This window comes from Meles meles, chromosome 7, assembly GCF_922984935.1.
Source record: "Meles meles chromosome 7, mMelMel3.1 paternal haplotype, whole genome shotgun sequence".
Classification (NCBI taxonomy): domain Eukaryota; kingdom Metazoa; phylum Chordata; class Mammalia; order Carnivora; family Mustelidae; genus Meles; species Meles meles.
Window position 1 is genome coordinate 43,054,251 of NC_060072.1, and position 111,149 is coordinate 43,165,399.

Consider the following 111,149-nt stretch of genomic DNA (forward strand, 5'->3'; position numbering starts at 1 on the left):
TTGAAGGTCTAGGTAGAAGGTGGCACCTGGGGCTTAGGACTTACAGAGGATGCTTAAGTCATTCTGGGAAGGGTCAAAATGGTTTCCTACAACAGCAACAATGTCTTTGCTGAGCTGGAATCAGACTGGTGTTGATCAAGCAGAGAGGGAAAGGAGGTGAAGAGAACTGGAGGGGATAGGGCCACATACCTGATGCAGGCAGACCATGCCCAGTTACCCAGCGAGGGTCCCACAGGACCAACCAAGAGGGTCTTTGGCTTAGAGAAGAATGGAAGTTAGACATGAGCCAGCAGGAGGTGAAAGCAGAGTTTACTGAAGACACACACACACACACACACACCTGAGCCAAAGGCAGGCACTTAACTGACTGAGCCACCCAGGTGCCCCTCTCTCTTCATCCCTTACAAGGAGGACATATGTAGAAGGGCTGACTGGCTCAGTCTGTAGCATATGCCAACTCTTGATCTCAGGATTATGAATTCAAGCCCCACATTGGGCATGGCACCTACTTTAAAAAAGTAATAATAAAAGAGGACATATATTATTTGCATTACAAGGCATGTGTAGAATGGGGAGGGGGTGCAGCTCCTAGTAAGACTAGAAGCTGGAAAAGAAGCAAAGGGAAAAAAGAGCTCCCTTTCCCCCCCGCATGGGATCCCTTCGGTTGCCCTGTCTCGTATCCAGCTATGAAGTTGAAAATATGAAGTCTTGGCAAGAACAGGGCAAGAGCCATAGCACGTTGCCTCTCTCTGTAAAAATGGTCTTCAAGTACGGCATGTAAGAAACATGGTACTGGAGCTCATGGAATTTAGAATCCAAATGGGGAGAGAGGTCAGAGTCACAGCAGGGAAAACTTCTGGATTCTGCCAGCGGTTTGGATTTTATCACAAATCGAATAGGAAGTTATAGAAGGGTTTTTTAGCTGTAGTTGGGGTGAGATCTGGTTTTAGAAAACATCAGTATTTTAGAAAATCAAGAGATATGTGAACAGAATAGGCTTGGGGTATTATTTTTAATGGAAATTCTCTCTTTCTCTCTCTCTCTTTTTTAAAGATTTCATTTATCTATTTGTCAGAGAGAGAAAGAGCGCAAGCAAGGGAGCAGTAGGCAGAGGGAGAAGCAGGCTCACCGCTGAGCAAAGAGTCCAGTTTGGGACCCAATCTCAGGACCCTGGGATCATGACCTGAGCTGAAGGCAGATGCTTAACCCACTGAGCCACCCAGGTGTCCCTTTAATGGAAATTCTTAAAAGAAGCATTACAGAACTCTAAACTGAGATTATTGCTGCCACCCCCGCCCCCCAAACAACCTCACAAAATACTCATATATAATCTCAATCATGTCCAGGCTGCCTAAAATTGTACTAGCAGACCTTTCCATTTGATTGACCTAAGACTCCTAGTGTAAGGCTCAGAGGCAACCTTTTGATCAATGTAGTGATAGTCAACAGTGAGACCTTCTGAGGTAAGAGGCAGGCCTCCTTCTTCTGAGTCTGCGAGCTAGAATGAATTTTGAGCACCAGAACTAGAAAAAACCTTGCAAACAAGGAAATTCAGTGACATTTTGTGACCACTTGAACAATCCCCCAAACCCTTGAAGTTCCTAATTTCCACAACAAAAACATTTTCACAACAAAAGCCCACAGGTAGTTTACTCAAAACAGGAACTTTCAGCTAGGTTGCAAATACACTCAAGCCTCCACTTCTTTTCAAGAAGGCTTACAATTTTACTGAGTCTTTCCTCTCTTTACCCTGGGTCTTTGCCATGCTCTCCTTGAAAAGTATGTATGTGTGTTAAGAAAGATTTGTTTTCAGTGTTCATCTCTGAATGGTGGCAGTTTAGATTTTTTTTTTTTACTTTCCTTATTCTTTTCTGTACTATGGAATTTTTTTTACAGTGAGCATATATCTTTTTTAATCAGAAAAAAAACCTAAAACATTTTTATTTTGGAGAACCGTGGGATCTCTCTAATTACACACAAATTAACACATATACACTGCTGATAAAACTGTGCATTGGTAAAAGACGAAAGGGCTTGTGAATGAATGATGAGGTAGGGCTCTCTGTTGCAGCATGTTTTACTCAAGAACCTTCTTAAAAAAATACAAAAAACAACAGTTCCAATAGCTGGAGATAATTGTATATATTACGGGAAAAATCTTACCCTTGCTGTGTTGTTCTAGACCCCCCCCCCTTTTTTTTTAGATCCGTGATGGACTTTCTTATTTCTTGGGGAGAAATGATGTAGACTATATCCCTAATTAGATTGTGTAAATGTTTTGATTCAAGAGGCGCTAGTCACCTACTACCTTGAGGATGAGGGTGGGTGGGGATGGACAGAGAGAAAGGGTCCAGAAAGGGGGAAGGACTAACATTTATCAACCTAACACGAACAGGACATGGTTGTATTGTCTGTGTGGTAATACCTCACACAATAATAACTTGGTACAAGCCAGTGGTCTGGATGCCCGTGGGTCCAAGTTACCTCTAATCCTTATCCTAGGAGCCATTAGTTAGCACTGAAGAACTACTCAGGAATCCACACTCCAGAGGTGCTCGGAGCACTTCACATACAGTTATGAAAACTGACACCCAGAGAGCTTGTTAATTAGGGTAAGGATGTTAACAGTTTCCATTGGCAACATGAATGCTGGTCAAAGTGGATGGTGTGTGGGAAGACTGAACATAGCCCCTGCCATGGCATGAAGGAGGTTTAAGAGAGATAGCCAAGCACACTCTCTTACAGAGTCCCTGGTCGCAGCCCTCACCTGAAGAGGGGATCCGACTTGAGCAGGGGTGCTGGGTGAGCCTCACATACGAATGAATGGTTGGAGCGGACAGAGTGGAACTGTTTTTGTAACTGCTTGCTAACGAATGTTTAGACACCTAGCAGAATTTGTCTAGGACTTGCTTTCATAGTAGCATAACATCAAAAATTGAAGCTGGGATGAGGAAACAAGTCTCTGTTTAGCCTGGGTCCCACGGCACGAGGTTACACACGTTTAGAAACGAACCTGACAGTGGAAACCACGTGAGTTAGGACACGTGGCAGCAGTGAGGGCAAGCACCAGGCTGAGCTGGTTCCTATCCGTTATCTCACTGGGCTTTCACAGTAGCTGTGGGAGATACATTATTATCCTTATTTTACACATCCCAATTTTGAGACTTCTTTAAAAGAAGTTAAACACCTGGACCAAGAGCATGGTACTACTGAGACGGCAACATCGGGTCTGCAAATCCTGTTTGGAGTGAGCACAGGTTCTTTTCTTTTTCTTCTTTATTTATTTGTCAGAGAGAGAGAAGGGCAGGAAGAGGGAGAAACAGGCTCCCTGCTGAGCAAGGAACTCCATTCTCGATTCTTGGGACTTGATCCCAGGACCCTGCGATTGTGACCTGACCTGAAGACAGACACTTAACTGACTGAGCCACCCAGGTGTCCCCGAGCAGAAGTTCTTTAAACTGTCTAGGTTCAAAGGCGGTCCTATGTACTGGCTGTAGAACTGAGCCTTCTACTTCTCTGTTCCTTAGTTTCCCTATCTTTAAAAAAGGGATAGTAAAATAACATCCACTTCATTGAATTGATAAGAAATTATTTGTAAAAAAAAAAAATCCAGTTCATGCAAGACACATAAATACTACTTCTATTAACTATTATTATTACTTCCCTTTAATAACCTAGGTATGCATATGTGTGTCCCACAGGTACAAAAAAAACAAAACAAAACCTAGAACATTTTCATACTTTACGGAATTACATTTAAATAAGTTAATTATTAGAAAAAATATATCTTGACAGTATAAAAATTATTGTGATAGATTCACAATGGATTTTGATGCATATTATTCAGAATGGTGTTAGATTTGTTTCTTAATAGATTCCTTATGTCATGATTTTTTTATGCCACTACATTTGATATTCATTTGAATAATCTAAATTATTTATTTTCTTAATTTTAGAAATGGATAGACTCAATTACCCATAATGATATTTTATAATTAGTTTTTTTAAAAAAGATTTTATTTATTTATATGACAGACAGAGATCACAAGTAGGCAGAGAGGCAGGCAGAGAGAGAGGAGGAAGCAGGCTCCCTGCGGAGCAGAGAGCCTGATGCGGGGCTTGATTCCAGGACCCTGAGATCATGACCTGAGCGGAAGGCAGCGGCTTAATCCACTGAGCCACCCAGGCGCCCCTATAATTAGTTTTTAAGCATCCTTGGAGATCAAGTGGAAAATGGTAGGCAAATATCACTTTTTATTTGAAGGTCCTTCTCACATAAACACACTGGACTAGAGACATGCTCCTACCAATGAATAAACTCATCTCCTCTAAGATAATATACAAAGCAGAAATATTGACAGCTTCATTTGTTAAACTGAAATACTTTTCTGGTTTTTATGTTTTGAGGTCTTCAGCTGCATTATACATTTCTCTATTTTTTAATATATTTCTTTTCTCTACTAAACAATTGAAGATGTGCTTTCAAAAACCAATTTCCTTGTTAAGACTTGTAACTTTATAAACTTTGATGTCTTGTCTAACTTGGATAACTGGGAGCTTGGGGTTATATGTAGTTCTTAGGATGAGGTTAATTATATTTGTGTATTCAAGCATAATTATAACTATCTTGAAATCTTTTCTTGTAACTGTGAAGGAAGAAAAATTATTTCCCCAGTACCCTTCTAGATTCTTGACTGAGACACCTCCTATAATAAAAAGACAGATTAGCACTGGAAAATAACACAAGTTTAATAACATGTATACTCCTGTATGCATGAAAGATACCCAGAAAAACTGAGTAACTTCCTGAAATGGCCCAAAGCACTGTCTTAAATACAGAAAGAATTTGTTGGGGGGAGGGGAAAGGCAGTTACAGGAGGTTATCAGGAAAAGCACAGTAAACAAGGGTATGGTCCTTATGCTGATTTAAATCATTGCCTTCTCCATTTATAAGAGTTTCTAGAAATTCTAGAAAGATAGCATCACTCTCTTCTGATGGCAGGGGGCACAGAAAGGGGGAGAGGCTGACAAATGGAGATTTTCCTTGCAAACGTAAATGTTTCCTACAAAAGGATAGTATCTACTCAGTTTTCAGAGCCTTTCTATTCTGCAATTTCTTAAACATAACCAGCTCAAGATAATCCTTATCCCAAAGAGATGTATTTTGGGGTGGCAAATTTTGCTCCCCTTCATTACTAAAGATTCTGTCTTGAAGTATCTTTTCAATTATTTTGACCTAAGGAAGAAATAATCCAGTCTTTTGTATTCCTACTACTTTCCTTTTGTTGGAGAGGAAAAATTTTTCTCTATTCTTTAAAAGTTCCTCTGGCTGGTGTAAGAATTAAACTAACAGGAGATGGATTAACAGGAGAAAATAAAATTTAAATTAATGTGTATGGGAACCCCACATACATAAGGGGTTCAAAGACCAAGAGGTAAAATGAGGTATATGTGTCATCCTGAGCTAAGGAATGGGGTAAAAGTTAGTAACTTTTGAAAAAGAAGAGGAAGGCAATTCTCAGAGCCATAAGAATAGGAGCTGTTTGATAATTAGATGTTTGTCCTGCCATACACATGAGTCACTCAGATAAAATTTATCTCTGGTAATAATTTTTCTTCTTCTTCTTCTTCTTCTTCTTTTTTTTTTTTCCAAAGATTTTATTTATTTATTTGACAGACAGAAATCACAAGTAGACAGAGAGGCAGGGAGAAAGAGAGGAAGAAGCAGGCTGAGCAGAGAGCCTGATGTGGGGCTCGATCCCAGGACCTTGAGATCATGACCTGAGCCGAAGGCAGAGGCTTTAACCCACTGAGCCACCCAGGTGCCCCTTTTCTTCTTCTTCTTTTTTTAAAAAATGATTTTATTTTATTATTATCATTCTTTTTAGCATTGTTAATTTTTTTTTTTTTTTGGTTGACATATAATGTATTATTTGCCCTAGGGGTATACGTCTGTGAATCATCAGGCTTACACATTTCACAGCACTCACCATAGCACATACCCTCCCCAATGTCCATAACCCAACCACCCTATCCCTACCTCCTTACCCCCAGCAACCCTCAATTTGTTTCATGAGATTATGAGTCTCTTATGGTTTGTCTCCCTCCCGATCCTCTCTTGTTTCATTTTTTCCCTCCCTAACCCCTATGACCACTGCCCTGCCTCTCAAATTCCTCATATCAGAGAGATCATATGATAATTATCTTTCTCTGATTGACTTATTTCATTTAGCATAATACCCTATAGTTCTGTTCACATCGTTGCAAAGAGCAAGATTTCGTTTCTCTTGATGGCTGCCTAGTGTGTATATATATATATCTCACATCATATATATATACATATATATATATCACATCTTCTTTATCCATTCATCTGTTGATGGACATCTAGGTTCTTTCCATAGTTTGGCTATTGTGGACATTGCTGCTATAAACATTCAGGTGCGCATACCCTTCGGATCACTACATTTGTATCCTTGGGGTAAATACCCAGTAGTACAATTGCTGGGTCATAGGGTAGCTCTATTTTCAAATTTTTGAGGAACCTCCATACTGTTTTCCAGAGTGGCTGCGCCGGCTTGCATTCCCAACAACAATGTAGGAGCGTTCCTCCGTATCCTGGCTAACATCTGTCCTTTCCAGACTCGTTAATTTTAGCCATTTTGACTGGTATGGTTTTGATTTGTATTTCCCGGATGCCAAGTGACGTGGAGCACATTTTTATGTGTCTGTTGGCCATTTGGATGTCTTCTTTGCAGAAATGTCTGTTCATGTCTTCTGCCCATTTCTTGATTGGATTGTTTGTTCTTTGAGTATTGAGTTTGGTAAGTTCTTTATAGATTTTGGATTCTAGCCCTTTATCTGATATGTTGTTTGCAAATATCTTCTCCCATTCTGTCAGTTGTCTTTTGGTTTTATTAACTGTTTCCTATGCCATGCAAAAGCTTTTTATTTTGATGAAGTCCCAAAAGTTCATTTTTGCTCTAGCTTCCCTTGCCATTGGTGATGTTTCTAGGAAGAAGTTGCTGCAGCTGAGGTTGAAGAGGTTGCTGCCTGTGTTCTCCTCAAGGATTTTGATGGATTCCTTTCTCACACTGAGGTCTTCCATCCATTTTGAGTCTATTTTTGTGTGTGGTGTAAGAAATGGTCCAGTTTCATTCTTCTGCATGTGGCTGTCCAATTTTCCCAACATAATTTGTGAACAGACTGTCTTTTTTTCCACTGGACATTCTTTTCTGCATTTTCAAAGATTAGTTGACCATAGAGTTGAGGGTCTATTTCTGGGCTCTCTATTCTGTGCATCAATCTTTGTGTTTGTTTTTGTGCCAGTACCATGCTATCTGGATGATTATAGGTTTGTAATAGAACTTGAAGTCTGGAATTGTGATGCCACCAACTTTGGCTTTCTTTCTCAACACTCCTCTGACTATTTGGGGTCTTTTCTGGTTCCATATAAATTTTAGGATTATTTTTTTCATTTCTTTGGGAAAAAATTGATGGTAAAAAATTTTGATAGGGATTGCGTTAAATGTGTAGATTTCTTTAGGTAGCATAGACATTTTCACAATATTGTTCTTCTAATCCATGAGCATGGAACCTTTTTCCATTTCTTTGTGTCTTCCTCAATTTCTTTCATGAGTATTTTGTAGTTTTCTGAGCAGATTCTTTGCCTCTTTGGTTAGATTTATTCCTAGGTATCTCATCACTTTGGGGCAATTGTAAGTAGGATCAACTCCTTAATTTCTCTTTCTTCTGTCTTGCTTTTGGTATATAGAAATGCAAGTGATTTCTGTGCATTGATTTTATATCCTGACACTTCACTGAATTCCTGAATGAGTTCTAGCAGATTTGGAGTGGAGTCTTTTGGGTTTTCCACATAAAATATCATATCATCTGCAAAGAGTGAGAGTTTGACTTCTTCCTTGCAATTCCAATGCTTTTTATTTCTTTTTGTTGTCTAATTACTGAGGCTAGGACTTCTAGTACTATGTTGAATAGCAGTGGAGATAGTGGACATCCCTGCTATGTTCCCAAACTTAGGGGAAAAGCTCTCAGTTTTTTCCCATTGAGAATGATACTTGTGGTGGGTTTTTCATAGATGGTTTTGATGATATTGAGGTATGTACCCTCTATCCCTACACTGTGAGGAGTTTTGATCAAGAAAGGATGCTGTACTTTGTCAAATGTTTTTTTCAGCATCTATTGAGAGTATCATATGGTTCTTGTTCTCTCTTTTATTAATATATTGTATCACACTGCACATTGATTTGCAGATGTTGAACCAACCTTGTGGCCCAGAAATAAATCCCACTTGGTCGTGGTGAATAATACTTTTAATATACTGTTGGGTCCTATTGGCTAGTATTTTGGTGAGAATTTTTGCATCTGCGTTCATCAAGGATATTGGTCTCTAATTCTCCTTTTTGATGGGGTCCTTGTCTGGTTCTGGGATCAAGGTAATGCTGGCCTCCTAAAATGAGTTTGGAAGTTTTCCTTCCATTTCTATTTTTTGGAACAGTTTCAGGAGAATAGGAATTAATTCTTCTTTAAATGTTTGGTAGCATTCCCCTGGGAAGTTGTCTGGCCCTGGGCTCTTGTTTGTTGAGAGATTTTTGATGACTGCTTCAATCTCTTTACTGGTTATGGGTCTGTTCAGGTTTTCTATTTCTTATTGGTTCAGTTTTGGTAGTTTATATGTCTCTAGGAATGTCCATTTCTTCCAGATTGTCAAATTTGCTGGCATATAGTTGCTCATAAAATGTTCTTATAATTGTTTGTATTTCTTTGGTATTGGTTGTGATCTCTCCTTTTTCATTCATGATGTTATTAATTTGGATCCTTTCTCTTTTCTTTTGGATAAGTCTGGCCAGGGGCTTATCAATCTTATTAATTCTTTCAAAGAACAAGCTCTTAGTTTCATTGATTTTTTCCCTCCTGTTCTTTTGGTTTCTATGTTATTGATTTCTGCTCTGATCTTTATTATTTCTCCAACTCCTTTAGGTGTAGGGTTAGGTTGTGTACTTGAGACCTTTCTTGTTTCTTGAGAAAGGCTGGTATTTCTATATACTTTCCTCTCAGGACCACCTTGGCTGTGTCCCAAAGATTTTGAATAGCATGTTTTCATTTTCATTTGTTTCCATGAACTTTTAAAATTCTTCTTTAATTTTCTGGTTGACCCATTCATTCTTTAGTAGGATACTCTTTAGCCTCCATGTATTTGAGTTCTTTCCAACTCTCCTCTTGTGATTGAGTTCTAGTCTCAGAGTATTGTGGTCTGATATGCAGGGAATGATCTTAATCTTTGGTACCAACTGAGACCTGATTCGTGACCCAGGATGTGATCTATTCTGGAGAATGTTCCATGCACACTAGAGAAGAATGTGTATTCTGTTGTTTTGGGATGGGATGTTCTAAATATATTTAACTAAATTTAAAGCATTTGTTTCCTTGTTGATCTTTTACTTAGATGATATATCCTTTTCAGTAAGGGGGTTAAAGTCCCCTACTATTATTGTATTATTGTTGATGTATTTCTTTGATTTTGTTATTATTTGGTTTATGTAATTGGTTGCTCCCATGTTAGGGGCACAGATATTTAAAATTGTTAGATATTCTTGTTGGACAGACCCTTTAAGTATGATATAGTGCCCTTCCTCATCTTTTATTATAGTCTTTGGCTTAAAATCTAACTGATCTGATATAAGGATTGCCAGCCCAGCTTTCTTTTGATGTCCATTAGCACAGTAAATTGTTTTCCACCCCTTCATTTTAAATCTGGAGGTGTCTTTGGGTCTAAAATGAGTTTCTTGTAGACAGCATATCAATGGGTCTTGTTTTTTTTGTTTTTTGTTTTTAATCTAATCTGATACCCTGTGTCTTTTGATTGGGGCATTTGTCCCATTTACATTCAGGGTAACTATCGAAAGATATGAATTTAGTGTCACTGTATTGCCTGTAAGGTGACTGTTACTGTATATTGTCTCTGTTCCTTTTTGGTCTATGTTACTTATAGGCTCTCTCTTTGCTTACAGGACCCCTTTTAATATTTCCTGGAGGGCTGATTTGGTGTGTACAAATTCTTTTAGTTTTTTTTTGTCCTGGAGGGTTTTTTTTTTTTTTAAGATTTTATTTATTTATTTGACAGAGAGAGAAATCACAAGTAGGCAGAGAGGCAGGCAGAGAGAGAGGAGTAAGCAGGCTCCCTGCAGGCCAGAGAGCCCGATGCGGGACTCGATCCCAGGACCCTGAGATCATGACCTGAGCCAAAGGCTGTGGCTTAATCCACTGAGTCACCCAGGCGCCCCTGTCCTGGAGGGTTTTTATCTCTCCTTCTATTTTCAATGACAGCCCAGCTGGATAGAGTAATCTTAGCTGCATATTTTTCTCAGTTAGTGCTCTGAATATATCATGCCAGTCCTTTCTGGCCTGTCAAGGTCTCTGTGGATAGGTCTGCTGCCAATCTAATATTTCTGCTGTTGTATGTTACAAACCTCTTGCCCCGAGCTACTTTCAGGATTTTCTCTTTGTCATTAAGACTTGTAAGTTTTACTATTAGATGATGGGGTGTGGACATATTTTTGTTGATTTTGAGGGGTTCTCTGTGCCTCCTGGATTTTGATGCATGTTCCCTTTGCCAAATTAGGGAAACTCTTTATATAATTTGCTCCAATATACCTTCTGCCCCTCTCTCTCTTTCTTCTTCTTCTGGAATCAATATTGTTTCATCTTACACTTATCGCTCGAATTCTCCCCTCGTGGTCTAGTAGTTGTTTGTCCTCTTTTCTTCAGCTTCTTTATTCTCCATCATTTGGTCTTCTATATCACTAATTCTCTCTTCTGCCTCATTTATCCTAATAGTAAGAGCCTCCATTTTTAATTGCACTTCATTAATAGCTTTTTAAATTTCAGCTTGGTTAGTTTTTAGTTCTTTTATTTCTCCAGAAAGGGATTTTATTTCTCCAGCAAGGGATTCTCTAGTATCTTCCATGCTTTTTTCAAGCCCAGCCAGCACCTAGATAATCATTATCCTGAACTCTAGTTCTGCAATGTTACTAATGTCTGTAATGATTAGGTCCCTAGCTGTTGGTACTGTTTCTTGTTCTTTCTTTTGTGGTGAGTTTTTCCACCTTGTCATTTTATCCAGATAAGAACAGATGAATGAGAGAACAAAATACTAAAAGGGTAGCAATGATCCCAGAAAAATATACGTTAACCAAATTAGAAGAGACCTGAAACCAGGGGGAGAAGTAAGGGGGAAAAAAGGGGAAATATATATACATACATATATATATATATATTAGATGGGTGAATAGAACAGAGCCACACACTTGATTTTGGGTGTATTTTGGTCCCTTAGAAGAAACTACCTCCCAAAATTTTTTTTTTTTTTTTTTTTTTTTTTTTAAAGATTTTATTTATTTATTTGACAGAGAGAGATCACAAGTAGGCAGAGAGATCACAAGTAGGCAGAGAGGCAGGCAGAGAGAGTGAGAGGGAAGCAGGTTCCCTGTCCAGCAGAGAGCCCGATGCGGGACTCGATCCCAGGACCCTGGGATCATGACCTGAGCTGAAGGCAGCGGCTTAAACCACTGAGCCACCCAGGCGCCCCCCTCCCAAAATTTTTAAGAAAGAAAAACTTGTATATATACAAAAATGAGGGTAAACAGGATGAAGGGATTGAATATGATTGTAAAGATGAAAATTTAAAAAGGTTCTAAAAAAGGAATTGATAAGATAAGAAGTTGGTTGAAAAAAGAAAATAGGGGCCCCTGGGTGGCTCAGTGGGTTAAGCCGCTGGCTTTGGCTCAGGTCATGATCTCAGGGTCCTGGGATCGAGTCCCGCATCGGGCTCTCTGCTCAGCAGAGAGCCTGCCTCCCTTCCTCTCTCTGCCTGCCTCTCTGCCTTCTTGTGATCTCTCTCTCTCTGTCAAATAAATAAATAAAATCTTAAAAAAAAAAAAAAAACCAAGAAAAAAGAAAATAAAAAGAGGAAAGAATATGATCAGGCTGGACACCAGAACAAAGCCATGTGCTAGATTTAGGGTATATTTTGATCTATTAGAATAAATTATATCCCAAAATTAAAAAAAACAAAACCTATATGTATATAAAAATAAGGTTAAATACAATGATAGGATAAAATATTATTATAACAATGAAAATTAAAAAGGATTTTTATAAAGGTATTGATAAGGTAAAATAGTTTAAAAGTGTTAAAATAAGAAAGAGGAAAAATTTAAAAAATAGAATAAGAAAAAAATTTTAAAAAATTAACTTTGCAAGACTAAAGGATCATGTGAAACAAGCCGTGAATTCTGTGCTTTCCACTAGCTCTGGAGTTCCTCAGTTCTCATTGATCGATGAACTTGGCCTTGGCTGGATGTTCTTATTGATCTTCTGGGGGAGGGGCCTGTTGCAGTGATTCTCAAATGTCTTTGCCCGAGGCAGAATTGCACCGCCCTTGCCAGGGACCAGGCTAAGTAATCTGCTCAGGTTTGCTCTCGGAAGCTTTTGTTCCCAGAACACTTTCCGTAGAGCTCTGGAGGTCTGGAATAAAAATGGCAGACTCCCAATCTCAGGTCCAAAAGAGCCGAGAGCTTGGGGCTTCACTCCTAAGTGTGTCGTTGGAGAAAAGTGGTCAATCACTCTTGTCTCCCTGGTCTCACCTGGCCTGTGACTAAGAGTTTCTATCTCTGGCGCACAGACCCGTTTAGAGTCTCCAAACCCCAGCACTACTGCACTGCTCTTCCCAGAGGAGGAAGATGAGTCTCCCTGCATCTGCCACTTGTGGGGTCCCCCAAAGAGCAGTGGCCTGACTGCACCTTTGATCATGGTTTAAGGTAATCCTGAGCCAAGAGCCCTGCAGCTGGCTTCTCTGCTCTGATACCAGGGAGCTCTGCCACACTCAGACACCCCTGGTCTTTCTGTGACCCTGAGGGATCTGAAACCATACTGTCCCTGGGAGGGCTCCACCCCCAGCTTAGCCTCTGGAGTGATGTCCTTCAGTGGAGCAGACTTCTAAAAGTTCTGATTTTGTGCTCCACTGCTCTCTCACTTGACAGGAACCTCCCCCCACCACGGTCTATCTTCCCATATGTTGCCTCAGATTCACTTTTTAGCACATCCTACCTTCCGCAAAGTGGTCTATTTTCTGTTCCTAGAGTTGCTGCTCTTCTTCTCTTCGATCTCCTGTTGAGTTTGTAGGTGTTCATAATGGTTTGATAAATATCTAGCTGAACTCCTGGGACCTGATGATATTTTGTCTCCTGCTCCTCTACATCTTACCCATCTTCCTTAAAGGATTCTATTTTTAAATAATCTCTATACCCAACTTGGGGCCGGAACTTACAACCTTGAGGTCAAGAGTTGCATGCTCTACAGACTGAGCAAGCTGTGTGCCCCTCTGATAATAACTCCTATTCTAATAAAGACTCCTAGTTTAGATTCTTCTAGGCAGTTAGGGAGAGGGAATGATTCCCCTGAACCCACAGGGTCTTTATTGCTTTCAGTTCAAAATAGTCCACATTTCAAAGTGGCATATTTTGGGGAGATTTGTTCTGAATCCCTTCATTTTCAACTTTTTATTAGAAAAAATACATACTCTAACCAGAGTTTTCTTCCCCAAGCAGAGCCAACCACATCAAGTTAGGATAGTAATGTACACTCCACTGTTTCTTGCTCTCACTGACTAATGTAGGACCACAAAGCCTTGCAAAACCATCCATAGGAGGGTGTCCAAGGATTTGTTTTCCATTAGCTGGTGAATAAATCCATTTCCACCAATAGTTTATGCTACTTTTCTAGGCACAGTGCTACCTTTTTGGTCTTTTTTCTTGTGGGGTCACTATTCCATAAAGGAGCCAGGCCATACGGTGGGTCTCAAAGCAGTGTTCCATGTCCAGGTCCTTTTTAATTTTTAATTACACCTCCTATCTGTGTTCTTATGGGGTATGATTAAGAGGTAAATACAAGAGATAGTCCCCATGCTGTTCAGAATCTTTTCTCACTGTCCAGGTCTAAAGAACTTTCTATTCGTTCAAACTCAGCCAGAGTTCTCTCTAAGAGGCTCCTTAGTCTTCATGAAAATAGGATTTTGACCAAAGAAGCCAAGGTATGCTCAGAGCTGTACTTAGACCCAACAGGAAATCCCAACCCACCATCTTAGCCACTATGCAAAATATTTTCTTTATTTCTATATTCCTTGAGCTCCTGTCATGTATTCAGCTGATACTTGTCATCTCCATATACCATCCTTCCCATTTTTAAAGCAGAAGAGTTAGGATCTTGTCTCATGGAGTTGAAGAATGAATCTCACAGACAAAGAAGAGTGAGCAAAGGGTTAGAAGTTTATTAAACAAGGATACAAAGAAAGCTCTCTGGAGTGAGAGGGGTCTGGACAGGGTTGTCAATGAGGGCCTCCACTTTATTTAGAACTGACCAGGGAGCTTGTGGTCATATCGTTCTTGTGATGTCTTGGCTTGAGTAAGGATTGGTGATAACATCTTTAATGGTTTACTTCTTTTTTTTAGGGTCTGGTCATTCTTTGTTGGTCACAGATGACTATCATAAAAAAGACAACTCTCCCCACATGCCTAGGGCAGGGGTCTTGTTTGTTCCCTTATCTCTGGTTTCCTTACACCTCCACATTTTTGTGATTTTTGTGAGCCTGATCTTATAGCCCCCTACGTATCTCTCCCAACCTAGCCTTGCCTGTTCCTTACTCATTTTCAGTATAATACGACCCAGTCTTCCAAATTCTTGGGCCAAAATATAGGAGTCCCCCTTGATTTTTGTTTCACACATTGCATGTAATCTATTAGCAAATCTGATTGAAATATATCTGGAATCCACCCATTTCTCCCCACTCCCTTTTCAATCAACCTATCTTCACTCTCAACCTGGATTATTGCATTACCTTCCTAAGAAGTCTCCTCGCTTCCTTCCATGCCCCTACTCTATATTCTCTTGCCAGCAAGTCAGAAGCGTCCCTTCCATAATAGAAGTCAGTTATGTCACTCCTTTGCTCAAAACCTTCCAAGACTTTGATTTGGAGATGAACAACATGAAGAAATAGCTCCCACACTGTTTCCATTTTTTACTGGATGAGCATCTGGGGGTTGCTGTTTAAAAGGTGGAAGCTTTCTAGAGTTGCTGGCTGCCAGCAGTTGTAGAAGAATCCTTCTGGTGCTTGACAGCAACAGAGGTGATGGTTTTCTTATTGGCCAGACCTGGGCATTGCTCTAAGAAGGGTAGACTGTAGTCTGTGTTTCCAGCCCCCTTAGTCACATGGCCATCTAATTTCTTTTAGTAAGGGCCTTTTCTGCTTAATTTGGCCAGAATGACTTCTTTTGTTTGCAACTAAGAATCCCACCTTTTTGAGGAGGAAAAAAAAACCTACTAGAAGATTCCCTTTTTTAACATTTTGGTGCATTTTTCAATGTTTCATAGACATATGTGTGTTTTTAATATATACATATATAATATACATGCAGAGATTTATTTGTTAAATGAGGACATGATTTTATGCAATTTTGTATCTTGTTAATTTTTCTCTACTTATCTTCATTTTATAAGTATGTTTTTGGCTGTTTTAAGTTTTCATTAACATTTTGAGGACTGTACAATGTTTCTTCAAATTAATGTGTTGTACTTTAGGTAACAAATTATTGTTGGATATTTAGATTGTCTTTAGTTTTTCTTTATCTTCTTCATAAATAATGCTGCTATGATTATATTTATATATAAGGCCTATTCCAAGTTTAGCAGGATTGATTCCTTAAAATTGAATGACTGGGTAACAAGGTATGAATGTTTTTAATATTTCAAATATATAGTGTCCAATTACCCTCTTAGAACTTGTATTAATTTATACTTCCAACACCATCATGTGGGTACTGAGGTCATATATTATCTTAAATGTTGCAATAATGTATAAATATGAACCTAGTTATACATATTGTCTTAAAGAACCTGAGCTAGACACCAGTTGAAGCAGTAAACATAGATTTTATTTAGAAACTATTGCAATTAGGGGTAAAGAGTCCCCAGGATAGAACTGGGCTCAATTCCGAATGCAGTAAAGACAACTCAGGATTTACAGCCAAGAAACACGAGTTGAGGAGGGCGTTGGTGGATGGAAAATTATAAAGAGCAGGCCAGACTGATTGGATATCGTGAGGAATTTTATTAGATATTGAGGATAGTCATGTATCAAGGGGAAGGGAGATTTTATCTTACAGGGGCCAAGGGGAAGGCTGCCTCAAGATGGGCCCACTCCGGAGGCTTATGCTGAGATTATTTTGAAGCTGAAGATATTTTGAGCTGAAGGTAATCAAGACCCTGTGAACTCAAGAGAAACTTTTGCCACTCCCTTAACTAGATAGAATAATCTAAACTGGGGGTCTTTTCCAGAGCAAGGATTATTAGCAGAGATAAATTTTATCTGAGTGAACCATCTATATGTCAGGGGAAGCATCTAATTACCAAACATCTGCTTTTCTTATCACCCTGTGAAGTACATTCCTTTCCTCTGAAGTCCTAGACCTCTACCCCCTTCTTAATTCAAGAAGACATATATACCTCGTTTTGCTTGACTGCCTTTGGAATTTCCAAGTCTACATGGATTCCCTGTACATACATTATTAAATTTTATTTTCTCCTGTATGTCTCATGTCACTCTGATTCTTAATCCAGCTAGAAAGACCTTGAAGGGGATGGGAATTTTTGCTCCCTGATACTCTCAGCTGATAGGATTGTTGATAAAGTTGGGCTATGCAGGTCTGGCAAGGGTGGGAGTGGGGGACAAGGTTGAGGCCCAGTCAAGAACAGGACTTTGAGGAGTCTGACTGAAGTCCCATCAAGGAGAGCATCCGGTTATATTAAGTGCTTCTTTTCCATCCTTTTGCATGCTGAGTTTTAGTTTATCACTTCTTGACTTCAGTTTCAGCCACACAGACCACAAGGAACAGTTTTTTCCAAAGAGGAAGTCACATGGAACTTCTAAATTTTGCCTTTCAGATAACAAGAGAGATGGCATCAGAATGAAATTTATAAGCACTGGGACCAATTCTGCTCAATCTTAAAGACGGTAGTCATTTTTAAAAACATGAACTCAAAGATGATGTTAGCATGAGACTTGAGTAAGATATATTTCTGAACTCTTGAACGCTGCCACACTTGTCTTCCTATATATATACACAAGAATTATATATCTAAAAACTTCCCATAGCTAGATCTGTTTCAGAGGAAAACATTTACTGAAGCGTCACATCCTCTGGTTGCATTTCTAAGTTTGGTAAGAGTCCAAATATGACTTAACTCAGTTTTAGCATAAAATCTGCCTGATGCTCCTTTTTCTGTTTCTCTGTGGAGCGATGCTGTTCTGATTTGAAGGCGGCAAGAGAGAAGTTCTTATTGTGCCCTCCCTCAAGTGCCTTCATGGCCCTTTACAGGGGTGACCTCAGACTGTGCTTTACGTGCTACCACGGTTACACTACCAGCCTCACAGTAGCTCAGCAAAGAGCTTGGTACCAACTGCACATTGTGTGCAGGAAGAGGACCTCTCTTGTGGAGAGGCTGACAGCTGGTATGTAGTTACCATAGCAACAAGTCTTCACCTTCTGCCATTCTGCTTTTACCCTGACCCACACTGGGAAGCCAAATAAGCCTATCTGGACTATTCTGCTTACACCAAGAGGGTGGCTCTCTTCTGCCAGTTCACCATGGTCCTTTCACAAGACAGAGATCCATGACCTTATACTTTCCATTATAGTGTGGCCCACCATGCTCTCAGTTAATGTTCACCCTCATTAGGATCCTGGAAAGTGTGTACTATATACCTAAATTTTTGATGAGGAAATTAAGTGTTAAGTAATTTGCTCGAGTTCACAGTAAATGAAAGAAGCTTCTTTATTATATTTTTTATTAAAGATTTTATTTATTTGAGAGAGAGAGAAAGAGAGGCAGAGCGTGCATGGAGGGGGAGGGGCAAAGAAAGAGGGAGAAGCAGACTCGCTCCTGAGCTGGGAGCCCCATGTGGGACTTGATCCCAGGACCCTGGGATTATGACCTGAGCTGAAGGCAGACGCTTAACTGACTGAACCACCCAGACACCCCTCATCTCTCTTCTTTACACCAATGACTCATAGACATACCCTGTGCATTTGACAGTCCACATCATGACAATTTGTCATTGTTTTTAATTAACTCTCCCCAGTATTTCGGGGATATGGCCATTTGAGAACCACCACTTTATACCATATGATTTCTCTTTGCCATAATGACAATTTTCTTCTCTGGCAAAGTACTTAGGTTGAAGGCACTTATTCATTATCATTCTCTGTATCTTAGGATGTCGGGAACAAAATTCTCCCAGCTTTCTACTGCTGCTTCCATTTTTACACAAGCTTTCCTCAGTAAAACCTTGTGAGTACATGACATCCATTTGCACTGAATTCCATTCTTACCCTCATCCTCCTCAGACGTCCCCTAAAGTCCTCAAGGACTTGGGCCATAGTCTATAACTGTTGTCTCCATTTGGATATCTAACACCCTGCACAAATTTTTTAGCCCACTCAATTTCATTGATTTTAAGAAATCATTCACATGGATTATCGGCTAGGGTTGCTCCACTTCCAAACTCCAACTGGCATTACTCTATCTCCAAATTCCTACAATCTTCTGCCTCCCACTTCCCAGTCCCTGCTATTAAATCTGCTGTCTATGCTTTTGGTAACTCAAAAGTTTCTCATCTTATTCCTTCATTCATCATTCCCCTTGACTCTGACCCGCTTGTTCCTTTTCACTGTCTAGACTAGATACCAATGATCAGGAATCACAAGCATGTTCACACCAGTATCTTCCAAATTCTCATTTTTGGATCTCTCTGTGAGCTTGGTCAGCCAATCCTTGATCAAAGAATGTGTGTTGGTTTAATTTTTACTAAGTAGAATTACAGAAAGTAGAAAAACCATGTTGATGATCATCATCACCATGGTTTTTGTTGATGATCATCATCACCATGGTTTTTGTTGTTGTTGTTGTTCCTCAGCATTTTAAATCAGATACATTTTTTATTTTGAGCAGTGGTGTATCCAAGCCTTTTGCAATCCTTAAGTCACTGACGCACCCTGAGGAATTGGTCTCCTGTAATTCAGCTTCCTTAAGCTTCTCAGCAGGTACAAAATGCCAGGTTCTTCTCTGAATCACTGATTCTGTTCCTTCTGACACAAGTGTCATTTTCTTACTTCTTTCTTTGTCCGACTCCTACTCATCCCATAAGGTCCAACTCAAATGTTGCTCTTTCTTTGTTGCATTTTCTGACTCTCCTTTTCTCTGTGTTCTCTTTTCCCCTTTACACACATGTTTTCCTTTTCCACTAAATTATGACACAGAAGCAGTTTGTCTTCATTACATTACCTCTTACCATCTTTCCTTCTGCCTTAGTCTTCTCAAGTTTTACAACAAAATACAGACTGGGTGGCTTATACAACAGACCTCTATTTCTCACAGTTCTGGAGACTGGGACATCCCACCATCTGTGGGCAGGCAGATTCAGCTGGTGGTGAGAGGCCTCTTTCTGGCTTGTAGAGGGCTGCCTTCTCACTCTGTCATCACATAGTAGAGAAAATGAGAGAAAGAGAGAGCTCTGGCTTCTTCATCTTCTTATAATGACACTAATCCCTTCATGCGGGCTCCACCTTCACAACCTCATCTAGACTTAATTACTCCCTAAAAGACCCTGCCTCCTAATACCATCACATTGAGGGTTAGAGCTTCAACATATGAATCTGGAGGGGATGCAAACCTTCAGTCAATATACCCTCTAATTCAGAATCCCGACCTCAAATTATATTAAGTAAACAGAAGCCTGGCGGGATATTGGACAAGATACACTCTAGAGTTGGGGCATTGCAAGATCTGAGTCTTTAAATTTGTGCCATCTAGTGCCATAGCCACTAGCTACATGCAGCTTCCTGAGCACTGGGACTGTAGCTAGCCTAACCTGAATTGTGTTCTAAGTATAAAATACACACCGGATTTTAAAGACTTAGTATGAAACAAAAGATGTAAAATATCTCTTTAATACTTTTAATATTGATTGAATGTTGAAATAATACTACTTTGGGTGAGTTGGATTAATAAAGTCTGTTATTAAAATTAATTTCACCTGCCGCTTTTTACTTTGTTAATATAACTACAAAAATATTTAAATATACTTGCATTATATTTCTATTAGTGATGTTTAATGTTAATAGTGATGAATATAGTGACTAGAACAGAAGTATGGACCAATACAATTTAAGAATATTTTCAACTAGGAACTTCGTGTACAAATCTGTACTTACAAGAATATTCCATTTTTTATAATTCTGCAAACTATATAGTAAATTCAAGTTTCTTATCAATATGAGATTAGGATTAGAAAGATGTTGGTGACAATGCCACCTTGCCTCATTATTAGAAGATTCTAGGCTATCTGCTCCTCCCTCTTCAACAGACAGCTGCATCTTCTGGTGCAGTGCCTCCACATCCCCGAGACACAATGGTGAAAGTCGGAGGAAATGGATGTGTCCCTATTGGGTGCCTGGTCACCAGGGCTGCTTTTAACTCTGGGAAAGTGGATATTGTCACCATCAGTGACCCCTTCATTGACCTCAGCTGTATGGTCTACATATTTCAGTATGATTCCATTCATGGAAAATTCCATGGTGCTCTCAAGGCTGAGAATGAGAAACTTGTCATCAGGGGAAAGCCCACCTCCATCTTCCAGGAGCCAGAGCCTGCCAATGTCAAATGGGGCGATGTTGGTGCTGAGTATGTTGTGGAGCTCCCTGGGGTCTTCACCACCATGGAGAAGACTGGGGCTCACTTGAAGAGTGAAGCCAAGAGGGTGATTATTTCTGCTCCTTCTCCTGAGGGCCCCATGTTTGTGATGGGTATGAACCATGAGAAGTAGGACCGCTCCCTCAAGACTGTCATCAGTACTTCCTGCACCACCAACCCTCTGACCAAGGTCATCCATGACAACTTCAGCATTGTGGAGAGACTCGTGACCATAGTCCATGCCATCACTGCCACCCAGAAGACCATGGACAGCCCCTCTGGGAAGCTGCAGTGTGATGGCCAAAGGGCTGTCCAGGACATCATCCCTGATTCTGCTGGCACTACCAAAGCTCTAGGCAAGGCATCCAAGAGCTGAATGGGAAGCTCACTGGCATGATCTTCCATGTCCCCATCTCCAGTGTGTCAGTTGTGGATCTGACCTGCCACCTGGAGAAAGCTGCCAAATACAATGGCATCAAAAAGATGGTAAAACAGGCATAGAAGATCCCTTCAAGGGCATCCTGGGCCCAGGACCTGTTGTCTCCTGCAACTTTAACAGTGATGCCCACTCTTCCACCTTGAGTGCTGGGGCTGGCATTGCTCTCAATGACCATTTGTCAAGTTCATTTCCTGGTATGGCAATGAATTTGGCTACAGCAACCGGGTGGTGGAACTTATGGTCCATATGCCCTCCAAGGAGTAAGAGCTGCTGGACACTCATTAGGGGAGTCTGCTTCAGGATTCTCTCCCTCTCCCTCTACCCCCAACTTGTCCACATGTGCACCTGTGTGTGTGCTCTCTTTCTCTCTTTTTAAAATAAATAAATAAATCGTTTTAAAAAATTTAAAAAAACAGTCCTTTTCTGAAAGCAACGCCTGGGTGGCTCGGTGGGTTAAGCCTCTGCCTTCGGCTCGGGTCATGATCTCAGGGTCCTGGGGTCGAGTCCCGCGTCGGGCTCTCTGCTCAGCGGAGAGCCTGCTTCCCTTCCTCTCTCTCTGCCTGCCTCTCTTGTGATTTCTCTCTGTCAAATAAATAAATCTTTTAAAAAAAAAAAAGAGATAATGTAGCCAATATAATCATAACATCGAGACTTACCCAGTTAACATCTATACTATTCAAGTAGCTCCACAATTTTAGCCTAATTAATTTCTCACTTGGGAGAAGGAAATGGTTTTGAACTTGATCAACTCAAAGGAAGTGGTGGTTTCAACAAGAATTTTGCTGTTTCCTTTCAACGTTTTAGTTCTTTTTTTTCCCCTTTGTTTTGGCAGTTTCTCTGCTAAAACATCTTCAGCATGTTATGCCAGTTGTGGTTCCATGGGCAACTGTATTTTTATTACAGGCCATAAAAGACTATTTGCTTTCTTAAATATAAATACAATTTAAGAAACAAAAATGTTTTTGGGTGCCTGGGTGGCTCAGTCAGTCGAGTGTCTGCCTTCAGCTCAGGTCATGATCTCGGAGTCCTGGGATTAAGCCCCAGGTTGGGCTCCCTGCTCAGTGGAGAACTTGCTTCTCCCTCTGCCTGTGCTCTCTCTCTCTCTCTCACTCTATTTAAAATAAATAAATAAAATCTAAAAATAAAAGGAAAAAAGAGAAAAAATGTTTTTAATTGCTTTAATTCATTACTGTTGCTATAAAATACTGTCCTTTGTCTCTGACCCAGAAGTCCCATATTTTCTCTCAGTATCCTTGAAACTGTGGTTGACTAACTTGCTAGTTTGCAAGCAACATATAGTCTTGGACCTTTTATAGTTATCTTTTTAAAATTATTATTTTTTTTTAATGGGACACACTTAGATTTTTTCTTTATTCTCGTGTTGGTTTTGAAAGTGGACTCATTCAAGAATTTGCTCATTCCAACTAAATCATTTAATCTATTGACAAAAAGGTATTTGTTATTTTCATTTATTACTCTTCTAATTTCTACTCCAGGATCTCTAGTAGTGTCCCTTGTTTTATTTCTGATATTGGTAATTTTTGTTTCCTCTTTTTTTTTTTTATAACCAGTCTTGCTAGGGAGTTACCATTTTTATTAACCCAATATAGGTAGGCTTGGCCAGGATTCCATCGGGCTACCTACTGTAAGGAGAGCTAAGAGCTTAGGCCAAAGTCAGTGTTAGGAGAGCCTAACCCTACAGAAAGGATTGAGAAATCGCAAGCCACATCAAAAACCAAACGGGAACTCTACCAATGGGCAGTGTCTGAGTTCATATGATATCTAAAATTGAAGTCAGCAAAGATGAAACAAAATAAAATCACGCACATGAAAAAGTGAGTTTGTTTTGATAGCCCTTTTGTGGGTTTTGAGGAGAACAGCTGTCATCAATGAGACAGCAAATTGCAACTTCCCTAGTAGGTGCAAGAATGTAGGTCACACTTTGGGTTTAAAACAAAAAGAACACGAAACTGAGATCTAAATATATATATATATATTATTTGTTATTTTTAAGAAAGACATTATCTGCTCGTGTTGAGCTGGAAGATGTACAGATATGAAATCATAGGTTTGCATGAGCAGGGAGGCCCAAGCAAGCAGTCCATTTAACACAGTCTTCTGCATTTCAAATTTCACTCTTTTCAGTTTTTTCTTTTTTTTTTTAAAGAGAGAGAGTGGGAGCTCAAGTACAAGTGTGGGGTGGGACACAGAGAGAGGGAGAATCCCAAGCAAGCTCCACACTCAGCACAGAACCCCATTCAAGGCTTGATCTCACGCTCCTGAGATCAGGACCTGAAACAAAAATCAGGAATTGGACGTTTAACTGACTGATTCATAGAGGAGCCCCCTGAGGTTGTGTTTTGAAGGGAGAGGTAGCTGCACAACAACTCATCCACAGTGACTTAACTACAATGGGGTATGATTTTTCTAAAATAGCAGGAAGTCCAAAGGTGGAAAGTGCAGGGCTACTGCAGTAGCAAAGCGATGCCCTTATTTCCAGCATTTTGTTTTCCTATCCCACCATCCTTAGCATGTGGCTTTTCCATTCATGCTTATTTCATGGTCACAGGACTACAGCTCCATCCATGGCTTCATGTCCACACTCCAAGTACAAAGAAGAAAGAGGAGGAGGGGGCGGATGGTTTCTATTTCAGACTGGGGACACAATGGAGATAGCTAGTTGCTGCTTTGTGTAGGGGGCACGAAAATAAGTTGCCTCTGGAGAAGTTATTCAGAAAGGCTGCAGCATTCATGTCTCCCCCTCATTGCCAACTCATTGCCTTTCTTTGATACAATTCAGTTAGTGATCTACTTTATCACCTGCAATGTGAGTTGAAACACATTCTTTTACCTGGAATATTCCTCCTTAATGCTCCGTCACAACTCCCCTGCCATATTTTGCCTAGTAATTTTGTTGCTGAAACCCACTTTCCCTTCCCTGCCATTGCTCAATACTCAAGAGACCAGTATTGATTGAAAAGGACTAGGAGCTTTATTCAGGAGGCCGGCCACCTGCGGAGGAGGCAGACTATGGTCCCAAAGACAACTCCAGGCTTTCTGCCTCCCCAAGAGGGTTTTAAAGGGACAGGGTGTGGTTTATCGGTGAGGGGGTGCAGTGGCCTGTGACATGTCCTTATTCATGGAGATTTCGCGGTGCCCACTTACAGCTTTCCGTGAAAGAGGCTTTCTGTGTTATACAATTCCTGTTCTGTGATGTGCAAGGGCTTTCAGTGCTACTTCCAGAAAGAAAAATAAGATGTGTAGCTATGAAAGGAAGGTTAGTAATTCAATCACGTAAAATGAACACCTGTTAAAGGTCACCATACCAGTTATGAAGATCAAGGAGGCTACAATTACTTAAAGTGCCCGTTTTAATTTTCATTTATTCCTCTGCTTTGTGGTTGAGATGGATTATTGAGGGGACCACTTCATATTACATTTCTTGCTCCTTTGTGTCTGTCTATAAAATGCTATTATCCCTTGATCTTTGGTATCTAAGTTTGGGTTTGTGTATATATATATATATATATATATATATATATATATATATATGGACAGTCTTGTCTTTTAGCCCTTTTTGCTTTTGTCAAGACCTCAGTCATGAAATCAAACCTGCCAAAATTGTCAGTAGCAGAGAAAACCTAGTTGTAACTTCTTACTCCCACAGATGCTGAGCCATGTAACTTTGAGATAGGTTAATGGACTAAAATGTAAGCATGTCTTTAGTAAATTATAAGCTGGACATGAAACAAGAGCAATTTCAGGGACCTAACCCTGTCACAGCTGGCACAAATAAACATATCTTGTTTTCTCAGTCACTGGCACTTCTCTCCTCTGAATGTGACTGATGGGTGTCAACATGACTCGTCCATACGTTTTTCTGACTGGTCCATATTTTAAGATGAAAAGTTCATGGTTTTTCTTTAAGTCCAGCATCTAAATGATGGTATTTTAAAGTCTGGTTCCCTGTGTCCTACTTGCTAAAACAAATGGTTAGACCACTGGTCATTGACTGAATCCTTATCTATCTATCTATCTATCTATCATCTATCTATCTATCTATCCCATCTGCTTATCCCAGTAAGGGTTTGTGTTAGATATACTATATGTAACTGTCCATATTGCTGATTACGCACCCCCCTTTTTTCCCTCAAGTTTTTGTTTATTTCATAGAGAGAAGTAAGAGGAGAGAGCACAAGCAGGGGAAGTGGCAGGCAGAGGGAGAAGGAGAAGCAGGCTCCCCTCCGAGCAAGGAGCCCAATGCAAGTTTTATCCCAGGACTCCAGGATCAAGACCCAAGCCAAAGGCAGACGCTTAACCGACTGAGCCACCTGGGCACCCCACTTTTCTTTTACTAGAAATTTTCTGTTAGCTGGCTTTCTTTCAGAAAAATAATCTTCTCCATCAATCAAGCATTGCCATCTGCAAATCAAGCACTATCTTGTTTTTTCTTTCTGCACATAGAGACTTATATAGTGGGGAACACGCCTTCAATGTCAGAAGTAAATCATCTTCTAGCCCCAGGGAGATGGCTTCTCCTTATTTACAAACAGGTATCTGGATATATCATTTCCATTTAATTGGGTTATTTTGATGAGCTGCATGTTTTTTATTTAAATCCTTCTCTGACAATGCCCAGGTTCTTACTGGCATCTTTGATCTTAAAACTGATGGAGTCCTTTATTAGTAAAATCTCAACCAGGGCATTTAGCCCAGTAGAATGTCTATGATTGCCTTTCCAAGGGAAAATGTCAAGTAACTGGATCAAGTATCCTTAATTCAAAACGTGCAACTTCTTTCCTGCAGCCCTCCTTCAGTCTTCTGCGGAAGTACAGTTTCCTGTTACGTCCCTCAGGGTCCGAGTCATTAAACTCACCCGCCTTTCAACTTTGATTACTCCAAGGCTCCCACGTAAAGAACCCATTCTTACTTGCTCAGTGACAGCAGCAGGTTTTCCTTCTCACTCACACCATTCTCACCACAGATGAGCTCTGCTATTCTTCCTAGCAGAATGGGCTAGCCTGCCATCTTTCACTCTTAGCACTGTATCCTTCTCTCCCCTCGGTATTGACATGTGTTTCATGTCCTACAACCCAAGTTACATTGGCATTGAGCCAGGTACCTAGAAACCCAGGAAAAGTTCTGTCACTGATCCTCTCAGGTCATTATACTATGACCTCATCACACAGCTTCAGACCTTCCTAGCCTGCCTGTCAATTGAAATTTTCATATCATAGCCCAGGAATTATTTTCCTTATGGAGGAGAGTTTAATCTCACAGTCTTTAATCAGAATTGCCTCCCACTTTTTTTTTTTTTTTACAATTAATTCCCCTTTATCTCCTCCTTGAAATCTTAAAAGCTGCGAGATATGCTGCATATCTGCTTTGACCCATGTGAGGTGTAAGCTACTGTAGCGGAATCTTCTTTACCCACTTGGTCAACGTGGAGAGAGCCCTCAGATCTCTCATCAAGATAGAGCCTGTCACAAGGCATGCAGTTAGCTGATAGCCTCTAGCCACAGCACTTTGGAATTTGCTACAGCATCTCAGCCAAGGCTGTACTTCTCCTGAGTGATGAGTATAGTCAGTGACTGAGAATGGCAGTTGCACTAATACATAGCTGCTATCGACCTAGATAAAGAGGTAAACTGAGACAGACTCAAACTTGCCAGAAAGACTGGTTTATTTGGGAATTAGCAAAGGATTTGCAATTCAGAACATCCAAACTGTGGCAAGCCACAGGGGAGTCTGTTGAGGGTTTGGGCTAGTCTGTATTTATGGGCAGAGAATGTGAAGAGTTTAGAAAGTTCACTTAGAGTCTGTTAAAATAAAAAACAGAGACCAGTTTTGAAAATTCCCTGAGCAGATAAAACCCATCCAGTCATATGAATTGAGCTTTGTTCTTATGACTGGATGGGTTTTATCTGCTCAGGAATATCACTATTCCTCTGGGAACTATAAGCAAAATTTCCCAAGGTCGATATGAGGCAAACCCTGACCAACTCCGTAACATTTAAAAATTTTTCAGTGACATCAGTTTTCAATAAATCAGCCATTTATGGGAAATCCATCTCTCAATCCTTAAGTTTTGTGATCCTGAAGGGACATTAATGAGATTTTCCATTTTGTGTCTTCTAGTTTGGTTTTATTTATTTGTTTTCCCCTTCTGGTTTGATTTTAGGTTGAAATTCTGACAACACTGCCCAACACATACTTCTCCTAGCATGAAAGATCTCTATAGGGGATTTTTGCACCACAGTTTCCCGCCTTGTGTGGTATGAGATTTTTCTGAGTTGCACTGTGTAGTCTGAGCCTTTTTCTGACTGAATTTTACAGGTGTCAGGTCTGCATTATAGTCTGAAGGCTTTCCCTATCTACTAATGTTCTCTCCCAACCCTTTGTGTGCATTTCTGTATTCCAATAAAACTTTATGGACACTGAAATTTGAATTTTATGTAATTTTCATGTCCCATAACTTTTAAATTTTCTTAAAAACCTTATTTTAGAACAATTTTAGATTTACAGAAAAATTATGAATATGGTACAGAGTTCCCACATACCTCCAACCCACTTTCCCCTATTTTTAACAACTTACAGCACATTCGTCACAATTAATGAAACAATATTGATGCATGTTTGTTAGCACATAATTATTAAGATTTTCTTAGTTTCCACTTAATGCCCTTCTTATGTCTCAGGATCCTGGTCAGGATACCATCTTATATTTAGTAGTCTTATGTCTAGGTTTAGACTCCTTTTGGTTCTGATGGTTTCTCAGGTTTCTCCTTATTTTGATGAATTAAGGGAAGTTTGTTGTTGTTGTTGTTTGTTTTTTGAAATAAGGAAGGTTTTGAAAGGTTTTAGAAGTACTGGTGTTTTACAGACTGTCCCCTATTTGGGGTGTCTAATTTTTTTCTCATGATTTGACTGGGATTCCATTATTTTTGAGAAGATGACCACAGAGGTAAAATGCCATTTTCATCATATCATATCAAGGATACATGCTGTTAGCATGACTTACCACTGTTGATCTTGATCTTGATCATCTGGCTGCCATAGTGTTTATCAAGTTTCTCCACTACAAAGTTACTCTTTTTTCCCCTCTTTTCCCATACTATATTCTTTGATACCTCAAGTTTTACAGGCATCAGTTAATAAATGTCTTATACTTCTAATTCTGTCTTGACATTGGCTTCAGGAGGACATGAACGGGCACAGTTGGTTTCACTAGTGATCCAATGAAGCAAGTGGCAAGAAATCATAATCTCTTGCTTAGTTACCAGAACTGAGCCAGTTTTTACACAGGAAACCACTGAAGAGGTGACTGAGTCCCTAGGAGGCCACTAGTATGCACTTTAAAGATTTTCTGAGCTTTTTCCAAAAGGAACCCATGGACATTTACTTGAATGAATAGATATTTGAAGGGCGGAATATCCACACATTTGGGAAACTATTGGACACTGATCTGAGTTGACATTGAACCAAAGCATCATTATGGGATCAAATCCAAATGGGACCACAGGACAGGAGTATGCTACATGAGCAGATAACCTAGACCTCCATCTCACTCACCAATGTTTTACCAGAACTCAGTTCACACTTGTGACTATATGGGGGGGAGGGAGTCCTGTACCTCTAGGTAAAGGTAATTTTTGAGAGCCAAATGTTAATTTATCAATTAGTTGGTTCAAAATGTGGGTGCAAGCAGAAAATGGACAATAACTGCATTATATCCTGGAAAGGCAGCAGTAAGAGAAAATCTTCAGGGTAGAACTTTGAATGGTACCTGACTGTCCACTTTGTATGGAAGTACAAGTGGCTTGACATGAGAATCAATATGGACAGATGGACCATAGCCAATATCTAGACTTAGGTTGGGAGTTTGGAAGGAAAAGGATTGAAAGGTCAGAAATAAGATCTGGGGCAGAGGCATATGAATGGAAATAAAGAAGTGGGAATGGTAGGCAGATTTTTTTTTTAAACAGATTATTGCCCACCATATGCATTAAATGACAAAGTAGACAAAATAATTCATCAATTGACATTGTGACAAAGTTACAATAGACTTTGTCTTTTGCCCACCTAGAATTAGTATGATGGGCAAATGGAATGCATGAATGCCACATATAGATCCAGTTGCATAGACTTTCATTTATTAGTATTGTTCCAGGTACCTCTGTATATAGAATCTACCAACAACGGAGATGAATTCTGGGTCTCTAACATGGCACTATTGTTTGAGGAGACCAACTGGCACTTGGTGGCAAGTTGACTACATTGGGCTCCTTTCATTCTGGAAAAGCCAGTGGTTCATTCTCACTGAAATAGACACTTATTCTGACATCTTTTCTAGGTATAGGTGTGACTTTCCTGCCCCTAGAGTCTTAGCCAACACCACCATGTATGGGTTTCCTGAGGGCCTGATCCTCAGGAATAGAACACTACACAAGCTAGCATTCCATCAGATGTCTTACTGCAATGTTGTAGTCTATCAGATCTGTGTAATAACAGGAATATCAATAGTACTTCTCAGATTTTAAATATTTTTAGAGATCTTGTCTAATACTGCCCATAATCAAGTTCCCTTACTCAGGCGGTACTTTGAAATTGAGTGGGCATGTGTTTTTGGCAATTCCTTTTGCTATGGAATGGTAAGAAAATGTCCAATGTCCTCCACTCTGTTCCAGCCCACCACTTTTGGCCAACCTGGTTTCCCATCAACATTATGTTGAATGTTGTGGAAGGGGTTCATGGTTATGTTAAATAATTGCAAATCCTCCTACTCTCGAGTCACCAAACCTTTATGACTCTATCTAGTTCCTTCCCTATTGCTGTGCTGTTCTTGTGAACATTCTGTATTCATTTTGTTCTTCCCCAGCCTCCCTTTGTGTATTGTCTATTACCACCCAGTTCTATAGTTCATTGCTGTGGGGAGTTGAGGAAACTATAGAAAACCCAACAATCTTACCTTTATCTAGTTTTAAGGAATAATGTACTTGATCCTTGACCATTTAAATCAAGGACTCAGGATAGCATTGGATCACCTAATATTTTGTTATTATTTATTGACTAAGTGTACTGACTCTTTGACACTTTCTCAAACCCTTAGTCAAACCAAGAGCAAGTATATACTACACATAATGTTGCTGGAGATTATTTTACTAGGGCCAGGAACATATTAACAGTCTTAGAGTTTTATAATGCAGAATAGAATATATGGTACTTTAAGTACTCTTTCTCCAATCAAGACCGTTTGGATCAGAACATCCTGGTCAAAGTATATTCCTGAAACTCAGTGCCATGGAAACTGAGTAAGGGTAATTTTCCCTGACACCTCTGAGATTCATACTAATGATCCCTTATGTAGAGAGTCAACCTATAACTTGTGTAATAAAGTAAACATTCTAAGCACATAGGGTATATGGTTCTGGGAGAGAGAGATGGTCTGATACCAAGAACCAAGGCTTGGGAAATAAAACTTAAAAAGACACTCTAGGGCACCTGGGTGGCTCAGTGGGGTAAGCTGCTGCCTTCGGCTCAGGTCATGATCTCGGGGTCCTGGGATCGAGTCCCACATCGGGCTCTCTGCTCAGCGGAGAGCCTGCTTCCCTTCCTCTCTCTCTGCCTGCCTCTCTTGTGATTTCTCTCTGTCAAATAAATAAATAAAATCTTTAAAAAATAAAAAAAATAAAAAGACACTCTATTCTTTGACCACTTGATGCTATAAAGGATCTTTACATATTCAGTTTTAGTGCCATTATTGCTAATGCTGTTTCAGAATAATGGACATTTTATTTATTTATTTACTTATTTTTAATATTTTTATTTATTTATTTGACAGAGAGAACACAAGCAGGGGGAGGGACAGGTAGAAGGAGAAGAAGAAGTAGGCTCCTTGCTGAGCAGGAAGCCTGATGTCGGGCTGCATCTCAGGACCCTGGGGTCATGACCTGAACCAAAAACAGATGCTTAATCAGCTGAGCCATCCAGGTGCCCAATAAATAACATTTTAATAAAAATATCTTTATACTACGAATGTCCTATCAATTGAGTCAGTTACAGAATCCTACTCAAAACAACCTAAGGAAAACTTACTGGATGGAAAACGCGATATACTCTGGAAAAAAAAAAACACGTGTGAAAGTTTGGGATAAAACTAATCATCAGAGACAGCAACCTTTCACTGCTTCTCTGTTGATATTCATTCTTTCTTTCCATGCAGTCTGCTAAACCGCCTCAGAGCTTTACATATTAAAACTTTTGCCATCAAGGAGAACCTCACTTGAAAGTCTGTCTGGATCTCCAAGCCAAAAATTATGATTGCACCCATCTGTGCTTAGTAGACCATCTCCAAAGTAAGAAGACAGAGTCTCAAAAGCAAAATGATGGTTCCCATGGTAACTTGTGGATATAAAAAGGTGAAGCAAGAAGGGTAGGAAAGAAAATGAGAGAACAATTTTTAGAAAAATGAGAAATTAGGGAAATACAATAACATATACAATACATTCATTATTTACACATATCCAGGGTGGAGATAAGCCAACAGTGGAATTTTTGAAACTTGGCACTGGTGATATTTTGGACAGGATAATTCTTTGCTGCGGGGGCTATCCTAGGTATTATAAGATTGTTACCAGCATTCCTGGCCTCTTCCCACTAGATACCAGTAGCACCTTCCTAGTCACAGCTTCAATAATGTTTCCAGATTTTGCCAAATGTCCCTGGAAGGGAGGGGACAAAATTGCCCCCAGATAAGAACCACTGGTTTATAGCACAATTATATTCCGTGAAATTACCTGGAGAATATGTTGAAGAGTAAAATCAGATGGGTAGAAGTTAGATATACAAATATATAAGTTAGTCATAGTGGGAACTGAACATGGTATCATGAAGAATTTATACTTGTAAATGCATCAGAATGTCCGGAAATTAACTTGTTTTGAGTCCGAGGTTGTATCACTTCACAAATCCAAAGTCAGTCTTCTCATTTTTTTTTTTAAAGATTTTATTTATTTGACAGATCACAAGTAGGCAGAGAGGCAGAGAGAGAGGAGGAAGAAGCAGGCTCCCCACTGAGCAGAGAGCCTGATGCGGGGCTTGATCCCAGGACCCTGAGATCATGACCTGAGCCGAAGGCAGAGGCTTTACCCACTGAGCCACCCAGGCGCCCCCAGTCTTCTCATTTTAAAAATGGAAGCATATCAACTCTACAGAGTGGTTTTGGAAATTAAAAAAATTATGTGAAAGCACCTTGGAAGCTGTGAAATAGTATATAAATATCAGAAAATACTAATAAATAAAATCATTGTAGAGAACCAGCCCTTTTCACTACCTAAGGCTTTTTCTTAGGAAGCTGGTTAGAAGAGAGGCTGACTACATAGGAATTACATAAATGGAGGTCTTTTTTGTATAATTCTCATCTTGCCCTATTTAAGAATAGGCTTTTAATATAATAAAGTTAAAAAATATGGAGTTTAGGGGGGAGGCTGACTGGGTTGGTTTTGATCTGATAAATGCAGCGCCCATCGCATGTATTAGCTCTAGAATTACCACAGTTATCCAAGTAGGAGAGGAGCGAGCCACCAAAGGAACCATAACTGATTTAATGAGCCATTCGCAGTTTCACTGTACCAGCCATGCATACTTAGACGTACATGGCTTAATCTTTGAGACAAGCATATGCTACTGGCAGAATCAACCAGACAGAGATCACAAGCAGGCAGAGAGACAGAGAGGAGGAAGTAGGCTCCCTGTCAAGCAGAGAGCCCGATGCGGGACTCGATCCCAAGACCCTGAGATCCATGCGGGACTCTATACCAAGACCCTGAGATCCTGACCTGAGCTGAAGGCAGAGGCTTAATCCACTGAGCCACCCAGGCGTCCCACACACGAGTACTCCTAAACCAACAACGGATGAACCGTTTTTTTCCTAGCATTTCAAGGGCAGGAGGTCTACTCTGAAGCCAACGATGACACCTCGGGAGGACGGAAAGGGGGTGACTGACACACACCCCCAGAAAGGTGCTAAACTGAACCTGTCTCCGCCCGTACCACGATGATGTCTAAGGACAACAAACAGCTGTGGGGAACATCGGTGCAAAGGCAGGGTCGTGGCATCCGTGACCAAAAACGGAATAAACCCCGGGGCAGGACTGGGGGGGGGGGGGCAGGGGGGGCGGTGGAGGGAGTGTGGGACGGCGGGGAGGAGGCGCGGAATAGGGAGGAAGAGAGTTAAAATAGCCATTCACTGAAGAAATCCAGTTCCGGGACATCCCCGCGGCCCAACTCTAGGACGCGGCGGCGGGGCGGAGCTGGGGGAGGGGGCGGTGCTTGAGAAGAGGTAAATATTGATGATGAACTAACATTCCATGATGTGTGAAGGGGGGGAAGAGCGTAGAACTTCCCCCGGCCTGTAAAGGGAAAAAAACTCTCTTCGTTGGTTAAAAAAAATATATATATATGGAGTTTATACAATTTTATGTGTGCTATGTAAGGTATTTTTATTCAGATCACTTACTAGTACTACAAATAATAAGTAGTTAATTTATATTACTAATTTGTGAACTTTTACTGTACATATTAAATAATTACAAGCAAATAACTTTTTAAATTTTTATTTTATTTTACCACATAAATTTGGAAGCATCCAAATTATTCAATCACAAATAATTAAACTTTTGACATTTATTTGTCCTTGGTGGCAATAAATTATATAGCCTAATAAAGAATTACAACAAGGCTTTAATGAAATATCAAACATGAAGTAGAAATAAAAATTTGTCTAACAGCATGTACAGTACCACTTAAACTATTTCCCAAACACACACAATACAAATATAATGATATTCAATGCCTTGATAGCACATGGTCAATATCATCACCACCATCATCACCACTATCAATAACAACTATAATAGTAATTAATCGATTTTAAATAAAATAAAAAATAACAACTATAAGCATAATGATAAAAATAACAAAACCAAAAGTTATTAAATGGTTATCTTGAAGTCGGAATGATCCTAAGCACATTAACATGTATAATCTTAATACTTGAAAAACTTATTAACCCACTTAAGAAATATTTAAAACACAGAGATAGAAACATATTTAGAAAATGGGAATTCCTTCCTTTATAAGGATAACACAGTAAAATCTTAAAAGTAATTAGACTGGTCAAATCTTTTTTAGTATTTCTGTCTTCAGGTCTTTACCTACTCTTAGTGTCTGAGAACTTACCTTACAATACTTACTATAAAATACATGTTTTTGTTTGTTTGTTTCTAAGGTTTTCAAATTTAAATTTGTTGAGTAAATACAAGAAAAAGAAGAGAATAAAAGGTATTGCAGTAATGATTGCAGTAATGGTTTGTACATATTCTTTTTTATTAAAGCTCAGTGTTTTGTTTTTTGCTTTTATTTATTTATTTTTTGTAGTATACTTTTGTCCTATGGTGGTGGTAAATCTTCATCCTCCATTGCCTCCTTCTCCACCTCTTCCTCTTCTTCACCCTTTCCCTCCCCTTCCTCCTCTTTACTCCCTTCCTCTTCCTCCTCCTTTTCTTTATATTCTTCCTCTTCCTCCACTTCCTCCTCCACCTTTCCCCTGTATTCTTCCTCCATCTCCTCTTCCTTTTCCTGTAACTGTTCTGGCTCTACCTCAGTTAGATCAGAGGCAAGCATCATCTCTTCTTCCAATAATATATTTGGAAACCGAGACTGTATTATCAAAACAACTATGATACATATTGAAAAACACAGCATTCTCAGAAAGAAAATAAATAAGCACAGTGGATCACACACAATTGGCCGGGGAACTTCCCATCTGGGGTACCAAAATCGGTAATCTGTAAATAAAGAAGCAAAATTGAAAGCTGGATTTCGTATAAAGTAGTTAAATTGTCCAAGAAATAAAGGATGACAATACATACATACGGATTGGTCACGATCCGCATTACCTAAAAAGAAAAAGAAAGTCCATAAAGAATTATATAAAATTCCTTCTTTCTCTAGAAATAAAATAATTTTTCTAAAAATAATGACATTATTCTCCTAGTCCTCAGGTATCATGCTGCCATCTTTGATGTGCCTCCTGCAACCAGTAGCCCATCGCAAAATATAATACATTCTCTTCTAGTAAAAGTCAGCTGAGTCTGCTAGGGGGAACATACAAGTATGACAATGATTTAGAGGCAGAATGAGTAATAGGATCCACATGTGGGATATACATGTGGATCCTATTACTCATTCTGTCTCTAAAGCATCATCACTTTGTATGAATCTTTTCACTTCTGTCCTGTAAAGATTTTTCCAGCTTCAACATTCTCGGATTTTATATCTCTTACATGAATCTCTCTTTTTGCCCCAGATCATTCCAAATTAATCTTCTGAATATACTCACTTTCCTCATCTATTCTTTTTTTCAGGAGCTTTTGGTTGTTCTTCATTTCATGGCAAAGTAAACTATACAGCCTGGTATAGAGTTTATTGTTTCTGCTATCTAGCCCAAAGCTATCGTAGTACTTTTCAGGAAATAAATTTCCTTCCCTCTGCTGACTGGGACAGAGAAGATAAAAAAATCATACCTGGATTCCATTAGGAAGGAGAGTTAAGAGGATAAATGTGTTCTCACACATAGAGAGCCCAATGGGAACCAGAGGCTTTGTCTTGTAATTGACACTAACCTTATAAGAAAATTTAGAAATCACTCTTCAGAGAATCCTAGAGATGAACTGACCAATTGGATCTTTGATGTTATTTTAGCCTTTTGTGTTTGTCTTTACTTCATATTTTATACAATGATTTCTATTTGGCACTCCTTTAAAAATTTTTTTTTACCACAAAGTCTATATTTTCTCTACTTCATTCTGTGTATGTGTAACTATTGATCAATTAGTTTGAGCTATGATGTAATTAGCATATTTCTTATTTGGATTTTCCTTCATTTGTCATCACTATTTTCCATTATTACATTCTTCTTTTACTTTTGCACTTGATTGAATATATTAAATACATTTAAATCTATTTACATCTCTATTGTTTATCAGCTTTAAATAATATCTTTTGGCCCCTTGCTATGAACGATGGGGAAATTAAGCACATTTTTCTATCTCTCTCTTCTTCTGCCAAGTGTTATTACTTATATCATTTTATATTGTCAAAATTTATTATATTTACATTTGTTTTGTAATTATAGCCTTAAGAATTTAGTCTTTGTCCATTGATTAAACTATGCTTATAGATAGTTTTTCTAGTGTAGCTTTTCATTTTCCATTCATCTCCTCTTTTCGGTGAAAGCCATCTTCTAGGGGTTTATTGAGAAAGTGCTTGTGAGAACTATGTACCACAAATTTCTTTGTGTTCCCACAAGATTTGTCTATCTGCTTGTATTTGAATGATACATTTGGCTGAATTTATGACAGCATTAAGAACAATATAGGAATCATTCCACTGTCTCTTGGCATTAACTCTTTTTTTTTTTTGATATTTTAATTTATTTATTTTTTCAGCGTAACAGTATTCATTGTTTTTGCACAACACCCAGTGCTCCATGCAAAACGTGCCCTCCCTATTACCCACCACCTGTTCCCCCAACCTCCCACCCCTGACCCTTCAAAACCCTCAGGTTGTTGTTCAGAGTCCATAGTCTCTTATGTTTCACCTCCCCTTCCAATTTTTTTTTTTTTTATAAACATATAATGTATTTTTATCCCCAGGGGTACAGGTCTGTGAATCGCCAGGTTTACACACTTCACAGCACTCACGATAGCACATACCCTCCCCAATGTCCATAACCCCCTCCCCCTCTCCCAATCCCACCTCCCCCCAGCAACCCCCAGTTTGTTTTGTGAGATTAAGAGTCATTTATGGTTTGTCTCCCTCCCAATCACATTAACATTAACTCTTATTACAGAAAAGTTTGACACCAGCCAAAATATGCAGGATTGTTGATTGCCAATGCAGCATTCTATCACACTGGTGTCAAGCTGGTCCTGTGTTGCAGACCTGAAATCGGGAACTATCTTCCTGTGAATTGCATGTGAAATTTGGAAGATTTAAGAGAAGAAGAAACCATTATTATTCTCCATGGGTGGTTGTTCGCCAGATACCTGAACAGATGTAAGATTCCCAGTGGCTGCGTGGTAGAATAGGAAACTACCTGCTTTGCTGTCAAATACTGAGACAGTTTGGTGGGAGCTTTTTCAAAGATTCTTGAGAATTGCAATTTTCTTGTAAGCTTTTGAGACCCACCTATTTTGGTGCTTCAAGCTAAGAGGTTTTCTGCTTCTGCTTTGACCTTCTAACTATAGTTTCTCCGCCTTTTCAGAGCAACTTCTGTGATCTTTGCTCCCTTAGAGTTTACACCATTCATGTGAGCTCTATTTTCTATGTTCAACACTATATTGTCAGAATATTTAAAGTGGCTGTTTTCCTGACTCAACCCAGACTATTAAACTCCAAGGAATTATTGTATATTTTGGCTTGGATACTTAAAGGATTCATTACTTTCCTCTAATTTGCATTACTTTTTCCTGGCACATATTATCCATTTTTTTCTTTTTTTATCTTTAAAAGGTTGCTTTTATTTTATTTATTTATTTATTATTTATTTATTTTCAATGGAGGTATAATTGACATATCACATTATATTAGTTTTGGGTATACAACAAAATGATTTGGTATTTGTATTTATTGTGAAATGATCACCACAGTAAATCTAGTAAACATCTGTCATCATACATAGCAATAAAAGTTTTTTCTTGTGATGAGAATTTTTAAGTTTTACTCTTTTAGTAACTTTCAAATATGCAATACATTATTATTAACTATGGTCACTATGCTGTACATTACATCCTCCTGAGTTATTTATTTTATAATTAGAAGTTGAATTTTCTACCTTTGACCGTCTTTACCCATTTTGCCCTCTGCCCATTTCGACCTCTGGTAACCACCAATCTATCCTCTGTATCTATACGCCTGGTTTTTGTGTTTGTTGGTTTTTGGTTTTAGGTTTAAGTAGGATCATATGGTATCTTTCTTTCTCTGACATTTCACTTAGCAAAAGGCCCTCAGGGGCCATCCATTTTGTCACAAATGACAAGATATCATTTTTTAAATATGGTTGAATACTATTCCATGTGTGTGTGTAATGATAGATACAGATATAACACATTTTCTTTACCCATTCACCCATTAATGCATACTTAGGTTCTTTCCACATCTTGGCTATTGTAAATGATGCTGCAATGAACACGTGGGTGCATATATGTTTTTGAGTTAGTGTTTTCATTTTCTTCAAATAAACACCCAGAAGTGAAATTACTGGATCATGTGGTCCATTTTTAATTTTTTAAGGAACCTCTTACTTTTTTCCAGTTTACATTCCATAGTAGGCATTCAATGTCTAGATTCAAGAATTTCTATTTCTGGTTTTTTAAAAAATTATTTCTTTAAATACCTGTATATCTATCTATTGCTTTGTTTTCTGTTCTATTATTTTTGTTCTGTTCTTCAGGGGCTCCAATTATTCACATAAGGAATCAGATTTATCAGTGCTTTCTTATAATTTTCTCTTTAGTCTTTTAAATTTCTTGCTTGCATTTCTTAGACTTGACCTCCCTATCCCTTACTATATTTTCCAGTATTTTTGTTTCCTTGTATTGTTTTCAATGTGGCTTTTCAGTTCTTCATAAGTATATTTGAGATATACTAAAAATATTTTTGTTTACCTGAATTTCAAATTTAATTGGGCACCCTGTATTTGATCTGGCAACCTACAGGCTGATCCTCCACTTGGACCCCCTCCCACGTGGCTCAGATTTTGAAACACAGATTTAATGTTCTCCCATATTGCCAAGTCAGTAAGAACACTTTAATGAAAGGGAACACTGGGGTATCCTCTTCTCCTTGTCCCTCTTCCACTGTTTCCGCCATTCTCTTTCAGTATTTCTCATTTTTTTTCCTCCACCCCTAGGATCCTATTCTTAGTACACTACTCTTCTTTCTCTGTGTGTTGTACCTGGATGAGTTATTCCTTTTTTATATTTTTAGACTTGTCTATATGCTCTCGATTCTGAAATAGAGCCTTGATATGTGCCCTAAGCTTATGAGTCTTATCTACTCAGATATCAAATAGGTATTTAAAGCTAATAATGGGGCGCCTGGGTGGCTCAGTGGGTTAAAGCCTCTGCCTTCGGCTCAGGTCATGATCTCAGGGTCCTGGGATCGAGCCCCGCCTCGGGTTCTCTGCTCCGCAGGGAGCCTGCTTCCTCCTCTCTCTTTGCCTGCCTCTCTGCCTAGTTGTGATTTCTCTCTGTCAAATAAATAAAATATTTAAAAAAAAAAAAGCTAATAATGACCAAAACCCATCATCTATTTTCCATAGCTTTCTCTCTTCATATAATTCATATCTCAATCCATTGCACCAAATCTGGTATTTATATTAGACTCTTTTTCTCATCACTATATCAAATTATTCTCTAAGATTTGTTAATTTTGCCCCATAAATATTAATCAAATTTATCTCATCATCTTCATTTCTCTTACAAATACTCCAGTATGAACCTTATCTCCTCCCTGAACTATAACAAAAAATTTCAAATTGATTTGCTTTCCTTAGGTTTTGCATTAATAACTTTTTTTAATTTAAAAGAATCCCTCCTTCTGTGTGGGGTTGGCTTAATTTGTTGTTGATTCTCCAGTTCTTTAAGGTGTAAAGAGAGCTGGTGTATTCTGGATTTTTTAATTTTTGGGGGGGAAGCTTGGATAGCTATGTATTTCCCCCTTAAGACTGCCTTTGCTGTATCCCATAGGTTTTGGACCGAAGTGTCTTCATTCTCATTGGTTTCTATGAATTGTTTAAGTTCTTCTTTGATTTATTGGTTGATCCAAACATTCTTAAGCAAGGTGGTCTTTAGCTTCCAAGTGTTTGAATTCCTTCCAAACTTTTTCCTGTGGTTGAGTTCCAGTTTCAAAGCACTGTGGTCTGAGAATATTCAGGGAATAATCTCAATCTTTTGGTATTGGTTGAGCCCTGATTTGTGAGCCAGTATGTGTCTATTCTGGAGAAAGTTCCATGTGCACTCGAGAAGAATGACTATTCTGTTGTTTCAATAAGGAAACAAGAGATTGAATGACACATTGGACCAGATGTTCTGTATACATCTATGAGGTCCATCTGGTCCAATGTGTCATTCAATCTCTTGTTTCCTTACTGATTTTCTGCTTGGATGATCTGTCTATTACTGAGAGTGGTGCATTAAGATCCCCTTCTATTAATGTATTCATATCATTATGACTCTCTATCTTGATTAACAGTTGTCTTATGTAGTTGGCTGATCCCATATTGGAGGCATAAATATTTACTATTGTTACATTTTCTTGGTGGATAGACCCTTTAAGAATGATGTAGTATCCTTCTTTATCTCTGATTACAGTCTTTAGTTTAAAATCTAATTTATCTGATATGGGAATTGCTACCCCAGCTTTCTTCTTTCTTTCTTTCTTTTTTTTTTTTTTTAAAGGAAAGTCTCTCTTTTTTTTTTTAGAGATTTTATTTATTTATTTGACAGACAAAGATCACAAGTAGACAGAGAGACAACCAGAGAGAGAGGAAAAAGCAGGCTACCCACCGAGCAGAGAGCCAGATGTGGTGCTTGATCCCAGGACTCTGAGATCATGACCTGAGCTGAAGGCAGAGGCTTTAACCCACTGAGCCACCCAGGCGCCCCTCCCAGCTTTCTTTTGAGGCCCATTGGCATGAAAGATGCTTCTCCATCTCTTCACTTTCAGTCTGGATGTATCCTTAAGTTCGAAATGGGTCTCTCATAGCATGTGGATGGGTCCTGTCATTTTATCCAATCTGCAACCCTGTGCCATTTTATGGGAGCGTTTAGACCATTCACGTTGAAAGTGATTATTGAAAGATACGTTTTTATTGACATCATGTTGCCCATGAAGTCCTTGTTTCTATAGATTGTCTTTGTAAATTTCTGTTCTATGACACTCCTGGATTCTTTCTTCTTTTATAGAACCCCCTTAATATTTCTTGTAGTGTCGGCTTGGTGATCACATACTCTTTTAAAAACTTGATGGTTTTGGAAGTTCTTTATCTCTCCATCCATTTTAGTGTCAGCCTTGCTGGATAAAGTATTCTTGGTTGCATGTTCTTCTCATTTAGTGCCCTGAGTATGTATTGCCAGCCATTTCTGGCTTGCCAGAAATTTCTTTGGACAGGTCTGACATTATTCTGATAGACCGTCCTCTGTATGTAAGGAATCTCTTCCCCCTAGCTGCTCTCAAGAGCTCCTGTCTAAAATTATTATTTATAAGTTTTACAGCAATGTTGTGGAGCATAAGGAATAGCATGGAGGATATTGGGAGATGGAGCAGAGAAGTGCATTGGGGGAAATTGGAGGAGGAGGCAAACCATGAGAGACTGTGGACGCTGAGAAATAAACTGAGGGCTTTGGAGGGGAGACAGGGATTGGGTGAGCCTGGTGGTGGGTATTATGGAGGGCACATATTGCAGGGAGCACTGGGTGTGGTGCATAAACAATGAATGCTGGAACACTGAGAAGAAAAGAAATAAATAAAATGGAAAAAAAAAATCCCTCATTTAGAAAAAGGCTGCAATACAGTACAAATAACTTATTTTGAACCATTTTAATGCAAGTGGCCATTCTGATATATCTGAGAGTACTTATTATTTCCTACAAACAGGGATATTTTTCTACATGACCGTAATACAACCAACAAAATCAGGAATTAACATTGTTACATTACTATATTCTAATCTTTGGACCTCATTCCCTTTTTTTTGCCAGCTGTGCTAATAGTGTCTTTGTAACAAAAGATCGTGTTCAGATTCATGCATTACATTTAGTTTTCACGTCTCTTTACTGTCTTCTGTCTGGGACAGTGGTTCAGTCTTTATTTGACATTAATGATCTTGGCATATTTTGAAGATAACATGTTAGTTATCTTGCAGACAAATCTTTAATTTTTTTTAAACAAACCTGAAATTTGGACTTATTTGAGCTTCCTTGTGATTGGACTTGGTTGTGCATCTTTAGCAGGAGTATCACAGAAGAGATGCTGTGTTATTCTCATTGCATCCTCTCTGGTGGTGCAGGGTTTTGGTCTTGATTTTTCCAATTACTAATGATGTTCACATGGATCACTTTATTAGGGTGGTGTCCGGCCAGGCTGCTCCATTGTGAAATTACTCTTTTCCCACTAGTAATGAAATATTTTTATAGGGAGTTACTTTGGATCTATGTAATATATTGTTCCTCATCAAACTTCTAATTTATTCATTTATTAATTTACATTAGTATGAATCACAGTTTCCTGTTATATGCAAGGAGTTATAATTTTTATTTTGGTACTCAAATTGTCCTAGGTTTGATCACTGAGAGCCCTTTAAGATGTCTTCTGTGTACCCGTGTGTTCATTTTGCTACATGTCCCTATCACTCTTTGAGCACTTCTTTGCTTTTAGATATAAAAAGATGGTCTGGATTTAACTTCTATTTTCCCTGCTCCAGCCCTGGGACCTTTCTCTAAATGAGCCCTCATTTCTTTTACTGCAGGCTCGAATTTGGAAACCAAGATGTGGGTGCTAGTTGTGCTCATTCCTTTGGGGGTGGGAGGCCACTGCTCCAAAACCATCTCCGAGCTAGGGAGTATATGTGTATAGATACATACATATACAAACATTTACATCTATGTTATTTATATTTATTGAAACCCCTAAGTTTCAATACCTCTAATTTCAATTCATCACAAGATTCATGTTTGTTTTCTTCCTTTACATTTTTAATACTCCATTCTCTGACAGTGAGAAAGCTGGCTTCCACTATCCTTAATCTACTTGTTTATTTGATCAATCCCTAGTAGGTTTCCAATTTTCATTATTGCCTCTACTCTCATCCCTGCATGGGTGTCCTCCTCATTCTGCTTGAGCTCTTATACCCCACACCAGGCTATAGAGTTGCCAGATTTAGGGTATTGCCATTTTCAATGATGTGGATAGAGCTAGAGTATTATGCTAAGTGAAATAAGTCAGAGGAAGACAAATACCATATGATTTCACTCATATGTGGAATTTAAGAAACAAAACAGATGAACAAAGGGGAAAAAAAGAGAAAGAGAAGCAAAGCAAGAAACAGACTCTTAGCTATAGAGAAAAAACTGATGGTTACCAGAAGGGAAGTGTGTAGGGGATGGGTTAAAGGAGTGTACTGGTTGTGATGAGCACTGGGTGTTAAGTGAAGTACTGAATCACTATATTGTACGCCTGAAACTAATATTACACTGTATGTTAACTGTAATTTTAATAAAAACTTTAAAATATTTATAGGATGCCTAGTTGAATTCAAATCACAAAATCACAGATGACCACAAAGAATTTCTTGGACAAGTGTATCTCATGCAATATTCAGAATATACTTATAATAATAAAAAAAAAATATATATATATATATATATATATATATATATATAGTTGTTGTTTGTTTGGTTTGTTTTGTTTTGTTTACCTGAAGTCCAAATTTAACTGGGCATCCTGTATTTACTCTGGCAACCTATAGGCTGATCCCTCTACTTGGATCCCCTCCCACCCTGCTCAGACTTGTAAAACCCAGTTTTGGGCTTCTCCAATGTGTAGATTCCTCTGTTTCTCCACTAGGGCTCTGACCCCTCCAGATGCCAGGCCACCTCCCTCCCACATTAAAGCTTCCCTCACCTAGTTTGAACTCTGAGACATCATGTGAAATTGCCTCTAAACATGGATGCTCCCTTATCTACATAGATTTTAATACCTCTTACCAGGACATCCCTATATGTGAATCCTTTTCACATTCTGCTTGGGTTCAAACAACCAGTGCCAAACCATCCCTCCATGGATGTAGTCCTTACATGTCCAGTCCATTATATGCCAAGCTTCTCAATCCTACCCCATGCTGATGCCCTCCTCCACATACTTGGGCTCAGATACCCCATACTGAGCCATCTTGGTATGGAGATCTCTTCATTCTGGTATGTTTCTGATACCGTAAGTCTGACCTCATTCATGGACACCCATTTCACTCCATAAAGGCTCTAACCTTCTATATAAGACTATACCCTCATGTGGACACTGTCCTCCCCCTGTTTAAGGCTGTCTTCTCATGTTCACTGTGTATGACTCCCTTGTCATTCTGCTTAAGCTCTAATATGTCACATCCTCTGGCCCTCTGTGTGGATGCCTACCTTGTTCTGACCTACTTAATGGTTTTAGGATTGAATTTTTTTAGGAGGAGAAAGAAAAGGGAAAGAGGAAGAGCAAGATTTTGCATCTTGATTCAAGTGAAGCAAGGGCAAGAATGTTGGAGTGGATTCGTGTCAGCAGTGATATTATGATGAAATTGTCCATTAGTTTCTTTATGACAAAATTACTCTGTGCCCCTTACTGTCTCAATTTAGCCCCCAACACATTCTTGTAAGCATCATATATTTCAGGTGTGGCTGTACTTTTGGATTACATGCTCATATGTTTGGAAAAATTAAGGAAAAGTTTACCCAAATATATTTTCTACTTCTATCTTTTGAATATTTTGGAGGAAAAAAAAAACTAAAAGAAAAGGCTACTAAATGTGTGTTATTTTACTTCTTTTCTTTTTATAAATATTTTAGAATATCCTATCCTTTAGAGCAGTCATTCTCAAACAGGCTGCTATTTCAGGAATTAACTAGCAAGCTTCTTTAGGAGATAACTATTCTTTCCCATTCCTTCTTTCAGACATTGTGGTAGGTCTCTAGGGGAAGAAACAGGGGTAAGAGAGGGCAAAAAAGGCTATGTGGTCTAGAAAATTCTAGAGATGATACAGTTTCAACCCTCCTTTGTTAATATAATAACAACACTCTGATCAAAAGAACAATATTAACATGACAAAGAAAAACTAGTGTTCAATACTTCATTTTTCTTGTCATCAAATGTGTTATGGATTTTTTTTTATATTTAAGTTATTTTCTTTATCTTACTGCATAGAAAATCTGTGCATCTGTCATATCTGCTACATTGAGCACAAATTATTCCTGGTCTATAAGGCCTTCTTGACAGAGATCCTCTACAAAAAAGCAGAAAACATGTAGTTAGAAAAAAGTCTCAAATTTCATCATTTAAATAATATGGTTACCAATTTTTAGTTAGGTTATTAAGGTGATTTAACTAAGAAAAGGGACTTAAGGAAGTACTGAAGTTGGAGATGTAATCTTCTCCTTTTCCCCCCAAGAAAATATCTTTTCTGAAATGAATCCCCATGTCCTTAAAACAAAGTACTGTAATTTAAGTATGAATGAGTTTTAAAGCTGCTTTAGGGACACCTGGGTGGCTCAGTGGGTTAAGCTGCTGCCTTCAGCTCAGGTTTTGGTCTCAGGGTCGTGGGATCGAGTCCCTCATTGGGCTCTCTTCTCAACGGGGAGCCTGCTTCTCCTCCTCTCTCTCTCTCTGCCTGCCTTTCTGCCTACTTGTGATCTCTGTCTGTCAAATAAGTAAATAAAATCTTTAAAAAAAAAAGCTGTTTTAATTTACGTTTGTAGCAAAATTTTCCTTTCAAAATGATGTTATAGAATGTTTTATAATTAATTGCTTTCTCCTTGGTACAAATGTAAAAATTTCTATAGAAATTATATATTAATTTTCTGAAAAGTTTGTAAAATCCTGAAATGCCTATTGTCCTAAAGAACCAGCTACATGATTTACTCAAAGTCTGCCTTAAAAATATGTAAATATATGAACAAGCAAATAAATTTAAATGGGATTTTAAAAATTTGGTTTAATTCATTGTTTAGAACAGAGGGAAGGATTGAGAAATTATTACATTAATTACCCAGGGCTAGGTAAGAAAGAGAGGCCACAAAATAGATACAAATTGGGAAGTTTATATGAAGGATTTAGGTTGAGAAAGAGGGAAGATAGGCAGAGAAATAATATTTAACGAGAATACTTTAGTCTGTGTGTAGGTGAAAATTAAAAAAAAAAAATTAGGCACAGAAGACCCTGGTTAGGTCACTCTGGGCCATCCAGAAGAAGGGTGAAAACTTAGAAATATATACCAAAATAAATTTACATCATTGTAGAATACAATGGGTCTTCTTTTCCAAAGATTTGAATTTCATATCACTATTTATATTATATAGCCAGAAATGTCAGACTAATACTCTCCCATGCCAAAATTTTTCTTGTTCTGAGTCTGTAAGAAGTTTAACGTAAATCAAGTTAAGTCCGAATCTACAGTACAATTCCACAATTGCAATTGGAATTATTGGCCTGGATTAGGAGAAAAGTTAAGTACCTATTACCAGCAAGTTCCATTGAAATTTCAAAGCTTCCGTGGAAGTACTTGAAGAAACAGACAAATTTCTTTTTTTTAGGCATTTGCTTTTTCCAAGAATCAGCCTAGTGGTTTGCTGAGATCAAGTCAAAACAGTCCTCTGGAACACTATTTAGACTCCTATTTGGCCATACCTTTAGGATATTACTACTACAGGACATGTGTCCAGGCCCTAGATTAAGGCTGTGTGGCCCGGGTGGCCTAATGAGTAACTATACACATGTCTCAGCCTAAGTCCACTAGAAGATCATTATTTAAATTCTATGATAGAGCTATAGAGCTGTATAGATCATGATCTTAGCAAAAACCAAGAGTTGGGCACTCAATCAACTGAACTACCCAGGTGCCCCAAAACCTTTCTGTAACTCTATCACATCTCCTCCCTTCACTCACATCTTGTACCTACAGGTCTAGGAACCACAGTTAAACACTCCTTTGAGATGGATATTATTTAGCTGCACTATCCTTTAATCTTCCCCAAGATACCATCTTCCTTCTGATCTAGGGCCTCATTCATTTTGGTACCTTGGTCACCATCTCCCTTTTCAGGCGAAATTGTTCTCGTGCCTAAATTTGGGACATAGATGATTACAATGTGCTTATGGATGATTCATCCAAAGGCTTGGCCTGTTACTGGATGTCTTTACCATCTCAAATAATACTCCATAATTGTTGCTTTTGTAGCCACATTCTGGATCTTGTTATCCCCTAAAACTATACCTCTGAACTCACAATATCATACATTCCATTCACTGACTGTAGCCTTCTATCCTTGCAGCTTGCTCACTCATTTACTCCTGTCATATTTCTTCATTAAGTTCATTGGTACTGCAAGTCTATTTTATCCCTATCTATCCTATTGTCTCTTCTCAATAAAGCCTAGGTCTATTGCTTTGCATATTATATGGCTAAAACCCTATAACTCTATTACCGTTTTCCTTTATGTCTACCTGACAAAACCCCAGTGCTGGAAAAAATGACAGAACCTTAACAGTCTGCATGCTCCATGTCTGCTTCAAGGCTGCTGGGTGTTGCTGGGAAAAATCATTATAGGAGATAGGGAATCTTTCTATGTTTCTCTAATCAGCTTCCTCCTTCATTTTCCATCATAACTCTTTCAAACCTTCCCAAACCTCAAAATTCTAGCTTCATTGTCTCCTTTATTCTCAGGACATGATCTGTCCTACTTCACAGTGAAATATAATAGCCTTTAGATTGAAACATGGGAAATTTTTTTTTCCACTAAACATGGCAAATATATCTATTTCCTTCTTCCTTCCTTTTTTTTTTAATGAAAAAAAGATTTTATTTATTCATTTGAGAGAGACTGAGAGAGAGCATGAGAGGGGAGAGGGTCAGAGGGAGAGGAGGACTCCCGGCTGAATTGGGATCGTGATGTGGGGCTCTGTCTTGGGACTCTGGGATCATGGCCTGAGCCAAGTTGTTTAACTAACTGAGCCACCCAGGTACCCTCTTCCTTCCTTTTTAATACAACTGGAGAACTGCCCCTCCTTCCTTCTAAGGCTAATCTCTTTAATAACATTCCATTTTCTCAGGAACTGGTATCTTTGGATATGTATACACACACATACCCACACACACACTCTGACTTTGTTCTTTATAAAGAATTGCTTTAATCTGTATTTGACCTTTCATGTCAATATTTAAATAGGCTTACATATTTCTCACTTTAAAAACAAAACAAAACAAAATAAAAGCAACAATAAAAGAGCCCAGAATTCATTCATTTTCCTCTATTCCACAGAAAAGGCTCTTCTTATGCTTATCAATGAACCTCTCTTTAATCTGATATTTTAATGTCCTTACTTTGCTTGACCTCTTAGAAATTTTGGACTACTACTTCCTTCTAAAAACATGCTTTTCCCTGTGCCTCCTATGATACTCTTCTGTTTTTTTCTCCTACCTGTGTGATCATTCTTAGGTTCCTCCCCACACTTCATCTTCCTTTAATTGCCCTTAAATGTTGGCATAAGATTCCGGAGGTGCTGTTCTCTTTTTACTCTATACCTCTCACTAGGCAATCCCATTTACTCACATGATTTCAATTACCCTATGTAGTCTTGCACTCCAAATACTTGTTCTATGCCATGACTCACTCATGAGCTTCTGACCCATAAAACCACCTGCTTATTGAACATCTCAATGCAGGTAAATCACAGCCAACTTAAATTCATTATGTTCAAGATGGATTTCATGATCTTCCCTCCCAGGAGGTTCAGTGTTTCCCATTGCAGTTAATGGCAATGCCAGTCATGCCTGAATTATAATTCTGAGAATCTTCTTTGACTGTTACCTCTTTTCTTCCTTTTTTACAGATTTAATTAATTAACTAGTTAATTAATTAATTTCAGAGAGAGAGAGGGCATACATGCAAGTGAGGGGAGGGACAGAGGGAGAGAATCTTTAAGCAGACTCCCTGCTGAGCATGGAAACCACCTGATGTGAGGCTCAATCCCATGAAATTATGACCCCAGCCAAAACCAAGAGTCTGATGCTTAATTGACTGGACACTGTCCCTCCTCTTTCTCATTACTTAGTATAATGATCTACAAATCCTGTTATTATTGTCTTCTAAAAATGTCTTAAATAATTCTCTGCTGTCAATCCAGATATCCTTCATTGATGTTAAAGTAAATAAATAAGTAAAGGTAATACATGTATAATACTTGTAAGTATATGGTGGAAAGGAGGAAGCAGAAAAGGCAACCTTATTTTTATTTTTTTAAAAGATTTTATGTATTTATTTGAGAGAAAGAGAAGGGAGAGCATGAGAGGGGAGAGGGTTAGAGGGAGAAGCTGACTCTCCATCAAGCAGGGAGAAGGGCAACTTTAAAGGGGAAAATGTCTCCATCCTCTACTTTTCCTTCTATCTTCCCAAAGATAACTTCCGTTTAATGTCTTCTTATGATTCCTACCAGAAACAAGTGTTTCCCCCCCATAAAAATTCTCAGTACTTACATATTGTGATAGACTACTAGCTGTCAATCTAAATATCCTTAAAATACAGAAATAACAATATTTTAGCCTGTCACATTATTGGCTAACCTTGCTATGTTTCCCAGTTTCCCTTGCAACTTAGATGTGGCCATGTGATCAGTTTTATATCCAATGGAATGCAAAAGCAGTAATGTGCATCCCTTCCCACTTGTGCTACAAGAGATGGTCATGCAGACAACACGTTTCTTTTGCCTTACTATGAGATTAAGCAAGCCCTTATCTGTGACTTGGACTTGATCTGTAGACATAGATTCTGCCTCCAGGGAGTGGTGAAGAAACAAGATGGGAGCAAGCTGGGTCTCTGAATGACTAGTAGAGCAGACCTACCCACATAACTGAAATTTCCCATTTTTCTCTTCTGAATCACTGTATTTTCCGATAATGTAGCTGCTATAACAAAAGACCCAGTCTTACTTATTATTGTTCTGAATCTTATTTTTTCATCTAACAAGTGAGATTGGTACATAAAGACAGCAGTATTTTCAATAGTTATACAATAATGCATGGTAAATTAATTGTTCAGTCTGCTATTACTTGAGTCATTATTTTTTTCATTTCAGTTTCATGCTATTAAAACATACTGAAATGGGTATCCTTGTGTATGTGTGTGTATATATATAGGCCTATTTTCATGAAGATATTAATACGATAAAATTCTAATAAGGAGATTACAAGAATAAAAAGTAAGTATATTTTAAATTTTATTATTTTGCCAAATCCAGAAAGATTATACCAATTTACTGTCCCATCATATGTGCAGAGTATCAAGCTTTTCTATCGTCTCAGATGGATGAGTGAAAAGTAGTAACTTGTATTTGTTTTTATTTGAATTACTTCAATGATGAATGAGATTGAATATCTCCTCATATGATTAATGATTTGTTCTTTTTACTAAATGACCTTTTTCATATCTTCTTTAAATTATTCTTCTGTGTTGTTTCTCTTTTTCTTCATTATTTGTATGAATTTTTTGCAAATTAATGAGACTAACGCTGCCATATATTCCACAAATATATTTTCACAGTATATTGTTTTTTCTTTGGCTATATCTATGGTAATTCTTTAGCTATAAAATAATTTTAAATTTTTATATAATCAAATGTATTCATATTTTCTGGATTTTGATGTTTTGCTTGGTAAGTCCCCAGGCTGATCTCTCCATTTTGGCTGAGCCCAAACTGCAACTGTGTCTTCTCAGTGCTGTGAAGCTTCTGAAATTTCTTTGTGGGTTTTCAGCTTCCAAGCAACTGTTCCTATTTAATCTTTCCAGAATCTTGTCTTGGGATGGTAGCTTAGGAGTTAACCAAGGACCATAAAGAATTTTTACAGGCTTTTGGGTGTCCTTCTTTGTAGTCCTCTCCTCTTCAGGATCCTAATCCTGAATATAAGGTATCTTAACATCAATAACCACTGATATTTCCTATGTTCAGCAAATAACACATTTGTTGCTTGGATTCTGTTTCTCTGGCTATGGTTTCCAGAATTCTCTCAGAGAAAGCCAAGGCAAATATAGGGTTCTCACTGAGTTCTTTTCTATTTGCAAAGATTATGACTTGAGCCAAAACTGAGAGCCAGACACTTAACTGGCTGTGCCAACCAGGCACCCTGGAAGCATTGTGTAAATGAACTTTAGCACACTCATTGAAAAACAGAACACTGTAAAGACCTTAAAAAGAATCTGGAAACTCTTTGTGTACTCAAATGGAAAGACTTCCAGTTTCTATCACTAAGTAAACAAAAAATTGAAGAACACCACAGGAAGTGTAGTAAGACTTCCGTTTGAATTGTGGAAACACGCACGCGTGTGCATGCACACACACACACACACACACTCACAAAGACAGATATACTTTGGTATATGCATAGAATATATCTTTTAAGACAAAATATTGGGGAGGGTAACTGGAAGACAGAAATGGGAACATTAATTTCTTCTGAATTTTCTATCATGAATTTTCTATTATGACTATGTATTAAATATTAAACATATTTTGTTAAAATGACCTAGCATTACAGTCCATAGAAAGTAATGAAAAAGAGGCTTTACCACACAAAATCCTAAGGGCCAGCAGAAGTTGCAATCAGAAGAAAATATATAACTGTAAATATCTTCAATATTAAGTAGGATTAAAGATAAAGAAATGTTGTATACCTTAACAAAAAGAACCTCTGTTCCTAAAAGATACTTGGAAGATTGAATATCTCAAAATTATAAAAAAGAAAGTAAACAAAGAAATTAGAAAGTATGAATAAATCTGCAATCTTTTCTTTTGAAAGATCAACGAAATAGATTAAATTCTCGCGAGGTTCATTAAACAAGAAAAGAAGAAAAATATTCATTATTAAGCTTTCTCTACATTTACTTTTCCTATAATTCTCTTCTGCTTTTTTCCATATAGAACTTGCACTTCAATTCCCCCCCTTCCCTCGTATGTTCTGAAACAGTCTACCTCTCTCTTTTTTATTGATGGCTTTCGTTAGCTTATAAAACCAAGGTTATAAAAAACAGCTTTCATGTAACTCTACACACTGACCTCTTTTTCTTCTCTCTGCTGCCAATCATCTATACAGAGTAGTATTCTAAATTGGCATTATTTTTCAAACTGGAAGTCATGAGCCTTAATAGTTCATAAAATCAAATTTAGTGCTTCATAGCAATATTTTAAAATATGAAATAGTTGTATTAAATTGCAAACAAAATATTATTTCATATAACATGTTTTTATTTTAAGGATACATATTGTTTTATAGATATTTCCTTTTAGTTGTTTACTGTATTTCACAATTCTAAGATGCACATCTTTTCATATTTTAACATCTCTGCAAATGGGATACATGTTACCATTGATGGGGTCTTAAAATCATAGCCAAGCAGTGAATGCGATATGGTTGTCACTGAACATTTGTGAACTTGTCATAGCTCTTCATATTATCATTGCTTCGAATGGTTATATGCATTGTTTGCCCTTAATGTATTTAAACTGCTATTCAGAATGTCTAAAATGATTACAATATGATATATCATCAAATCATAAATTATTATGTATGCAGAAAAACATGGAAAAAGAACAACCTCATATACAATAATTAAAAAAAAAGACTGTTGGGAAAATAAGTCTAAATGTTATTTTTTTAAAAATGCCAGCACAGTTCTAGTTTCTCTCTTACCTCACTAGACTCTCTTTATAAACCTGATAACTCTTTGCCTGAAGTTGAAATACTATAGTGATGAAGGGCTTCGTCCTTAAGTCTCTTCTGTTCTATTTTCTATACTTCACTTTCTCACAAGGTGATCTCAAGAAGGACCAACTCATTTCTGCCCCAGAGTCTTTACCTGCAGTTCTTACTACTTAGGAACCTATCTTAGACCTTCATGTCTCATGATTCATTTACATTTCCCACAGTTGTCTGTCTACCAATGTGACTGAAACAGAACACTTTCTATTCCCCCAAGGTTTACTCATCTATGAGCCTCCTATCTAATTTAATGGTATCACCACTCATCCAGTTGCTCAGATTAGACACAGATATCATCCTTGATTATTCTATTACATTCACTCCTAAAGTTAAATCATCAGCAGATATTATTAGCTCCATCTTCAAACTACACCCTGATCTGACCTTCCTTCACCATTTCCATGCAATGGTAGGCAGAATTCATGTCGTGGAAGTACAGGTATTGACAGTGGTAGAGCAGAACTTTCCTCTGAACAGTCATCCTGGGGCACTGGCTCACTTTATCCCATGGCTGTGCCACCCTCTAGGACAACTGAATCTTCCACCAGATCCTCTGTGTCCAGCCAACAGATGACAGAAGATCAAGAGTGTGAAGGAACATGTGGGAAGTTTTTAAAGGCTAGGCCTGAAAGTGGCCTATACCCTACTGGCTAGAGTTTGTCACAGGACCCCACCAAATTTCTAGGGAGGCAGGGGAAAACATATTCTAGCTATCTGTTTATGAAATAAAGAAAATGGCACCACCTGCCAGACTCTATTTCCTTAACTATTAAATAAGGAAAATTTTCTTTACTAAATACTTTTGGATACTATCATTTACTTCTTTTGGCATTAGAGTCAAGTCATTTTCATCAACCCCAGATACCTTACCTTACCTTTAAACCTATATTCAGGTAAATGTTTCTATGATTTCATACCTGCTTTTACAACAACTCTATTCTATTTAAAGTATATACATATGTGTGCATTTCGTTAATGTTGCTTTTATTTACTTACTTATTTACTTGTTTATTTTTACATATTTCCTTCCCAACACAGTACAAGCATTTTTAGGATAGACACCATATTAAAAAATATGGAATTCTCTTGCCTAGTCAGTGTTCGTTGCACCTACTACAAATATATATTTAACAAATAATATACTTATATATATATATATATATATAATATAAACAATATATTTAACAAACAAAAGGTCCTGCAGTCACCTAATAGATACATGTCCAAAAATAAACAAATCCTTTTCCTCCACACTACATCTTTTCCTAGCTTAGTTAATAAAATAACCTATCATTGAAACTTAATTTCTCATGGTCATATTTGATTGTAGCAGCTCCAATGTCTAAGTTCAAGGCTAGTTTAATTAATACTTTTAAAATTTTACTTTTTTTTTAAGAAATATATGAGTCTTATCTTTGAAACTGAAGAATAATCACTAGAAAATGATATATGTAAATATTATTCAGTTCATTTTTTTTCCGATCTTTATGAGCGATCTTAATCTTTATATGAGTATTTTATAGACTAGGAACATTCTCTCTTCTTTGATTATTATTTACACTCCATTTATTCTTCTCTGTTCCTTAGGAGCACCAGTTTATAGATTTATCTGCCCTATATAGTTCCTTTCTTTCTTTATACATATTTTGACTTCCATTCTTCATATTTGTGTTCTAAGAGGTTCAAGGTTATCATTGATTTATATTTTCTTTAGGGCAAATCTGTCTTATTCTTCCATTCTGTATTACCTTCCTGTGGCTACTTTAACCGATTAGTATAAATTCAGTGACTAAAGCAACAAAAATTTATTCTCCTAGTTCTGGGGGCCTGTAGTCCAAAATCAAGGTGTTGGCAGGACTGCGTTCCCTCCAAAGGCCCATGGGGGGATTTCCTTGACTCTTTCAGGTTCTGGTAGCTCCAGAAGTTCCTTGGTTTATTAATATATCACTCCAAGCTCTTCTATTGTCTCTTTGCTTCTTCCTCTTCTGTGTAACTAAGTGCTAAATCTCCCTTTCCCTCTCTTACATGAATATATGCGATTGCATTTAGGGCCACTCAAATATTCTAGGCTAAGCAATTCCTCTTAAGATCCTTATCTTGATCACATCTTTTGCCATATAAGACAATACTCATTCTTGTCATATAGGTTAATATTGACAATTCTGTTAATTAGGACCTGGGTATATCTTTGCTGGGGGTGTGGTACCATTCAGCTCCCTACACATTCCAATTTTCAGTTTGTCTCTCTTATATTAATTTTTACTCAGTATTTCATAATACTACGATGGATTGATTTTTTTGCTAACTATTCTTAAGAAAGATAGCTATTACTGTCTACTTTGAGTACATATCAAATAAAACTTGGACTGAGTTGACTAATGTATGTTCTAATCTAGATCCTTCATGGGGCAAATTTGCCAATATTTGTATCAAAGAAAAATGGTTGATAGAAATTTCAAGACAAGCTTATGGGACAGGTAGGTGGGAAGAATAATAATCCTCTCTTGTAGCTTCATCTTATCACTATACTTACAGGGTAGTCTTGCACTCACTACTGTAATTAAGGTCACCAAATACCTTCATTTTATCAAATGAAAATGTCATCTCTCTTTCCTCATGCTTTTCATTTTTTTAGAGGCATCTCATACAGTTAGCCACTTTGACCATATTGACTCATGTTTTTCACTTGGCTTCCAAGTACCCCTTACCAGCACCATTTAGATTTTCCTCTTATCTCCTTTGTCTAAAGTTGAAATACGGTAGTGTTCCAGGATTTCACCCTTAAAATAAGTCTCTATACTCTCACATAAGGTAATTTCATTCAAGACTGTAATTTATTTCTATCTCAGGGCTTTTATGCCAGTAGTTTCCTCTGCTTAGAAACCTATCCAAGATCTTTGCAGAACTTTTTACTTCTCATGATTCACTTCATTTCCCATATTTATATTTCCACCTAATATGTCCAAACCAAAACACATTTCCTGTTCTTCCCTATTGAATTGATGGCATCATTATTCACCCAGTTGTTCAAACTAAAGACATAAGTATCATCTTGGATTATTGTATCCCATTTATCCCTCAAGTCAAATCCATAAACTATTATTATTAGCTCCAGATAACTCCATGATATATGCAGAAACTGACCTTTCCTCTCAATTCCCATTCTATGATAGGCAAAATTCTAGGATGGACCATAAAATCCCTTCCTCTGGTATATACATGTCTTGCTTTAATTCCCAGGACAGTGAGTATGATGAACTTTACTTCTATTAAGAATGGTTTATGTTATATGGCATAGTTGACCTTAAAATAAGAAAATTATCCAGGTGGGCCTGACTCAATTATTTGGGCGCTCTAAAAGCAAAGAGTTTTCTCTAGCTGGTCACAGAAGAGAAGTCAGAGACTTGAAGAATGAGTAGGTTTTACTGACTTAAAGATGGGGGCAGTTTTGTGTTAAGGAATGTGGGCAGTCTCTAGACGCTGAGAGGAACATCTGGCTGAGAGCCAGCAACTAAATGTGGTCCAAGTCCTATAATTACATTGAACTGAATTCTGCCAGCAATTGTATTGTGCTTGGAAGCAGATTCTTCCCTGGAGTCTTAGACATAAGAACTCAGTCAAGTTCTTGATACTGGCCTTTGAGACCCTGAGCAAAGAATCCAGCCATAGCTGTGCATGAATTTACAGCCTACAGAACAGTTTGATAACAAAAGGTACTGTTTTAAGTCACTAAATTTGTGGTAATTTATTATGTAACAATAGAAAACCAATGCACATTCTAAAACCCTAATCCAAAATAGAATAGGGGTACCTGGCTGGCTCATTCAGTATAGCATGGTACTCTTGATCTCAGGGTCATGAGTGTAGGCCCCACAGTGTTTGTAGGACTTACTTGAAAAAAAAGAATACCATAGTCTATAGCCTGTAATATAGAAAATATCTAATTGTGTTTAGTTCCTCTTTGTACCCATATTTTCCTATACTCAATGCTCAATATATAATAGCAAGGATAATCTTTTGTTTTTTTAAGGGTTCTTTTCAAAACATAGAAAAGATCATTTCACTCACTTGTTTAAGACTTTCCATTGGCTCGGCCATTACTTAGGATAAGTTCCAAAGTCCTTAACATGATATTTGGTGTAGCTGTCACCTAATTTTCCACTGGAACTCCTATCTCTTACCAGTTATGCATTTCTCAAACACACTAAACTCATTCCAAGCTCAAAGGTTTTGTATATGCTCTTATTTCTATCTGAAATATTTAGTCATCTTCAGGCCAAATGCCACTTTCTCTTATAACTACCCTGTCTATATTCCATCTGCTTATTTTGCCTTATGTTTTATGGCATATTTTATTATCTAATTAAATGTTATTTATTTATGTGTTTATTAATTTATTGTTTGTCTCCCTTCCAAGACTACAAACTAAATATGGTCAGCCTTTTTTGGTCTTGTTGGTAGACAAATCTGTGCCCTGTACAGAGGTGTTGAGTGCATTAATGAAGACTAGTGCCTCAGAGGAAACCTCTTTCCTCCCTTAAATCAGTATCTGGTTCCCTAAATTTTCAATACCAATTAGCAGTTAACTTCAAAAGTTTCTCCCTATAACAGATATCATCCCAATGCTTTCATTCTGTAGGAATGAAAGGAAGCCTAAGAAGTTTTAAAATGATGCTATGTCCTGGTCTTGTTTTGTATGACTGTGTTCAGGGTCAGGAAGGGGATTTCTGAGTGTAATTTGATTTAAATCATAGTTCTCTTCTTTTCCCTAACCAGAGGAATACAATCAGTAGCCAGTAACTGATGTGTTTTTTTGTTTGTTTGTTTGTGTTTTCTTTTTGGTTAGTATCAGAGCATTTTATTTGGCAGAAATTCTTTCTTAATCCCAGCATGTAGTCGTTCTTTTTACTGTTTTCTTGACATGTTGATTAGGATATTTTCTCACTTGATTGGACATTTTAATAATATTACTTATAATATAATCTTGACCTATAACAAAACTTCAGATTTTCCAACAAAATTCCCTAGCGATGGAGGCTGTTTTGGAAGGTAGTTATTTCCCATCATAGGAAGGTATTCATGTGTAGAGTAAATATAATCACATGGTAAGTAAGGAGAAAGAATTCAAATTTAAATTTCTTTTCAGTGTACCAGAATTCATTGTTTATGCACCACACCTAGTGCTCCATGCAATACGTGCCCTCCTTAATAGCCACCACCAGGCTCACCCAATCCCCATCCCCCGCCCCTCCAAAACCCTTGGTTTGTTTCTCAGAGTCCATAGTCTCTCATGCTTCATCTCCCCTTCCAATTTACCCCAATTCACTTTCCTTTCCTTCTCCTAATGTCCTCCATGTTATTCCTTATGCTCTACAAGTAAGTGAAACCATATGATAATTGACTTTCTCTGCTTGATTTATTTCATGCAGCATAATCTCCTCCCACCCATGCTGATACAAAAATTGGGTATTCATCCTTTCTGATGAAAGCATAATACTCCATTATATATATGGGCTATATCTTCTTTATTCATTCATCCATTAAAGGGCATCTAGGTTCTTTCCACGGTTTGGTGATTGTGGCCATTGCTGCTATGAACATTGAGATACATATGGCCCTTCTTTCACTACATCTGTATCTTTGGGGTAAATACCCAGTAGTGCAATTGCAGGGTCATAGGGTAGCTCTATTTTTAATTTCTTAAGGAATCTCCACACTGTTTTGCAAAGTGGCTACACCAACTTGCACGTTCACCAACAGTGTAAGAGGCTTCCCCTTTCTCCACATCCTTTCCAGGACTTGTTGTTTACCGTCTTGTTAATTTTTGCCAATTCTAACTGGTGTAATGTGGTATCTCAATGAGGTTTTAAATTGAATTTCCCTGATGACTAATGATGATGAACATTTTTTCATGTGTCTATTAGCCATTTGTATATCTTCTTTGGAGACGTGTCTGTTCATATCTTCTGCCCATTTTTTTCACATGATTATCTATTTTTTGGGTGTTGAATTTGAGGAGTTCTTTATGTATCTTGGATATAAGCCCTTTGTTTTTAGTGTCATTTGTGAATATCTTCTCCCATTCCCTGGGTTGCCTCTTTGTTCTGTTGACTGTTTCCTTTGCTGTGCAGAAGGTTTCTATTTTGATCAAGTCCCAAAAGTTCATTTTTGCTTTTGTTTCCTTTGCTTTTGGAGACATATCTTGAAAGAAGTTGCTGTATCCGGTGTCAAAAAGGTTACTGCCTATGTTCTCCTCTAAGATTTTGATAAATTCCTGCCTCATGTTGAGGTCTTTCATCCATTTTGGGTTCAACAGATTCAGAAAAAAACCTTTGACAAAATAAAGCATCTGTTCCTGATTAAAATTCTTCAGAGTATAGGGATAGAGGGAACATTCCTCAACTTCATAAAATCTATCTATGGAAAACCCATAAAGAATATAATTTTCAATGGGGAAAAGCTGACAGCCTCCCCTTTGAGATCAGGAACATGACAAGAATGCCCACTCTCACCACTGTTGTTTAATATAGTACTAGAAATCCTAGCAACAGCAATCAGACAACGAAAAGAAATACAAGGTATTCAAATTGGCAAAGAAGAAGTCAAACTCTCTCTCTTCACCAATGGCATGAAACTTTATATGAAAAACCCAAAGACTTCACCCCCAAACTACTAGAACTCGTACAGCAATTCTGTAATGTGGCAGGATACAAAATAAAGATACAGAAATCAGTTGCTTTCTTATACACTAGCAATGAAAATATAGAAAGGGAAATTAGAGAATCGATTCCATTTACTACAGCACCAAGAGCTGCAAGATACCTTGGAATAAACCTAACCAAAGAGGTAAAGCACCTGTACTCGAGGAACTACAGAACACTCATGAAAGAAATTGAAGAAGACACAAAAAGATGGAAGACCATTCCATGCTCATGGATTGGAAGAATAAACATTGTTAAAATGTTTAAACTACCCAGAGCAATCTATACTTTCAATGCCATCCTGATCAAAATTCCACCAGCATTTTTCAAAGTGCTGGAACAAATAATCCCAAAATTTGTATGGAACCAGAAAAGACCTCAGATCGCTAAGGAAATGTTGAAAAAGAAAAACAAAGCTGGGGGCAACATGTTGCCTTATTTCAAGCTTTACTACAAAGCTGTGATCACCAAGACAGCATGGTACTGGCACAAAAACAGATACACGGACTGGTGGAACAGAGTAGAGAGCCCAGATATGGACCCTCAACTCTATGGTCAAATAATCTTTGATAAGGCAGGAAAAAATATACAGTGGAAAAAAGACAGTCTCTTCAATAAATGGTGCTGGGAAAATTGGACAGCTATGTATAGAAGAATGAAATGACCATTCACTTACACCATTCACAAAGTTAAAATTCTTTTAGGAAGTAATCCTTGGCTAATTTGTATATTAAATCAATATGCCCAAAATATGACTTTTTTCATTATGGAATCGAAACTATTTCAATTTAAAATCTTTAGTATCTTACATTTAATTCTTTTACAGTGCACAAAGACATTTAGAAGAATATTTTGAAAGTTAGGAAAACTTAACCTTGAAAAATTCCCAATTTATTTTTATATTCTTTTTAAAATTTAAACCAACTTACCCTGGTGCATAGTTGCATATGAAAATTACTGCATATCTAATATGTCCAACTCTTGTACATGAAGTAGCAGCACAACCAACTTTGTAAGATGTGTCCCAAACAAGCTAAAATAAAATTTTCAAAGGAAACAAAATTTGATTCTAAACATTTACTGTCATGTTATAAACAATAATATATTCAATTCCCAAGGAAATGTTAACCAAACAACTTAAGGAATATGAAGTATTCTCTATTTGGATGCAGGTAGAGAATTATCATAGATTTAGGGAAGCATTTCCCAAACTCTATTTAGAGAAACCTTTAGCAGGTTCTGCCTTAGGATAAAGAGTTTGAAAAACACTGATCCAGAGAGTTTTACACGTTGAATCAATTTTCAAACTCCTATTGAATCTGAGAGTTCTAGGTTATTGACAGAGAGGAACAAGGAAAAGAGAAGTTTTGGAATACTGGAAGTTGTGACTGGAAAGGAGAAAAATGACATCAAGATTATAGAAAGGAAGGAAAAGCATCATAAGAGTAGAGGGTAACTGAATGCAGTCAGCATTTCTCTTCTTTTGTTGAAGAAATTCCATTATAAAATAAAATAGTGTCTGGACCTGCAATTAAAAAAAAATGTATAAAAGAGCTGGTTTCTATAAAAAGGAAAACAGGTCTTGAATTGGAGTGACAATATGAGAATGATTGAAGAAATTCTCTATATGGCTTTAGTATTTCAAATACTTCCACATAACAAAAAAAGTACTTGTTTTGTTTGTTAACATTTGTGGAAGAGAGAAACAGTTTCTGGTTTCCTTTTCTCTTTATCCCAAGCTTTAGTGGTTTTAAAAAATGTGATTCTTATGGTTTCACTTACTTGTGGAGCATAAGGAATAACATGAAGGACATTGGGAGTTGGAGAGGAGAAGTGAGCTGGGGGAAATCAGAGAAGGAGATGAACCATGAGAGACTGTGGACTCTGAGAAACAAACCAAGGGTTTCGGAGGGGAAGGGGATGGGGATGGGGGGTTGGGTGAGCCTGGTGGGGGTTATTAAGCAGGGCACGTATTGCATGGAGCAGGGTGTGGTGCATAAACAATGAATCTTGGAACACTGAAAAAAATCAAATTTAAAAAAGTGATTCTTAAATAAAGTGATATATTAAAAGAATAGAGAAAGAGAATGTCAGCAGTAGTTGAAATGGAATTAAGCAGGTCAAAAACAGGAATCAAAAATCTCTAGGATACCAGAATTAAAGAGGAAAAAATAACAGGAGAAGATCATGGAGTAGACTTGGTTAATTTACTGGGCTTATTAAAATCGTATTAAGGAGTCTGGCTTTGATATGAACAAAACATGGAGAACCACTATAACTTTCTGGAAGAAAGAATGGATCAAACAGCTTTGAAACACGATTCTTTCGATGGAACTTAGATACAAATTTAACATGACAAAATCATAGGATTTTAAGTTCTGCATAAAACATGACATCATAGTCTATTGATTGAAAAATAATATTTTTTTTTGAAAAATAATGATCTCTTAAACCAGCTTGGAAGTTAATCCAATTATTTCTTGATTCCTGATGCAAATATTAATAGAAAACCAAAATAATGTTATGTTCTTGTGTTGAGAATGTATGGATAAGATAACTCTCTGTACTGAGTGTCGTATATAGATTATAAATAATGTGATGGTGAAATAATAAGTGTATATAGAGGAAATATCAAGTGATTCAGTATTGCTGGAGTATAAAGTGTAAAGGTGGATTGTTAGAGGAGACAGGAAAAAAAGGCTATTAATTTTCAGTTAAAATGTTTTAATCAATCTGCTATATAGTAATATGTGTACTGATCTGTGCAAAAAATATGAAGTTCTTTACTTATGTTTATAGTCAATAATTTAAAAATAATTTTTATTTGTTAGTTTCTTCCTTTTCCAGTGTGTATTACTTTTAGAAAAGCACCTTTCATTTTTGGGTATGGAAATGAGATTTACTACATTTAAAGGAATGTTTTAACTGTGTGGTTCACATAATAGATGCAATCACAGACATTTTGAAGATCTAGGACAGATTAGAATTTTGATTTTATTAGAAGTAATAACTTTACCATTTGAGGTTATTTATAAAATTGAAACATAATCAATAAAAACTTTGCAGAAAGCAATTAAGAAGTCTATTTAATTAATATAAAAATTAGATACCTGTTTATAATTAGAACAGTCACTAGAGCAACTGTCATTTTCAAAATGGTACATTTTCCTCTCTTCATACCAACTTCTGATAGCAATACTTGCAGTGAATTCATTTTCAGGTCCAACCCATATATTTTCACCAATACCATTAAATATAGGATGGGCCATGTTTAGTTCTTCTAAATGATTATTATGTTCAAGGACACATTTTTTCCCCCATGCTCTAGCAGTCCGTGACAAAGCTACATCCCAAGTCTGAAAAAAATGCAAAAAGCAAAGAAAAAAATAATAATAATGAGCATTTTTTTCCTTGTTCTCTAAATTATTTTCCTTGAGTCATATTCTTTAAGGAAAACAATTCAAACTTTGTGCTTATCGGCTTGTTGGTGGAATTTCTATAGGGGAAAATGTTTTTGAGTTAATCATAAATGAAATCACTATTTCCTGAGGCAAAGGACTATCCATATAATTGTAATTTAAAAATCATATTGTTAGATGATGCAAATGGTTATATATTTTAACATGTATTCTGTTCAGAATATATACTTTTAATCTCATTCCTTTTCTACATAATAACACAATAATTTAAAGTATTCATCTTAGAACTACTTATTGAATACTGAGTATAAGCAAACTATTGTAATGTCGGGAATAACATACAAAGTCAGGCATAAATTTTGTCCTCTATACTTTATAAGTATAAAATTTTAACACATAGTTATACTTAGTGAATATTATAAAAGAGGCACATGTAAAGTTTTGTGGATGGTCTCAGAAATGTAAGAAAATATCACAAGATACTGTTCCCTGGCTACCTATCTGGAAATATTCAGAAATATGTAATTTTATCACTATTTTGAGACTCATTAAATTCACTGTACACTTAGATAAATCAACAAAAACATTGTAAAATCAAAATGCTTTATACATGCTACAATATATCTGAAAATAAACATTTCTGAAAACCAATACCAAGATTTCTTTTGAGTTTTCTTAGTTAATTTCATAGATTATACATATAGAAAATGTAGAAGATAAATATTTCTTTAGAATATCCCTCGCACTTTCCTCCCCAAAGGTAAAAATTGTTAAAAAAAAATTGCTTATGTATACATTTCTCTATCTCTGTATACATACATATACAAACATATTCAAATATAAGATATAAGTGGGGATGTTGTATGTATTTTTTGTTGTATGTATTTTTTCTATACTATTGTAATCATGCCATACACAATATAACTGGCCTTCAACTTCGCAGTTTTCACTTAGAGAGATTGTTCCATTTTAGCATAACTAGATCTACCTAAGTTTTACAAAGTCAGCACAGTATTATTCCCCAATACGGGTATTTTATAATATAATACCTGTTACCATTCCCCTATTAATGGCCTTTTAGACAGTTTTCCATCTGCAAACAATGCTCCAAGGACTATCCGTCTATTGTTTTGTTTTGCATATTGTTTATATATCACATGCTTACTATGTACTAGTCCCTATTCTAAGTGTTTTCTAAGCATTATTTCACTCAATGTTCACAATAATCCCATGAGTTATGCATTATTATTGTTTTTATCTCACAAAGGAAGTAACTAAAACACAAAAAAAGTTAAGTAGTTTACTTATAGCTACTTAGAGTCAGTAAACTGTGGAGCCTGGATTTAAATCTAGGAAGTCTAACTCTCAAGTCCAAGTTTGTAAGCGTTTAGTCATTGCTTCCCATGACTGTGTCATGGGAAAATTCCTTATAATACACTGCTGGTATTTGCTTAATTTGGCATAGTCCTTTAGAAGAGCAATTGCTATATATCATATAAATTTAAAATATCATACCTTTAATTTATTTATCCTAGTTCTCAAATTTGTCTAAGGAGCTAATCCAGTAGGAAGAAAAAAACATGTCTATGGAAAAAGTTCTTGTAATATCATTTAATAATATAAATTGGAAGCTCCTAATTGCCTGGTAAGAGAATATTTATTTAAATGACAATCACAAAGACTAGTAGCAAGAGAACAGTTGATGAGGTGTAAAATGGAAATAGGAGGGGAAAATGGAGGAAAAAGGAAGAATAACATTGTAAGGGAATGCAAAATCAAGCCCAGGGCTGGGATGAGGTGACTGAGACAATCCCTCATCTACAAATCCCAGTACTGTGCAAAATCTTGGCAATAACTGTGTGTCACCGTGACATGTTTTTTATCTGAGGGTATTTTTAAACCCAAACTAAAAGTGCTGTTCCCTGCGATCCATCAACCTCAGTGAAGCAGTGCCCGGGTTCTGAGACTGAGGGGTGGCATTGTGACAAGGAGGTTGTTGGTTTGAGCAACCGCCTTAGAGCCTCACCATGAAGCGCAAGTTAGACCCTCGGGGGAGGACGTTGCCCCGGAGCTCATTGTGGAGGTTCACGTACTCATTGATAAAGTGTACATCCTCTTCGTGAGGAAGTGTCGCGTTCAAACCGAAATCCAGCAGTAGTAGCCACAGCCTCAAAACGCCTCCTCGCATCAGGGGAAGTGATTGGGTGCACCATTCCCGCGCAAAGGGCCTTGGAGCCTCCATGGTCCACCCGTCGCAGACAGGCCAGTGCGCACGCGCCAGCCCGCCCCTACCAAGCCACGCCCCGACCCGCGCAAGCTGGGCCTGCTTTCGCAGGAGCTTAGGGAGAAGCGGGACCGGAAGTCATAGGTTTGGGGGCAGAAAGTCATAGCAATCTGAAGAACTAACCGAAGAAAGGCTTGAGTCAAAGGAGTACAGTCTTTTCGCTAAACTAAGCTAACTAAATATTATCCAGAGTTGATTTCTGATACCACATGATGTGTCATCGTTTATTAATGAGCCACCTGTACACCGAATGCCAGTTGCTGAATAATGAACATGTCTGAGGAACTTTCTAATTATGCAAGGGGAAATGAGCATTCTTCTTTGATACTGTTGAAAATTCAGTAGATCTTTTTCTTCCATTCCTGCCTCTTGAGTTGAAAATTTACTGCGGGATGCGCCCTTTCTTATCCTCATGGACAAAGGTATTTCCTCTTTAAGTTGGACTTCCTCACTGAGATTTTTCTGTTAGTGTTTTAATAATCTTTTGCGAGGAACCATAGAGTAAATGGAAGACTGGAAAGCTTAGCTTGTAGGGGGTAGAGTAGGAAACATCAAGTTCTCCTAAGGTTAAAGTATTTTCGTTTCATCTCACCAGATCTGTATAGACAGCCTATAATATCAGAGTTCATCATCTCTGACAAATTGTCTTGTTCACAGTTGGTAAGAACTCATTTTTTGTTTTCATTTCTTTCTTTCAGACAAAATGGCTAGTGTCTTAGCAGATCTTGGCTTGGTCTCTTTGCCTTAAAACATTTTGCTAAAGAAAACTTGCTTTGAGGAATATAAGTTTAGGCACAAAATAAAAGCACATATTTGGCTTGGGACACACATTTGCATATAACAAACTGTGCTCAATAGCATTAAAGAGGTAATTGAAATTACGGACACTGGGACAGAATTTTGCCACAAAGAAAGCATTGGCAACTGGCTGGTTAAAATATATTTAAAAATGTGCTTAAAAAATTATGAGGTACAGGGGCACCTGGGTGGGTCAGTGGGTTAAGCTTCTGACTCTTGGTTTCTGCTCAGGTCATGATCTGGAGTGGTGACATCAACTCTCAACTTGGGGTCCCCTCTCAGTGGGGAGTCAGCTTGAGATTCTCTTCCTCTCTCCCCTCCTGTCATGGTCTTGTTCTGTCTCTCTTTTTCTCTAAAATAAATAATCTTTTAAAAGATGATGATGTATACAATTGAAAGCAGTAGACCTCACAAGATGTTTTCATTCATGCTGTAATACTTCTAAATGTTTATTACCAGGTAATGTGTTAGATAATTAATTGAGAAAGACCCAGACTCTGCTGACAAATAGCCTATAGTTTAGAGAACTAGCAAATTGGTAACTCTTATAACATGTGATAAAAACAAAGCCAAAATGCTGTTGCAGCATATATGGGACAATTTAACACCCTTTTTGAGGACCATGGAAGCCTTTCTAGAGAACGTGACTTCAAGAATATGAAGCATACATGTGACAGAGCACATTCTAAGCAAAGGGAAAAGAGCATGTAAATATACCAGGAGATCTGAAAAGACTACAAGTGTTTTAGTACCAGCAGAGCATATTATAGGGATGAAGGTGGCATGTGGTGAAAGATGGAATTCCTTTATTATGTTGGTACTGTTGTTAGATTATGAAAATTGCTGTATCAAGGCACAAGGTAAATAGTATAATGTAATCTTAGATTAGGAAGAAATTTTAGACAATTTCACTAGTCCTATATATTGGTCAGACGCTCTGACACATCACTAATAGGAGATCATTATACTTCTCCTTAAATAATTATACTAAGAAGAAAGTTACTGTCTCTTGGCAACTTATTGCTGGACACCACACTCAGTCGTAAGTATTTCTTTAGGACCTCCTATATGTCTGAGTCCCTGAAAGGTGTTAGAGTTACAAACGCTGAACAAACTAAATATGTAGTCTATCCATATGAAGCTTTTAGTTACGGGTGATACAAATAAAATAATAATTATGATGCAGAGTAGTAAATTCTATTTTTTAAAAAGATTTTACTTATTTTAGAAAGAGAGAGAGAGAGAACATGAGCAGGGGAAGGGGCAAAGGGAGAGGGAGATGAAGAAGTAGACTCCCCATTGAGTTTGGAGCCTGATGCTGGCTCTGTCTCAGGACCTGGAGATCATGACTCCAGCTGATATCAGATGCTCAATCAACTAAGCCATCTAGGTGCCCCAGTAAATGCTACTTTTAGTTTATTTAAAAAATTCTTACTTTGTGACAGGCATTATTTTATTTTATTTTTTAATTCTGTTTATTGTGGTAAAATAGACATTACCATAAAATTTACCATTTTAACCATTTTTAGTGTAAAATTCAGTGGTAGTTACATTCATAGTATTTTATAATGGTCACTAGTGTTTCCAGAACTATCTGGGGCTATTTTAAATGCTTGGAAAATATCAATTCATTTAAATCATAAATGCCTTAAGAAACAGACACTATGATTATCTGTTTTACAGATGGAAAACTCAGAAAAAGAGGTCACCAGCCAGTATATGGTAGAGCTGGTTTTTAAACCCAAGTGACTAAAATGGAAGTACAGGGAAAGGGCCCATAAAGGCAGTTAGTTTGTTTTGTGTAGAAAGAGGTTGGGTTTGCTGAGAATGTTTTGCAAAGGGGCGCCTGGGTGGCTCAGTGGGTTAAAGCCTCTGCCTTCGGCTCAAGTCATGATCCCAGGGAGCCTGCTTCCTCCTCTCTCTGCCTGCCTCTCTGCCTAGTTGTGACTTCTCTCTGTCAAATAAATAAAATATTTTTTTAAAAAAGAATGTTTTGCAAAATATTCAGTCTTTCAGTGAATTGGTCCACATCATGTACTTCATACAAGAAACATTTTAAATGTATTACATTCTAAAATACATTTTTCAAAAAATTTAAAGGGGCATGTTATATTTGAGGATTATTTAACCACTGTCTAACATTTATGTATTAAAATCACAGATTCTATATTAGAGGCTTGGGCAGGCTGTCCCAAGATGGGACACTTTGTCATGAAGACTAGTTTGAGTTCAAAAACAATCAAAACTGAGCAGATTCAGGAAAAGCTTTTTATCTCCCTGCAACTGTGAGATATCTAAAAAGAATTTGGATAGAGGACTGCTCCAGGAAGAGAGTTATTGCCATAGATTACTACATTTTACTATGAACTAGTTTTGATAGACAGGGAGGAACCTAGCAGGGTCTGTTTGATCAAAGTCTTCTATGTCCCCTTGTTTCTGAAAGGCCCAGCAAACATTTATTAAACATTTAATCTTTTTGATCTTCCTGTGAATTGCACTCCTTCTCTTTGAGATCCAGATCCCCTTCTCCCTAGTTCAGAACAATATATATACCTTATTTTGCCTGTCTTTGGAATTTCTATGTCTGTTTGGATTCCCCATACATACAAAATCAAGTTTGATTTTCTTTTGTTAATCTGTCTCATGACAATTTCTTAGTCCAGCCAGAAGGACCATGAATAGGAAAGGAAATTCTCCCCAGTGGTACTAAAAGATGTGTTCATTTTCTCATAAGTTCTTATAGCTTGTGACTTTGAACTTTGAAATTTTAGCCTATTCATCTAGCCCTCAAAGAGTTTTAACTTGTTAAATATTGAAAGTGGTGATATAATTTAATTCATTAAATTTCTTGAAGGCATTGGAATTGTTAAAGTGTATTGACAGAATCATCTATTTCTTTACAAGCAATGTGAAAAATAAATTATCACTAAATTATTTTACTAAAGTTCTGCTGCAGATGTTCTTTTTGAGTACTGATTTACTTTCCTGTTGTGGCTACAGAGATATTGTCTTCACTTGAAAAGTATGGGTAATTTTAGGATACAGATTTTAAGACTTTTGCTTATCTCAGATGTCTTTGGGGTTGTTTTCAGTTTCTGTATATTGTGCTTGAAATTTTAGGGAAAAATACTCTAATTCTACACTCTGATTTTGATAAAAACTAACAAGTTTAAAAATATATTTTTTATGTACGCTTAAGAAGAATGATCATGCAATAGGCCAGAGATTATTTTGTTGTATGTAGAGAAATTATTGAGGAGACATGCTGTTTTTACTTTACTATTATTCTTTCACTTTTATGTCAGTCTTCACTTGATTGATCTGTTCTATAATTCCAAAAATTCAAATTATAATAATGGTGCATGAGAACTATTATAAGAGAAAAACCAAAATGATGCACAAATAATATGAACATTCCCAAATGGAAATATGGATGTTAATTCATTAAAATGTAAATAGAGAACAACTGAGAAAGGTATCTGCTAGATAAATATCAAAGGATTAAAATCATGAATGTGCCATCAAGACACATTTAAGAATCATTTAAAATTCCTAAGAAAATGAACAACACAATTAGAAAAATAAAGGAGGTAACTAGGCAATTGACCAAAAAAAAAAAAAAAAAGGCCAGAAACTGGAAATTTCATGCTGCATCTATCATTCTCACATATAGATAAAATTTTACTGTATACAGCCAGCTTCCAGGATGAATTTAGGCCTCAGGAAATAAAATATGGTATGCCTCTATCTAAAAGTCAAAGGCATAAAATTGAATATAAATCTGGGAATATTTATATGAAATTTTGACTCCTAAATTTATATTACTTCTGTATTCTTGAGGTCAGTATTTATTTAGAGTGGTTGTATATATGCAATGACTCCTAGGACTCCTTGACCAAAGGATAGTCTTCCCTCACACAATCTTAACTCTCAAAAAATATATTTGTAAATCTGAATGAAGTTTATAAAAATATGTTTAAACCTACTAGTAGTTTAAGAAATGAAAAGTAATAGCATCTACCTCACAGGATTAAGAGGACTATATAATTATTATATGTGAAGCACTTAGTGCTTGGCACATTGTAAACCTTGCTTGGTGTTAGGTATTACTATTATTAAATTAATATTATTAATAAACACTACCTCATTTTTACTTATATTGACAAGGACTAAAATAAATTTTTAACCAATAGTATGGTGTCAGACATGTTATGCATTTTTAATACATATTTATTGAGTTATTTTGATAAGAAGCAAATCCAGTCTGTACAGGTGAGTCCTTGGCATTTTTTGACAGGGAGCAATGGCAAGTGGTATATCGCTTTCCTGAGGAAAAATGGGAGTTCTACAGGGAGTGATGATTTGGGGATTTGTTTATTTCTTTCGTTGCAGTATATCAACCTGCATAGATTTAATTACAGAGTGTATTACCTGGTTTTAAGTCAGCCAACCATTACCAAATGATCACATGTCTTGCTGAAAGGAAATTGCAGATTATAGTTGTAAAGGCACAAGTGCAAACAGTGTCAGTTGATTCTTTAAAAAAAACAAATTATTTGTCAGAGAGAGGAAAAAAGAGAGAACAAGCAGGGGAGTGGCAGGCAGAGGGAGAAGCAGGCTGCGGGCTAAGCAAGGAGCCTGAAGAGGGTCTCAGTCCCAGGACCCTGGGTTCATGAACTGAGCCTATGACAGATGCTTAACTGACTGAAGCACCCAGGTATCGAGTATCAGTTGATTCTTATCATCCTCCTGGCACAAACCTCTCTTTAGCACTTATTTTTTAATTCATTATTATGTGATCCCTTTCAGGTTCAGTTTTTGAGTATTTAAAATGTATATTGCTCTATTATAAAACTACATGTAATACATGTAATTAAATGATATAAGTATACTTTTTTTAATAAAGATTTTATTTATTTATTTGACATAGAGAGAGAGAGAGATCACAAGTAGGCAGAGAGGCAGAGAGAGAGAGGGAGAAGCAGGCTCCCCACCGAGCAGAAAGCCCTATGTGGGGCTCAATCCCAGGACCCTGAGACAACAACCCAGGCCGAAGGCTGAGGCCCAGCCCACTGAGCCACCAGTACAGAGTCACCAGCTCCCTGACTTGTTAGGGAATGCCCTGGGTTTAGTGTGTTTTTCTGTGTCCTTGAAACTCCTCAGTCCCAGGCAAAGCAGGACTGTTGACCAGTCTGTCTATCTGTCTATCTCCGTATTTTACTGATAAGGATGCATAATCAAAAAACTGTAGAGACTGCTGTTTAAAGCCATCTGTTTATGATCCTTCCCAGGGGGTAGGAATGTGATACACCTGGCCCAGCTACGACTGTTGAGTCTGATGAGTTTACTGCCAAGTGTTTAGTGAAATTTGTGGGAATTTCAAACATAGCCTCGTAGGAGAAGAGGACCCCGAAAAGAATGCACTGTTTAAATTCTGAGTTAACTGCCTTCAGTAAATTGAAAAGGCCAAACCCAGAGCAGTTTGTATAGTAATGGCAAACTGAGTGAAATAGGAGGGTTAATTACTTAAGGTCACAATTAAGAACAAGATTTTCTCAGAGTAAAAAAATTGCTAATGATGTCAGGCCTCCCAACATGTCCTTTGAAGAGTCTGTGGATATGATCATAAGGAATAGAAAAGACAACTCCTTGACCCAGAATTTTTTCTTCTTGCCAATGAGAGGAAGCCCCACTCAGAAAGGCAGAGACACTCCAGCTACCTAGCTTCTGTTCACAACTTCAGCGTAGAGAATTCTGAAAATAGAGACCCGCTTTTCTAAGAAATACCGCTTACAAGTTTCCATAGCAGTGCCAATTTAATATTCTGAGAAATATTTCTTCAAAATCAGAGAATATAATCTATGAAAATTAATTTTTTATGTGTTCTGTAGAACTCAAGTTATTCTGATTTAAGGAAACATGCTTTTGGATGAATAAGGTGTCTGAAGAAGATAAGGAGATGATTATATTAAAAATCAGAGGATATTTTAATATTTAATATTAATTAATAAATATAAAATATTTAATGAATATTTAATATTCATGAAAAAATTTAATTCAAAAAATCCATGAAGACAACACAAAATATATGTATATGTGTCAGCTTACCTTTCACTTATTTCAAACTACAAGTTGAGTAATTATGGATCTGAATTTTAACAATGCAATAGTTGAACAAATAGCAGTAGTTTACCAAAAAGATAATGATTCTATAAAGATGATGACAAATATCAGTGTGATGGTTAATTTTAAATGTATCAGTGTGGCTAGACTATGATGGCAAGTGTTTGGTGAAGCAGTAATCTAGCTATTGCTGTAAAGTTATTTTTTAGATATGATTAACTTTACAATCAGTTGACTTTAAGTAAAACAGATTACCCTCCATGTGAGGGTGGGCTGCATGCAATCAGTTGAGGGCATTTAGAGCAAAGAGATTTCCTGAAGAAAGAATTCTGCTTTCAGATTGCAGCATAGAAATTCTGCCTCATTTCTGAGACCTCAGACAACTGCAACAGCAGCTCTTACTTGAATTTCCACCCTGCCAACTTGCCTTACAGATTTCGGACTTGCTAGCTTATGGTCATGTAAGCCAATTCTATTGAATCTTTCCCCTCTCTTTGTCTCTGTCTCTCTGTGTTGGTTCTGTTTTTCTGGAGAACCCTGACTAATACAAACAGATTTGAAATATAAAATCATTTGGCTTTTTTTTTTTTTTTTAAAGAATAGCAATAATCATCCAGATATGTGGAGATTCTTAAGTATTTAGCAATATAAACAAAATAACTCTCAATCATGCTAAAAATACATTTGGGGGTGCCTGGATGGCTTAGTGAGTTAAGCATATAATTCTTAATTTCATCTCAGGCCATGATTTCAGGGTCATGAAATCAAGTCCTATGTCAGACCCCATGCTGAGCATGGAGTCTGCTTAACATTCTCTCTCTGCTCCTCTCCTGCTTACTCTCTTCTCTCTCTTTAAAAAATGTCTGTTTAAAAATATATTTAAAAATGATTTTTAATATTTATATCTGAGGAGGTTGGTGATTGCTTTAGTTGAGAAGAAAAAGATCTAGATAGTTTAGCCCATAGAAGTCAACAATTCAACATAACTGATTTTTGAAACTGAATTAATTGAATACTTTAGTTTTTTTTGTTCGTTTTTGTTTTTGTTTTTTTTTGTCTTTAGACAAAAGAAATGGCAGAATTGACTGATTCTTTGGTTTGTAGAGGTGTTGTTAACTCTACTACAGTTGTGTAGGTTTTAAAAGTTATACTGTCTGTATCCTCTTATTTTATAAGGTCACATTTTAAAATAAAATCTCCTAAAGGAACATACATTTACCTTTCAGAGGTTTAAAATTTAATTGATTTCCCTTTAATCAATTAAATTAATTAAATCAATTAAATTAATCAATTTAATCTTTTTCCATCCATTTCTCCAACTATTGTATGACATTACATGCTATCTGAAACTTTCCTTAATAACATTTTGTTTCTGAATAATGTTAATGGTATTCTTAAAGGAAACTACTGGAATATAAGGAAAATGCCTAATATCTGAAATGTTCTTTAAGTGTCCTATAATTAAAATGACAATCTGGGTCACCTGGGTGGCTCAGTGGGTTAAGCCGCTGCCTTCGGCTCAGGTCATGATCTCAGGGTCCTGGGATCGAGCCCCCGCATTGGGCTCTCTGCTCAGCAGGGAGCCTGCTTCCTCCTCTCTCTCTCTCTCTGCCTGCTTCTCTGCCTATTGTGATCTCTCTCTGTCAAATAAAGAAATAAAATCTTAAAAAAAAATTAAAAAAATAAAATGACAATCTAGAAAACTAGAGAGTGGGACTCTTGATGCAATGTAAAATTGTATTAAAGAAAAGAGAAAACTTAATTTTTTTCTTTTTTACTGCTACCCTTCTACACTCAATACATCTTTTGTTAAAATCAGACATTAAATTTAGGTAACAGACAATAGTGTAGAAGTTTTAAAGAATTAAACTGATGAGAGTTTTATGTTAGCCATAAACTGTTTATTGTCACATTTGAGAATTTTTCTTATATGTAAATGATAATTAAAATAGTCTCAGAAGAACAGAAACTAGGCACAATGGGTTACATGATATCTGCTGAGGTGCTCTCCCCTGTGGATTCCAATCTGGATAGTCTGTCAATAAAACACAACAGTTAAAAGCTCCATTTAGTTTCAAGGGGAGGAAGTAATTGAATCAATATTGAAATAGTTTGATACGTACTTTCAGATTCATCAAGCTCTTTATTGTCTATAAGGTAGACAAAAAAAATTATAGAATTAAAGGCATTCACTTGCTTTTCTGTTTTTTTAAATAAGATAAACTTAGGAAACTTAGTTTGACTTTAAACTTAGTTTAACTTAAGAAAATGAAAGCTTCCTCCCCAAATTCCACAGTGCTTAAAAATCTATATGATGCCTTCTGCCAGAAAGTCATGTCAACAGATATTTCTAGAGAAGCTTTCATGTTGAAGGGAAAAAAACACTAAAATTGACAAAACTAAATAAAGTAGTTGACTTTACTTGTGGCATTCTGCCATGTCCATTTAAATTCTGTGAAAAAGAAATCTCTCATGTTGACTTTTTGGTACCCAGAGCCCTCCATTAAATATCTCATTTATTTCTGGTGTGGCTCCTGCTCCAAATTTTGCTCTGTGCCTTTCCGTCATTAAACTTTTTCCTTCTATTTAAGAAGATCCTGCAGTTTGTTAAGAATTCATTTAATTCAATTCATTTATTCACTTTTTGAGTGTATACTATGTATTGAACATAATTCTAGGCTTTAGATATAATAGTTATCAGGAAAAAATAAAGTTTCCTTACAGAAAAGTAAGGGGAGAAAGTCTCTCGTTAATCTGCTCCCATCTTTCAAAAAGGAAGTCAACAAAACTAAAAATTGGCTTTATATAAACACTGAACAACAAAAAGAGGAAAGGCGCAAATCAAAAGTCATAGGACTTAGATAAATGGAACCATACCACAGCAAAGATGTTAATATTTATTTATTTATGTACTTATTTATTTAATGGAGAGAGAGAAAGAGACTAGAGATAATGAGAGAGAACAGGAGCAGGGAGGAGAAGGAGAAGCAGACTTACTACTGAGCAGGGAGCCTGATGTGGGGTTTGATTCCAGGACCCTGAGATCATGACCTGAATTGAAGGCAGATACTTAACTGACTGAGCCACCCAGGCCTCCCAAAGATGTTAATTCTTTACAAATATATTTATATGTAATTCTAACCAAAATTTCAAGGTTCTCTGTGGAGCTAATAAACTTATCCTGCGGTTAATTGCAAGAGCAAAGTTTGAGGAAGAGCTGAGTGATTTCTGAACAATTAGAAGAGAAACAAATTGGGAGAACACCTCCTACCAGGTAAGCAAAGCTTATTGTAACCTTTGCAGCTTGTATGGTGCTGTCTTGGAGATCCATTGTCGATAACTGCTTGAATCTTGGGATGGAGAAGCTCATGACAGAAAAAGTCCTCATTAATAAAAGTAGAAAATCCAGATAAAGTACAACAAAATGATGTTTAAGAACCCCAGAGATTTCCTAAAGCAACAAAAACTAGAGGGTCAGGATTTCAGAGCTGGAGATCCACAGACAAAGGACTGACGTTATGAAAGCTGATTCCCACCCCAGGAGCCATTTCATTTCATCTTGGGCCCAGGTCTAGGGCTGAAAATCTGGGCTTTGCCTGGACAGAGGCCGATTTTGGGTAAACAGAAACCATTGGAGCTTTTGCTGGGCTTCTAAGACTAGATAGAGAAAACTGGAGAATTGAGTTCAAGATGCTGGTGAAAGGTAAAGGTAGAAGAATGAGTCCAAGTCATTTTGCCCTCAAATTATTTGTTTCATTTTGAAGCTATGAGGAACAGGAGGCTAAAATCCTAGGCTGAAAGCCTCTGGAAAGCAAAGCAGATTTTTCAGTAATTTCAGAATGCTAAAGTAATACAATTAGAATTCAGAACCTCCTAGGGAAAGGCAACAGTGAACACATCAGTCTCTCAGTGGAAAGCCCTGGAAGTCTATGCCCTTGGAACAGAGACAGAGGTAGACCAAGCCTTGCATGAATTCTAATCCAGGGTTGACTAATCTCTGTTTGGATTAAAGTGAACAACCTTGACTCTGTTCAGCAGAGAAAAAGGTAGAACTCCCTACATTTTGTTTTACACATGTTGTTAGATGCTTGATAGGCACTTATTAGGCATACACCAAGTGTTTTTGTGGTATACTGCCGTGACACAAACTTCCAGAACAACGGCTTAAAACAATAAAGATTTATTATTATTTCTTACAATTATCTGGATTGGCTGGCTCTACAAGACAATTACTCTGTTCTATGTAGTGTCTTCAGGACTCTGATATAATTGCATTTAGCTGGAGCTCAGATGAGGGTTGAAACTGAAAATTGACCTCTCCTGTTCCAAGGCCTTTCTCCATGTGACCTCTCCAGTAGGAGTGTATGGAACTGAAATTCTGGGAGGATTCCAACAGAGCAAAAGCAGAAGGTGCAAGTCTCTTCTAAAGGGTAGGGCCAGAACTGGCATAATATCAAGACCTCTTTCAGGAGGAGGAGGAGAAATAGTCTCCACTTTTTTGGGAGGAGTGGCATATGTGTAAAAGAGGGGAGGAATCATTAGTGGCCATCTTTAAAGATAATTCTCCACACCAAGAAACAGAGCATGTTATCAAAACCAAGAGAAAACAAAACAATCTTGGAACTAGAAACAGACCCACAGGTAATCGAGATGCTGGAGATAGCAGAAAGAGTTTGGAGTGTTTGAGGCTGGTAATCATGGAACTTGGTGTGTCAAAAGGAGGATACCAACAACAGCAACAAAAATGGTAGGGGAGAAAAGCAAGAGCCAGAGTGATCATAACTGGACTTACTGGCCTTGGAATAGAATCATATTTTTCTTTAACTGGAGTAAGAAGCAATTGAGGAATTTTAAGAAAACAATTTGACCTGGATTTTCTTTCTGTGAAACAGTTTGGAGAAGGAAGAGAAGTGGGAGATTACTAGCTCAGGCAAGAAATGACAGTGGCTTGGATACTGGTCAGGAAGTGGAAGGTTAAAAAAAAAAAAAAGTGTATCATTGTTATCTTTATGTCCCTTTAACTAAAAAACATTAGTTTGCAAATAGGAGATATACAATGAATTTATTTAAACTGCTTTGAATGAAATTTAAAATTATTCTAATACTTCTAATTCATTGTTTAACTGAAGTAAATATCAATATGAAAGTATACATGCCTCATAAATGGAAAGTTTGATAAATTATTACAAAGTGAACACATGTAGGTAAACAAAGCATAGGTTTAGAAAGACCTTCTTGGATCCTATTCTATTTAATTAACTCCTTTTTGGTCGCTAAAGGTAACCACTATCCTGACTCCAAATGTAGATCAGTTTTGCCCGATATTTGAACTTTATATAAATGAGACCATTTAATATGCATTATTTTTGTGTCTGTTTTCTCTCATGGCACCAAATCATCATCATCTTCTTCATCTTCTTTTTTTTTTTTTTTACAGTTTTCAGATCATCTCCTCTTCACCGTTTCACTGAAAATTTTTTCAATCAAGAATTTATGCACTTATCTTTAAAAGAAAAATCTTTGTTCTGAGAACCAAAAGACTGATAATGGAAGAGAAACATATTAGCTTTAAATCACAACTAATTTGCACATTGATTAATGTATTACTTCTACGTGAGTCACTATTTTGATAATAAACAGAGGTGATTGAGAGCAAATACAAATAAGAAATATTTTGATGAACAGATATTTTGAGTATAGTAGCAAACTGGATCACAGTTATACCTTACTCCTGTCTGTCCTTAAGCTTGAGAGGAAAAATAATTACTGAAGTAGGGAGGGATCATCTGAGTTTAAATATGGTAATTTATGACAAATGATTTATATTGCAGCAAAGAGGAATATTGTCAGTAATTCCTTATATACTTGAGGATCCAAATTTTAAAATACAATTAATTTATGGAAGCTGGTCTCCAAATAGAATGTTATGATTATTTTTTTTTTCCTTTTTGCTTACGGCAGAGGTTCTTTATACAAGTTTCTTCTTCTGCACACAAAGAGCAGGATATTCCTTTAGTGTAAGGAGGTTGATTTTGATAATTTCCTCTGTAAAAAGAGAATAATTGATTAGCCAAATGGCTATTAATTCTCTAATGTTGTGCATAAATTTATGCAAGTTGTTTTGGTCACTCATTCATGAATGTTTAAAAGGAAAAATAACTTTGGTCCCAATTTTATGCTTCTTTTTTTTTTTGGTAAAAAGAAACAATTAAAACTGTTTACAGGATGTCCCTAATCCATGTGGCAGTTATATTTTTGAATATTCTGTAAAATACAAATTAGATGTGAACCCAGTGTAATTATGCATGTTGACAGTCACAAAATTTTTATGGTAAACACTATGATTATCACTTGATTTTGTAAATACAATAACAATTTAAATTGCAAGGAGAAACATATGCTTTATGTTCAGTACCATAGTTCTTATCTAGTTCTCTTGGTGATGTATCAATAAGACTTGGTAGCTATTATGCCTGCTTTTCAATAAAATAAGTTGCTATATATATTTTTTTAAGATTTATTTATTTATTTATTTGACAGAGAGAGAGAGAGATCACAAGTAGGCAGGTAGAGAGACAGGAGGAAGTAGGCTCCCTGCTGAGCAGAGAGCCCCATGTGGGGCTCGATCCCAGGACCCTGAGATCATGACCTGAGCTGAAGGCAGAGGCTTAACCCACTGAGCCACCCAGGCGCCCCAAGTTGCTATATTTTAACAAACTGCTTTTCCTCCCCATCTCTGTATCTGTGGAAGGCTTTAAAAAAGTGTTAACTACCTAGAGTACACAAAGAAAAACATTAATAACACGAGTAGTGTTCCATCAAAAATATGTGGCAATTTATCTATTTATTTGTTGATGGACATTTGGTTGATTCCAAATACAGTTACTATGCACATTTTGAATTTTCATATATAAGTCTTTACATGGACCTACATTTCCTTGGAAAAAAGGAATGAATAGATCATATGGTAGATGCATATTTTACTTCTTAAGTAACTTCCACACAGTTTATACAAAGTTGTTGTAACACTTTATATTTCTACCAGACTGTTGAGAATTCTGGTTGCTTCACTTCCTTGTCAGGGCTTGGATTGGCCAGTCTTTAACCATTCTAATTGTGTAAGGACATTCATTGTAGTTTTAATTTGTTTCCCTAATGATTAATGATGTTGAGCATTTTTTCATGTGCTTATTTGCCATCTGCATGTCTTCTTTGTTAATCTTTTGTCCATTTAAAAAAAACTGTTTTAAGTTTTTCTAATATTGAATTGTGAGAGTTCATCCTATATTCTTTTTTTTTTTTTAAAGATTTTTTATTTACTTATTTGACAGAGAGAGATCACAAGTAGGCAGAGAGGCAGGCAGAGAGGCAGGCAGAGAGAGAGGGAAGCAGGCTTGCTGCTGAGCAGAGAGCCCGATGCGGGACTCGATCCCAGGACCCTGAGATCATGACCTGAGCCGAAGGCAGCGGCTTTAACCACTGAGCCACCCAGGCGCCCCTCATCCTATATTCTTGATATAAGCCCTTTATTAGATAAGCTTTACAAAGACTTTCTTCTAGTCTATAGTAGGTTTTTTTAATTCTCTTACCAGTGTCTTTGGATAGCATTAATTTTAAATTTTAATGAAATCCAAATTATTTCTTTTATGGGTCATGGTTTTGATGTGATAGCTAAAAAAATCTGGCTATTTTAAGGTCACAAAGATTTCATCTGTGTTTTCTTCTAATAGTTTTACCATTTTGGGTTTTACATTTAGGTTTATGATCCATTTTGAGTTAATTATTATAGGTTGTATGTTGTATAGACTTGAGTTTGCTTTTGTTTTTTATATACGAATGACAAACAGTACCAGCACCATTTATTAAAAAAATTTTTTTCCACTGCATTGCCTTTGTGCATTTTGGGAAAATTAGTTGAACATATGTAGACCACTATGTATAGGTTTATTTCTGGACTCCACATTCTGTTCCACTGATCTATTTGTTTAACTGTACATCAGTTGTTGTGATTATTCTAGCATTAATAATTTTTGAAAACAATAGTGTTAGCCCTTCTGGGGCATCTGGGTGGGTCAGTCAGTTAAGCATCTGTCTTCAGCTCATGTCATGATCTCAGGGTCTTGGGATGGAGCCTGGCGTTGGGCTCCCTGCTCAGTAGGGAGTCTGCTTCTCCCTCTCCCTATGCTTCTTCTCCGCTTGTGCACTCTCTCTTCTCTCAAAAAAAAAAAAAAAAAAAGAAATTAAAAAAAAATTGTGTTAGCCCTTCAAAAAAATTTTTTTTTCAGAGTTGATTTGGCTATTACAAGTCCTTTTCACTTCCATATGAAATTTATGATCAGTTTGTCAATTTCTACAATAAAAAAATCTGGAATTTTTATTTTAATTATATTGTCTATAGATCAATTCAGTAAAAATTATGTCTTGACAACATTGAGTCTTAATTCATTAACAGCATATAATCTTTCCAATTATTTGTATCTTTGTTAATTTCTGTCATGAATATTGTATAGTTTTCAGTGTAGAAGTCTTTCATGTTTTATGCCAGATTTATTCCTAGTAATTTGTATTTTTGATGCTGTTATAAATGGCATTGTTTTTAAATTTAATTTATGATTATTTATTGCTAGTGTACGGACATGTAACTGAGTTTTATATATTGATCTTGTGTACTGAAAATTACTAAGTTCACTTACTAGTTTTGGAAGAATTTTCACAGATTTTTTTTTTTTTAATATAGACTTATAAGCTAGAAGTCAGCAAAGTATGGCCCATAGGCCAAGTCTGGCCTGCTTCTGTGCAGTCTGCAAGCAAATAATTTTTTAAATATTTTTAATGGATTCTTTAAAACAAAATAAAAGCAAAGATGAAGGTAACAATATATATGGCATGCAAAGCTTAATATATTAACTCCCTGGTACTTCAGAGAAATTTTTATTACTATTGGTATAATATTACATATAGATTTTTCACAGCTGTTCTTTATTAAGTTTAAGAAGTTCCCTTCTATTCCCAGTTTTCTAAGAGCATATATCAGGAATGAATGTTTAGCTTTTTCTCAAACTATTGAGATGATCATGTGATCTTTATTTTTGTGTTGATTAATGAGGTAAATTACATTGATTGATGTATTTAGAATGTTAAACCACCTCTATATTCCTGGAATAAACTCCATTTAAAAAGGTGTCTTAGCCTTTTACTATATTGATGGATTCAAATGCTAAATTTTGTTTAGGATTTTTATACATGTATTCACCGGAGATACTGCTCTACGGTTTTCCTTATTTCATTTCTTTGCAATTTGTGTCCTTGGAGGAATTTTTCTGTTTCACCAGGCTACCTCTTGATTGATTAACCCTACTGTCTTTTTCTTTTTCTTTTTCTTTTTTTTTTGTAAGAGAAAAGAGAGAACACACATGAGACTGCATGTGTGAGTATTGGAGGAAGGGCAGAGAGAGAGGGTGAGAGAACCTTAAGCAGATTTCATGCTCAGTGTGGAACATGATGCAGGTCTCTCTCACAACCCTGAGATCATGACCTGAGACAAAATCAAGAGTCAGTATTGGAATAAGTGGATCTTATGGTAATTCCATTTTTAATTTTTTGAGGAACCTCCATGCTGTTTTCCACAGTGACTATACAAGTTTATATTCCCTCCAATAGCATATGGGGGTTCTTTTTTCTCCACATCCTAACCAACACTATTTGTTTCATGAGTTTTTGATTTTAGCCATTCTGACAAGTGTGAGGTGCTATCTCATTGTGGTTTTGATTTTCATTTCCCTGGTGATAAGTGATGTTAAGCATCTTTTCATGGGTCTGTTGGCCACATGTCTGTCTTCTTTGGAGAAATGCCTGTTCCTATCTTTGACCCATTTTTTTTTCTTTGACCCATTTTTGGTTTTGTGTGTGTGTTGCATTGTGTAAGTTCTTTATACATTTTGGTATTAACCCTTTATTAAATACATCATTTGCAAATACGTTCTCCCATTCAATAGGTTTTCTTTTAGTTTTATTGTTTCCTTGACTGTGCTGAAGCTGTTTATTTTGATATGGTCCCAATAGTTTATTTTTACTTTTTTTCTCTTGCCTTAGGAGACATATCTAGAAAAATGTTGCTATGGCTGAGGTCAGAAAAATTACTCCCTGTGCTCCCTTCTACGATTTTTATGGTTTCAGGTCTCACATTTAGGTCCCTAATCCATTTTGAGTTTATTTTTGTGTATGGTGTTAGAAAGTGGTCCAGTTTCATTCATTTACATGTACCTGTCCAGTTTTTCCAACACCATTTATTAAAGACACTTTTCCCGTTGCATATTCTTGCTTCTTTGTCAAAGATTAATTGACTATATAATTTTGGGTTTACTTTTGGGCTCTCTTTTCTGTTCTATTGATCTATGTGTCTTTTTGTGCCAGTACCATACTGTTTTTATTACTATAGCTTTGTAGTAGATCTTAAAATCTGGGATTGTGATACTTCCAGTTTTGTTCTTCTTTTTTAAGATTGCTTTGGATATTTGAGGTCTTCTGTAATTCTGTACAAACTTTAGGGTTATTTGTTCTAGCTCTGTAAAAAATGCTGTTGGTATTGGATAACGACTACATCAGATCTGTAGACTGATTTGGGTAGCATAGTCATTTTAGCAATATTTGTTCTTCCAATCCATGAAATGGAATATCTTTCCATTTCTTTGTGTTCTCTGATTCTTTAATCAATGTTTTATAGTATTTCATCTCCTTGGTTAAGTTCCTGGACACTTTTATTATTATTGTATTATTTTTAAGCTCAACATGGGGTTGAACATACGACCCTGAGAACAAGTCCAGAGCTGATATTAAGAGTTGGATGTTTAACCAACTGAGCCACCCAGGTGCCCCTTATTATTTTTGGTGTTTCTGTAAATAGGATTGTTGTCAATGTTGATTTCTATGTCTGCTACTTCATTATTAGTGTATAGAAATGCAACAGATTTTTGTACATTGATTTGGTATCCTGCAACCTTACTGAATTCATTTATCAGTTCTAGTAGTTTTTTGATGGAGTTTAGGGTTTTCTATGTATAGTGTCATGTTATCTGAAAATAATGAAAATTTTACTTTTTCCTCACCTATTTGGAAGCATTTTATTTCTTTTTCTTATCTGATTGCTGTGTCTAGGCCTTCCAGTATTATGTTGAATAAAGTGTTGAGAGTGGACATTCTTGTCTTATTTCTGATTTTAGTAGAAAAGCTCACAGTTTTCTTTTTTACCATTGAGTATGGTGTTTGCTGTGGCTTTTTCATATATGGCCTTTATTATGTTGAGGTATGTTCCCTCTGAACCAACTTTGTTGAGGGTTTTTTTTTTTTTTAAATCATGAATGGATGTGGTACTTTGTCAAATACTTTTTCTGCATCTATTGAAACAGTCATGTTTTTTATCTTTTCTCTTACTCATGTGACACATGTATATTGATTTGTGAATACCAAATCACCTTTGTATCTCAGGAATAAATCCTACCTGATTGTGGTGAATGATGTTTTAAATGTATTGTTAGATTCAGTTTGCTAATATTTTGTTGAAAATTTTTGAATCTATGTTCATCAGAGTTTTTGGCTCATAGTTCTCTTTTTTGTGGTTTTGTTATCTGTTTTTGGTATCAAGGTAATAGTCTCATGGAATGCATTTGAAAGGTTGCCTTCTTTTTTTGGGAATAGTTTGAGAAGACTAGGTATTAACTCTTCTTTGAATGCTTGGTAGAATTTGCCTGTGAAGCTATATGGTTCTGAACTTTTGTTGGTTGGGAGTTTTTGATTACTGATTGAATTTCATGACTGGTAATCAGTCTGTTCAAATTTTCCATTTTTTTCTGCTTCAGTTTTGGTGGGTTATATGTTTCTAGGAATTTATCCATTTCTTCTGGGTTCTCTAATTTGTTGGCATATAATTCTCATACTATTGTCTTATAATCCTTTGTATTTTGGTGGTATCAGTTATTTCTCCTCTTTCATTTATTTGAGTCTTCCTTCTGTCCTTCCTTTTTTTTTTTTTTTTTTTTTTTGTGAGTCTGGTTAAAGGTCTATGAATTTTGTTTATTTTTTCGAAGAACCAGCTTCTGGTTTCATTGATTTGTTCTATTGGGTCTTTTTGTTTTGGTTTGGTTTTTAGTTTCTATTTTATTTATTTCTGCTCTAATCTTTATTATTTCCTTTCTTTTGCTGGTTTTGAGTTGTGTTTTCCTTTTTGAGCTCTTTTAGGTGTTATGTTAAGTTGTTAATTTGAGATTTTTCTTGCTTCTCAAAGTAAGCTTGTCTTGCTATAAACTTCCCTCTTAGAATAGCTTTTGCTGTATCCCAAAGATTTGGGACTGTTGTGTTTTCATTTTCCATTTGTCTTCATGTATTTTTTATATTTCCCCTTTGATTTCTTGGTTGACCCATTCATTGTTTAATAGCATGTTATTTAACCTCCATGTACTTATGTTCTTTATATATTTTTTTCTTGTGGTTGATTTTTCATTATTTCTGTCTTTATATTTAAACTGTGTTTGTGTAGGGGCATGTGGCTGGCTCAGTCAGTGGGGTTTGTGACTTTTGATCTCAGGGTTGTGAGTTTGAGTCCACATTGGGTATGAAGATTACTTAAAAATAAAATCACAAAAAAATAAAGTGTGCTTTTGTAGACAGCATATAATTGGTTCTTGATTTCTTATCTAATCTTGGAATCTTATCTTGGAATCTCTGCCTTTTCTATTGGTGTTTGTATCATTTAAATTTGATATGATTATTTTTTAAAAATATTTTAGTTATTTATTTTGAGAGAGAGAGAGATAGTGAATGTGTGTGTGTGTGAAGGGGGGAGGGACAAAGGGAGAGAGAGAATCTCAAGCAGACTCCATGCTGAGTGTGGAGCCCAACATGGGTCTTGATCTCATGAATGTGATATCATGATCTGAGCTGAAATTGTCTAAAAGAGTCAGCAGGCACCTCTGATGTGATTATTGATATAGTTAGGTTTGAGGGTATCATCTTATTTATTCTAGTCATCTCCTCTATTCTTGTCTGTTCCCCTTTTTCTTTTTTCTGCCTTTCTTTGGATTAAGTGAATATTTTTTAAAATCTAATTTTACCTGCTTTGTTAATGCCTTTGCTATAACTAATTTTGTTATTTAAGTAGTTGGAGCCTATAGTATGAGTCTTTTACTTATCACAGTTGATTTAAATTATTGCACTTAACAGAGTAAAAGAGCCTTAATATACTTAGATTTTTCTCTTTTGGCCTTTATGCTAGAGTTATCACATATTTTAATTTTATATAGTTGTGACTCTCACAATGCATTGCTATTATCTTTGATTAAATAATTATCCTTGGAAGAGAATTAAATAATAAGAAAAGCATCCTATATATTCCTCATGTAATTAACATTCCCAGTGGTTTGAAAAAAATCTATTCTTTTAATTTTAAAATATATTTTCAAAAGATATAGAATTCTCAGTGGACAGTTTTTTTTCTTCCAGTATTTAAAGATATTGCTGTTTTCTCTCTGACATTATTTCTACTGAGAAATCTACTGTCATCCTTATCTTTGTCCCTCTGTATATAATGTGTCTCCAGAAGCTTTTAAGATTTTCTCATTATTACTCTTTTTGAATTTTTTTTTAAAGATTTTATTTATTTGAGAGAGAATGAGAGAGAGAGAGAGAGAGATAGCATGAGAGGGGTGAGGGTCAGAGGGAGAAGCAGACTCCCCTGCTGAGCAGGCAGTCCGATGCAGAATCACAGGACTCCAGGATCATGACCTGAGCCAAAGGCAATTGCTTAATCAACTGAGCCACCCAGGTGCTCCCTGAAATATTTTCTTTTTTTTTTTTTTAATATTTTATTTATTTGACAGAGAAAAATCACAACTAGGCAGAGAGGCAGGCAGAGAGAGAGGAGGAAGCAGGCTCCCTACTGAGCAGAGAGCCCGATGTGGGGCTCCATCCCAGGACTCTGGAATCATGACCTGAGCCTAAGGCAGAGGCTTTAACTCACTGGGCCACCCAGGCGCCCCTGAAATATTTTATTATAAGGTGAGTTGGTGCAGTTTTCTTGATGTTTCTTGTGTCTTCAGATTTGTTAGCCTTCTTGTTCTGTGAGTTTGTAATTTTCCTTAAGCTTGGAAAGTTTTGGGCCATATTTCTTAAAATATTTTTCTGGCTTTGCCTCTTCCAGGAAATCAATTCTACCTAAATTTATCTCACAGATAACAGTGCTCTTCTTATTTTTTTAGGATTCTTTTCCCTTATATATTCTATTTTGGATGGTAATAAGTAAGTGTTCAGTAGTTCTGCAATTTCTCTGGTATTTATAAAAACTGTACTTTGCCTGAAATTTTAAAGCTATGCATTTGTCATTTTTGTTTTTGTTACTGATTGAGAGGCAACCAAAGAAAATACAGAGATGTACACATTTGTAGTTCTCCATAGCCATTTTGGCATATCTCAGATCCTTTTTGCAAATTATGTATATTTTATTCTTTGCCTGTGTTTTTAACTTTTGTACATTTTTAAAAAAATTTTTGGTTGTTAAAAGAGTTGGACTATTACTGATTTTTATTTTCTTCCTTGTATAGATCTATTGGGCTTGGAGTTCCAGAATTTCATTTTTGGGGACTCCCATTAGGCTCATGTTGTATTTCCATTTAGATATGCAATTATCAGCAAGGCAATTAAAAATTATGTTATTCTTTTCTTAGAAGAAGGTGCATTTCACTGTCATTCTCAATCATTTACTCATCTCGATTATGTCAAATTAGAGAAGCATCTGCCAACCTATTTTGTGTTCCAAGTATTTAGATATTACTGGGGCATATTTTAAGTTAAACAGTTTTAAGTTAAACAGTTTCCATAATTTAAGTTAAACAGTTTCCATAATTTTCATTCTCAAATTTAAGAATTTCATAATAGGAATAATTTTTTATATAAGGTAATGTTCTCTCACCACCTTCTATTTTAATGTAATTTTTGAGTAGCGCTACAGAGAGAGACTTCAAATTTATTAAAAATATACTTGTCCCTTTAGTGTAAGGTTCGATTCTATTTTGGGAAAAATTCTTAACATGTATTTTAAGTTAAAATATTTTTAATAGCAAAATAACTTACGCAGGTCCATAGTTGCATATGAACATTGCAGCTTCTAATCCCTTAAATCCAGGACATACTGTTACTGCACAACCAACTTTATATGAATTGGCCCAAACTACCTACAAGGAAAAGAATTTTAAAATAAAATAGCAAAACAACTTGATACAAATAATGCATTATGGGAGCAGGTATAATCTTTGTCATGCTACCAAAAATGAATGCACATAACTATTTACTCTCTGTTTATTTTCTTAATTTTTAAATATTAATTTTAAAACAATTATTTTGTTAAGGTTATTTTCCTGAGGCCTATCCAAGTAGGTTTTCCTCACTGTTAATTCTCATAAATTGAAAGGAGGATATAACATAAAAACAAAATTATGTTTTTTTTCTAGATGACTTATGAAATGTATTTTAATTTCCTCCATAGGCATATTATATAAATGATATTAAAGTCAGACTATAAATGAAAATAATAAAAACTTTTATTTCTTTTTCTCAGAAAAATTTTACTTCATTTATGATCACATTTTAAATTTTGTGGTCTTAACCATATTCTTACCCTTGTTAAGTAAACAAGAGACGGATAAGGATAGAGATTAAGAACGTAATGAGTCTACTGCAAAACATACTTGCCACAGAGATGGTGTATCTTTATTTGTGTCTAGTTGCAAGGAATAGCAAAGTTACCAAAAGGAAGATGACTCCTATAGAAAACTAGACAGGGGAGAGAAAGAAAAGAGTGAAGAAGATTACTGTTTCTTTAATAATGGTAAGAAATGAGAGAAGAATAAGAGAGAAGAGTTTTGCTTTTAACCATGTGTGTGGTTTAAGAGATTGACATCAGTTCTGAGCTAGTTTCCTACTTAGTAGAGTGAAGTTAAGCTTGATTCTTAAAAGATCCTTTTCCTTTTGGATGTTTCAAAAAGTTAATATGCCATACAACTGCAAGTATATATATTTTCCAAGAAATCCTGTTTTAAAATTTGGTTCATGAGTATATGGCTACTCCATGAAATTCAATTTGCTTAATATATCTAGGTTATTATTCTGTTTTGGCTTTGAGAATGGTAAAAGTAAATATTGACTATGTGTAGGTTTTAAATGTATTACTTTCATTAAAGGGACTGGATGTGACAACATGAACATTGGTTGTAACTTCAATATGAATGTCAGCAAATAGTAAAGGCAGGAAATTTTTAGCTCATTTTGTTTAGAACATTAAGCAAGATGTAGTTGCTGAACAAGTAGAAAGAATGAACTCATTCCTAATTATTTAAGTATATGTGTAAATTAGCCAGTGTGAAGTGCGCTTACAATTTTGATGTTGCAATGATAGCGGAGAAGGAGTATTTGGAAACAGGTTCCTTTTGACTTGAAGCAAAAGAAAGACGAAGGATTATATAAAGGCTTTTGAATTAGTCTTGATGTCATATTAGGAATATTACATTCTGCTTGTTATCAGTACACCTAACATTTGAATTCCATTCTTTTGATTTTCCTAGCAGTAGCCAAACCATATTCTTTGCAGACATCTATCCTGAGAAGGGTTTCCAGATTTATAGTGTCCTGTTGTTGGGCAAGGAATGAATAGAAGGGGAGCATGGAAGTTGCTAATCTCTTTGTTCAGGACTCCTCTGATAAAAAAGGCCTTGCTTTAAGTCACTATATATTAATACATCTTATACAGATGAGTAAGTTTGGAGAAGAAAGTCCTTTTAATTGCTTAAATTGAGCTTCCTAGGAGTTCCTTAAATTGAGTGCCATTTTTAAGACTGGTTTAGCTTAAAAACAACTTTGACTTCTCAGCCAAAATTCCCACCAAAATAATGAGAATACTTGGGAAAATAATGTGAAATAAAGTTACAGGACATCAGTATCTTGAAAAGGATAATGCCCTTTGTGAGTTGAGGGTAAAGGATCCGGCTGTACAATTGTCCCAGATTATTGCTTTGAGAAAGTTTTTATGCCATGGCTGGGCGGGGTGAGGCCGGGAGGAAGCATCTGGGGAAACCAGCAGATGCTTCATGGATTCACACAGTTGAGAGGCATAGCTGAGAGTTTGGGGAGACCAACGAGGCAGGAGTTTAGAGAATACAGTAGTGGGGAGGTGAAAATTTCACTGTGATACAACTGTAGAGACCTACAGAAAGTCATCATCATCAATTCAGCAGAGCATTAGTCAGAATGTATGTGAAGAAACTACCCGAGACCTGGGAAAGAACCACCTATAAAAACTAGAGGAAGGATGTGAAGACTTAAACAGATCCAGGATTCGAGGCTGTTCCTACTAGCCACACTGGAAAATACCAATTTCTGGGGCATTGGTAGAGTATGCACAAGATCTTGCTTTATAAGAACCAAAAAGATTTTAAAAAATTTAGGTAATATAACTGTATCCCAGAAGACAGTTCAAGAATATTTAGGGATATATAAATAAATCCAGCATTCAACAAAACAAAATTTATAAATTTGGGAATATAATAAATTTACCCAGCAGCATGATAAGAAGCAAGAAAATATGGACCATATGGACCGTAAAGAAGAGGGAAAATCAGTCCATTGAAACTAACCCACAACTAACCTAGATGCTAGAATTAGGAAGGAAAAAATCAAAATAATGATTATAACTGTATTCCAAATGATTAAAATCCTAGATGAAAGATTAAACATACAGGATACAGTTATTTATTAATTAATGAACTTAAAAATAAAGCATTTATTTTAAATGAATGTGAATTTAGTCACAGAAGAAAAAAATCAGGAAAAGAGAGAAGAGAACATCAGTCAACTATGGAAAACTTCAAGTGGCCTTCTGCACGAGTAACAACTCTGGGAAGGGAGTAGCAAGTGAGAATGACAGAAATATTTGAAGAAATAATGGCAAACGTTTCTCAACATTTGATTTAAATTGTAGACCCACAGTCCCAAGAAGCTCAGTAAACTGCAGCAGAAGAAACATGAAGAGAACTGCAGTGCATTATTATGAAATTGCTCACAACTTGTAATAAAGGAAGAATCGTAAAAGAGCAAAAGACACATGAAGTACAAAGGAATAAAGAAAAGATTATAGTAGATTTCTTGTTGGAAACAAAGCAGATGAGATGAGACTTTAAAAATCTTACTCTGCTGTGACATGACAGCGGAGTAAGATTTTTAAAGTCCAGAAAAACAAGACCAACAAACCAACCCCAAATTCCAGTATATAGAAATCTATTCTCAGTATAAACTATCTTCCAAATGAAAGTGCTTTTTCATATATTTTTTATTTTTTTATTTTTAATTTTTTTTAAAGATTTTATTTATTTATTTGACAGAGATCACAAGTAGACAGAGAGGCAGGCAGAGAGAGAGAGAAGCAGGCTCCCTGCTGAGCAGAGAGCCCGATGTGGGACTCGATCCCAGGACCCTGAGATCATGACCTGAGCCGAAGGCAGCAGCTTAACCCACTGAGCCAGCCAGGTGCCCCTGAAAGTGCTTTTTTAGATACTCAAAGGAAACTCGAAAGAAAATGCTTAAAAATTTGTCTTTTGTTAAAAGGTGCATAAATAAGAACTAATCAACAGAATGTGAAATATTTACCTGTGTATAATGGCCACAAACTTTGGAACATGATAGGTTATCATAATCATAAAATGCAGTTTCATTAAACCAAGCAGTAACAGCAGATTTTGTTGAAAATATGCGTAATCCACCGAACCAGATATTTTCTCCAACAAATTTGTAATTTGGATAGCATCCATATGGTATTGATAAACAGGAGTTGTGTTCAAATCTGCACGTGTTTGCCCATGCTTTAGCAACCTTTGCTAAACCATCATCCCAACTCTGAAAGATAAAACAATTTAAATTGAATTGTGCATATTTGCTTGGATTAAAGCTATTCTAATGATTGCTATCCAATTTTGTTTAAATTTGTTTTAATGAAATATATATTTTTTTGTATTATGTTTACAGTTAGTCATTTTTTTTAGTCTACTTCAGAAACATTTAGTACCCACTCTATGACAGTTTATCTGAATTTCCAATACCTTGCAGATGGCCTAGCACACTAGAGGCACTCAACAAATACATTCGAATGTGATTTAAATTAAGTCAAGTGTTCACAGTCTAGTAATTCAGGTCATGCGAATATACTATAAGTGCAAGAGAAGTACCCATTTGTAAGTAAAAAGGGAAAATGCCTCTTGGCACACAGGAATAGAATTTCCTTAATTTGATTGAGAATATCTACCCAAACCAGAACACAAACAAAAAACACTATTAACAGGTACCAATATAATGGTGAAATATTGAAAGCTTTCCCCCAAGATTGGGAAACAAGATGTCTCATTATTTCTATTTAAAATAATACAGGAAGTTAGGTGGTGTAATAAAATATGTGAGCTATAAATACATAAGAAAAAAGACATAAAATGTAAAATGACTGGAATCTAGCATTGTTCATAGATAACAAGACTAGGTATATAGAAAATTCAAAGGAACACACAAATAAAACTACAGGAAAAAAGTGAAATTATCAGTTTCCAGATATCAGGAAAATATACAAAATTGTTTCCATGTATATTTCAGAAACAAATAATTTCAATGATAACAAATATACAAGAATAAATCCAATAAATTATATAAAAAATCTCTACCCTAAAAAGGTACAAAGCATCACTAAGATTGATTTGTAAAGACTTAAATGGATAGATGTAAAATATTTATGAACTGGAAGATTTAATATTGGTAAAGGATTGGATATTGATAATTTCAATCTTGGTTAATATTCCACAGGTCCTTCATAAAAATGTGTATTACTTAGTTGCTGAGTGGAGTGTTCTATAAATGTAGTTAGATTCTAGTTGGTTAATGGTATTAAGTTCTTCTTGCTGATTTTCTGTCTGCTTCTTGAGCAGACTGTTGAAATATCCCTTTGTAATTGAATACTTTTCTATTTCTTCTTTCAGTTCTACTGGTTTTCCTTCCTATATTCTAAAGGTCTGTTGTTTGGGACATAGGATGTTTTTATTAAAATTTCTTTGATGGATTGATTGTTATATCATTATGTAATATTGTTCTGTTTTTCTTTGCTCTGAAATCTACTGTATCTGATATTAATAAAGCCACTCCTGCTTGCTTTTGATTAACTTTTGTATGACATGTCTTTCTCTAACCTTTTGCTTTCAATCTACCTATATCATTATATTTGAAGTGGTTATAGCATAGTTTGCTCATTTTTTTTCTTTTAAATTCATTCTGATATTGTTTTTTTTTTAAGATTTTATTTATTTATTTGACAGACAGATCACAAGTAGGCAGAGAAGCAGGCAGAGAGAGAGGGGAAAGCAGGCTCCCTGCTGAAGAGAGAGCCTGGTGTGGGGCTCAATCCCAGGACCCTGGGATCATGACCTGAGCAGAAGGCAGAGACTTTAACCCACTGAGACACCCAGGCACTCCTATTCTGATATTGTTTTTAAATTGATGTGATTTATACCATTTACATTTAATGCACTTATTGATAGGTTAAAGCAAAAATCCTACCATTTTATTGCTTATTTTTATTATCCCTTTTTTCTTTTTTAAAAAGATTTTATTTATTCATTTGAGAGAGAGAGAATGAGAGAGAGAGCATGAGAGGAGAGAGGTCAGCAGGAGAAAAAGACTCCCCACTGAGCAGGGAGCCTGATGTAGGACTCAATACTGGGACTTCAGCAGCATGCCCCGAGGTGCTCAGTTGCTTAACCAACTGAGGTGAAAGCAGTTGCTTAACCATCTGAGCCACCCAGGCCCTCTCTCTCTTTGTTTTTCATTTCACTTTTCCTGCCTTCCTGCGAGCTTCTTGAAAACTATTTAGGATTCTACTTTGATTTACCCATAGTGTTTTTTTAGTGTGTGTGTGTGTGTGTGTGTGTGTGTGTTTTAGTGGTTGTTATAGATAGTACATAATTTATATAACTTGTTGCAAACTACTGGTGTCAGCATTTTACCAGTTTGACCAAAGTATAGAAATATTACTTCCATCTATGTTCCTTTACCACTCACTCCACCAATATTAATTGCTTTAAATATTTCTTATACATATTTTAAGAACCGTGTCAAACAGTATTATAAAATAAAAAATTCGACATAATTTAGAAAACATAATGGAAGAACACTTTGTTATATTTACCCATATATATATATTTTAAAAGATTTTATTTATTTATTTGACAGAGAGAGGAAGAGAGATCACAAGTAGGCAGAGAGGCAAGCGGAGAGAGAAGGGGAAGCAGGCTTCCCCCTGAGCAGAGAGCCCAATGCAGGGCTTGATCCCAGGACCCTGAGATCATGACTTGAGCTGAAGGCAGAGGCTTAACCCACTGAGCCACCCAGGTGCCCCTGTATTCCCCCATATTTTTACTTTTTGCCTTGCTCTTTCTTCATCCCTGATATTCTGAGAGTCTTGTTCCATCATTGTCTTAGTGTTTGAAGAACTTTTCTTAGCTATTCTTTTAGAGTGGGCCTGCTTATGACAACTTATTTTATTTTATTTTTTAAAAGATTTTATTTATTTATTTACAGACAGAGATCACAAGTAGGCAGAGAGGCAGGCAGAGATACCAGGAGCCCCATGACAACTTATTTTAGTTGAATCTAAAGATTTTAGACTGAATCTAAAGATTCAACTAAAATTTAATTTCATCTTAATCCCTGAAATATATTTTCTTTGGGTAGGATTTTTGATTGATTATTCTTTGAAATTAAAATTGATAATGTTGTGCTCCTTCTGTTGGGCTTCTGTGGATTTGGATGAAAAATTTGATGACATTGAAATTGTTGTTTTCTCCTAACTCCTCTTAATACCTGTGAGAATCCTAGTCTTTCACCTGAATCATTGGAAGTTTTCTTCATTTTAAAAGCAAAAAAAAAAAAAAAACAAAAAAAAACCAAGCTTAAATCTGGTATATATTTTATTTGTATATTTGTTAAGATTTTATTTATTTATTTGAGAGAGAGCACTCAAAGTGGGGGGCAGAGAAAGAGGAAGAGAGTCTCAAAGCTGACTCCATGCTCAGAGTGAAGCCCAACACAAGGCTCCATCACATGACCCGAGATCATGACTTGAGCTGAAACCAAAAGTCAGACACTTAAACAACTGAGCACCCATATATACTTAAATCTGGTATACATTAAAAATATGTATATTAGTTAAAACATAGTTCTAATTGGGAGGGGGATGAGGGGATGTATTAGCCCAGAGATGGGTATTAAGAAGGGCACGTGTTGTAATGAGCACTGGGTGTTATATGCAAATAATGAGTCATGGAACACAACATCAAAAACTAATAAGATACTGTATTGTGACTAATATAATAAAACAAAACAAAACATAGTATTCATGTAGAATAGCTTGTACCAAATCAGCCCTTCTCCAAAGTATGGTACAAGAGGAAATTACTCTCTCATTCTAATTAAGACTTAGTCTTTTTTTTTTTTTTTTAAAGATTTATCCATTTGATAGATAGAGACCACAAGTAGGCAGAGAGGCAGACAGAAAGAGAGAGAGGAGGAAGCAGGCCCCCCGCCAAGCAGAGAGCCCAATGCGGGGCTCGATCCCAGGACCCTGAGAACATGACCCGAGCTGAAGGCAGAGGCTTTAACCCGCTGAGCCACCCAGGCGCCCCAAGACTTAGTCTTAATATTACGAATGGTGAACAGAGTGGCTTTAAAATAGTAGGAATTAATACCTGATGGCTAAGGAATTATATGCATTTAAAACATGTATTTCAAGCCAGTTCAAACACACATGATATGTATAATTATCTAGGTGTATGTATAATTTAAAGAATCTATTTGCATCTTAGAATGCGAGGGACCATATAAAGCTCATTTTTTCCCCTAATTGAATAACATAATAACATCTTTCTAGAAAAAAGTATTTTAATGTCCCCTTAGATCTGGCAATACTTTCACCTAACACTTAATTGCTATTAAGTCTTTAGCTGTTCAGGAAAAATTTTATCGAGTAATATTCTGCCTTAACTTATTAATAGAAGAATTTGATATTCTTATAGACATAATTTTTAAAGAGCCCAACCACCTGTCTTCTGCCTGACCTAAACCTCCAGTACACTCTGCAAACATTTTTTTAAAAGATTTTATTTATTTGAAAGACAAAGATCACAAGTAGGCAGAGAGGCAGGCAGAGAGAGAGGGGGAAGCAGGATCCCTGTTGAGCAGAGAGCCCAATGCGGGGCTCGATCCCAGGACCCTGGGGTCATGACTGAATCGAAGGCAGAGGCTTTAACCCACTGAGCCACCCAGGTGCCCTTCTGCAAGCATTTCTGATAAAAAATCCTTATATTATGAATTACATCCATATCACCGAAGCTCCTCTACATGAAGAGGAATAAGAAAACCTGCTAAGAAATTCTTCAAAATATATACTAAAAACAAAGAGAATTGTAATGGTTTCATGTGATGGAGAGTTTTTGCACAATCTTTAAAAAAAATCCTTATATAATCATGATGCTTCTACTTGTGCTATGTATGGCAAGAAGCAGTATATCATGCATAGTGTTGAGGGCAGGAGAATGCTGGGATATGTCAGTATGCTACTGCAGAATTTATGTTATATATGGATAATATAAAAAGAATGATGGTGAGTAATAAAAATAGTATAACTGTCAATGTTCAAAATTCCTAAAAGGATTATAAGAAATGATGCAAATAACAAAAATAATACTGAAATCAGATTTATTGAGGTATTATTGATACAGAAAGAACTTTACATATTTAATGTGCACAATTTGATGAGTTCAGACATATGCAAACACCCATGATAACATCACCGTAATCCAGGTAATAGATATGACCAACACCTCCTAGAATTTCCTTATGTCCCCTTGGTGTTGTTTCTGTGTTAAGAGTATTTAACATGAGATCTACCTTCTTCAAGTGCCCCATACCATATTGTAAACTATAGGCACTATGCTATAAGGCAGATCTCTAGAACTTATTCATCTTACATAACTGAAACTTTATACCCTTTGAGTAATAATTCCCCATTCCCCAATACCCCTACCGTATCACCTCCCAGCCCCTGACAAGCACTATTGAATTTTCTGCTTCTATGAATTTGACTACTTTAGATACCTCAAATGTGGAATCATGCAGCAGCATCTGTCCTTCTGTGACTGACTTATTGCACAGATGGCAAAATTGCAAAATTTCCTTTTCTTAAGGCAAAATAATATCCCATTGCACGTATATGCCACATTTTTCTTCCCCAGTCATGTTGATGGATCCTTGGATTGTTTCTGTATCTAGTGCTGCACTGAACATCGAAGTGTAGATATCTCTTCAAGATCCTGATTTCAGTTTTTTGAGGTATATACCTAGAAGTGGAATTTCTGGATTTTATGGTAGTTCTAGTACAATTTCTTGGGTACTCTCCATATTGTTTCCCATAGCTGCAGCACAATTTTACATACCCACCATCAGTGTACAGTGTTTCCAGTTTCTCTACAACCTCACCAACACTTGCTACATTAAAATTTATTTGTGTTATTATTAGTCACTGCTACCAAAATAAACATTTGCAATTAAGAACAGCAATCTGGGAGCGCCTGGGTGGCTCAGTAGGTTAAAGCCTTTGCCTTTGGCTCAGGTCATGATTCCAGGGTCCTGGTATTGAGCCCCACATCGGGCTCTCTGCTCAGCATGGAGTCTGCTTCCTCCTCTCTCTGCCTCTCTGCTACTTGTGATCTCTGTCTGTCAAATAAATAATAAATAAATAAATAAAATATTTAAAAAAAAACAACCCAACAATCTGAAATAAAAGTCATATTAATTCAATAAAAATATGGGGAAGAAATGAGAAGAAAATAAAATGATGCTAAACCTCTTACTTTAGAATAGCAAGAGAATCAGTAAATACTTATTCTTCAAATTGGTAAAGCAATTATCCAATGAATGACTTTGGGAACTCTTGTCATACTGCCTGTCAATGATCTAGCTGGGGTAGGGAGCTCCCCCTTTGTACTCCCAAGAGAGGTTGAATCCTAATTCACCTTTTCTACAACCTGTGTCAGTAAAGAATTAAACTTTGTTAAGCCATTGACATTTCAGGATTTATTTTATACCACAGCCTAGCTTAACCTAGCCTCATAAAACTTAGTGCTAGAAGTAGAGTGAAGCCATAATAAAAATCTAAACTCAAACCACCCTGAGACCTAGGTAAGAAGGATCCCTGCTCTGGGCCCAGATTTTATAGCACATCACATATTACCCTCCTCCCCCCCTACACACATGATGTATTATAAAATGATCACTAGATGGACATGAACACCAGAATGGTGAATAATTTTTTATTTATAAAAATATACAAGAAGACTTAAACTAAAAAATATTTTTAAAAATACTTAAAATTGTAATTCACCCATTATAACTTTGCCTTTTAATTTTAATAGAGTTTTGATTATTTCAGAAGAAATGAAAATTTGGTTACTGATAACATCAGTGAAAATGATCAAAATTATTCTGATCTAATCCAGATCTGAACAAGTTAGATGAAATCCCTGAAACCACACAATCTTTACACAATTAAAGATTTAATTATTGAGCAAACAATGAGACTGTAGGCTTCCATTTTTATTCGTCCTTTTGCCCACAAAGGATGGTAAGCTTGTCTGAATCATATGGGGAATTTAATAGTTAGCTGTCAAACAGTGACACAGCTTATGTCATGGGCAGGAATCCATCTGATTCAGGGCCAAAAGATCTGAAAAAATGTGATCTATAACTCAGGAGGGAGACCATGAGTCCATCGAACTTGAAGCTCAAAGCAGAGAGTGGAAAACAAAGCAATAGTGTTTGTTGGTTGTAGTGTATGTTCAACAAAATTATTTTATGAGTAAAATAACTACTAGTTTGGAAGCAGAAATAAAAGCCAGAATCAAGAAATGTGGGGCTTTTGGGGTACCTGGGTAGCTCAGTTAAATGTCTGCCTTCAGTTCAGGTCATATTCCCAGGGTTCTGGAATTGAGCCCCTCATCAGGCTCCCTGCTCAGCAAGGAGTCTCATCTCTCTCTTCCTCTGCCTGCTGCTTCCCTGCTTGTGCTCTCTCTCTATCTCTCAAATAAATAGATAAAGTCTTAAAAAAAAAAAAAAGAAATGTGGGGCTTTTGAGACTTGGAAAAGAAACTGCTTTTATGTAGTATATAATAAGATATGAGATATTAAAAAGTCTTTGAGACACATGTTCTAAATCTTTCATGTGATTAGAAAAGCTCTGGACAGAGATGAAGTATAGGACTCCAAGGAAATCTTCTTAATTGATTAAAAAGTGCCACAGCAAATGAACAGATTAGAGCGTATCCATTTCCCCAAAACTCATGTTTCAAGAAAACTAGCATTAAGCTGAACAAGATAAGTGCCATGGTGACAAAAACTAAGAAAAGACTTGAAAATTTCTTTAACTGGTCTTTAAGTGTGGGTATTGGTATTTGGAACTGGTTGGAGACATACAGGTGTAAGACCGTCCGAGTTTTTGAGACACATATATTTCCAAAGATACCAGAAACCTGTTATAAAAAAAAAACCTGTGAATGTTGGGTACTTTAAACGACCATGGACAGAAAGCAACATGGAAAGGCTCTGGCTCAAAGATGGCGTATTTCCCAATACCCAATTCAAGTTGGCCAAGGAGGATGACAGACGAAGAACAATTTAGAAGGAGAAGACAGGTGCCACAGAAAATAACGAACAAAGGAACTCCTGCCTCCTCCAGTCAAAAAAAAAATTCTGGACCCCAGTATAGTAGGTCTTCATACCCTTTCCTATCTAAAGATTGCAGAATCATTCTGAACCAATGATTACTGTGTGGCTCCCATTCTCCCACATTCTGAATAGGTGTGTTTGGTGCAGTGGTCTTGTCTTGTGTTGCTGTTGAATATTGTTTGTGTGGAGGACAGACATAGTCACTAGGCCAAGAGTATCCACAACCAACCTTGTTGGGTTTTGCCTACCACTCAGAGATATTAAGACTTTGCTTCAGTAACTGAATGAGACATCGGACTTTATCCTTTGGTGGAGGCCTAGAATTGTTCTGTTTCTGGGAGGGAAGGATAAATAAATAAATAAATAAATAATAAATAAATAAATAAATAAGTACCTGATGACCATAAAAGCAGTTTGTGCTTGAGACATTTAATGTAACCACGTTAGGGTTATCAGACTAATTCTGGCCAGAGGGATAGGAGTGGGAACGACATGTATCACCTTCAGGTCTGATTATACAAATACCTACATAATCTTCTAGTTTTCTCAATGGTGACTCTGAAAAACATGTGTTGGCATGATGGAACCAAGATATAAACAGCTGATGGCATTGCATGAAGAAGAGGGGAAGTGGAGAATGGTCCAACCAGTATTGGGCTTTATGTGAGGGATACACTAAACCTATATTCTTTAAAGATTAATGCTAAGTGAAATGAGTTGATAGTGAAAGACAAATACTATATGATCTCACTTATATGTGGAATCTAAATTAAAAAACTCATAGATACAGAGAACATATTGGTGGTTGGTGGAGATGGGGGTGGGTGAAATTGGTGAAGGAGGTCAAAAGGTGCGAACTTCCAGGTTTAAGGCAAATAAGTTCTGGGGATGTATATTAAAGCATAATGATGTGACTATACCTAACCATACTGTACTATATATTTGAAAGTTGCTAAGCAATTAGATCTTAAACATTCTGATCATAAGAAAAAGAAATTGTAACTGTGAGATAATGGATGTTAACTAAACTTGTAATCATTTCACCATATATTCATATATCAAATCATGTTGTACACTTTAATACAATGTTATACATCAATAAAAAAGTAAAAAAAAAAAGGCCTGCAAGCTTTCAGGGTTTATTTGTTAACATAACATCATAGTCTACTATTTTCTGATAAATATAGAAAAATTTTTTTTTAAGTTTAAGTAATAATTTCTGTATCCAATGTGGGGCTTGAACTAATAACCCCAAGATTATCAGCCACATGCTCTACCAACTGAGCCAGCCAGGTGTCTCCTGATAAATATAGAAATTGACATGAGAAATGAGGTGCTTAGTTTTTCTGGGTGACCAGGAGTAGAAGACAGGAGAATCTCCTGTTGAAGATTTAGCCCACAGTTAACACTTCTGTTTCGGCAGGATGGAGTTGCCAAGACCAGATTTACCTTCCAACTTGAAAAAAACTGTGCAAAAGTGGATGTCAGCAGGCATAACACCAGGCAAAAAAAGCCAGTGCCCCTGAGAGTAGGGAAACTAAAAATGTAATCCTCATGTTAGTGCTGTGAGAGAATTTTCAGGCCATAAAGAAGTACCAGGAAGGAGAGACCTGCGTGGAGAGAGAATTCCAAAGATATTCAGAGGGTCCTGCTTGAGTATTTAGCAGAGTACTGATAAGCCCATGTATTTGAGGAACCTATCCATGGTCAGAGAAATTGCTCAAAAAGGCAAGAGAAATATTACCTAATGCTCACTCAGTCTTGGGAATAGTGCCTCTTTTCACTAGCCAGACTGGAAAACCTCATAATTTTGGGAATTGTGTAGAGTACTCAGAAGGAACTTGGCTTCAGTGTGGGAGATATTTATTCCTACCCCAAACCATTGATTTTTTCCTGCCCAACAAATCTTAAAAACAAGGCTCAAGTGGATCAAAATGCCAGGTAACATGAATACATGACAGGAAAAAAGTCCAGAGTATTTACAGAAATACAAAAATAACCATCACCCAACAAAGTAAAATTAGCAATATCTGGCATCTGAGGAGAAATTATCTGCAGGGGCACCTGGGTGACTCAGTGGGTTAAGCCTCTGCCTTCGGTTCAGGTCATGATCCCAAGGGTCCTAGGATCGAACCCCTGCAGCGGGCTCTCTGCTCAGCAGGGAGCCTGCTTCCCACCTCCCACTCCCCCACCCACCCCCCCACCCCCCCCCGCCTATCTCTCTGCCTACTTATGATCTCTGTCTGTCAAATAAATAAAAAAAACCTTAAAAAAAAAGAAAAGAAGAAATTATCTGCATACAGATATGCAAGAAAATACAACAAACTCCAAATGAGAAGAAAAATCAATTAATGAAAATCAAACCAGGACTGACACAGATGTTCAAATTAGTAGGGAAAGCAAGACTGAGAAAAAAAAATAATGAAAAGAGCATCAGTGAACTGTGAAAAACTTCAAATGGTATAATGTACATGTAATTGGAGTCTCTAATATTTTAGTGGAAAACAGCTCAAATTTTTCTCTTTTGGTTAAAATCTGAAGATTCAAAAAGTTCAGTGGACCCCTGGAAACATGAACAATGTGATACCAGGGCACATCAGATTGCTCCAAATCAAGGATAAAGAGAAATTCTTAAAAGCCACCACAGGAAAAATGCATATGATATATATGGGAACCAAGAAAATGGTCCAGCAGATTTCTCATCACAAATAATGTGTGAGAAGATAGAAGACACTGTGGTAATATCTTTAAAGTTCAGTTTAGAATTCTACACATAGTGATAATATCTAGCAAAAATTAAGGAGATTGAAAGGTATCTAAAGATACAAATTTCCAGTTATAAATTAAGTGCTATCCATATAATGTACAACATGGTTGATGAGAATGAAAACCAAAGAAATGCAGATAAAATTAAATTTCCTTACAACCTGCAGCCTATTGATGAATATTTGAGACAGAGTATGACATTCCTCAAAAAAACTCACAACTGTTTTATGTTTTTTTTTTTTTTAAGATTTTATTTATTTGAGAGAGAGAGAGAGAGAGAGCGCACACACAAGCTGGGGGAGGAACAGAGGTAGAGGCAGAAGCAGGCTCCCTGATGATCAGGGAGCTGCTACCTGGGGCTCAATCCCATGACCCTGAGATCAGGACCTGAACAGAAGGCAGAAGACTGAGCCACCCAGGTGCCCCACTCACAACAGTTTTAATGGTCATGCTTTGAGGGAGGCAAAAAGTAACTTTAGCTTGACAATAGCTAGACCTCCAGGATCCTGTAAATCCTCTTTAACATATGCAAACCCTATTGGAAACTTCCTTTGTCTTTAGCCCCCTCCCCCAATTTAGAAGTATAAAATCCATTGCTCCTCACAATCCCAGTGCGGCTTTTTCTGCCCATGGGTCTGGCTTTATGCTTTAATAAAAACTCCTTTTTGCCCTGAAAATATTTCAAGATTTCTTTCTTGACCCACATCACATCAATGATGATTATGACTAACCCTGCTATATGGTATATAGGGAAGTTGTTAACGGAGTAAATCCTAGAAGTTCTCATCACAAGGAGAATTTTTTATTCTTTTTTCATTCTTTTCTTTTGGTAATTGTCTATATGAGAAGATAGACGTTAACTGAACCTACTGTGACAATCATTTCACAATATATGTAAAGCAAACCCTCGTGCTGTATGCCTTACATTTATACCATGATGTATGTCAGTTATTTTTCAGTTCAACTGGAAAAAATATACAGTTAATAAAATTGCATGATAGAGAAAAGAGTAAGGAGAAACAAAGATTTTTATAATATACAAAATTGATGGGATTAAAACCAACAGACTAAAGTATAAGTTAATGTCATTTAGGCAGAAGGAAAATGATACCAGGTGGAAATATGGATATGCACAAAGAAATGAAGAGCACCAGAAAAGGTAAAGGACAAAAATAACAAAAGCTTCTACACATTTACAAACAAACAAGGTAAATGCAAACAAGGATTGTTTCCATTCATGTCTTCTCCACCCTGGTGTTTTCTTCACTCTCCTTCAGCTAGTTATTTAAATTTAAATTAATATTATGTATATCCTTTTATTGCTTCCTTTGGAGAACATAGCATCTATAGGTGTTTACACAGAATGTGTGTATGTATATTTACACACATATGTGCCTATGTACATGTGCATATATTTACATACATGTATAGGATGTATATATTTACATATACACACAAATATATGGGTACATGTATTTAAATAGCATTTTAATGATATAAGATAGTCCTTAAAAAAGATATTCAAATAAATATAAAGGAAATGCTGTATAGCAAATCCATGTCATTGACCACGTTAACCTATTGAATATTAAAGTACATATTACATATTAAAATATTTTAACAATTCTGCATTAAAGAGATTAGTTTATTTTTGTTTAATCCAGTGTTTCCCAAACATTGTTGAAATCTCTTTCCCCTCAAAAAATGCTTTCCCATGCAGCAGAATAGTGGAGTTTTGAACCTTAGTGTCGGAGTTGTGATTTTATAATACTTTCATTTTATTTTCTGTTGGATAGAGAGGAAGAAAGCTGAAATAGATATGTTTTACAATGTAGCAACATCTGCATAGCACATAAACAAAACTATGCTGTCAACATTTATGTTTATAATTTCATAATGATATATCTACAAGCAAGAAAAATGCATGAGAAATTCCTCGTGATAAATTTATAGTCAAGCATTTATTTAAAAATTATGAATTCTATGGATTATTTTAATAGTCCAGTGTTTTCATGGTCATTCTTCAGTAGAGTACTCTTTTTGGTTTAATGTCTATATGATGGAAGTCTGCAAAAGACACCATCAGTTCAATGTTTTTGGAATCAAACTTCACATATTTATTATTTTTCATGGAAATGGCAATCTAATATTATTCAAGTGTTGATTTCATTATTTACATCCTTGCAGAACATTTCTTAAAAATGAATATTACACATGTAGTACTGTTTCAACAACCTAGGGTTCATAAAATGTAAAAACAAGTAAGTGACAAGAGAATCTCCATCACTGTGCTATTCCTTTTATATGAAGTATCTTGGTTTTGTGGTTTGGGAAGTGCTAGCCAAAATATAGGGGCGAGTTCGGAAAGTTGTGAGAAATTGCAAAGTACATTTATTAAGCCTTAGTGATGAAATCCAAGCAACTCCCAGACACCACCCTTCCCGGACCCCCCACCCCCACCCCCATCCTTCTCCCCGCCCCCCCAGCCCCCCACTAAAGGGGGCTAAGCTTTGGCAATATACAGCTTCAGGTTTTCCTTTTTCGTCCACTCCTATCACTATCCGGGAGGATAACCCAGCTAAGACATGATTGTTAATTGCCTGGTGAAAGCCCAGACTGAATTCATATAAATGACTCCATCAGATTTATTGCCCAGAGATACCTTAGGATGAACCAGAGAAAAAAAGATCCCAGACCCGTTCTTTCTCACCATGTGTTTCATGTCAGCCGCGGGGGGCCACACTTTGCCTCGCAGCTCGTTATGAGACTCCACACACTCGTCTTTGAAATGCTGGTCTGTGATAGCAGGGACTTTAGCAGACGATTTACTGGCTACCAGACAGAGACCTAAAGTCCACAAGCAACTCAGTTTTTTCCTCAGAACCATGGTGAGATGCAAAGGATGCTCTGAATGTGTGGACAGTAAAGGCTAGGCCAGCCTGTCATCCTTGGCCCCTGGGGACCACGTTCTCTACAGGCTCCATCCTTCTGCACAAGCTTGAGCTCAAGGAGCTCAGGGCACTGATGCTCTGCAGGTTGCCCCGAGAGGGCGGGGCCAGAACCCTAGGCAAGACAAAGAGCGGGATTATCCCATCACAAAGTCCTGGGATTCAGAAAAGCGTGAGTCGTCCTCTGGTGCAGTTTTAACCATCCAGGGCGCTTTCTGTGGACCCAATCCAGGATCACTACCGCGGGCCCCTAAATTGCTATCCAGATCAGACGTAGGGCACAGTGTTACGTAAAAAGGCAACATGTATTGGATACTGAAAACGGACCAGGCCGGTACAAAACCCTATATATTAGTTATACAGACTGAATATATGGTTTTATTGTTTAAAATAAACTGCAGCATCATACTGCCCATATCTCCAGAAACTGGTAATAAAACAAGAACAGGCATTTTGTATATTCCACATACTGTGATTATTACTTTGCCAAACACTTAATAATTTAATAGTTTGTGTTTGTTTTCTCATTTGGAGACAGATTGCCTAGAAAGATAAAATAAATAGAGAGGGTAGCCAAGTAGTTCCTCTGGACAAAATCTCATAGTTGATATCTGAACTTGGAACAAACCTAAGGTTTGCTTAGTAACCAAGTAAACTTCTGAGAAAGGATGACTTTAGTGGGCATTCTAAAGACTAAAGCAGAGTACATTTGATCTTATTTTACCTACATTGCAATACAAACCAACTTCATTTGGTTTAATATTTTATATCCATTGTATCAGTTGTTATTTAATAATGTAAGGGCCTATTTAGCCAGAGCAGCTCCATCTCTGGTTGAATAGCCATTTTGTTGTTTTTACAGTAAAACTTAAACTGACCCTGCCCCCGCCCCCCCAACAGGGGACTTACTTAAAAGCAAGTCTTGGAAACTAATAAAGTATGGTCGAGCAGTCCCAGGTAACAGAGCTCAAATACAAGGGCAGGTCAGGCCAGGGCACACATACTGCCTCCCTAGTTATCAAGGAGTGTGAGCCCTCCTTTTGGGCGTCTTTTGGGCACCAGTTCTGACCAAGGTGATAGGCTAGTTCAAATATCTACTATAGGGTGAATTGTAATTCAATTGGCCACCCGTGTGTGACCTAACATGACTATGCAACTTTCTCTGATGTTACAATCTCATTGGCCACCCGTGTGTGGCCAGGCTCAATCACATGGCTTTTGCCCTTTAAAAGTTAGTCTGTAAGGCTGGGAGGGGTCGCTCTTTCTGTAAGAGGTGGCCCGAATGGTCGGTTTGATTCTCGATGCTTGGCGTGAAATAAAGCTTTGCTTGACCTTCTCTTTGTGTCAGTCTTGCTCCTTTGATTACGGACCTAACAATAATAAACCAGCATTTTTTGTGAGACATTAAATGACATTTTCCAGTATTTCTGTATTTCAAATAAATATTTTTATTTGAAGATTTACGGTTGTTTACAATGCCATTTAATTTAAGTAAATACTTATTTATATCAACTGAATAGCCTAGTCAATAAATCTTGCCACTAAAAAACAACTTTCATGCAACTAGTTACCATTTTTAAATTAGGAGGTGCATCACTGTCTCAGTCGGTGGAGCATGTGACTCTTGATCTTGGGCTGGTGAGTTCAAGCCCTATGTTGGGTGTAGAGTTTACCGAAAAACAAAATCTTAAAAAAAAAAGAAAGCAGAAAATTAAATTATAAAATGGGAGAAAAAATACAAGGATCCTGATGGAAATTCTATTGAGTAGTGGAGAAAATATTTGTCTGCCTCTGCTGATGGAGAATTATAATATATGTGACTTTAACATTACTTACACAGTCCAAACTGAGGTTTTCATATCCCACACCCCGATCTGGATCCTTCCACAATTTCCCTGTCTCAGTTAATGACAGCTTCATCCTTTTGATTGCTCAAGCCCTGAACTTTGGAGGTTTTCGTCCCCTTGCAAATTCTGTTGTCTTTGTCTTTACATTTTCAGAACATGACCACTGTTCAGCATTTGAAATGGCACTCCTTGATTTCATGGATAATTGCAATAGCTTCCTGGCGAAGCTTCCTGCTCCTGCTCCTAACCTGCTATAATTTATTCTCAAGACAGCAGTCAGAGTGATTGTATATAATCTTTAGCACACTTAAATACTTTGAGTGTCTGGTATGTTTTAGGCATTTTTCCTAATGCTTGGCATTACAACCATAAGAAATAAAACAAAGCAATCTGCCTTTCTGGAATTCTAGTGAAAGGAGAGAGAGAATAAATGATAAATATGATAAATAAATTCTACAGCATGATAAACCTGATAATATTTATGGAAAAAATAAATCAGGCTAAGGAGTTTGGGAGCCCTGGGGTGGGTGTGGAGGTGAGGGTGGCAGACTGTGATTTCAAATAGGGTGATCAGTGTGGATGTCTTTGAGAAGGTGACTTGTTAGCAAATACTTGAAGGGGATGCAAGAAGGAAGCATGTGGCTATTGGAGAAAGAATGTTCAAGGAAGGAGTTTAAATACAGGTTGGAACAATAATACTTGGCAAAAATCATGTGGAAGATGGGAGAGCTTAGTGATTATAGTTGAACTATTCTAAGGTCCTTGGGTTTCTGGGGAAGAGTAGAAATATAGAGTAATTTTGACTTTGCTTTTTTTTTTTTTCTTAAAGATTTTATTTATTTGACAGAGAGAGATCACAAGTAGGCAGAGAGGCAGGTAGAGAGAGGAGAAGGCAGGCTCCCCAGAGAGCAGAAAGCCCGATGTTGGGCTCAATCCCAGGACCCTGGGATCATGACCTGAGCCGAAGGCAGAGGCTTTAACCCACTGAGCCACCCAGGCACCCCTAATTTTGACTTTGTTAAGTGATGCATACATTTAAGAATAACTATTAAAAAATATTTTTAAGTATTTTTTGATACTTTGAGAAAATAATTTTTTGAGCATTTCTAGGACCTCATTCTATTGTCTCTATGTGTATTTATCTTCATATTCAAATATTTAAATACTAATTCTCAACATAGTGTCCAAAATGATCCTATTAAATATAAGTCAGATCACTCCTCTGCTCAAAACCTTCCAACTGATGTCTTCTCATGGCAGTCAAAACAAAATCCCAAGGCTATCCTCACCATTACCTTCAAGGCCCTAACCAAGGAGACCCTTTTCTGATCTCATCTATTTTCCTTCCCTTCCTTTTCTCTTACCAGATACTCTGGCCCCTTTATTATTCCTTTAGTGTCCAAATTCTTTTTTTTTTTTTTTAAAGATTTTATTTATTTATTTGACAGAGAGAGAGAGAGAGATCACAAGTAGGCAGAGAGGCAGGCAGAGAGAGAAGAGGAAACAGGCTCCCCACTGAGCAGAGAGCCCGATGCGGGACTCGATCCCAGGACCCTGGGACCATGACCTGAGCCGAAGGCAGAGGCTTAACCCACTGAGCCACCAAGGCGCTCCTTTATTGTTCCTTTAAAAAGTGAAGGTCCTGGGCACCTGGGTGGCTCAGTGGGTTAAGCCTCTGCCTTTGGCTCAGGTCATGATCTCAGAGTCCTGGGATCGGCCCGCATTGGGCTCTCTGCTCTCTGGAAAGCCTGCTTTCTCCTCCTCTTTCTCTCTCTCTGCCTGCCTCTCTTTCTACTTGTGATCTCTCTCTTTCTGTCAAATAAATAAATAAAATCTTAAAAAAAAAAAGTGAAGGTGCTGCTACCTCAGGGCATTGCTCATTTCTTTTGCCTAGAACTTTTCCCAGAAAACTACATTGTTAGTTTCTCATCTCTTTCAAATATTTGCTCAAAAGTCATCTTCTCAAAATACCTCAGAGTGGTATTTTACATTACCCCTCCTACACCTATCACTTCCTATTGTCCTTTTTTCTGCCCTATATTTTTCCATAGCCCTTATCCTCATATCAGAAGCAATTTATTTACATTTTCATTTCTCCCTTCATTTGAACGTAAGCCCATTAGGCAGGGATTGCTTATTATTATTATTTTTATTCCTGTATACCCAGCATCTCAAAAGAGTTCAATATTTGATGAACAAATTAATAAATGAATCTTTTCAGACTCCATTCATTAGTTCCTTTTAAGAAGTCCTCCAGTTAGAAGGAATCTTTTGTCATTAAATCACCTCATGATCCTATATCTTATTACTTTCTCTTATCCCTTCTGTATTAGAGTTATCCAGAGAAACAGAACTAATAGACATAAATTCCCACCCCACTCCCTTTTACACACACAGGTACATACACACAGATTTTCAAGAAATTGACTCCTAAAATTGTAGGAGCTGGCAAGCCTAAAATCTGTATGGCAAGCTGACAGGCTGAAGATTGGGATAAGAGTTGATGTTGTAGTCTTGAGTCTGAAGGCTAGAAACTCTGGCAGAATTTCTATGTTGCTCTCTGGAAGCAGAATGCTCTGGGAACCTTGTCCTTTGGAGGTACTTTTGGAGACATCACCACAAAGTCATGATTGAGTAACTCCTTGGCCATGATTGATTCATTCAGCCTATAGCCCCTCTTCACCTCCTGGGAGGCCTGAGGGTGAAACTGAAACTTCTAACTCTAATCACAGGCTTGGCTTCACTGGCGACTAGCCTCCATCCTTAGGTGCTTTCTAGGAGTCACCTCATTAAAATAACAAAAGAAGGTTCATTGCTGTTAGCCTTAGGAAAATTCCAAGGGTTTTAGGAGCTCTGTGCCAGGAACAGGGAGGAAGATCAAATATATATTTCTTATGATAAATCACAATATCGTAGCCTCCCCTTCCCGCGATATTGTGATGACTTCCTGTCACACTTATAAAATCCCAAATCCTAGGTTTGGCCCACAAGGCATGATTTAATCTGACCATGGCTAATCTCTGTCTCATAGTCCACATTCTCCACTGGCTCACTGGCCTCAGCCACATCCATCTGCTTGACAAGGATGCTCTATCCCCAAGCTTTTTGCACTTGCTATTCCCTTTGTCTGCAGAATTCCCTTCAGCAAACCCATATGTGATCCTACAATGTTATCTTTTTCTGTCATTGTCTATCCAGTAACCTGTTGTATTTTCCTTTACATTAATTGCTACCCGAGATGATATTTTATTTAATGTTTGTCACCTCAGATTTTAACCTTTACTGAAACAGTGGTGTTTATTTGCTTTATTGCTATGTATATAGCCCCTAGGACAGCTACTGAACACTTATGCCTTCAGTAAATATTTATTAGTGAGGAAATGAGCCCTGTTTAACTTTCTAATAATATTGTATACAATTGTAAGCTTCTTTAGAAATTATCTTATTCATCATATATATACTAAACGATCCATAACTATTTTAGACTCAATTTTAAAGGCAATAAATACTAGGTTGTCTTATATACTTTACTTTTTCTAACACTGGATGCATTTGCAGGTAATAGGTTCAATGGATGTTTGATGACCTTCAAATGCAAATTATTTTAGATCTGCAAATAATATAGGTTAACACATGGCTAATTTAGTATATACATAAGTTATGTATGAAGAAATTAACTCGCTGTAATAACAACAGAACTTTTGTGATTGTTTTGAAAATGGGCAAAAAAGTGCAATTTATATGTAGGGGCCAAAGGCAGGCCACTCCAAAATGTGCCACTTTGTTATACTGATTATTTTAAATAAAAGTTACTTAAGTTAATGCAAAAAGAACACTCTGACCTGCTGAAAGATAACCTCTTACACCTTATCACCAGTGAGGAAAATTAGAGCCCAGAAGGCTGCATAAACAACACTTGTTACTTTTCAGTAATATACTATCCCAGCCCAAATTCTGTTTAGAATAATTTACTAAAGTCCCAACGTTTTCTTTATTTTGTCAGCTCCTCACAGATTTATTGTCTCTTTGTCTGAAAAGTATAAAAACTGCTTGCTTTGGTCATTTCTTTAAGTCTCAATTTCATTATTGGGCTTTTGTGTGCATATGCCTTGTCTCTTTCCCTGTAGTCTGTCTTGTGTCAGTTTCATTCTTAAACCAGCAAGAAGACCTCAAAGGGTAGAAGGAAAACGTTTTTCTCCTCTTTCTATATAGTCAATAATAATCCAATATTACTGCTTTTGTAATAGATGTTTTAAGACTATGTTTAAAAAAAAAATGTATTCCTAAAGGTTTAGAGAACTATATTCAGAAATACTGAAGCGATTTAGGTGTACTAAGCTTAAGTGCCAGAAACAGACAAGAAAATGCCCTCATGTTATTTGCTTGAATAGTTATCTGTGGAATGGGCAAGGTAGGTTGCGCACTAGAATTGTTTCAGTTCTTTAAAAACTTTTTAAAAGTTGAAGTTGAGTTTCTTGTTTCATTTTTACTTTATTTTTCCAGTTTAATATTGTTTTCTTTCTG

At 36.8% G+C, this 111,149-nt stretch overlaps 2 protein-coding genes and 1 pseudogene across 2 annotated transcripts; 1 reads left to right on the plus strand and 2 right to left on the minus strand.

The window, feature by feature from the left end:
* The first annotated feature begins 20,542 nt into the window (after nucleotides 1-20,542).
* LOC123946793 lies at nucleotides 20,543-21,526 on the plus strand (annotated as a pseudogene).
* A 23,736-nt stretch (nucleotides 21,527-45,262) lies between these two features.
* GLIPR1L2 (GLIPR1 like 2) lies at nucleotides 45,263-65,254 on the minus strand. Its single transcript, XM_046010514.1, has 4 exons — nucleotides 65,039-65,254; nucleotides 62,704-62,949; nucleotides 60,523-60,626; nucleotides 45,263-45,371 (listed from the first exon to the last, which is right to left on the minus strand). Exons 1-4 carry the CDS (start codon nucleotides 65,252-65,254, stop codon nucleotides 45,263-45,265), a joined length of 675 nt encoding a protein of 224 aa, XP_045866470.1.
* Nucleotides 65,255-74,160: 8,906 nt separating this feature from the next.
* GLIPR1L1 (GLIPR1 like 1) lies at nucleotides 74,161-104,717 on the minus strand. Its single transcript, XM_046010717.1, has 6 exons — nucleotides 104,541-104,717; nucleotides 90,902-91,147; nucleotides 87,338-87,438; nucleotides 78,174-78,262; nucleotides 74,341-74,367; nucleotides 74,161-74,252 (listed from the first exon to the last, which is right to left on the minus strand). Exons 1-6 carry the CDS (start codon nucleotides 104,715-104,717, stop codon nucleotides 74,161-74,163), a joined length of 732 nt encoding a protein of 243 aa, XP_045866673.1.
* Between the last annotated feature and the right edge of the window lie 6,432 nt (nucleotides 104,718-111,149).

What these genes read in the sequence shown, in the direction of transcription:
- GLIPR1L2 (XM_046010514.1), bottom strand. Translation starts at nt 65,254, where the DNA reads ATGGAGGCTCCAAGGCCCTTTGCGCGGGAATGGTGCACCCAATCACTT. An exon ending in GGTCTAACTTGCGCTTCATG is followed by an intron (nt 62,950 to 65,038) that starts GTGAGGCTCTAA and finishes CATTTTTTTCAG; the next exon opens with ACTTGGGATGTAGCTTTGTC. An exon ending in ATATGCAACTATGCACCAGG is followed by an intron (nt 45,372 to 60,522) that starts GTAAGTTGGTTT and finishes GCTTTTTTGTAG; the next exon opens with AGGATCTCTGTCAAGAAGGC.
- GLIPR1L1 (XM_046010717.1), bottom strand. Translation starts at nt 104,717, where the DNA reads ATGGTTCTGAGGAAAAAACTGAGTTGCTTGTGGACTTTAGGTCTCTGT. An exon ending in TTGTATAAAGAACCTCTGCC is followed by an intron (nt 74,368 to 78,173) that starts GTAAGCAAAAAG and finishes TCTACCTTATAG; the next exon opens with ACAATAAAGAGCTTGATGAA. An exon ending in AGAGCTTGATGAATCTGAAA is followed by an intron (nt 74,253 to 74,340) that starts GTACGTATCAAA and finishes TTTTATTGACAG; the next exon opens with ACTATCCAGATTGGAATCCA.